The sequence below is a fragment of the Crotalus tigris genome, unplaced genomic scaffold, assembly GCF_016545835.1.
Source record: "Crotalus tigris isolate CLP2741 ecotype Arizona unplaced genomic scaffold, ASM1654583v1 scf7180000018737.1251358, whole genome shotgun sequence".
NCBI classification, from domain to species: Eukaryota; Metazoa; Chordata; class Lepidosauria; order Squamata; family Viperidae; genus Crotalus; species Crotalus tigris.
In genome coordinates, this window is record NW_024097176.1 from 1066407 (window position 1) to 1209770 (window position 143364).

The 143364-nt window shown below is 41.0% G+C and overlaps 5 protein-coding genes and 3 long non-coding RNA genes across 19 annotated transcripts in view; 4 read left to right on the forward strand and 4 right to left on the reverse strand.

Annotated features, from left to right (window-relative positions):
* Positions 1-22935: 22935 nt before the first annotated feature.
* On the reverse strand, positions 22936-34366 carry LOC120313619. Of its 2 annotated transcripts, none has more exons than XR_005558197.1 (3): positions 32568-34366; positions 27305-27490; positions 22936-23611 (listed from the first exon to the last, which is right to left on the reverse strand). It is a non-coding gene; the product is annotated as an uncharacterized LOC120313619 (long non-coding RNA). The 2 variants fall into 2 exon arrangements; XR_005558198.1 differs by lacking the exon at positions 32568-34366 and adding an exon at positions 31664-31779.
* Positions 31752-59595, forward strand: STEAP3 (STEAP3 metalloreductase). Of its 2 annotated transcripts, none has more exons than XM_039355702.1 (5): positions 31752-31946; positions 49752-50246; positions 51050-51577; positions 55187-55348; positions 59267-59595. In XM_039355702.1, exons 2-5 carry the CDS (start codon positions 49761-49763, stop codon positions 59555-59557), a joined length of 1467 nt encoding a protein of 488 aa, XP_039211636.1. In that variant the 5' UTR covers positions 31752-31946; positions 49752-49760; the 3' UTR covers positions 59558-59595. The 2 variants fall into 2 exon arrangements, with proteins under 2 accessions (XP_039211636.1, XP_039211637.1); XM_039355703.1 differs by lacking the exon at positions 31752-31946 and adding an exon at positions 31967-32195.
* LOC120313618 lies at positions 39629-51038 on the reverse strand. Of its 3 annotated transcripts, XR_005558195.1 has the most exons (5): positions 50599-51038; positions 50287-50368; positions 48313-48535; positions 40829-41687; positions 39629-39683 (listed from the first exon to the last, which is right to left on the reverse strand). It is a non-coding gene; the product is annotated as an uncharacterized LOC120313618 (long non-coding RNA). The 3 variants fall into 3 exon arrangements; XR_005558196.1 differs by lacking the exon at positions 50287-50368; XR_005558194.1 differs by having other exon boundaries at positions 50287-51038.
* A 792-nt stretch (positions 59596-60387) lies between the features above and the next one.
* LOC120313621 lies at positions 60388-91595 on the forward strand. The gene is made up of 2 exons (XR_005558199.1): positions 60388-62048; positions 90470-91595. It is a non-coding gene; the product is annotated as an uncharacterized LOC120313621 (long non-coding RNA).
* CUNH2orf76 (chromosome unknown C2orf76 homolog) lies at positions 75005-90775 on the reverse strand. 3 transcript variants are annotated; one of them, XM_039355706.1, is made up of 6 exons: positions 90520-90657; positions 89283-89435; positions 86730-86780; positions 81731-81768; positions 81363-81444; positions 75005-75078 (listed from the first exon to the last, which is right to left on the reverse strand). In XM_039355706.1, exons 2-6 carry the CDS (start codon positions 89413-89415, stop codon positions 75020-75022), a joined length of 363 nt encoding a protein of 120 aa, XP_039211640.1. In that variant the 5' UTR covers positions 89416-89435; positions 90520-90657; the 3' UTR covers positions 75005-75019. The 3 variants fall into 3 exon arrangements, with proteins under 3 accessions (XP_039211640.1, XP_039211639.1, XP_039211638.1); XM_039355705.1 differs by lacking the exon at positions 75005-75078 and adding an exon at positions 75688-76021 and having other exon boundaries at positions 90638-90775; XM_039355704.1 differs by lacking the exon at positions 75005-75078 and adding an exon at positions 75688-76021.
* Positions 91596-97004: 5409 nt separating the features above from the next.
* On the forward strand, positions 97005-104438 carry DBI (diazepam binding inhibitor, acyl-CoA binding protein). Its single transcript, XM_039355714.1, has 4 exons — positions 97005-97158; positions 98135-98252; positions 103216-103278; positions 104187-104438. The coding sequence occupies exons 1-4, from the start codon at positions 97150-97152 to the stop codon at positions 104261-104263; spliced, it is 267 nt and encodes an 88-aa protein (XP_039211648.1). The 5' UTR covers positions 97005-97149; the 3' UTR covers positions 104264-104438.
* A 14404-nt stretch (positions 104439-118842) lies between these two features.
* TMEM37 (transmembrane protein 37) lies at positions 118843-128093 on the forward strand. Of its 3 annotated transcripts, none has more exons than XM_039355708.1 (3): positions 118843-119231; positions 124607-125017; positions 127447-128093. In XM_039355708.1, the coding sequence occupies exons 1-3, from the start codon at positions 119211-119213 to the stop codon at positions 127531-127533; spliced, it is 519 nt and encodes a 172-aa protein (XP_039211642.1). In that variant the 5' UTR covers positions 118843-119210; the 3' UTR covers positions 127534-128093. The 3 variants fall into 3 exon arrangements, with proteins under 3 accessions (XP_039211642.1, XP_039211643.1, XP_039211641.1); XM_039355709.1 differs by having other exon boundaries at positions 118844-119231; positions 127479-128093; XM_039355707.1 differs by having other exon boundaries at positions 118856-119231; positions 124607-128093.
* A 3219-nt stretch (positions 128094-131312) lies between these two features.
* Positions 131313-143364, reverse strand: part of SCTR (secretin receptor) — a 32775-nt gene continuing 20723 nt past the window's right edge. For 3 of the 4 annotated variants that reach the window (XM_039355717.1, XM_039355716.1, XM_039355715.1), the window contains exons 8-13: positions 142955-143015; positions 138377-138443; positions 137761-137852; positions 136661-136799; positions 136083-136124; positions 131313-132308 (exon numbers count right to left, since the gene is read on the reverse strand). In XM_039355717.1, coding sequence (XP_039211651.1) covers positions 132126-132308; positions 136083-136124; positions 136661-136799; positions 137761-137852; positions 138377-138443; positions 142955-143015 — 584 coding nt within the window. In that variant the 3' untranslated portion in view covers positions 131313-132125. Of the gene's footprint in view, positions 132309-136082; positions 136402-136660; positions 136800-137760; positions 137853-138376; positions 138444-142954; positions 143016-143364 lie in introns of all 4 variants that reach the window. The other variant, XR_005558201.1, reaches the window with a different exon arrangement.

A 143364-nucleotide genomic window follows, 5' to 3' on the forward strand; every position in this document is an offset into this window, starting at 1 on the left:
CTCACAGCCACACATTACTACTGGGGAAACCATAGCTTTGACTATATTGGCAAGGTGACGTCTCTGCTGTCTAGGTTTGCCATAGATTTCCTCCCAAGGAGCAAGTGTCTTTTAATTTCATGATTGTAGTTATCATCTACTGTGATCTTGTAGCCCAAGAAAATACAATCTGTCACTGATTCCATTTCTTCCCCTTTTATTTGCTAGGAAGTGACATGATCCTATGATCTTAGTTTTTTTAACGTTGAGTTTTAAGCCAAATAAGGGTTACTAGGGAGATAAAATGAAGATTTCACTACACAACAATATAATACAAACATCTGTAGCCACTTTACTTGTTCCATTCATTTCTCTCAGAATTAGGGTCATTCTATGACTTTGTTTGGCAAGATGTCAACTAGAACAAAGTAATATGAAGCTCATACAATGAGCTATATTTTCCTTTACACCATCTTTATCTTGCAGGATCCAATCTGGGTCAGTCATTGGGGCCAGAAATCTTCCAAGCTTTTGGACTTGTGCTGGAGCTTGTGTTCCTCAGAGAACTTCTCTCCTATCAGGATGTTTGCTTCATGATTTGTGTCCTGGTTAGGTTGTTCTAATCTATGTTGTACTCTTCTTCTAATTTTCTATTATTACTTCATATGCTGTGTGGGAGAGAGGGATGTAAATAGGGACAGTATGTCAAAGGAGACCATGATCTCATCAGGAGCCACATTTAAGCATTGTAGTTGTGTCAAAAACTGTATGGATGATATGACCATGCTGTTCATGGGTGAGATGAGGAAGCTTAAGCATTGTGCAGGCTAGGTTGTAGATAGGGGTATCTTGTAGTACTACTATAGTTCTGAAAGGGATTTCTATTTTGTGTATCTTGGGGAGTCCATAAAATCTCAGTAGGGCAGTATCTGTTCCTCTCATTTTCCACCATTCCTTTTCCTTTATACAGTTTTTTTTTTCTTTGAGCTGGCTGAGATCCCTTTGTTGGTCTCTATGCTGAGGAATCATTGAGCAAGGTGAACGCCTTCATTTCTTAATCTGTGCAGTTCATCACCATCTTTTATTTTATCTTCAAAGACTGCATTAACATGCTTGTGAAGCAGCCTTTGACACCTACACATTCTGTAGGATGTTATGTACAGTATTCAGACTTGGGTTTTTATGCAAGAAAGTATAATTCCTTGTTTGGTCTTACCAAGAGTCGATGTGAAGATACACATGGTCCATCCCTACTGAGAAATTCATTAATGGAGGACAACCTGTTCTTCAGGGGAAGCTGAGTTCAAGGAAATAGCAGGGTCAGTTTCTAAAATACTACAGATCATAAAGAAAACAGTTTGATAGCCCATTACAATGCATTGTATTCTACTCAGTAGGAGTTTCCAATATTCATTTCATGTTACCATTTTCTCCAACTTAGATCTTAAATACAACAGATTGTATTTAAGGAAATCAAAATGATTTCCTTGGAAATATCCACCTAAGGCAATGTCTCCTTGAATCCCTGAGTCTGACAGTCATGAGTTGTTACTTAAAACAACAGCTATAAAATGTCCTGCCTTGATTTTTGAATAGAGAGAAGGATCGACCAGCTATGTATATAAAGAACCTCAAACATATTAGCAGTAAATATTCTATAATTCTACTGATCCATTGAGAATTGACAGTATGTAAAATATCAATATATTTGATACCTATCTGACCCTCTGGAGGAGAATCTACTTATGCAGTGATCTTCAGAAAGTATAAATATATTGTGTGTGCGAAACACACTCCTCTTATCAAAGTTTCTCTCCGTTGTCAGTTTGATGCTTTTCCTAGTTAATTGGCCAAAGAGCATTGTAGACGCACGTCTGTAAAGCACAAGCTTTATGATTTAGAACAGAGTTACAAATTGTCTTTGCTCTCCCCCTATTATGCCTAATGAAGAGTGTGCCAGGCCACTTGCTAGTTAGACAGCGAAGCTACCGTGCTGCTTGAATGAAGCAAAATGCCCTTGGACACAGTGTGGAAGGAGAAAATATTTGCCAAATGGGTGAAATTAATGCAAAGGAAACGGACAAGAACCTCTTGGAATCATCCTTGAAAATACCTGCACTGTACAATGCAGAGCAGAAGGCCAAACAGAGCAAAATCTGCTCTGCCTAATACCGGTAACATAAGCCAGTCACTTTATGCATATGTCTGTGTCTTTTCTGGAAAATGCAGGGAGATAATTTTATTCATTTATTTGTCACGCATGTCTAAAAAGAAACTATTTCCCTACGGAAATTTTCCTGTTCGAGCTATTGTATCCAAGAGATTGGTTTGGTTTGGGAGAAAGTTATGGAATTTGTTTCCTCTTTCTCTCTCCCTTTCCCTCTCCCTCAACAATTACACAATTTTCTTTTCTGTGAGATTTATTCTAAGCCACATCTGAAGCCTCAGGTTCAAGAATGGAAGAATAAACAATGAATCTTGGGTGAGTCACAAATTGGGTCTGCTCTTGGTCACTCAGGGAACCTTTATTATTGATTCCACCTATCCTAAATTCCATGAATTTCAGTAAAAAAAAAAAAAAAAAGATTCATTCTACCATCTTAGACTTTCACACTAAGGCCAGGCAAATGCTATTCCTAAAGCAGATTATTTTCCTTTCTCCCCTTCTATCATTGTGTTCAATAGCATTAATGCTTATAGAAAGTACAAACAGAAGATCAAATAGGGCAATAGGTTTTTAAAAACTTAGAAGCCAGTGTGGTTTGGGTTGTGTGTTGAATCACTTAAAACACACAACTATAATCTTGCTCCTCCCAAATTCCAAAAATCATTTTCTTTCATCCCAGCCTGTTCTTGTTCTTGTGGTTCCACCTTTCAGCATTTTTCCAGTGGTTTTTTTGTTTAAAAAACATTTTGCTGAATTACTGTTTTGTGTTTGAATAGTTTTTAATGCATTGCAAATTGCAAATTGCTTTTAATGAATTGTGTCCCGTCTGAGGATTTTTTAAAAAAAAATGATGCAAATGTGCAGGACAAAAAGATATAAATATATATCTATAAAGAGAATATAGAAGAGCAACAAAGATGATCAGGGGACTGGAGACTAAAACATACAAGGAATGGTTGCTGGAATTGGGTATGTCTAGTTTAATGAAGAGAAGGACAAGGGGGGACATGATAGCAGTGTTCCAATATCTCAGGGGCAGCCACAAAGAAGAGGGAGTCAAGCTATTCTCTATAGGACCTGAAGGCAGGATAAGAAGCAAAGGATGGAAACTAACCAAAGAGAGAAGCAACCTAGAACTAAGGAGAAACTTCCTGACAGAACAATTAATCAGTGGAACAACCTGCCTCCAGAAGCTGTGAATGCTCCAACATTGGAAGTTTTTAAGAAGAGATTGGACAGCCATTTGTCTGAAATGGTATAGGGTTTCCTGCCTGAGCAGGGGGGTTGGTCTAGAAGACCTCCAAGGTTGTTGTTGTTGTTATTGTTATTATTATGGGAATTTTTTTTAAAAGGAGTAGGAGGAGCTCCCCTTAAAAAGTTGCTATTGAGCAGTCATCTTGAATATGCTGTACTGAACTTTTTAAAGGAATGGGAAGATTGTATACGTCAGCAGCAAAGAAATAAATTCAGCAGGGAGGTATAAAATATAACAGAGGAGGAGGGAAGGGGGTACCCAAGAGTTTAGCCACTAGATTCATGATGATATCTTCCATTTCTGCTTGCTTCATAACAGGAAGCATAAATGATACCTTCATAGGACAATTGGTTTGCATTTTACAATGACAGAAAGAACCTTTGCTCAGTCCCTTTCCCGGCCCTGATGCGACTTCCATTTCATATTCTCCCTCTTTGCAAACACAAACCCCACTGCACCTTCTCCTCCACAAATACAGCTTGTGTGGAGCGCTGGTGACATGTTGTGGTTAGGATAGCTAATCACAGGTGTTCTGAGGTTGCCTTTAGACGCTCAGCTCCTGAGCTGCCTGAAATTGCAAGCACTGCACTGGGAGCCAGGCAAGAGGGCTCAGGGAATCAGAAGTAATGACAAATATCCCAAAGGCACAGAAGTCTTTTTGTGCTTATCAGAAGGCAAATTACTTGGAAAAGGCTAAGAGGCCTGGAGCTGAGACAAACAAAATTGGGTTGGTATTTGCAAAGTTCTGTCCTACAGTCACTCAGAAAGGGTAGAAATTGACAAAGTTGCAGAGGGAAGCAAGTTGGGGCATTGTCCACTTTTAAAAGACACTTCTTCCGTTCACCATTCACCACTATATTGGCTTTGGCTTGAAATTCAGATTGGAGTGTACATTTCAATCAGAATAGAGCTGGAAGGGACCTTGAGGTCTTCTAGTCCACCCCCTGCTCAAGCAGGAGACCCTATATCATTTTAGACAGTGGCTCGGGCTCTCTAATCTTTTCTTAAAAACCTCCAGCGATGAAGCACCCACAATGTCTGAAGGCAAGCTGTTCCACTGGTTAATTGTCCTCACCATTAGGAAGTTTCTCCTTAGTTCTAAGTTGCTTCTCTCCTTGATTAGTTCTCATCCATTGTTTCTTGTCTTGCCTTCTGTGCTTTGGGAAATAAATTGACCCCTCTTCTTTGTAGCAGCCCCTCAAATACTGGAATACTGCTATCATGTCACCCCTAGTCCTTCTTTTCTCAGTTCCTGCAACCATTCTTCATATGTTTTTGTCTCCAGGCCTTCAATCATCTTAGTTGCTCTTCTTTGCACTTTTTCCAAAATCTCAACATCTTTTTTGTAATGTGGTGGCCAAAACTGGGTGCATATTCCAGGTGTGGTCTTACTAAGGATTTATAAAGCAGTACTAATACTTCATGTGATTTTGATTCTATACCTCTGTTTATACAAACAAGGATTGTATTATTTTTTTTGGTTGCTGCCGCACACTGCTGCATATTTAAATGATCATCTGCAAGGACTCCAAGGATCCTCTCACAGCCAGGTTTTGCCTAATCTGTACTTGTACCTTTGGTTTTTCCTGCTACATGTAAAATCTTGCTTTTCTCCACATTAAATTTCATGTTGTTGAATAGGGCCAGTGGTGGGGTTCAGCCGGTTCGCATCGGTTCAGTAGAACCAGTAGCTAATTTTTTGTTGACTTGGCAAATAGCCCGATGCCCTAGCCCTTTTACGCAAGGCCCAGAACGGATACCGGAAGTGCATGGACACCACTTCCAGAAGTCCATTCCGAGCTGGGGAGGCTTCCCAGGTGCAGAATTGTCCACTGGAAGTGCGTGACTTCCAGAAGTGGCATCCACGCATTGCTGGTGGGCCATTCTGGACCTGGGAGGCCTTCCAGCTCAGAACAGACTTCCAGAAGTGGCGTCCACACAGAAAACTGGTTGTTCAGGTATCTGACTCCCACTACTGAATTCCCACCATTGTTCAAGTCTGTCAAGATCTTTTTGGATTCTGAGCTTGTCTTCTGGTGTATTGACTATTCCTGCCAGCTTAGTGTCATCTGCAGATTTGAGGAGTTGCCCTTCTATTCCCTCATCTAAGTCATTTATGAAGATATTGAAGAGTACTGGGCCTAAGCGGAACTTTGTGGTACTCCACTACTTACTTCCTGCCATGTAAATGTAGTACTATTAAGGACGACTTGTTGAGTAGGGTTTGTCAGCCAGTTACAAATCCATCAGGTGGTGATGCAGTCTATCCCACATTTTTCTAATTTACCAAGAAGTAGGTTCTGATCTACTTTGTTGAATGCCTTGCTGAAGTCTAAGCATATTAGTAATAGTAGTAAAGTTGGAAGGGACCTTGGAGGTCATCTAGTCCAACCCCCTGCTCAGGCAGGAAACCCTACACCATTTCGGACAAATGGCTGTCCAGTCTCTTCTTAAAAACTTCCAGTGTTGGAGCATTTACTGCTTCTGGAGGCAGGCTGTTCAACTGATTAATTGTTCTCACTGTCAGGAAGTTTCTCCTTAGTTCTAGGTTGCTTCTCTCCTTGATTAGTTTCCACCCTTTGCTTCTTGTCCTGCCTTCAGGTGCTTTGGAAAATAGCTTAATTCCCTCTTCTTTATGGCAGCCCCTGAGATATTGGAACACTGCTATCATGTCCCCCCTTGTCCTTCTCTTCGTTAAACTAGACATACCGAATTCTAGCAACCGTTCCTTATATGTTTTAGCCTCCAGTCCCCTAATCATCTTTGTTGCTCTTCTCTGTACTCTTTCTAGAGTCTCAACATCTTTTTTACATCGTGGTGACCAAAACTGGATGCAGTATTCCAAGTGTGGCCTTACCAAGGCATTGAAGAGTGTTATTAATACTTCACGTGATCTTGATTCTATCCCTCTGTTAATGCAGCCTAGCACTGTGTTGGCCTTTTTGGCAGCTGCAGCACACTGCTGGCTCATATTTAGGTGATTGTCTACTAGGACTCCGAGGTCCCTCTCACAGTTACTACTATTGAGCATGTGCCACCTATGCTGTACTTGTGCATTTGGTTTTTCTTGCCTAAATGTAGAACCTTGCTTTTTTCATCATTGAATTTCATTTTGTTAGTTAGTGCCCAATGTTCAAGTCTGTCCAGATCCTTCTGTATCTTAAGCCTGTCTTCTGGAGTGTTGGCTATTCCTGCCAGCTTGGCGTCGTCTGCAAATTTGATGAGTTCCCCATCTATCCCTTCATCCAAATCGTTGATGAAGATGTTGAAGAGTACTGGGCCCAGAACAAAGCCCTGGGGCACCCCACTACACACTTCCCTCCATATAGATGCAGTTCCATTGAGGACCACTCGCTGAGTACGGCCGGTCAGCCAGCTGCGGATCCATCTGGTGGTGATTCTGTCTAGTAGGTTGTGATCTACTTTATCAAATGCCTTACTGAAGTCCAAATAATATTATGTCCACAACATTTCTCTGGTCTACTAATTTAGTCACTTTGTAAATAAATGAAATAAGATTGGTTTGGCATGATCTGTTTTTAACAAATCCATGCTGGCTACTACTTATATCTTTATTTGTTTCTAGATGTTCACAGATCTGTTTTTTTAATTATTATTTTTTCAGTATTTTCCTAAGTATTAATGTCAGGCTGTCTCTTCTATAGCTTTTTTTTTCCTTTTTCCAATCCTTCTACTCTTTTTTAATCCTCTGATAGTTCCTCAGTGCTTCAGAGTTTTTTAAAGATATGGCACAATGGTTCTAAGATAACATCTTAGATAACATCCTTCCAAATTCTGGGATATAATCCATCAGATCCTGGTGATTTATATTCATCAAGATCAGACAGGTGTTCTCTTACCATTTTCTTGCTATTCTTCCATAAGAATCATAAATTTTCTTCCATAAGGTCACAGTGAGAATCTAGTGGTATAAGCCATCATTCCTTCCTTTAATGTAATCTTAATATACACATCTCCCCTAAAATCTAATGACCAAAATGAAGACAAATGAATAATGAAAACAATACAATGACACTTGGATAAAGGTGAATTTAACAATGTAGGACTAAAATGTTCTTCAGATCTCCCTTAGTCTCTGTCTACACCTCCCCAAAGTAGGGACATTCACAGTTTAGGAAACCCTGATATAAATAGACTTATACCACCATGACTATCTATCGGATCGCTAGACAGTTGCTCATATTTGTCTATTGCAATAACAACAAAAACCTTAGGATATGTTAGAGACAAACTACATTTTTCATGATTATGTGTGCCGTAAAAGCTAGTAGCAATGGTGAACAACTGCTTTTGGGGTCTCAGAATTCACCCCCAGTGACCTTGAAATCAGGAGCGTTTGTAGCATGAAATAAATTCATAAGTAAATGAATACTTGCCATTGTAAATGATTTCTCAAGTCCAACAAGACTCACTGGAATGTACTCTGTGTTTTTCTTCCTCTTAAATATATTAGCAGGTCTTAAAAAATTTCCCCAGATCTTTGAGGCTAGCCCGGGGGTCTTCAAACTTTCCTCTTTTATGATTTGTGGACTTCAATTCCCAGAATTCCTCAGCCAGGCACGCTAGCTGAGGAATTCTGGGAGTTGAAGTCCACAAGTCATAAAAGGGGAAAGTTTGAAGACCCCTGGGCTAGACTAAGGTCGCCTTTTTACATTAGATATGTTTGCAAATAAATAAAACGCCAGGGATATAAACAGGCAAAGAGAACATTTGGGCTGCTGTATATTTTGTCAAGAGATCTAAATGGTAAAAGCAGGTCTGTTTGTTTGTTTATATCCCACCTTTTAATATATATAAATAACTCAAGGCAGTGAACATACCTAATCTTCCTCCTCTTATTTTCCTCACAACAACAACCCTGTGAAGTGGATTGAGCCAAGAGTGAGTAACTGGCCCAAGGTTACTCAGCTGGCTTTCAAACCTAAGGCAGGACTAGAACTCACATCTCCTGAAACCTAGTCTGGTGCCTAAAATAGGTTTTATTAAAATACATGGGTTGAAAGCAAATGGGAAATTGTTCATCTGACTTTCAGCTTATTTTTTTAAAGACAGGTTGGTATACAGTAATTCCGGATATTCTATGACACCAGCTGAAGGATTTCATAGGCATTGGAATTAATGTTGCCCAATTAGTTAAATGCTTTCAATAATTACTACTTGGGTTAGGACATATAACCAAATTGAGATTTTCTTAAATAATTCTGCCTCTGGGCTTAGGGGGTTGTTTTTGTTTGGTGGGTTTGTTTTGTTGTGTTGTGTTTTGTTTTGTTTTTTGTGGGCCAGCAGTAGATTGCCATCGCTGGAAGAGTGAGAGTCTCCTGAACACTTAAGGCATGGCTTGAAGGTGTCTGATGAACTGATTCTGTCAAGAAAGGTTTATATAATCTTCTGGGCTTGTTAGGAAAAAGGAGGAAAATCTAAATGCATTTTGACATTTGTTTTTCAAACGTTATCTGTCAATTCTGCAAGGAATGGAATCATAAATTTCCAAAGCTTCTCTGTGGCTAGCTAAGGTATCAGTAGCAATATGTAACTCATACACATGATTTAGTTTGAAAGTCAAATGTCTAAAAACACAAGGAAATTTCACAACTGCGCACGCATACACAAAAATTAAAGTGTTTTCAACCATGGGAATAGGAGACAAGTGATGCCTGACAAACTTATCTTAGAAATAGATCCAAAGAGGTCATACGTTTGTGGCACTGAAAGTAATGTATGGCACACAGGTGAAGATACATAGACTATTGTACTACAGGTGGTCCTCAACTTACGACCATAACTGAGCCCAAAATTTCTGTTGCTAGGTGAAAATTATGTTAAGTGAGTTTTGCCCCATTTTACAACCTTTCTTGCCACAGTTGTTGAGTGAGTCACTGGAGTTGTTAGGTTAATAACACGGTTGTTAAGTGAATCTGGCTTCCCCATTGACTTCCCCATTTGCTGGTCAGAAGGTCACAAAAGGTGACCACCCGCAATCCTGGGATAGTGCAAAACCGTCATAAATATGCTTGGCAAGCATCCAAATTTGACTGCGTGGCCATGAGAATGCTGCAATGGTCATAAGCATGAAAAATGGTCATAATTCATTTTTTTTCCAGTGGCACTGTAACATTGAACTGTCACTACATGAAATGTTGTAAGTTGAGGACTACTTGTATAGCTGTGTATAGCATAGCAAGAAATATTAACTGTTTTATTTTCCTTGAGGAATTGGGATTTGAGACCATTCCACCTTCCTTCACCCTACTTTACTTTTATTCGTTCTCCAGCCCACTTTAGGGGCTATACCAGGCGTAGGCAACCTTGGCTCTTTTATGACTCATGGACTTCAACTCCCAGAATTCCTGAGCCAGCATGGCTTAGCTTGGAAACCTCTCCCTTTTCCCTCAGCATGGCTGGCTCAGGAATTCTGGGAATTGAAGTCCACGAGTGCCAAGGTTGCCTACCCCTGTACTATACAAAAGGTCTATTGATAAAAACTGCATGTCCTCAAAGACCTCCCCATGAAAAGGACAGCAGCCAGTTTCTTTCTTACTCCAAGTCACCAATGTACCATGCAGCTTGTAACTGTTCCTTCAATTTCCATGTAGACAGTAAGAATGGCTGCTAAGGAGGGCTTTGTGTGTGTGTGTATACATCATATGCATAAACTCACCCAATAAAAGGATAGCCCTGAATTACAGATGTTCTGGCTTTCTTCAAAGACTCATATGGAAAATGTCCATTCTGCTCTGTGGACATTTATTATATATGCTCTGGCATATGCAGGATCTATGGGATGATCACAATAGCAGAATGGATGTCAAGGTTCCGATAAATGAAACCAAACAAATCAGAACTAGGCTAGAGATTTCCTTACTGGTTACATAGTATTGGCACAGTTAAAAGTGAAACCAAGTCAGAAATTCCCTCCAAAGAGTTACAGTATTACAAAGTCAAACTTCCCACCCCAGGAGCTATGCAATCATTCCCCAATAGAACAATTTGGTGGGCTTTCTAACGAAACGCCCAACCACCCGAGCTAACTGATAGAATGACCTTGGTTCCCACGGAAGCCAGAATTGTTTAAACTAGCAAAAATCCTCTGTATCCCCTCCCATCCTATGGCAACCTAGAACGAGCAAGATGACCTCAACCAGTTTCATTGTAGAGTTGACAGTGGAGCTACACAGCACTGTCTTACTTCTGGCATGTCTTCCAGAGATGAAATGCCGACATATTATACTGCAAACATGTATAGGTAGTTCTCAACTTACAACAGTCCATTCAGTGACCATTCAAAGTTACAAGGGCACTGGAAAAAAGGTGATTTATGACCATTTTTCACCCTTACGGCTATTGCAGCATCGCCACAGTCACGTGATCAAAATTAAGATGCTTGGCAACTGGCTCATATTCATGATGGTTGCTGTGTCCTGGGGTCATGTAATCACCTTTTGAAGTCTTCTGATCCACAGAGTCAATGGGGAAAACAAATTCACTTAATCACCATGTTACTAACTTAACAGCTGCAGTGATTCACTGAACAACTGTGGCAAAAAGGTAGTAAAATGGGGCAAAACTCTCTTAACAAATGTGTCAGTTAGCAGCAGAAATTTTGGGGTCAGTTGTGGTCATAAGTTGAGGATTATCTATACATACGTATCCAAGGATAGTTTACTTTGAAGCCTCCTCTAAATAGACTTCTTGCGCTATTTGTGAGCAAATATAGTAATATTATTGAAGGTCAAGGATTTTTTTTCTATAAATAGTGGATTTATCTCACTACAGAAAGAAAAAGAACCTACATTATTGGGTTTACTTAGCTCTCTATTTTCACCCTGGCCCAGACCAGGTTGTTGCTATCAAGCAAATTGCTATCCATTTACATTTAATTTGCTCAGTACAATTTCTGCCATTGCAATCTCGTTCAGTCAAACTCACTCCAAGGTGATCTGACCGAGAAGCTTCCAGCAGTCACATTAGATTCCTATTTCCCATCTGTGCTTGTCATTTTAACTATATGCAACAAGCCCTGTTATTAAATAAAAATATAACTGTATTGTTTGGAACACATTTTGGAAGGTTATATATTTGCACTGCCAATGTTAAAGAAAGCCTGACTTCCCAGGTCTGCTGTGTATTAGATTAGCTGCTTTGATTTGTATATAGAATCTGCATAAACTGATGAGACATTGTACCACAGGATTACAACAAAACTGCTGATGAGATATAATGTAATATAGGGAAATGCCATGTGAATCAAATAGGAATGAGGTGGAGACACTGGCTTTTCTAAATAATTTGAAATCACACATAGGGCATTGAAGGGGTTTAATTTCAGATGATCATAATATTTCCAAAACAGGAGGACCAAAATTCATTTGTAAATCACCTAACCAAACACCAGCCTGCACATCAAATCCATGAAGCTGTGGAAATGGAAGGCCAATTAAAGGAAACAATGAATAGCAGAGCATGGACCTCTGTGAAAAGTTGGAGTGAGATTTATTTCTTAGTAATTGAATTGAATTTAATTTAAGGCCCCTTCCAACTCTGTTATTCTGTTAGTCAATACTGTATATTTCTATTTTAGAAGCACTGGGGAAGTATTTTCTTCCACAATCTCAGAGAAAGTCAAATGTGAAAGACATGCACAGTATTCATACCAGGAAATTACTGACGACGTATCTGTGGAATCAAAGTCGAGCAAAGAGAATATTTGCAGCTCAGGGTTGAACTATGGGGTCCTTGTGCTCTCTGAGCTTGCTTGTTTTTCTTGCAGAAGTTTCACTTTCATAGCATCTTCCAGATGTGCACCAATGATGTTCTCAGTTGAGTAATGAAATGTCTGCAAAAAAAAAAAAAAAAAACCCCAACCAGACTCAGAGAGCACCAAGGACCCCAAAGTCAGTTAGTTGTTGTGGATGGAATGAGCCCGTCTTTCAAGCATTAGTTCTTGCTTCCATGGGAAGGAACCTTTGGCTGATGTGTTTCTACTAGCAGACAAAGTATACCAGTATACCGAAGTATGTGAGCATAAAGATGCATACTGATTTCAGAGTTACATATTGAAGAAGAGTTTGTATGTCAGCTTTCCCCAACCTTCCAACTGTATGGGCTTAACTCCCAGAATTTTGAACAATAGCTGGGGAATTCTGAAAGTTGAAATTTACACATCTGGAAGTTCTCCAGGTTGGAAAAGGACTTGCGTACTGAGAAGGTTCTTTACTCCCAAAATTTACTTTTTCTCTTCTTTACTCATCTTGAAATTAGTGTCTTCTTGTTTTCCTTCTTTTTCCCCAGCACTATTTTTTTTCTTTAAGTTCTGATGTGGTTACGTAATATTCCAAAAGTAAATATCCATTATTGTTGTTGTTGTTGTTGTTGTTGTTTGCTTTTGAATTCCCCATCTTCTAAAAAACTCAGTGCAGTGTACAGTGATGGGAGAGATCAGTCCATGAAGTTTGAGGATAGGGTTGAGCAAATATTCAAATTAGACCTCTCTGTCCAAGTTTGCTCTCAGGTCTACTATTCCATAACTCCTTTTTTATTCAAAACAAATATTTAATATTTTCCACAGAAATTCTGGGATTTTTTTTTCTCTTTCTGGCAGCTGGCATTCTGGTCATGTCAGGAGTTCAATATTCAATAATAGCATCAGCAGAACAATCATTTCTATGCAGTAAATTCCTTTTATTGCAGTGAATTCTTAATGGCTGTTAACTCAAATGTCCATGTTGTATCACTATTATGAATACTGTTGGATTTCAGCTAGAATAGCTTTATACAGAATACAGAATAACAGAGTTGGAAGGGACCTTGGAGGTCTTCTAGTCCAACCCCCTGCTCAAGCAGGAAACCCTATACCATTTCAGACAAATGGTTGTCCACTCTCATCTTAAAAACTTCCAGCTTTGATAATTTAGCTCTGGTACAATCAACAGAAACAGATTCAGATATCAGTTGTTCTGCAAGTTTTGCAAACTACCTGAATGGTTTATAGTTGGAGAAATTCAACTTTAGATGAATGGCTGGAGACCTGCCAACTCTTTATAAAGTTTCTCTTTTGCAAAGTTATATGCACAGCAAACAAATGTTAGCAAACTTTACCAGTCTGTGGTGACCTATCCTGCTGATTTATACCCAGAGTTTTATGAGACATCAGAAAGAAACTACAATGAGAAATGCAAAGAGCTTTGAGAAAGGTGTGGTGGAAAAAGCTAAGAACACAGCAACACCTGGAAAAGATCCAAAAAGGTTTTTATTAAAGTTAGCAAGTTACAATGAGTTGCGCAGTTGTTAAAGTGAAGAGAGTCATCAGCAAAATCAGTACAGGTTTACAGAGATTGAAGATGAATACGCAATCCACTTGATCATTGACAGACAATTGTTTTCAACTGATAAGTTGTACAGTTAATGGTACATAAAAATCTGGGCATCCCAGTGTCCAGAAAAAAAAGTTTCATAATGTAGGGCACTTAGCCTTTGAGAGTATGATTGCCAAACAAGTTGTTCTAACTTTTTGATCTGGCACCCCACTTAAAATGGGGAGAATTGTAAACATACTTTTTATTAGCATCCTTGAGATTGCTTAGTTTATGGAGGCATAGTCTGCAAATCAAAGGACATTCAACAAATGTTGCAACTCCACAAGAACGTACATCATGCAGCATGAAAACAAAGAAGAATATTTATCAGTTAAGCTACTGTGACTAGTAATATTGACTTTTAATGTAAATGGGGAACTGAAAATACAGATATTCAGGAGCCATTGATGACCTAGGCATGAGCATGAAGGAGGTATTTCAAACAATAAGAATTCCCTCCATAAAGAAGCAAAAAGGATTTCCATAGCTGACAATATTTCTTTTCATATTCAAAACAAGAGAGTGAGCCATATGAGAAATCAGAAAGAGAGAGAAGGGAATTTCCTTCAGAAGCAAAAAGCAGCTATTCTGTATGATTATTGATACATAATCTATCAAGCTGGACACCTGATGCTAAGTTTGACAGGGAAGCAGACCATACACCTTCCCCAGGATGGACTGCCAAGCCTGTGGGTGTCATCACTCTCTTTTATGTAGCTGCCACAGAGAGAGAGAGAGGGAGGGAGGGAGGGAGGGAGGGAGGGAGAGACCTGCACTGCGCTGCTGTCTTCCGTTCTTCACCAGACTGGTTCTAGTTCAGTCCGGCTCAATCAACTTGTGTTTAGGGAATAAAAGAATATTTATACCAGATGTAAAGATTTATTATGAGAGAGTGGAGGAAGATTGATTCCATGGGCTGTGCCCTGCATTTTGCCAGTAGTTTTAGTGGAGGGTATAAAAAAGTTGCTCAATTGGTAGGTCAATAAGGAAGGAAGAATTTCATAGAGTATACCTGTAGATGAAACTGTGAGGCAGAAACAGAAACACCCAGGTTCCTGCTACTTGAAAACAAACATGTGAGCAACATTTCTGTAATTTAAAAGTGGGCAAAGTTTATTGCAGCTTTTTACAGTTTAGCAAATCTGAGGACTGTTCCTCTTCCAAATACTTCAAGAGATAAAGAAAGCCTTTATTTATATTTATTTCTCCAGATGGCAAAAAGGGCTGGAGCAGTTTAACAATCGTCAGCATTTTAACTGGCACTAGACATCTATGCATGCTATAGCTCAATGATGGCGAACCTTTTAGAGACCGAGTGCCCAAACTGCAATCCAAAACCCACTTATGTATGGTCGGGTGCCGGGTGGGCGTGGCCCATTGGGTGGGTGTGGCCCATTGGGTAGGTGTGGCCAGTTGGGTGGGTTTGGCCCATTGGGTGGGCATGGCTGCGGTGGTAATGGCAGACTGGGTGGGACTAAAAAGTTCAATCAATCAATTCCAATTCTGAGAGATCTTTTTTTTTCCTGTGAGAAGTTGAAATTGATTGATTGATTGAACCTTTTTTTTTTTTTTGCACATGGCGGCAGAGGCCTAAAGCGAGAAGGTTTTATAAAACCCAGCTGAAAGCCTAGGACTGGGGTGACGGTGCGCATGCCCACAGAGAGGGCTTTGCATGCACCCATGCCATAGGTTCACCACCACAGCTATAGCACCCTACAAACCTGGACTAAACATTTTTTCCAGTTTTTTTTTTCAGAAAACAAATAGAAGCAAATGCAGGAAACTGAAATAGAACTGAGAGCCATCTTAACATCTTTCTGATTATCTTCTCTGTCAGGGTGTTACCATCTATGGCCGTCTTGAGGAAGAGTTATGGCCACCATATTCATCTAATCAGATAAAGCACATACTGTGTGGATGAGTTTCATTCAGTGGCTTTGTCTTCTCAACCTTCCTTATGGCATCAAGAATAACAGAAAGTCCATTTGTATTATTTTGTATTTTTACCTAATACATGAAGCTTTTTTGGACAGCTATTACATCTCAGACTATCTCCTTCTTCCAGCAAATTGTTAAGTTTTTATCGAAGCATTTTCTGCGTGGGTGTTTTGTTTTGTTTTGTTTTTGCTTTTGCTCTTTGGCAATGCACATATATAATAATAAAAAATAAAATATTTTTTGTTTTGTTCTTTTTGTTATTTTAAAATCAATGAAAAGTTTAAGTCTGATGAATGTATGAATCTGTGTGTGTGTGTGTGTGTATTTGTGTGTGTGTGAGAGAGAGAGAGAGAGAAAGAGAGAGAGAGAGAGAGAGGGAGAGAGAGGGAGAGAGAGAGAGAGAGAGAGAGAGAATATGACATCCTGGGGACCTTCTCTGTGTAGATTGGGGGGAGGCAAATTCACAAAGCTCTATGGGCTGTAAATCCATCCCTCAATAATATTGGCTTGGGCATTACTTGGGTTTCACCAACCTTCCTGACCGAGATACTTCTTCCATTCTTCAGCAGACAGGCCATTGTAAGTTCACTGTGTATATGCCGATGAAGATTCTCAGTCATGCAGGCAGAGTCATCTGGAAGCTGACTGTGGCAACTGGACTTAATCTTCTTGCTGGTTTGAGATCTTTCACTGCCCATCCAAACAGCTTTTTCAGTCTGAACAAGTAGGTTAGGGGAATCTGAGTAGGCAGAGAGTCATTGGAATGTGCCAACTCCTAAAATGTATGTCTACTGTATGCAAGCTTCTTGAGTTTGTCCACAGAAAAGACTAGCACAGAGGTGTCAAACTGCCGGCCCATGGGCCAGATGAGTCACGTGGAAGCCGCACCCGCCCCATTGCGTGCAATGGCAAAACAGTCCCAATACGTTGTGCGACGTCATGTGATGTTGCAAGTTTGACACGTCTGGACTAGCAGGAATTAAGAGCATCTGACCTGTTCTCAGTGAAAATATGCCTGCACTTGCCACCTCTACCACTTGAGTAAACGAATTCTATTTCATCCCATACTTGGCTGGCAATCTACTAATCAGAATGATTCTTGAAATCAATCATAAGTAGATATATAAACTGTATCTGCAGAATGAGGCAACTATCCTGCTCCAGGCCTTGCAAGCTTTCCATTTTCAATGAGAAGGCAGAACATATTTAGTTACATTGTTTGGTTCCCTCTCCAAATCTACTGAGGGCATTTTCATACATGTCACTCAAAGCAGTTCTTGATCCCATTAGTTGCTGATGGGTATGTAAAGGCTGTGTTGGCCACAGGCAGTTTGAGCCATAGCTCTGAAAACGCTCATTTGCAGCAGGCCTTGAGATGCACAACCGCGCAGAGCAAAATAGGTGAATGAAAGATTATATTTATTTTCCCAAAGGGAAAAATTGTGCCTGTCAAAGCCTTCGTTTCCTCAGGTAGTCTGTTGGGTGCTGCACAAAGTTCACAGACAGAGACAAAAGTGAGGATGGACATTTGTAAAGGCTCATTGACCTCTTATGCTGAGCCTTAAGGTGTGATTTTGCTTAAAATGTTATAAAAAAACAGCCAGCCATGGCTTATTCAAGAAATGATGGCTAGAGCAAACATGGTTTAGTACAATGCTTGAATTCAGTGTCTCTTTCCAATACTCTCTTTTGATTGGCACGTGAGCACTTTCTGGCTATTGGTATTTTTCTCTTTGGAGGTCAACAGAAGTGATAGTGAGCACAGGTTAGTTTCAAACTGCATCCTCTTTGCCATAGTTCTGAGAGGCAACTGATATATAAACTTATGCCTATTTTCTGAAGTCACATACCGGTGAGAAGAGAAGAACTTTACTTAATTGGCCACACAACTCCATATGTCAACTGTGAGCTTACATTTTGCAAGGAAGCACAAGATGCCACCTCCCACATCTGTAATTTCCTTTCTGCTAGGGTGCAGTGTGACTAATCAACACCCAAGCAACTGTACGATGTTTCTTTTTCAGTACGATGTACGCAAAGGGAGTATAGTCCCTATATTCTGTGATCCCTCCATATGGAACACGAGTATCATAGACACATCATTTTGTTTGTCACAATGCAGAGTTTTGGCAATTTAAGGTTTACTTTTGAACTGTAAATCTCAAAAATGCAAAGCTCATTTGGAACCTCACCTGGAGATGTTGACCAGCGTTCCTCAGTAACTAGCTAATTGCGTCCCTGCATGAAGAAACGCTAGGTAGGAGAAAAGCCTGTAGCTGAGTTTGCAGAAGTGAACCAGTGGTAGCTCAGAGTACAACACAACTGCTGCTTTATTCACTTAGCTCTACAAAAGCATTGCTGAAGTACACTGTGGTCCCAACAAACAGCTGCGAGGTATTTTACAAACCAAGGCAACATACAAGGGAACAGAGTCTAAAAAAGGAAGTTGCAAAATATGTTGACAGCCAAATAAAAGATGGTGTTGCATTGCCTGCCTAAATATCAACCTATTGCCAAATTCTGTCCTCCATTGAAAAGGGTATCTCGCATTCCTACTATAAGTTATTTTGATGGGGTGGGAGGAAATCCCAAGAAAATGTATAGCAAAAATGAAAGTAGTTTGAATAGACGCTGCATATTCATCCTTCAGTATTGACCAGACATTTGGCATTTCAATATAGAAGAAAAGTTTTAGTCACGAAAATTGTAGTCAAATTCCCCAGTGGAATGAATAACAATGTTCAAAGTTCTCAATTCTTTCTTGAGCTAAGCTTCCCCTGCCAATTCAGATCAGTTCTTCATATTCTAGCCTCACTTTTCTTTCACCTTCTCTTTCAATAAGATTGAATTATTGTGATCTTCCTGTGCTTGTCTGAACTGTAAATTCAGATCATGGCCTAATTTTGATTCAACACTTCATTTAAATCTCTTTTTTTTTAACTTTAGTTTACAAATCTTGCTTTCAAGAAGATGCCTTAAACCTATTCGATTTAGAAGGCCAGTGAAGAAATTTGTCTGGAAAAGCCTGTGCTCGGTTCACACTCAAATTTGATTCCAAATCACACACCTCTTCTATCTAATTTCAAGGAATTAGGCTTTTCCAGTGTAGAAATCCACTCTCTTTTTGCCAGATACATTTAATTAGCATGGAAGATGTATGTGCAGTGAAACATGCAAATCCCTTTTGTGAGATCTGCTACATAAAAAAATGCCCAAATATCCTGTGTTAGTCATTTTAACAAGAAGCAGCAAAACTAGCTATGGGCATTTCTCTTTGGGGAAAGAAGGTCTAATACTTAGGCCACCCACATACTGTATATTTCTTTTGTTGCATCTGGGGGGTGGGGTTGGCAAGAGAGATATTCTCAGCAGGTCTGCCTTAATGACCAGACTGGGACAAGTTCAATTCTGGCAACATGAATAAATAGGATTACATGAGGGAGACTGTTTGGGGAAAACAGACACTGAATTCCATTTTTTCAGGTCTCAGTTCATCACATGCATTGGGAGACCTTTTTAGTCCCCTCCTGTTTATCATACAGCTGTGGTGGTAATAATAATAATAATAATAATAATAATAATAATAATAATAATAATAATAATAATAATAATAATAACAACAACAACAACAACAACAACAACAACAATGGTGATTATGATGTGGTGGTCATGATGATGATGATGGAAGGGACCTTGGAGGTCACCTAGTCCAACCCCCTGCTCAAGCAGGAAACCGTATACCATTTCAGACAAATGACTGTCCAGTCTCTTCTTTAAAACTTCCAGTGTTGAAGCATTCACCACTTCTGGAGGCAGGTTGTTCCACTGGTTAATTGTTCTGTCAGGAAGTTTCTCCTTAGTTCTAGGTTGCTTCTCTCCTTGATTAGTTTCCACCCATTGCTTCTTGCCCTGCCTTCAGGCGCTTTGGAAAATAGCTTGACTCCCTCTTCTTTGTGGCAGCCCCTGAGATACTGGAATACTGCTATCATGTCCCCCCTTGTCCTTCTCTTCATTAAACTAGACATACCCAATTCCAGCAGCCTTTCCTTATATGTTTTAGCCTCCAGTCCCTTAATCATCTATGTTGCTCTTCTCTGTACTCTTTCTAGAGTCTCAACATCTTTTTTAACATCGTATTGACCAAAACTGGATGCAGTATTCCAAGTGTGGCCTTACCAAGGCATTGTAAAGTGGTATTAATACTTTACGTGATCTTGATTCTATCCCTCTGTTAATGTGGTACCTTCAACTGTCTAGACTTCCAGAATTCACAGCAATGGCCAGGACAGTTGTGAATTTCTACAAAGTGAAGCTCTCCCTATCTGGATGAGGTCTCCTCCAAAGCTACCAGAGGTTTTGAGAGGTTTGTAATCCACCACTGTATCCTTCCTCCAAAGCCACACTTGGTTGCATCTGCTTCCCTCCTAATCAATGTAGTTTTGGTCTCTGTCATCCACTGTTGTTACTGATGAACTTGGGGTCACTATTTCAATGGCCTCACTCTCTGATTATGGCAGCACAACTCTCCAAGTATTTTCTCTGTTTGTATGAGCTTACGGCAATTTCTAAAGAAGCTGCCTCTTTGCTCAAAATATTTCACCAATCTTCAGTCACCACTTCACTAAATGAGCTAATTAAATGATGTTTTAGGGAGTTTTGTTTTTAAAAGCCATTTCATCTAATCCTTTTCAAAGTGAAGATGGATTTTCCCTAAGGAAGTGTGAACAGCTTCTAGGGGATGTGTTAAGTCTTCTGGCCTGTAAAGAGGTTCTCCATAAGCAAGTTTTGCTATCATTTGCAGAGAATGGCCAGGCTTGGATACAATTTTGTCTTCTTTGACTAAAAGAATAAACTACATTGCTATACCTGCAGGGAAGGTGCATCAAATGTACACTTTAAGGGGAGAGGCTCTATTATTGTAACTCTTCTAATTTAATCTGTTTTATCATAAAGAAATAATACACTGCAGTTTGCTAACCATGCCAAAACTGCCCTGTGTCTAGGACACCATTGGCATCAATCAAAATACTTCCAGAATGGATCTGGGGCACCTTGATTTCTGGGAGAAGGAGCTACTTATAACCCTGATAATGTGTTAAATCACATGATAGTGCTAAAGTTGCCCTAGTCAAAGCACAAAGTCTTTGCATTTCTGATTTAAGAATAGAGTTACAATAGAGTAACTGGGTAAACCTCATTCTTATTTATATGGTGTTCAATGGACTTAATTTCTTTGTAGTTGGAGTTTAGGCTGTAGGCCTAATTATGTTTACTAGACAGAGTAAGTTCTGAAAACAAGAAGCTGTTGATTAAGCATGGATATCTTCCCAGTTCAAATGGCTCAGTCCCTACTTCCAACTTGTGTCTTCTTTTGAAAATGATGTGAGGGTGTTTTCTTTTCCTTTATTCTCTTTGATCTGGCACTAATTAATACACCCAGTGTGCAGAGAGGTTTCTAGATACTAAACAAGTTCTTCCTTTATCTTTCTGATCAGGCTAGAAGGAAACAATATCAAGGTCAGTGATGGCAAACCTTTTAGAGAGCAAGTACCCAACTGGAATCCAAAACCCACTTATGTATTGTTGGGTGCCGGGTGGGCGGATGGGTGTTGCCAATTGGGTGAGTGTGGCCCATTGGGTGGGTGTGGCTGCAGTGGTAAGGCAGACTGGGTGGGACTAAAAAGTTCAATCAGTCAATTCCAACTTTGCGAGATCTTTTTTTTCCCTTGAGAAGTTGAAATTGATTGATTGAACTTTTTTTTTTTGCACACGGTGGCAGAGGCCTAAAGCGAAAAGGTTTTATAAAATCCAGCTGAAGGCCTAGGACTGGGGCGACGGTGTGTGTGCCCACAGAGAGGGCTCTGTGTGCCACCTGTGGCACGCATGCCATAGGTTCACCACCCAGAATGTAGATGCTCATGAAAGACCATCATGGGGAAAGTCACAGATAACTGATAACTTGCTCTATAAATAAGCCCCCATTCTTATAATATTCAGTTGGAGTGAGTGGGGGTTCCAGATCAAGCCTGCAGAACATACAAGCATACAATGACCAGTACAGAACATACAAGCAGTTTTGTGCAGCTTGCCACCGTTTTATTTTTTAAAAAGTCAGTACTGTAAATTCACCACACCCACCTCCAACATGGGCAGCTTTATTGCCTCCAAGCATTACCACCAGTTGGCCACCAAACAGCTGATCAGGCACACCACGTATTCCTTGTTAGCCCATGTTGCTGTTCCAATATTGGCAATCTGGTGCTTTAAGAAAGCCATTAATAAGATATAAGCACTATGATCCTGATATCAGCATTATTGGAAACAATAGCAATCATGTTATGTCTCCTGCACAGCAGGCGTGTAGGAGACTGTGACGGACACAAGGAACCAGAACAAATTCATGACTAGATCAAAGCAGCCTCTTTATTGTTGATCACCTTTATTACAAGAATTTTGCCAGACTGGCTACATTCCCTTGGGAACCAGTAAGGCTTTACTAGTCTGGTCTTTGAGGTTTCCTCCATTGGAACTATGCTGGGACACCTCTTTACCCCTCCTTCTCCTTTAGTCAGTGTTTCCACCAGAGCCTGGCTGATTTGATCCTGCAAGGTTGGCACACTCAGGATTGCTTTGAATAAACAATGTCTTCCTTCAGAACTTGTAAGCATGCTTTCTCTGAAACAGCACCTGTCTTCTGGAAAGAGGTTTCCCTAAGATGGAAATGGTTTCCCACTGCTGTTGTTAAGGACATTCTTTAAGACTGAAGTCCTGGCTTTTCTCCCAAGCCTCTGGCAAGGGAGAGTCCAAGACAGACTCTTGTTTTTATATTTTATGATTTACTGATTTTGTTATAATTTCTTTGCTTGATTGTTGTGAGTCACCCAGAGGCATTGAGAGTTGGGTGGCATATAAATTAATACATTATTACACCAGTAAATAAGAATTTTGTTCTTCAGGAATTTGTCTAATCTCTTTGGAAACTATCTCTGATGATGATGATGATGATAACAATAATAATAATGTTGGAAGGTACCTTGGAGGTCATCTAGTCCAACCCCCTGCTCAAGCAGGAAACCCTATACCATTTCAGACAAGTGGCTGTCCAGTCTCTTCTTAAAAACTTCCAGTGTTGGAGCATTCACAACTTCTGGAGACAGGTTGTTCCACTGATTAATTGTTCTAACTGTCAGGAAGTTTCTCCTTAGTTCTAGATTGCTTCTCTCTTTGGTTGGTTTCCACCCATTGCTTCTTATCCTGCCTTCAGGTGCTTTGGAGAATAGCTTGACTCCCTCTTCATTATGGCAGCCCGAGATATTGGAACACTGCTATCATAGTTATAATTATTGTGTGGTATTGAATTCTTCAGCTACCACCCGAAACTATAGGTGAACAAGTCAGAATCATTACTTATTAATGCATTACCAACGCTTGTTTCTTTTTTGAGAAAAGCAAGGAATGCATTATTGAAATCTTTCTAAAGTTTTTTTTTTAAAAAAAAAAACATTCCATTTTGTCCACTAGATGGTGATCAGAAATATCTTTCCAAATATGTTCAACAGAATACTTTCAGCTTTTTTCTTTGTAGTAAGAATGCTAGATATATTTCTGTCACACAAATTGTTATAATTGTATTGCAGGATAAGGAAATGTCATCTCCAAGAAACATACTTAAAGTGAATTTGAACTGAAACAAGAAGCCAGTTCATGACCTATTTCACCAAATTGTTCAGCACCAATTTAGGAGTTTGCTCCATTTTGCAGTTCCCCAGCAAAATTTATGCAGCAATTGTCAAATCCTACCATTGTGACTTTGCCTTCTGATGTTGCAGATAAAATAGGTTAAGCATTGCCAGTATTTACCTGTCATCATTCCTGTGCACAGATCTCAAGAGAGGCTGCCTGGAGACAAAACAAAAAAGTATAGTCTATTTGGTTCACTTCCATATATTTGCTCACCCAGATCTTTACACAATGGCTACTTTCAATAGGCAATTATCACTGTGTGTAACTCCCAGATTTCCTTTCCCTCTGAATTATTTTTATCTTAATTGCCCACCCAAACAGGGGTGGGTGGATAGCCTTTTTCCTAACTTAGTTTTGTCTTTTTTATATTTCAGGGCTACTTCACAGAAGACATATTTCAGATAAGGAATTCCCCCCCCCCCTAACTCAGTAAATTGCTGAAGATTGTTATTATCCTTTTGTGTATTTTCACTGGGAAGCTGTTTGTGGCTGTGGTTTTTTGCCACATACTTAAACAGCAAGAGAGGTAGAGGAATTTGGTCACATGTTGTATCCTTAGGAACCAAATCCCTTCAGACTTCCTTTGTCAGAGTGATTTTTAATATTTTAAGTAAATTGGAATAATGTCAGCGATAGCCAACATGTTCGCAATGTGCCAATATATTAATTAATATATTCTGCAACAAAAATGAAACCTTGGATTTTAGGGCAATTTCACATGGCCTCTTTAAGCTGCTTACCTGTAGATACCAGCTAGAAATAAGCCATTTGAAGAAATTAATGCCTGGATTTCAAGCTCTGCCAATAATACTGACCAAATGTTCTCTTCAGACATAGTTACCAGTTAGCATACCATTTGTGGATTCTCCTTGGCCTTTGTCCTTCCCTCCCATGCAAGGAAAGCAAACATTTCTAGATGGGTCTTTAAGGATGTATGTTTTCCACTGATAGACCTTTTGTAAGAGCCCAGCTCTGTGGGCTTCCCTTCCCATTTGACACCTTCCTATTGGGTATGTCCACTGATAATGGAGAAAACACCATCACAGTTCACCCAGAAGGAGAAACTGAAAGAAATCTTGCCAAATTAACCTTTTTCTAAGTCCCTAGGAAGGGGGGGGGGAGGGATAGAAATAGAGAGAAAATATAGCCATTTTATCATTCTTCCTCTCATCCCCACTAGACAGGAAACTGGAAGAATCATTGTCAATTTCACCTGAAGGAAGGAAGGAAGGAAGGAAGGAAGGAAGGAAGGAAGGAAGGAAGGAAGGAAGGAAGAAAGAAAGAAAGAAAGAAAGAAAGAAAGAAAGAAAGAAAGAAAGAAAGAAAGAAAGAAAGAGAAAACATAGTTTTATCTAACTTCCTATCACTTGGATCAGAGGGGAAACTTCAACTGGTATTTTTTAAAAAAGGAGAGGGAAAACCAGCCTTTCATTAGTCCAGAATCCCTGGATAAATTGACCATAGAGGGCAACAATTGATGACCAGAGGGAAGGGTCATTCCACCTCAGCACACAGTAGCCAGTCAGAGCAGAGATATTTACCTACTAGGAAATGAAGGGCACCACACAGACCATACAGCAGGCCCTGTGCTGGTGGAGCTTGTCTTTGCAATGAGCTGGGAGCAGGACAAGGATAGCATTGTGGATTTCTCTCTTTGTGGGCCTTCCTTGCACCGGGAAGCAGGCCATGCAGGTGAAAGCATGTTCTGCTTGTTTCAGAACAAGTTGGTACAATCTAGAAAGGCAGATATTCCAAGCCCCTTAACAGAAGACTGCTACCTTTCTTAGATTGTTCTCTCACTTAAACAAATTAAGATCTCTCAAACTACATATTGCTTGAACACTTTGGGTATGATCTTCATAGCAAAGAGTGCTGTTCCATGGAACTCCCATTCCTGATTCCAAGCATTTTTCCTTCATTGGTTTCACTTTTAAGCTTGATTTCTCCCCTACCATCACCTCCCGATTTGCAGATAGCTGACAAAATGAGTGCCCCTTGCGGCCCATCTTCAGGCTACTTAGTGCAGTGCTGGAACTAGGGATAAAAGGGAATTTGTGGTAGGAGTTCACAGCAGCTGTTAGACATAATTTTCCAATTTATTGTGTTCTCATGTTATTTCACATGTATGATGGCACTGAAGATGCAAATGAGAGAGCAAAATATGAAAATGAATGTGAGTAGATTCATTTCTGCTGAAGGCCTGGAGACTAAAACATATGAAGAAGGGTTTCAGGAACTGGGTAGGGCCAGTCTAGAGGAAAAAAAGACTAGGGGGGGGGCATGATAGCAGTATTCCAGTATTTGAGGGGCTGCCACAAAGAAGAGGAGGTCAACTTATTTTCCAAAGTACCAGAAGGCGAGACAAGAAACAATGGGAACTAATCAAGGAGAGAAGCAACCTGGAATTAAGGGCAAACTTTCTAACAGTGAGAACAATTAACCAGTGGAACAGCTTGCCTTCAGAAGTTGAGGATGCTTCATCACTGGAAGTTTTTAAGAAGAGACTGGACAGCCACTTGTCCCAAATTGTATCGGGTCTCCTGCTTGAGCAGGGGGTTGGACTAGAAGACCTCCAAGGTCCCTTCCAGCTGTATTCGGATAGATTGATAGATGAGAAAAGGAGGAAGAATAAGAGAGAAAGAAATTGAGGGCAGGGGGTAGGGAGGAGAAGCTGTTCAGAAGATGGTTGAAGGAATGATTGAATGCTTATTCTGCATGGAGCTGACATTTTCTCAGCAGATTGTACTAGCTGGAAGCTCCCATGTTCCAGGCATCCATAAGGCATCAGGCCATGTTATATATTTAGTTTGTCAGCCAACAGACTGCCCTTCATCCACTGTCCCCAAGCTGCTTGACTAAATGCCAGGATTCCTCCAGGATTAGAAAGTGATTTCGGGGTAGCAGCCAAAAATAAAAACGGCAACGCCATATTCTTCTGTTTACTGGCTTCCATGAAACTGGCCCCTTCCCCATTTCTGTTGCTCAGTGAGACAATTATGTGAGTTTTGCCCCGTTTTATGACCTTTCAATTGTTAAGTCAATCACTGCAATTAAGTTAGTAACACGGTTGTTAAGTGAATCTGGTTTTCCCATTGACTTTGCTTGTTGGAAGATCACAAAAGGTGATCACATCTCCCGGGGACACCGCAACCGTCATAAATGTGAACCAGTTGCCAAGCATCTGAGTTTTGATCACATGACCATGGGAATGCTGCAACGGTCATTAGTGCGAAAAATGATCCTAAGTCACTTTTTCAATGCCACCGTGAAGTGGTATATAATTAGGCTATTGCTATTGTAACTTTGAACAAATGGTTGTAAGTCAAGGACCACCTGTCCTGTGTCTTCCTGCCTTCATCTGGCCATCCTAGTAAGCATTTTGGGTCTAATGGAAAGGATCAAGTTACTTATCTTATTCTCAGGTCAACGACATTCTCCTAGTCTAGCTAGAGTAAACTCTGTTATCAGTCTTTATACATTTTGGCACTTCAGGGGCTGTAAAGGACTGGCTACTGATAACATGCTTGAAAAAAAAAAGAATAATCACACCCTCCCACAGAAACAGGCCACATATATATCTACAGTATAAAATGGGCTGGCTAAGAGAAAATTAAAGTCTATGTCAGGCTCCTGTCCAAGAAGAGAAACTGGTGCTATCTTGGCACAGGATGCTGATGGCAGTATAATCCACCCGTCATTATTTCTTCTCTGTGGGTTTCTGCAAACTGGATTTTGCATATAATGAACTCAGTGGCAGTGAAGCCCTCTCCTTCGCCCATTTCCTGCCTCTCAGATGCTACTGGTTTAAAGCTTGGTTCTCACAGAATGAGGTACTACAGTACACCAAACCTTTCAAAGTGCTCTGTTTCAACCATAGGCTTTCTGAAATGCTTCTTTTGGATGTGGGGATGAAAGCTCGAACATCAGGTGTCCTAGAGGAAATTTCAGTCTGAATTTTCATGTAGTTTTGCTGACTTCCTACTTGCAGGGAAGTTTGTTGTCCGTTTTCTAGAAGGAAGTATTCAAAAATAGGATCTGGAAAAGAAATGATACTATTCAATTCAAACAGCTCATTGGGCAGCACATGTACATCTTGTTCAATTTTCCCCTGGTGGCACCCAGATGTGCTAATATTATAACTCACAGAATTTCCAGGCAAATTCTGGTTGAGAATTCTGGAAAATTTAACTCCAGAACATCTAGAGAAGCATTTGATTCAGGAAGGCTAATAAAGACTCAGAATGCAAAGGATAAAAAACAGATCGCAATGCAGCACTGACACTATAAACTGGAAGGCATTCCTTTGGTGTAATCAACTTTCCATCCTTCTAAAAGTTTTTATTTCTAAACCACCATGAAATGCTAAGTGTTTGACAATGCTTTTTCCCTGCTTTAGTTTTCACTGCAGACAGGAAATGGTAGAATATTATTCTGAACTGTGATACTGTAATTTGCAAATAATCATTTGCAATAGTTTTCTATCTTTTATTTTCTCTTAAAGGCTTTAGAACTCTTTTGCTTCTCCAACAGGCTATGACAGTTCAAGGCTTATTTTTTAAAAAAAAAGTTTCTGCAGGCCTTTGTTAGAAATGTATATAAAGAAGCTCTCTCTCTCTCTCTCTCTCTCTCTCTCTCTCTCTCTCTCTCTCTCTCTCTGTGTGTGTGTGTGTGTGTCTCTCTCTCTCTCTCTCTCTCTCTATATATATATATATATATATATATATATATATATATATATATGTATATATATATATATATATACACATACATATACACCTTATAATTTATTTCTCACAGAAGCAAATCTGAGTAGCACACAAGAGTCAGTAAAACAGCATAAATAAAGTCAATAAAAATACATAAAGCAGTCATTGCAAAAAGATAAAGGCATTATTAAAAAGATTGTCTTCATCATCATCATCATCATCTTAGCCATTGTCTATCTACTGCAGGATGAAGGCCTCATCCGCATGTTTCCAACCAATACGGTCCTGAGCTTTCTTTGCCACTTGGGCCTGCAATACTTGCTGATGTCATCAATCCATCTTGTTTTAGGTCTCTTTCATGGAGGCTTTTTATCACGTGGGAACCATTCTATGACTACTTTGCTCCACCTGCCATTAAGAGATGATGTTGTTCTCTTCTCACCAAGACCCAGAAGAGCTACAAAGACACATACAGTAGCTGCACAAAGCAGAAGAACCATTTGGCTTAAAAATACACTTGAAAAAGAGCCAGGTTATGTTTAATAAATTCATGAAAGAAAGAAAGAAAGAAAGAAAGAAAGAAAGAAAGAAAGAAAGAAAGAAAGAAAGAAAGAAAGAAAGAAAGAAAGAAAGAAAGATGTATGTGTATATGTATGTATGTATGTATGTATATATATATATATATATATATATATATATATATATATATATATATATATATATATATATATATATCTGAGAAGAACTAGACTTAGTAGACCACTACACATACCTTGGCCAACAGACCTCAATGGAAGATGATACAATAAAGGAAATTGAAGAGCGTGTTACATGTGGTTGGCAGGCCTTCAGCAAGCTAAGCGTAATTTTCAAGAACAACCTCCCCCCTATGCCTGAAGAAAAACGTTTTTGATCAGTGTGTGCTGCCTCCTCTAACATATGCCAGTGAAACATGGACACTAACCTCACAATTGACACAAAAGCTTCGAGTGGTACAAAGAGCCATGGAAAGATACATACTCAACAATACAAGAGAGGGTAGAAAGACCTGCCTAAGATCCCAGCCTATATATCAGAGACTTGGATGATCTTTTTAAATCAAGGTAGAAGCAGCAGGCTTTTTGCCTAGGCCCAATTGCCTCTGCAGAAAGGTGAGGCAGCCGATTTGCCATTGAAGAGGAAAGAATTAATCCTGATCTCACCACTTTCTATATGGCAATTAGGCTTAGGCAGAAAAAAAAAGGTGTCAATGGACCTGAGAGTCTGATCCCTTCAGCATCCTCCATGCCACAATTATGCTTGAAGGAAGAAAGTCCTCTTCTATTAAAAGCAATGGGAGCTTTTTAAAAGCCCAGTTGCAGGAAAACACCATACCTGTTCTCCAAAAGAAAAGAGAAAGGAAGGGATAAGAAGGTCAAAGACAAGGAAAGAAACACATTTACTGTTCAAGAATAAAGGATCAGGCAGAAGGCCCTTTCCTAAATATCTTAGTACAGGAGTGGGCAACTATGACAACTTTATGACCTGCAGACTTCAATTCCCAGAATTTCTGAGCCATCTCAGGAATTCTGGGAGTTGAAGTCCACAGATCTAGTTGCCCACCCTGTCCTAGTAGAACAGAATGTATATTTGTACTACAGCACCTTTTTTATGCTCTGGCTTGCTCTACACATCTGTATAGATTAGAGATCTCCAAACTTTTGGGCACCAGGGACCGGGGCCATGGAGAAAGGTTTTTCCATGGACCAGAGAGGGTGTGGTTTTGAATACTGCCTGCATCCCAAGGATGGAGCTTTGCTTGTTTGTGCGGCCCGCTTGCTGGCATGCTGCGGACCGGTGACGGTCCACAGACCAGGGGTTGGGGACCCCTGGTATAGATCATACAAAGGGAGAAAAAAGTTCTTTCTTTTGTATGGATGTGATTTCCATTTGTGTGCTGTAAAGAAAGAAAAGAATCACAAGCTTCAGAGAAAAGGGGACATCCAATGTAATGGCTACTTTTTATCTTCTTGCTCTATCTTTCCTGTCCTTGCTTAGCCTAACCTCCTTGTTTCAGCTTCCCATTCTTGCTTCATAATAAGCTCCTTCCATTCTCTGCATTTCTTCCTCTCATCTTTTGTTCCACTTTCCACTTTTGCTTTTCTTTAAAAAAAAAACATGCAATTATATCAAGCGGCCTTATGTCTAGGAGTATCTGCATGTGGTCAAAAAGATCAAGGTGGCAGCCATGGGGGGGGGGATTGAAACTCTGTGATGCACATAAAAACAGGCAGAGCTTTTTCTGCACTGTTGTAACCATTTTGACTTTTTGGATCCTATCCTGTGGGACATCAGGGTAGCCTGCATCAAATATGATGGCTACACAGATATGCCGGTGTTACTTCCTTGATACTAAGGCAGTGTTTCCCAAATTTGGGAGCTTTAAAATGTACAGACTTCAACTCCCAGAATCCCCCAGCCAGCCATGCTGGATAGGGAATTCTGGGAGTTGAAGTCCACACTTCTTAAAATTCCTAAGGTTGGGAAACATTGCACTTAAGAGATTGTCATTGCTTTCCTGCAGGATGATTTCTTCTCTATCTGTAGATTAACCACCTCTTTTCTGAATCAACCAAGGTCAGCTAGGCACTGCCACCTGCTCTGGTCATTTTTAGCTTACATTACATTTATGATGATTGTCATGTATGAAAGAGATAATTCCAGAAAAAACTTGATGAAATGCTGAAGCTGAACCTAACTAAGAAATGAAAAACTGAGTGACTTTTCCTCAGTTAAATTAAGCTTGCTTTGGGATTAGTTCTGGTCAACTGCATAAAGTTCCAGTTACAGCAAAAGTTATTATTTTTAAATAGACATCCTGGGCTTCCTTTTATCTCATTATTGTTTATGCTTTTGTTTTTAATCCTTTGTTGTACCATCCAGAGTCACAATTGTGGGAGGCTGTATACACTGATGTACTAAATAAAATAAAAAGAAATCTTGAAATCTACAATTGCCAGCTTTATTTAAACCTTGATTATTCACAGTATTGTTCACCCCATGTTGTTTTTACAACATCCCTGTGAGGAAAGCTGAGCTCTGATATAGGAACTAGTAAACCTGAGATGAGGCTAAACCAAAGATGTCTCCCAGCTGGACTAGAAAATCAGAATGAGTTTCTTTAATATACAGTAGCATTCCCCAGCCTCAAGTCCCTGTTGAGCTTCTTATCTCCATGTAGCTTTTCTTTGGAACAAGACTGAAGAGGCTTCCCTATGCTGACTTCTAGTGGTGATGATATTAATTTGTGAGCCCACCCTCCAGTCTTGGATTTCTTGGTGGTCTCCTTCCCAAGGAGAAACCAACTCAAGACGACGCTCACTTAGCTTTTTCAAAATCAACTTAAGAGAGGCTTCCCTGTCTTGGACACAACTTTTACGTAATATTTATTGCATTTCTCTCTTGGAGCTCAAAGGGAAAGTTTACTTTTTAGCATCAAAAGCCCCGGCGGAGGCAGATTCACCTGAGATCTATTGGCCACTCAAGACGTCAGGGGGAGTCACAGCTGTTGCAAACCGAAACTGATTTGGGTCGAAGGAACGACGTAATTAGTTCCTTTTTGAGCGTTTTGACGGGGAGAGATTATTTAGCTAGCTTTGCCTAGGGCGAAGCGTTAAAACCTGTTTGTTCGACATTTGTACGGGTGTTGCTTTTTTTTCTTCCCCGGATAAAGCAAGCGAAAAGGGCGGGACAGCTTTGTACTCTACCCCAGGAGCCGGAGCTCAGGATCCACCGCCCTCCAAGAGGTAAGAGCGCGGCCGGGCTTTGAGCCACCCACCAGCCGCTTCCCCAGGCCCGGATCAGGAACGAGCAAGGCAGGTCGAGATCGCTCCTGGAGTGAGGCGGGGAAAGCCAAAGCTAGCTGGCGGGAGGAGAAGGGGAGGAGTCCGCCGTTTTTATTCCCTCGCCCTGCGAGCGCGGCCAAAAATAAAAAATAAAATAAATCGCCCACTTTCTCCTTTGCTTCGCCGTCTGCCCTGGCCCCCCGTAGAGCGTTGAGTACCACAGCCCGAGCTGGGGAAACCTCGAGAAAGCCTCCCTTGGGCTGGACTCCGAGTTGGTGGCGGCTCCTCGCGTGGCGGGGCTGCGTGGCTGAATGCCATTTGCTGGCCGTGCGTGGAAGACCAGCGGGGTGGGGTGGGGGGGGAGCGAGCGAGCGAGCGCCTCTGGGGAAAGGGGTGGGGGAAAGAGGCTCAAAGGAGCCCCTAAAGCGCAGGAAGGGGCCCGGTCGAAAGGCGACGCTGCCCGCCTCGCTTGTGAAGCCTTTCCCTTCCTTGGGTCCCCTTGTGAGCGACAGGCCGCGCCCCTCAGTGCAAGGTCTCAATGATGGTCTCCCGCATCCAGCGCGCCCCCCCACACACACACACACGCAACTATGGAGCCCCCTTCCCGTCTCGATGACCGTTCCCCTTCTGCTCTCCACGTTAGCTCGCCTCTGCTTTTCAGTTCCGGGCAGTCTCGCCTCTCCTGCTTGTGTTTCTCTCTTTGCTCTGCTTTGCTAAAGCCGAGGGGACCTCCTTATTTTCCTATTTCCAAGAGTCTGGGTAGAAAAGAGCCGGCTTCTTGTTTCATCTTCCGGAAACTAATCGCTTGGCAGCTACCGTTATCAGTCTATGGGAGTAATCTGCACGGCGTTAGATAAAAGAGGGCCGTTGACTGGGGCTCCGCTTTCTGAAGTGTGCTCAGGTCTGATTTGTGGTTGCATGGGTGCCGTTTAAAGCGACAGTATAGCGAACGCCCCATCGGATTGAAGTGCAAACTGAAACCTGTTCGGGATGAATGGCGGTCTTAGTGTTGGTAGCGGTATTCCTTCACCTGCTCCTCGCTTTCCACTTACTGCACCCACCTGGATTACTTTAATGTAGGCTGTGTTGCCTTGACCCACTCTGTTGTGGCAACCTTGCCTCAGCAGTCGACTTTAGGAGGGAAAAAAAGTTTCCAGTAAAAGGTTTTACGTTTCCATACTGCCAATTTATTTATTTGTTAAATTTATTGCTGCCTATGTTGTCTCTGGGCTACAAAAAGGAAGAAAAATGAAAGGAGTGTAAACAGAAGTGAAATAACAGAACAATAAAATAAACAATGGCAAAACAGGAATACAAGGAGAATAATACATCAATAGAGTAGGAGAGGTAATTTAAAAAAAACACACACTTTTTTCCATTAATTGCTTTCCCACCATCCTCTATTAACAAGATTTGTAAAAGGAACTGTTTGAGGCTGAGCTCTGTTCCTGATGACTTCATGGACATAATTCTGTTGGCAAAAATATGGGAGTTATTAGCCCCTGCTCTTTTCCAGGATACTTTTTTTTTTAATTTTCCAGTCTTATGGATTCCTGGTGGTCCCCCATTCAAGCATCAAATCACATCCCTGTTATTATTTTTTAATTCACAAAGGACAGCTAGATGCTGGCATCTGAACAAGGCAGATGCAAAATACTTAACTGCCTGAATGGTGGATTAAACTGTTGTGGAGAAAATTATACCTGTCAACTATGATTTCATACCTGTTGTGAACAGTTAGTGGATTAGAGTAGGGAGGTATGAAATTTTTCAGCCGCTCAGTGAAAGTAATATGAGGGAAAAGTTGAGCTTTTGAATGAAGCACTCCATTGATTCTTGTCTTGCCTCTAAATGTGTTTATTGTGCCATAAACTACTCTTCCTAATTTGGTAAACTCAGGATTTGTTGAGACTACAAATTTTAGGCCATCCTGGCTGGCATAAGCTTTTATGGATGAAAAGCTTCTTTTAAGATTTTTTTTAAAAATCCTCCATATGTTGTTCAACTTACTCAATGTTTCTCTGCCATCAATTCTTAAATGTTTTCTAACTTTTTAAATGTGATCACAAAATAGAGTAAATTATCAGACGTCAAACATTCTCTACTGCACCTCTCTTGATAAGAGTTTGCCTTATGCCTGTCAGTATCTCTTACAAACAAACATCTTTCTTTGCCTAAACCATGTTCCTCAACTTTGCCAGCTTTAAGATGTGTGGACTTCAACTCTTAGTATTCTTCAGTCAGCATGCTGAGTGAGAGTTAAAATCCATACCTCTTCAAGCCGCCATAGTTGAAAGACACTGGTCTAAACTAATTACTGTGAGCTAGTTTAGCGTGGTGATTAAAGCACCAGGATAGAAACTGGAATACAGCAAGTTCTAGTCCAGGTGTAGGCAACCTTGGCTCTTTTATGACTCGTGGACTTCAACTCCCAGAATTCCTGAGCCAGCATAGCTCAGGAATTCTGGGAGTTGAAGTCCAGGAGTCATAAAAGAGCCAAGGTTGCCTACGCCTGTTCTAGTCCTACCTTAAAAACAAAGCAAGCTAGATTACCTGGGGCCAATCGCACACTCTCAGCCATAGGAAGCTGGCAAGGGCAAAATCTGTTCTAAAATCTTGCCAAGAAAACAACAGAAACTTGTCCAAGTAAATGCCAGGAATCAACACTGACTAGAAGGCCAAAACCAAAAAAAAGCTAATGATTAAAAGAGCATATGTTTATATTGGTTGTTACACATGACAAAATGCCGATGGCCAGGTTAACAGTAAGTTTACAGAGTAGAATTTTGTGAGAAAAGTTGTAGTTCTCAAGTGTTTGCCTTTGTTAGGAAACTTGTTTCAAAAACTTCTTTTAAAAAAAGGGACAGTAGCAATAAGGCAGATTTTATATCCTTAGTTTCAAAGGAAAAAGTTGAAAATGGCTCCATTTACTGTTTTTTCTCCTAGTTGGTAGCAGTTGGCAGGAGGATACATGGATTGATTCTAAGTTTCATTGTTCTTAAGAAGTACATTAGCTACTTTGGCACCCACATTCTCCCTGTATATCAGAATGGCTCTGTGGTAATATTTAATTACTTCTGGAATATGATGAAGTTCTCTTGGCCAGTTCATTGCAGTATATAACTCATATCACCTGCAGCATTGCCTGTACATAAGAATTTGTGGTGATTTTGGCCACCAGATCTGGTGGGGGAAAGTGTCGTACTGTCTTCAAGATCTCCAAAGGGTCCCTCAGATTCAGAGAAGGTAAAAACCGAGGAAAGAGTATCAGATATATTTTGGTAACATGTAAGGGCAGAAGAGGTTAAAGATCAGATGCAACAAATTGCTTAGTTGAAGTTAATGAATGTATGTATCAGTTATCTTTCCATTTGCATTATAGTCTTTATGGTACACTTTCTTAATTTTTATTCTAGCCAGAGAAAACATGCATTTATTACAGGAATGTGATCTTTTGCCCTAAGAATATTTAAATAGTTTTCCCTATACACCTTGAAATAATCCATTTCCTAAAGTAAAAAAAACAAAGGCCAAATAGGCTGAAGGAGGCAGCAACATAGAGTGTTAAATTGTCTCAACCTTATCTTTGTTTTAAAAAGAAGTATTAAGCTTTACTGGGCTGATCACAATAAAGTTCAGTATTCGGACAGTGCTATTTTGAAAGTCCTAAATATACATATAGCAAAAAGTAAAGGAGCCAGAAACACTATAAAGAGGGCCAACTCAAACACGGGTTAATACAGAAATTCACCGTATTGAGCAAGCAGGAATTAGACTACACTAGTAATTATATGAGGAAGCAAGCTATATATTACTAAAACTCTCATCACGATCTTTACCTGGACAAAGTAATGCATCATAGGGCAACAATTTTTGAATCAGGGTACCACAAGTGAGCTAACTTACAGAATGTGCCCAAAATCTGGAGAGGCGGCTGCCGCCTGTGTCACTGGGCAGCTGCTGCAGATGTGATCTGCATTTTCAACAATCTATATGACATTTTCCCTGTCAGCCTCATTCCCCCCACCCACCACTTATCACCACTTACCTGCTTAATGGAAAGGGGAGGGCCACCTCTTGCTCACCCCAATGTTGATCCAAGCCCAGAGAACCCAGTAAGATCCAATCAAGTTTACTCTTTTATTTGCTTAACACCTAAGGGCCAGAGTCTTGTCAAACTAAAGCTAGAACCTTCTAACCTACTAGATATATCCTGACAGATTCTAGGGTATGGCTACCCTGAACCTCTTCTTCCCTCCCTCATCCAGCTTGGTACTGTGCAGTCTCTTAATCGGGGCCTGTCTCTGGGAAAAGCTGTGTGTTGCCAAAGCCCCGATCCACTGAATCTCCAAGTGTATATTCCATCCCTTAACCCACAAGGCACCTCCTGCATGCCTCCATGCACCCTTCTCCATCCACATCAGCCCTGACATGCGCAGCACCTCTTATGGGTACTCCATGCACCATTCCCAACTCATGCCAGTCTCCTGTGCACCATCTCTGAGCTCTATGGCACTTCTTGCACTCTCCTAAACGCACCCAGGCAACTTTTCCAATCCACAGTGTCACCACCCACACACCATCCCTGACTTGCACAGCACCTCTCACATACCCCCATTCATTCTTCTTGACCTGTGCCATTCCCTGCCTGTGCATCCTGCTTGACCCATGCAGCACCTCTTACACATCCTCATGACCCCCATGCACCCTTCTCAGCCTCTGCTATCAACTGCCCTCCCATGTGCCCTACCTCAGAGTTCCCCAACCTTTTGGGGCACCAGGGACCGGTTCCGTGGAGAGAGGTTTTTCTGCAGACCAGAGGTTTTTTGTGCTGCCTGCATCTTGTGGATGGGGCTTTGCTTGTTTGTGCAGACCAGTTGCTGGCATGCGCGGCCCTGACCAGTGGTTGGGGACCCCTGTCCCACCTAACACACATTTTGTGGATACCAGACAGCACCCTTCCTGACCTACACTGCCCACCTGTCTACCCTCCCCAATCCCATGGCATCTCTGGCACACACAACATGCCCTTCCCAACCCTGCAACAACTCTCACGCAGCCCCCTAGGTACCCCCTCATCCCTCTTCCACCCAGCAGCAGCCACTGGCCTTGGACCGGTAGGTTCCTCCTGGCTTCCCCACTCACTTTCTTTCTGCAAGCTTCCCACAAACAAAGTAAATTTTTGCAAAATACTTTCAGAAAAAAATCCACAATGAGAATTCTGGAAAACGTTTTAGTTTGTCCTCCCAGTTTAGCAAATATTTATATCAGTTGTCAGATCATCAATCAGTAACTTCAATATTAAGACACAGTATTTGTGTCATTGAAATCATAGCTGATCTGTGAAGGTTGAAACAATACAGAAATTGGGTAACTTAAGAAAAAAAAAGCAACATGAGGCATCAGTCATATATTACCTCTTATTAGGAATTAATAGGGGGATTGATTTTTGTTTTTTACTGTTACTGGGCAAATTTCCAAGAGATTTAACTTTGAAGAACGCCAAAGAGATGGGACTTCAGATCAATTAAGCCTCTCTTATCTGATTACTCATAATGAGCAGGACCAAGCGTCATGGAAAATACGATCAATTCTACCCAGGTCTTTTTGTAAGCAATGGAATAGGTAATTTTACAACAAAAGTAGGAAACAGGAAATCTGAATTTCCACAAATCTCTTTTTGACCCAGTTTTATTATCTAATGCAGCTGAGGCATCCAAGTTTCCAGATCAGTCCACATTTTGAATTCAGTCCAATAGAAGCTTTCATTAGTAAAAAAAAAAAAAAAAATCTCTCTCTCTCTGAAAGCCTTTCTGGCTGAAGAGCAGAGTATAATAAATGCTCTAAATAATATATAAAAGGCAGAAATGTATTGATTGCTAGCTAAGTCCATATTACTTATTTATCATCAGTTTTTCTAACTTTTCCATAGGAAGATGGTGGAATGAAATGTACCTTCACAGCAGCCCTTCAGTGTAGGTCACAAATACAGGTAGCCCTTGACTTATGACAATTGAGCCCACCATTTTGGTTGCTAAGTGAGACATTTGTTAAGTGAGTTTTGCCACAGTTGTTAAGTGAATCACTGCACTTGATAAGTTAAGTGAATCTGGCTTCCCCATTGACTTTGCTTGTCAGAAGCTTGCAAAAAGTGATCACATGACCCTGGGACACAGCAACGGTCATAAATATAAACCAGTTGCCAAGCATCTGGATTTTGATCACATGATCATGGGGAATGCCGCAAAGGTCTTAACTGTGAAAAACCATCATAAGTCTCTTTTTTCAGTGCCATTGTAACTTTGAATGGTCACTAAATGAACTCTTGTAAGTTGAGGATAACCTATATTTTTATTTTACCGCCATACCAAATGAATTCTGAGAGAAAAGAATTCCATGAAGCTATTACTTCATCAGTGACAAAACCTGAGCCCAGGTTTAATCGATCCAGGCCTGCGCCCTTGTAATTCTCTGGTTCAGAAATGAAAGGTCCAAATTTATAGCAAGAAACTAGTTAAGAAAGGCTAAAATGATCTTTTGCTAATGGATAAAGTAGTTGAGTTCTGAAATGGGAGAATGAACTTGTAATACAGAATTTAAGTAGGCAATGTCAGTTTAAATTGCTCTTTGCTACAGTGTTTTTTGGGGCAAATGTGAGATGAAATTGTTATTACATTTACCTGAAAGATAGACCACATTTTCTCTCCAAATAAATTACCTTTAAACTTGATAATTTTTCAGTTTGCTAAAAATATGGTGACAGAAGCAGCTGGGGGCCTTTAAATCCATCCCCTTTTCAGATTATTATCAAAAGCTCAATCAATGCTCCCCAAAAATAATTTAAGAGAATCCTTTAAGATCTAAAGAGAAAAAAGTATTTTGCACACTAACTGAAAGATATCCAAGTTTCCGTATCAATATTAAGGCCAAGATAAACAGTTGAATCAACTATGAAATACTTCTGATTTGCCGTACTGGTAATAGTTTTTTTTTACTATTACTTGCTGCATCTTTTCACATTTTTATCATGTTATTCCTATAGTACTTATTGCTTTATTGAAAAAAAGAACAGAGATCACACAAAACATTACAAAGGTCTTTCACCTGGATAAATGTTGTTTATTGATTGCATAAATTAAGCAGTTCATCAAAAATTTAGATAGCTTATAAATTACAATTAAAAGACTGCTATGTTGTCAAAGGAATATAGTTGTCCCAGTCTTAGTGATTCATCAAGTAAAGATTTGTTTAGAGAAAGTTGTTGTTGTTGTTGTTGTTGTTAATTGCGAAATCGTGTCCGACCCATCGCGACCCCTTGGACAACGTTCCTCCAGTTCTTCCTGTCCTCTACCATCTTCTGGAGTCCATTTAAGTTCACACCTACTGTTTCAGTGACTCCATCCAGCCACCTCATTCTCTGTCGTCCCCTTCTTCTATTGCCCTCAATCTTTCCCAGCATTAGGCCCTTCTCCAGTGAGTCCTTCCTTCTCATTAGGTGGCCAAAGTATTTGAGTTTCAACTTCAGGATCTGGCCTTCTAAAGAGCAATCGGGGTTGATCTCTTCTAGGACTGACCAGTTTGAACGCCTTGCAGTCCAAGGGACTCGCAGGAGTCTTCTCCAGCACCATAGTTCAAAGGCCTCAATTCTTTTCCGCTCAGCCTTTCTTATGGTCCAACTTTCACAGCCATACATTGCAACTGGGAAAACCATGGCAGAATCAATTATCTGGGTAGAAAAACATTTTCCAAAAGCAGTTATTTCCCACCCCTTAATCAAAAATGATATGGATTAAAGAATTGGTCTATGAAAAAGGATTTGGAGGTAATTGCCTTTGTGAATTTCTTGGGAATTAGATAGCAACTCAGGGAAAAGGCGGCACACTAAGTTTTATTTCCTTGACTAGAGAAAAAAGTGGGAAGGGGTCTAACTTTAAATCTTTTAATAAAATGATAGATTGTGCCTCCCTTAAGAATCAGTGGCTTCCTGGCATCTGCTGTTTGGATGAGAAGGGAGACAAAGGGGATTGTGAGAATGGATAGAATTCTAGTTCCCATCCACTTTGGGTTCATGGTTTCATTCGATAAACCCACACGTACAAAACATGCACCACGGCCCTCCACCTATTTCCCTTAAGTACATGGCTTTCTAAAAATATTTTTCCCAAAGTGACAGTTGATTTAATAATATAATAAATAATAATTTATTTATCATGTACTAATAAAATTGATAACTGTTATTTACATAGATGTGATAGATAGACAGTAAACACATTTTAAACCTCCATGTTCAATAGGTGTGTCCAAAATGATATTTATACACATGAGGATATTCAATTTTGAGAATTGTCAATAAAGGTAATAGTGAGCCAATTGATCTTCACACTACAGACTGACAATGCTTCATTAATTTTGTTGCCATGATAATTCTTTTAAATACTGTACTGGGGATCCAGTAGGATCATTCTACAGTATCTTCTCCAGTGTTTTGTAATAAAGACCCTCGCATTGTACAGCTGGTCCTTGACTTGCAACCATTCATTTTGTGTTGGTTCGAAGTTACGACGACATTGGGGAAAAAAGTGACTTATGACCGGTTTTCACACTTACAACCATTTCAGCATCTCCATGGTCACGTGATCAGAATTCAGACGGTTGGCAACTGGCGTGTGTTTATGACAGTTGCACATGTCCTGGGGTCACGCGATCACCATTTGTAGCTTCCAACAAGCAAAGTTAATGGGGGAAGCCAGGTTCGCTTAGCGATTGCCTGATTCACTTAACAACTGCAGTGAGTCACTTAACAACTGTGGCAAAAAACAAAGATGAAATGGGGCACAACTCACCCGACGACTATCTTGTTTTTGGGCTCCGTTGTAGTCAGAACTTGAGGACTATCTGAAATGCCCAAATTCTGTAAATTAAGACAGATGACTTAGTCAGATAACATCTTAACAAATTCAAGTCCTGGAGGAGAGTTAGAGATGGGCTTGCCCTGTCAGTAGAGAAGGTCTGAAGAGAATCCTTACAGAGTCAGGATTCCTTGTTGTAACTGAACTGTAATTACAGTTAGAAATATGGTTTCAGTATTTCTTCACTCCTTTTTTTGTAAAATTCAAGCAATTGGGATGGAGAGTCTCTCACCTTCTTCCATGTGCCTCTAGTTTTCTTCCATGTTTAGGTTTAATTCGCAAAACATACTTGACAGGACTGGATGGTTGGTGGCTCACTGTGGTAGGGATCAGATAGTTGTATTAAGCAATCATTTGTTTGGGCAAATAATGTTTTATGAACAGGATTTCTTAAGTCCTGCCTAGACTAGAAAACAAAACAGACTTCTCATATACGCTAACCTAGCAAGATCCTATAATTGCTAGGGAAACAGCCAAGCAACAATATTTTGCGAACTGGCACAGGGAAATAATTTAAGGGATGAATAAATATGTCTGAAGGCCCAGTAATAATAATGACCCTTGAAACTGTTTCATTTTGCTCTGGCAACCCACAGGGCTATTATCGGATTCATGATGTTGGATGATAGAGTGGCTTTGCTAGAACCAGCTTGGCCAACCTTCTGCATAAATGGGACATCTTACCAGCCTTGTGTAATCTTTCCTCTAATCCCTTTTTGGTGCCCTTTGCATGGCACGGAGTCCTCTCGGGAGAGTTAGTGGTAACAGAGATGATGTCACAATTTTCCAGCTGCTATTTAGAGGCAAAACATGTTAGGTCACAAATTTGAATATCAACCGTGCCTAGAAAAACAGGTCAACCTCAGGTGCCAAAATATCTTTTTAAAAAGGTTCCCTCAGGGAAAGGCGTTGGGCAGTTTTGAGGAAGGCTAAACAAAGCCTTTAGAACAGTGGTTCTCAACCTGTGGGTCGGGACCCCATTTGGGGTCGAACGACCATTTCACGGGGGTCGCCAAACAACGCAGTCCGCCATTTTTTCCCCCTTTTCCTTAGCTGTGCTACTCCCTTTTATTCTATTGGCTTCTGAAAGCCAATAGAATAGACTCTCTTGAATAGAGTCTAATTCTATTGGCTTTCAAATGCCAATAGGAATTGTCCAGGCTGTCTCTGCCCTGCTGAGCCTGCCAAAAGTCCCATTCTGCAAACGGTGCTGCACCAGTTGAGTAGTCTTCGACTTACGACCGGTTGAGTAGTCCTCAATTTACGACCGGTTGGAGGTCGCGGCATTAAAAAGGTTGAGAACCACTGCTTTAGAAAAATAAGAGCACCCCATCTTTGAACAATAAATACAATATGACTGGGATCAGAACTTATGGCTAATTAATATCAACATTAATTATATCAAACCAGTCAGGGTGAACAACCATTTTCTTGTTGAAGGCTGTATTTTCATGGGATTGATAGGACAGGTATATGCCAGGGGTTCCCAATCCTCTGGCTACCACCCACTACTGGGCCTTGGCTCACCTCCCTCACCTCCAAACCACCAAGTCATAAAGGTTGGGGACCGCTGCTATATGCCATTGATGGGAGGCTTTAAAGCCAGTGGATATTTCCTTCGTTCCTTTCATATCCTTTCATGCTTTCTTTCCGCTCTTTTTTCTAGCCCAGCAAACTGCCAGGAAGGGGACAAATAGCTCTTGCCAGCAGTCTGAATTAGTCACTTGGGGGGGGGGCTCTTTTAATTACGCCAAGGACAGCATAAGGTCCCTAAAGCAGTAAACTGATCATCTCTCCAGCTACATGTATCATATTTTCTCTACTAGAAAATCCGGCACTTTGGCTTGCCTTGGAAAATGTGACTTCCTAGAAGCAGTGCAGAATTTGGGGGAAGAATATGTAAACTGCCTACTGCTTTTTAAAAAGGAAGAAGCAAATGCACTGAAAAGTATCCTTAAGTGATCAGTCATTAGCGGTTGTGGGAAGGAAGCAGCCTCTGTGTTCTGAAAGCAGGCTGTTGTGTTGTATCTTGTTGGTGCTCTGTTGTGCCTGTTCACTTGCTAGCAATCTTTGCAGATGGCTGTGAATGTGTCTTGCCTTCAACAAAAGCATTTATGGTTTTAATCTGCAGATTTAGCTAAGCCTGTGGAAAAATGATTCAGTCCAAACAGATTCAGTAGCTCTGTCAGCGCAGAAGAGAGTGCCGAGTGTCACTCCTTTAACTCCTTATCTGCTTCTATAGAAGCAGCTACAGAATATTTATACCCAGTAAGTTACATAATATGCCTCAAACGTGGATGCTGTGCTCCAGTGAACAATACCATCAGAGAGTAAACTATCTAACATTAGAGTTTCAGTTGTTGGAGTAAATAGAATGTGGTGTGTGCACGGGAGGGGGGGAGCACAGTTGTTTAGTCCCAATTGTATTTACTATGCTAGCTGGACTGGTAGAAATTCATCCTATTGTGCCAGGATTTAATTAAGCACCTAAAACTGACCAAAGAGAGAAGCAACCTGGAACTAAAAAGAAATTTCCTGACAGTGAGGACAATCAACCACTGGAACAGCTTAACCCCAGAAATGGTGGGCACTCAGTCACTGGAGATTTTTAACAAGAGACTAGATATCCACCTGTCTGAGATGATATAGGTTCTCCTGCTTGAGCAGGGGGCTGGACTAGATGACCTCCAAGGTCCCTTCCAGCTCTTATTCTATTCTATTCTATTATGTGAGGCCTTTGTAACATTTGAAAATATGGAGGTAGGGAAAGTGTGTCTCTCAATCAAGTTTGATTCCTATCCTGGTGACTCCATGGAGAAGTTGATGTTACATGATGCAGGAGATAGGCCACTTCAGGATTTTCATTCAACTACTCAGTCTAGCCTACAGCTTGTGATATCCTGCTAGTCCTCCATTCAGGGACTAGCCAAGGATGGCCTTGTTTGGTTTTCTTTCAATCTAGGTTAAAAATACTTGGTATTGAGCCATGGCTTGCTAGCGTAAACCTTGCCCTTTCCAAAGCCACCAAAGAAATGTACTGCAACCCTGCCTCAGTGATAGAACATTTTGAAAAGACAAGCAGACCGCACCCCCATAAGAAAGGAACGCATGAACATTCCTAATATGCAAGATTTGGCAGGAGTAATTCAGAACTATGCCATTTTAAACCAGAATTTATCTTGTGTTTTTTATTTGACTTCAGATAAGTAAAAGAAAGTGAACTCTTTTTCGAACTGAAGTCATCCCATGGTAACCCCTGCATGATCCTATGGTCATCCCATGCATCGTAGATGCATCTGTGTAGTTTTCTTAGCAGCATTATAAAAGTGGGCTGTTGTTACCTTTTTCAATAAGTTTTTAAGACTTCCCAGTCTGGTTGACAATTCTTAGATTTTCTGATCATCTTCCATCCACTTATCAGACCTAACTTTGCTTAGCTTAGGTTAGAGTCCCTTTGCACCCATAGGAGACCTAAGTCCATTGAAGCTTATGTTCTTTTTGAAGCTACACAAGGGAATTGTCAGCAATTCTCTGGTCTAAGTTCCATCATACAGGTATACAGGTAGTCCTTGACGTACGCCCATAACGGAGCCTGCCCATAATGGTCATTATGTCGTGACAGTCTTAAAAATGGGTTGCTCACATGACCCAATTTTATAATTTTTTGTCGTTGTTCAGTGAATGCTACGGTCGTTAAGCAAACCACCAGTTTATTATAGGCGTGGTTTTGCTGAAAACTGGAAATAAGTGCCCATTATTTGGCAGGGCTGTGGTAAAACATGGGTCATATAACCGTGGGATGCTGCAAACAGCCATAAATGCTGCTGTGTTGCTGGGCTCCTGTAGTTGGGTCACGTGATGGTGGATCGTCGTAACTTCGGATCTGAGTCATAAGTCCCCTTTCCCCCCCTTTGAATGGACACTAAGTGATCGGTCATAAGTCAAGGACTACCTGTAAATAAAGTGAGGTGATAGAAGTTACAGGTAGTCTTTGATTTGTTTAGTGACCATTTGAGGTTACGACGGCACTGAAAAAAAGTGACTTATGACCCGTTTTCACACTTAACTGCCATTGCGGCATCTCCACGGTCACATGATCAAAATTTGGACGCTTGGCAACTGGTTCATATTTATGATAGCTGCAGTGTCCCGGAGTCATGTGATCATCCTGTGTGACCTTCTGACAAGCAAAGTCAGTGGGGAAGCCAGATTCACTTAACAACCGTGTTATTCATTTAACAACTGAGGCGATTCACTTAACAACTGCGGCAAGAAAGATTGTAAAATGGGGCAAAACTCACTCAACATAAATTTTGAGCTCGATCGTGGATGTTAAGTCAAGAACTACCTGTATGTATCGGTATTTTTCTCTCTCCCACCCTCCCCTGAAGATAAGTGATTAAATTAATTTTCAGTGGTTCTTACCAACCTCCTTTTGGGAAAATTTGCAAATAAATACGCCAGAGTTACTGTCTAAGTTTAAAAGGTCGTGTCCATGTCATGGAAATGCCACTTATCATTCTTCTTGCTGCATAATGATACAGCTCCCATTCTTTTTTATTCAGGGAAGGTTTCTGGTTGATGCTTCCATTCCCTTGTATTTGATTTCTTTTATTTTGTGTCCAAATAACATGCTTGCTAGAGGCTGGATGATATTATTTTTCCCTTTATATTTCCAACAATAAGGAGTTGCAGATTAAAATGTCCTTGAAATATCTGCTGCATTGAACAACAACAATAAAAGCTTAACTCTCCAAAGTTGTTTCCTTTTATAAAGACTGTTTTGGCTACCTCTCTCTTAGCCTGTAATTATTTACCTATTTAAAAGATTTGTAGACTCCCATTTAGAATAAAACCTCCCAAGACAGCTCCCTGTGTATCTTTTTGCAATAAATAATCAACTATGAATTTGTAAAAGCATAAAACATTACAGTATTAAGAAAAATAATTCAGAATGGGCTAATCATTCAAAATCTGGTTTGTTAAAAAAAATAAAATATTGCATTATGTTTACAATAGATAAAGACATATTAAATATATGCTATCATACACTTAGGCTAGAGACCAGGAGTGTGTGAATTCTAGTCCCACTTTAGGCATGAAATCCAGCTGGGTGACCGTAAGCCAGTCACTCTTTCTCAGTCCAACCCACCCTACAGGGTTGTTGTGGGGAAACAATTGGAAGATGAACTATTAGAAATGTTGTTGCTTGAGTTTTTATAAAAACTAACAAAGGCAGGATCAAAATGAATATCGGAAAGCTTTAAAAGCTCAATGTGGGGATGGAGCCCTGCATTTTCCTACTAAAACTGAGTTCCATAAATGCAGAACCATCACTCTTCCATTTTACCCACAGGGTAATGATCATTACTACAGTTTGTAGGTTTGTGAAACAGATTTAATGTTGATCTAAGAATGCAAAAAAAACCCCCAAAACTGATCAGCACAAAAGTGCAGTCCTTCATGTAACTTGAGTACAAGCTATTTATTGCTTTGAAGATACTTCTCTTGCCTGTATACCAGTGGTGGCAAACCTATGGCACAGGTGCCAGAGGCCGCACTCAGAGCCCTCTCTGTGGGCACACACACCATTGCCCCAGCCCCGCTTCCCCCCACGACCCCCTCCTCACCAGCAGCCCCCCGGGAGGAGAGTCATCCTCGAGCATGGCCCATGCGAAGCAGTACAGCCAAGGACATGGCAGCCGGCCAGCAGGTACATAACTCCGCCCTTGTGCCCTGTCGCTCACAGTTGATGCTGCGGGGTGCAGGTGGAAGGCATGGCTGCCATAGCACTGCTGGGCTGCCTGGATGATCTGCAGCAGGCCATAGAGGCGGTAGATGGCCCTGCAGGTGGGGGCGGAGCTGGGGCGGAGCAGGCAGGGGTGGGGGGCAGAGCAGGGGCATACGGGGATGGCGGGGAGGGGCCGGTTTTGGGGCACTCGGTCTCTAAAAGGTTCACCATCACTGATGTATGCCTTTGAGTCAGCTTTTCACTCCTGGGTCTGGACAAGTCCCTGGAATTGTCTTGGAAAGATTTTGGAAATAATATGCCATTGCCTCTTTCCGAGAGAGTGACTGGCCCAAGATCACCAACTAGCTTCACACCTAAGGCATGACTAGAATTCACGGTCTCCCAGTTTCTAGGTGGTGCCTTAACAGCTACACCAAATTGGCTCCTCAAAGTATACACAGTATCAGTATTTGAAATAAGACCCAATAATACTAGCTAAGTGTAAATTAGTATGATACAGACGCCAAGTGCAACTGCCCAACCATAATCCCAAACGCATAACAATTCCCATCAGTATCACACTCCTGGTAATTTTGGGACTGTTCTTAAAAGTGATTTTTTTTTTTTTGAAAGAAATACGTACTGTAAATGCCAGCGTATAAGGCGACTTCCGCGAGCGCTGAAATCGGCGCCAAAGACGGGGGTCGTCTTATACGCCGAGTTGTCTTATACGCCGGAAATACTGGTAGTTTCTGGCGTATAAGACGACGTTCTAGGAATGCGGCCCGGCTATAAAGATGGGGGTCGTCTTATACGCCGGGTTGCCTTGTACGCCGGCATATACGGGGTATTTCAAAAATAGCATTTTGAAAAACTGAGACCTTATTCGTGTATCTGCAGCCTTAGAGAAAAAATAAATTGTGCAAAACGAATACCTTCCCACCTAGCAGTTCAAAAGCATGCAAATAAGAATAACTACGTACCAACTTTGGTGGGAAGGTAACAGCATTCCATGTGCCTTTGGCATGTAGCCCTGCACATGGCCATGTGCCCTCGGAAAGGCTCTCCAAACAACACTGGCTTCCTCGGCTAAGAAGCGGAAATGAGCACCACCGCCTAGAACAGGGGTTCTCAACCTTGGCAACTTTAAGACTTGTAGACTTCAACTCCCAGAATTCCTCAGCCAGCTTTGCTGGCTGAGGAATTCTGGGAGTTGAAGTCCACAAGTCTTAAAGTTGCCAAGGTTGAGAACCCCTGCCCTAGAACCAGACATGACTGGACAGGAGGAAACCTTTATCTATTATACCGTCTTATCTGTGTTTACCCACTGAAGAATTTCTCCCAGGGCCACTGCTAGTTGTCTCTGCTTGCCCAAGACGCCAGATCACTGTTGCTCCTCCCGTGATAGGAAAGAAAGGAGAAGAGATGGCAATTAAAAGTTAAAAAAAAAAAAATCACCTTGCTCTTCCTCCACCAGTATGGTATGAGTTCCAAACGTAATCGGAACAAATGGTACTGTTGTTGCATCAAGGAGGGAGTCATTTTCATTGGATTTATATTAGTAGCCATTTTGGAAAGCAGGAACAAGTCATCTCAATATATCCAAGACCGATTTGCCACAGATAAGCATTGCATATGCATCAGCAAAAATAAAGGCTTAGTGGACCACCAATGGTGTCTGACTCACCTGCTTCAAACAGCCATGTTAGACCACACTCCTTTATGAAGAAGCTTTGAACAAGCTGTCTTAATCGTGTTGACTTCAAACAATGGTCTTAGTTAAATCTACCATTAATGAGAGTCCAGACTTAAGCTAGTCCCCTCCTTTAAAAATATCACTCTTCTGCTTAACATTTCCAAAGGGTGTAATGCTTCAGATTTAGATGTATTGCATCATCCATTGTCTTGGCCTATCAAAACAAGAGAGTACAGTACAGTGTTTAATTTAAAACTTTGCAAATCTGCCCTCGCTCGTTTTGAATGGCAGTTTGCAAAACACCGGTGCCAGACTATAAAAGAGACTAGGACAGCTTCTTATCCGTAGGGAGAAGGCTTGCACGTTGGAGGCATCGCTGGCTCATGAGACAAATCTCTAGGTAAATTCTATTCTGACATTACTGAATATTTATATATCTTAATTTCACTCAGACAGATAAGGTTCTGTTCGTTTGAAGTCTGGATTGGGCAACAGTTGGCCCTCAAGATGTCCTTAGACTATCATTCCCATCTTCCCTAGCTAACTTGTCCAGTACTGAGGAATAATGGGAGTTATAGTCCATGATCATCCAAAGGATTGCATGTCAGTCGTGCCTGCTTTAAGATAATAGCTTTTAAGAGTGCTTGTAAAAGGGACTTTTGAAATGGAGCTCAAAAACTGAACTGTTTTTCAAGCTGATAATTTTGTTCATTGGATTAAATGAGTGTAATGTAGAAATGTTTCTGCTCTAATTACAGGAATGACTTCTCAAGTCAGGATTTCAGATTATGAAATGCTATTCTAATCTATATTTAGAATACATAAATCCTTATTCCAGAATCTTTATTGCCCATACGTTTTTGAGGTTTCCTATAAAGATAATACAAAAGGCACTTAAACAATGTTTTAAATAAACTAATAAGCATAGAAACATCATAAAATTTAATTCTTACAAGCTAGTCCTAGAAATGGGTAATATTTTCTAATTCATACTTATTCAAGTACTAAAAATACTCTGTTAAGCATAGACATTGTATATTTGTAAAATCACATTAAGACTTGCTTTTAAAGTAAAATTTAGCTCTCCATCAGGAAACACTAAAGATTTTGGAAGTAAGTTTAAATAAAGTTTGTAAGTAGGTGAGTTCTTTATTTAATGAGTGGATTCATAAGCATAATTCAAAATTTTAATGACAAACTCTGAAGCTTGTTTTAATTATTTACTTATTAGGCTTATAACAACATTTAGCACTTATACTGTACAGCTACATGATATAGAAATTATTCTGATTTTTTTTTAATTTGAAATGTTCAAAAACTTTCAGTGTGGGACTCGGGCTACGTATTGTCAACAATCAAGCAGATACTTCCACCTTCATGAAAATAACCAGTGTGGGTGATTGATATGACCTTGTGTTTATTTGCTTTAGCTTTACGGGATGCCAGGAGGTGACATGGCTAAACCACTGTTAGATCATCAGAACACGGACAGTAATTTAAGCTTGGCCCCAGCTGCTGGGAGCAGGACAATTGGGATTCTGGGAAGTGGCGACTTTGCACGGTCCTTGTCTATGCGCCTGGTGTGCTCAGGTTTCAAAGTGGTGATCGGAAGTCGGAACCCGAAGCGCAATGCCAGCTTCTTTCCTTCTGCAGTTGAAGTTACATGCCAGGCAGACGCCATAAAGAAGGCCGATATCATCTTTGTGGCAATTTTCAGAGAACACTACACCACCCTCTGTGACCTCAACAATGAGCTTTCTGGCAAAGTCCTGGTGGATGTTAGCAACAATGCTGAAATAAATCATCATAAAGAATCCAATGCGGAGTATCTAGCCTCGCTTTTGCCAGCCTGCCCTGTGGTCAAAGGATTTAATGTCATTTCAGCCTGGACTCTGCAGTCAGGTCCCAGAGATGGGAACAAACAGGTAATGGGTTTTTTCCCCCTTTGGTACGTTGTGGACATACCAGCATCTCTAGGATTCTGAGATTCTCCCCTTCTAGGAAGGTAACCAGTTTCTTCGGAGTGAGCTTCAGGACCCACATGAAGCTTGAGAAAAAGGGAAAGCGTGACTTAGTATCTGCTAGTAATTAGCATGCCCGTAATGAATATCTGAATTATTTTTGCTACCCAGACAGTTGCAATCTTGCACATAGTTCTGCACCTCAAGACACAGGCATCCAATTCTGGCTGACCTTGTACTTGAGGTAGTCAAGTTCATTATTATAGAAAATTTATGATTGATTCATTAAAATTCGTATAACCAAGAACTTTAGTACCTTTTTAAAATCCCTCGCCAGGAGCCTCATGTTGTTCATAATGGAAAAATGCTTGTTTCAGCATTCAAGAATGAGGCTATCATGGGAAGAAAAGGAGCAGAAAAATAAAATCTTGTCACGTGACTCATTTTTCACAGCTGTTCCTGCTGCTGCTGCTGATGTCATTCATTTATTCATTCGTTCACATTTCTATCCCATCTTTCTCCTGAGCGCTCCTACAGCATACAGGTGGATTTCCTGTCACTTGACTCTGTGAGAGAGGTTGGATTGAAAGAGAGTAAATGGTCGCAAATCACCCAATGGTTCCAGGGTTGAGTAGGAATCTAAAATTCTCTGCTCCAAACCTTAACCACTAGGCAAACACTGTGCTGTTAAGATTCTTTTGATTGCACCATTTGCCTTGGATTCCTGGTTACAATTTCCCAGTTGTTCCCCCCTCCTTTTGTTACAGATCTTCATTTGCTCTGACAACCAAGAAGCCAAACAGGCGGTTGCTGAAATTGCTCATGCCCTGGGCTTCATCCCGATGGACATGGGTGCCTTGTTCTCAGCTCGGGAAATAGAGAATATTCCTCTGCGTCTTCTCCCCGCCTGGAAGATTCCCGTCTTCTTGGCCCTGGGCCTCTTCCTTTGCTTCTACACCTACAACTTCATCCGGCAAGTCTTGCATCCCTACATTCGAGAGAAGAAGAACAAATTCTACAAGATCCCTGTGGAGATCGTCAACACCACCTTGCCTTGCGTGGCCTACGTCATGCTCTCCCTGGTCTACCTTCCTGGAGTGCTCGCAGCCATCTTTCAGCTGTACCACTGCACAAAGTACCGGCGTTTCCCTGACTGGCTTGACCAGTGGCTGCAGCACCGGAAGCAGATAGGCCTCCTCAGCTTCTTCTGCGCAGCACTGCATGCTGTCTACAGTCTGTGCCTACCCATGCGCCGGTCCCACCGCTATCTGCTACTCAACGAGGCGGTCAAGCAGGTACGGTACTGCCCAGAGTTTGAAAATCTGACTGCTCCTTTCATTGCGTGACCTTAGGAATCCCTGGCTCCATTGCTTCATTCCAAATTGCCTCAATCCAGCAGGAGACAACCTTGTGATAGCTGGTGGGCTGTATAGGTAGTCCTTGACTTACCACCTTTGTTTAGTGACTGAGGTTACAACAGCACTGAAAAAGTTTATCACATGACCATTGCAGCATCCCCATAGTTACATGATCAAAATTCAGGCGCTTGGCAACTGACTCACATTTATGAGGGTCGCAGTGTCCTGGGTTCATGTGATCCCCTTTTGCAACCTTCTGACAAGCAAAGTCAATGGGGAAGCCAGAGGCACGTAGCAACTGTGTTTACTAACTTAACAACTATGGCAAGAAAGGTCATAAAAGGGGGCAAAATTCACTTAACAACTGTCTTGCTCAGCAACAAAAATTTGGGGCTCAATTGTGGTCATAAGTCAAGGACTACCTGTAGTTATATTTTGGCAGGATTGGGAGCAGCAGTGAATGGAGTAGATACAAAATGGGCAAGATCAGAATGCCATGGCAGCTTTTTCTTAGATTTGGGAGTGAGAGAGTTTGGAGATTGTTACTTTAGGGAGAGAGAAAAACTTCATTGAGCTTCTATCAGGATTAACCTTAACAGTTTTTGAATGTTCTCAGAAAGGCTTCATTGATTAGAGGAGCTTAAGGCCATATTCAGTCCTGGAAGTTTAGATTGCCCACTCATTCCATAATTGTAATCAGTAGAATATTTGTAGCTCAAATATTTGGTGCTCTCTAAGCTTGGTTGTGTTCTTACAGATGTTTCATTAGCACCAATGATGTTACCTTCTTTAGTAATGAAACATCTGCAAGAAAACAAGCTCAGAGAGCACCAAGGACCCCTTCATTGTGATGTTTGTACTGTTAAAAGATACAAAATTGGGGGGGTTTTCTGGCACCTTGTCTTGATTAAGCAAGCTGCCTCATATAGAACTGGCTGAGCTTTGCAACAAAACATGAAAGGGATTTTCATCCCCTTCCTCTCTCGTTTTTGGGATTTTCCATAACAGTTTAGCAAAAATTCCATGGCCATTCTTAGTCTATATTCTATATCCCAGAAAACTGGTTGTTATATTCTAGCTAGCTAAAGTCTTCCAAGCATTTCCCAAAGGCATGAATGATTCAGCCCAGGTTCCCATTTTCCAAGGACGAAGAGGAGATCTTGGATTATAGCATTCACCTGAGCCAGTAAGAAGAAAGCCGGGTCAGAAGGCATTATTCCATTTTGAACTAGATTCCTGATTGTCCTTCACCCTTCTGAGAGCTGGAAAAGTGGTTTCTTTCTACGTGGAAATCAAGACGCTTACGCCTAAGCTCAAAATCTTAGGTGTGAGTAGATTATTTATATTGGACACTGGTTGTTTCATATATCGTCCCAGTCCAGAACATACATTCCCTAGTTTGGTTATGAAATATCTGCAAGAAAACTACCAAGCTCAGAGAGCAGCAAGGACTCCTTCCATAATTCAACCCGGAGCTAGAAGTATTTTTTTTTCCCCTTTCAATATAGATTCTAAACTTGATGAAGTTTCATTGATGCCAATAAGTAAGTGAATATGAGAGGCAGTGTAGAAAAACAAAGATTTTTCATTCCTTTCTAGTTTGCCTGCATGATCTTTTGCCCAGTTGCCTTCCTATATTTGCTGCTAGGAACACAATATCCCCACCCCAGCTTTTAATTCTGCACCCATTTCTTTTTCTTGATTATCGTAAATAAATCTCAGGCAAGCTTTCCTGGCCTGTTTGTTTCTCTTCTTATGCTAGTTATTTCTCTTCTCCCCCCCCCCCTTCCCCAGCTTCATGAATCACATTGATTTAACAGAATAAATGGAAGGAGCTAAGTGTCAGTCTCTGTAATATAGTACAAATCCCATTTCTGAGGTTTTTTTTCTTCCCCATTAGCCTGAAGACCTGTCTCCTAAAAGCATTTAAACCAAAGCCCATTAAGCCCACTAAGCAGTCCAGCATTCGGAGAGTGATGCTTGTGGTGCTTTGCTTGAAACTAGAGCTGCTTTGCCATTTTAATTGTATTCTTCAAATGGCAAAATGAGGTTTGGTCTTCCAGGCACCCATTTCTTGGCATATTCCACCAGAAGTCGGTGAGAGTTATGGATGTTCTGTTTTCTTCCGGCCACATTTCAACAATATTTGGGAAATCAGTTCAGTGGCTCATACACATGTGACTGGGTTTGGAAGAACAGTGTTGTTGCCAATCCAGTTGTCAAGTCTCCTTCAGATAACCGACGTGTGGCTATAAGTGGGAATTCACTCTTTTTATTGGTACCAGATGGTAAGTGAAGGTAAGTGGGAGACAGAACTAAGTTCACGTTTTTGCTTCAAGCCACACGTGTCCAACCAGGAAAAGGAATCCGGTCAAATCTTGCTGGTTGATACAAGTTTTTGCCCAGCCTTAAGCCACATGGCACAGTTGCAAAGTTTAACTGAGCTCGGAAGCTTTTCCTTTGCAGTATTTTTATACTTTGATGTACAGTTGCTGATTGGATTGATATATGTACATCTCTAGGAGAGTCGTTTCTAAACAGATTGTGATCCAGAAAGAGTGCTCCATTCAGCCTATGAGAAACAAAACCCTAAGTAAACCTAGACGCCAGTGTGACTTAAAGGAAATTTTGGAAGGCAACACTAAAAATCCAACACATGCACGCACAGCATACTACATTGAAAACCCAGGTGAATACTCCTTTTATCCAGTATTAAGAGCAATGGGGAGGAAGCTGTAGCTGATGGCCAGTGGCACAACTGAGGCACTTGTACTTCAGTGGTGGGAGGTGACCATGCACCAGCTTAAACTATTTAAACCTATCATTGACAAATGATTATGAAACAGCCCCCCCCCACTATATGAGAAATGGGACAACTCGCTGCAGCCAACTCACCATGGCCAACTCACCATGGGACAACTCAATTTAACAGTTCTATTTAATTACTTAAATAAATTATTTTCATTTTTGCCATTCACATTTCATTCTGTCCCTCCTTTTGCATCCTTTAATGATTCTATTCCACCATTTCTTTGATGTTAGGGTCATTTTTGTCCCCCAACAAGTTGTCCTATGGCGAGTTGGCCATGGCAATTCAGCCACGGCAAATTGTCATAGACCCAACTATGTATGCAAGCTGTATGAAATCACCTAGGTCAGGGGTAGGCAACCTTGGCTCTTTTATGACTCATGGATTTCAACTCCCAGAATTCCTGAGCCAGCCTGGCTGGCTCAGGAATTCTGGGAGTTGAAGTCCACGAGTCATAAAAGAGCCAAGGTTGCCTACCCCTGACCTAGGGCAATGGTAGGAGCAGGCCAATTATTCCCAGCTATGAAAAGTTCCAGTTCATATACCTTCAAGTCAAGTGGAGGTTAGGAATCAGTATCTGGCCAGAAAACAAGTTGGCTGAAGGACAGGTTTCCTTTGTCCAGATATCCTGCAGACATTATATGGAAATTAATCCCACCCTTGGGCACTATTCAGTTCACCACCCTGTTTCCCCTTCTTGGTTTTTTTCAACATGACTTTGCCACTATTCCTTTTAGGTGGAGAAGAGAGCAGATGCCTGGGTGGAGGAGGAAGTCTGGAGGATGGAGATATATATCTCTTTTGGCATCATGGCTCTAGGCTTGCTCTCGTTACTTGCCATAACCTCACTTCCATCCATCTCGAACTCTCTTAATTGGAGGGAATTCAGCTTTGTTCAAGTAAGTGCTACAGTTCACGGGCTGTTCTCCAGAAAGAAAGACTGGTGGTGAAGGAGACCTTGTTCTTAGTCCCATTCGACAGACACATAAGGAATTTCATCACAATCCAGCTGTCTTGCTAACCATGGGTGAATGTAACTTCTGTGGCAGCATCTCTGGACTGGAGAACCAACATGCTGATGACCCCCCCCCCCCATAAATAGGGAGCAGAATGCCTTTGGTTCCAAATCATCATCCTGTGGCTTTTACATGGGATCTTCTAGCTGCACGAAAATTGCATAGCATTGCATTAAACAGCCTTAGATAAGTTAAGCTTCACCTTGGGCTCTGAACAAGATAGAAAGTAGAGTCCAGAAACTCAAATTATTACTTGATGTTGATGATTGACCATTCAGATGTTGTCCCATTCAAGGCAGCATATGTACATAGATAATGTTCTCACCTCTTATTTTCTCTACAACAGTGATGGCGAACCTTTTAGAGACCGAATGCCCAAACTGCAACCCAAAACCCAATTATTTCTCGCAAAGTGCCAGGGCTGCATCAGTATTGTGATGCCCTTAGGGGGGGGCCCACTGGGTGGGCATGACTGAAGTGGTCACAGCAGACTGGGTGAGTGTGGCCGGGCCAGTCCCTTACCATCTCCGGGGCATCCCGGGGGGGGAGCAACGCCACTTGCTCGCTCACTTCCTGCCCTGTTGCTTCCAAATGCCACGTGCTCGCTATTCTGTGAACTCTGCTGAGGCAACGGTGTGTGTGCACACAGAGAGGGCTCTGAGTGCCACCTCTGGCATGTGTGCCATAGATTTGCCACCACTGCTCTACAACAACAAAGACCCTGTGAGGTGGATTGGGCTTTTTTGCCTAAATGGAGATTAAATTAAGATCAAAAGCCCTTGGATCCTTAAGACATTCAGTCACTGGGAAGAAAGGCTTCAGGGCTATAGGAAAGCATGTCCTTTCTCAACAGAGCCCCATAATAATAACAGTTTTACAGACCCTTTTGGCAATGAGGGTGACTATTTCAATGATGGCAAAGTTGCACAAAGTGTACAAGTGTATACCAAGAAGTTCCTATAGTGTACCAAGAAGATTTCCTGTAGGAAATTTGGCAGTTCCATTGGTTTCAAGAGAGACATTGGTTCACTACAACCTTCAACTGACATACAGCGGGCTGCTTCAGGTGAAGAGGTTGCAGGCATTCCACAGGGAAGGAAACAAGAAAACAAGGGAAACTGCTAGGGACACTGGTGATTGAAACCGGTTGGTTCTAAGAAGAGAGGATTTTTTTTGCTAACCAGAGCTGTCTCATTGTCAGAAAAGAGATCCTAGCAAGAAAGTGTTCCACTTTAATGACAGAGATTTAGCTTCCATGAGAGAAAAACCAGAGTGCTGCAAAAAGATATCCCCCGGAATATAAATAGATTTTTCCAGTTCTGAAACAATTCCTAATTTTCTAGCAAAATCAAACAACGTCTCCGCTTGCTCACCAATTACCTCTGTACATCCACTTAGGTTAGTCTTTCTGTTTCCTGCTCTGACATGGCTCTCTGGGCTCTTGTTCTGATTACAGCACTCCTTTAATAAGCCAGAAAGGCAAAATCTTTTCAAGGTCAATGCTAATGACTCTCTCTGACAGGCAAGGAATCTTTCTGCCAAACAGCCTTGTGTGCTTTCAGAGATGGCTGTGGTACCATTGTGTGTAACAAGATAATGTGAAATGCATAAAAGACTAGCAGAAAATACTGTGATCCTTCCAGGAAGGATGCTTCTTCAACTAAAGCCCTGGTTTTGTTCTAATTATGATTTGCTGGATACAGTAAGTCACAGTGACTAGATTCAACCATAATACTATAAGGCATAAGCAAAGGGGAAATCCATACATACATGGATTTGCTTAAATTTATCAATATAAATAATAGAGGGGGACCCATGTCCCTCTCCAGCAAAGATTGATCTTTTTGAATTTTTTTCCCATTGGTTGAGGTTTTGCTAAAAGATTATGGCATCACACACAAGGGCTCCAAAGTTATTGACCCATTCAAGTATTTGATTAAAAGTATATGTTGGGTTAGATCTGAAGGAGGTTTAGATGATATTTGAAGTAAGAGCCCTGTCAACTTAGCTGCATATGTCTATGATGTGCAGATTAATGGCACAGAGGTTGAAGCCACGTGAAAGTTGTCAGCCATGTAAGCCAAACAAGTATTTCATATTACCAGTTGCTGCTCCTTAATGATATTTGCACAGTCTTCATTTCTAGAAGAAATGTTATAATGATTCTTTTTTGTTTTTGTTTTTTTGAAAGAATGAACTTCCTTCCCTTTCTTATTTAGACTAGTGCTCCAGCAGACAGGCTCCTTATATTACAATTCAACACAGAGCAAGACACTTTAACAGAGGGGTGTCAAACTCAATTTCATTGAGGGCCGCATCAGCACTGCGGTTGCCCTCAGGGGGCCGGGTGGGTGTGGCCAGGGTGGGTGCAGCCTACTGGGTGGGTGTGGATGGAGTGGGTGTGGACTACTGGGTGGGCGTGGCCAGCTCTACATCGTTCGTGTCAAGGGTGCCTGTGGGGGCCTGGGCAGGAGTGGGACAGATCTGAGGGTCTCTGGCAGAAGGGGTGTGGGACCAGGGCAAGTGCCAAGGCATGGTCCACTGGAGGAGCCTCACTGTTCCTCTCAGGCCATGTGGGGGGGGGGGGGCTTATGGAGCTAAGACTGAATGCGTTTCAGCATAAATGGCCACCACAAAATTGTACATTGGCTCCCAGCCGGCCTGGGCCAGGGCCAAAGCAGAGGGGGCCGTTCCCTCACTGTTTCCAGGATGGCTTCGCAGGCCGCATCCGGCCCCCAGGCCTTGTGTTTGACATGTCTGCTTTAACATATGTCAGAGCCTTGCATATTTACAAATTACCATTTTAAAAGTCAAAGCAAGCCAGATTTGCAGTCTAATATATCATTTGGGACTCTCACAGTCCCTGACTGTGTCATTGCAAATACAGGCCTCCTTCATCTCTTTGGCTGAAGAGGAGAGAATTCAGGCCAACATCTAGCTTTTATCTCCATCCAGTTTGAAGCTCACCTCACATTCAGCTCAACCAATGTCTACCAGGCTATAAACTGTAACTTAGTCTTTTGAAGGAGCAGACTAAACCTTTTGCATCCATTATGTGTTCAGTTTACAAATGGTAATGGGATTCCTCCCAGAGCCTTCCAATTTCCCGCTTCGCCATTATTTTTCAAAATCTCATTGGACTTGGGGCGTAGGTGTCCAACGCTGATCTGACTGGAAAGGGCTTGACTATATCCTAATAAAATTAACAGTTATTTTTATATATATTAACTTCTACAGAAGTTAATTTCAGGGACATTCTTCATATGCAATTCAATTGTTTGTAGGACTAAATTCTTGAGTCAAGGGATTCAGGGCTAAATAACTGCAGCGAATCAGGATAAATATCCAGGTATTGATGTGTGTTTGAAATAGAGCAGTGATGGCAAACCTTTTAGAGACCGAGTGCCCAAACTACAACCCAAAACCCACTTATGCATCATCGAGTGCCGGATGGATGTGGCCCATTGGGTGGGTGTGGCCCATTGGGTGGGCGTGGCTGCAGTGGTAACAGCAGACTGGGTGGGACTAAAAAGTTCAATCAATCAATTCCAACTTTGCAAGATCTTTTTTTTTTTCGCGAGAAGTTGAAATTGACTGATTGAATTTTTTTTTTTTTTTGCACATGGCGGGGAAGGCCTAAAGCGAAAAGGTTTTATAAAACCCAGCTGAAGGCCTAGGACTGGGGCAACGGCGCACGTGCCCACAGAGAGGGCTCTGAGTTCGCCGCCACTGAAATAGAGTATATAAAAGTTAACCTTACAGAAAATAACAGGTCTTTATTCCTCCCCACTTTTTTTTTAGTCGACCCTTGGCTTCGTTGCTCTAGTGATCAGCACGCTCCACACCTTGACCTATGGCTGGACAAGAGCCTTTGATGAAAACCAGTACAAGTTTTACCTGCCTCCCACTTTCACCCTCACTCTCCTGGTACCATGCACCATAATCCTAGCTAAGCTCTTTTTCAACCTTCCTTGTGTGAGCCAAAAACTGCAGCGCATCAGGAGTGGGTGGGAGCGGAGCAGGAACGTCAAATTCACGTTGCAGAGAGCATCTGGGGAATTTTCCAGTGGAGAAAGCAGCAGCACTGTGTGATGCTGGACCTCTGTTTCCATTACAATTGTGAAGAAGCATTCTGATTCTGTTTTTATTGTGTGCGTGTTTTTTTTTTTTTTTTTTTTAAAGCCTATTTGGGATCATTAAACAGTGGGTAATCTTATTCCAGGAGAAAGTTTTCAAATAGAGTCAGCTTACACATTGAGAATACACTGATAATTTCCTAGGTTATAAAAAGGTTGCCTTAAAACAGGGGTAGTCAACCTTGGCACTTTTATGACTCGTGGACGTCAACTCCCAGAATTCCTGAGCCAACTAAGCTGGTTCAGGAATTCTGGGAATTGAAGTCCACGAGTCATAAAAGAGCCAAGGTTGATTACCCCTGCCTTAAAACATCGGTGCAGAATTTTAGGTTCTACCATTGAAACATACATAAGGAAACACAAGCATTCTGCTCCTTTAACACAGGGATAAAAGGGAACACTAGAAATATTTTGTTTTTCCCTGATGGCAGTCTTCTTTTTTTTTTTTCATGTGGCTGCAATCAAACACTCATGAATAACATTTGGACTTATTTCTGAGCAGGAATTACTTTAGCTCAGTGGTTCTCAACCTTTTTAATGCCGCGACCCCCCCCCCCAACCGGTCGTAAGTCGAGGACTACTCAACTGGTCGTAAGTCGAGGACTACTCAACTGGTGCAGCACCGTTTGCAGAATGGGACTTTTGGCAGGCTCAGCAGGGCAGAGACAGCCTGGACAATTCCTATTGCTTTTGAAAGCCAATAGAATTAGACTCTATTCAAGAGAGTCTATTCTATTGGCTTTCAAAAGCCAATAGAATAAAAGGGAGTAGCACAGCTAAGGACAAGGGGGGGGAAATGGTGGACTGCATTGTTTGGCGACCCCCGTGAAATGGTCGTTCGACCCCAAATGGGGTCCCGACCCACAGGTTGAGAACCACTGCTTTAGCTGCTTCTACAGGACATTTAGTATGCTAATGTTGTTCACTGATAAGATTAGCGAAGGAGATTCTCTAGCAAACGAAAGATGTTTAAATTCTGTGAAACTGACTTTTCAGCTATATCCAACCCTTTATCAATCAAACAATGAGAACTGATTCTCACAAATAACAAACATCTAAAGCTGAAAAAGCTTCTTGAATGAGAAGCGAAATGTCTTCAAAGAAAAGCAAAGTCCAGTTGCCTCTTGAAAAAGCACCTTTGGGACATGACCTGGATGTCTGAGAATATAGACATTTAACAAACATCTAGTTATTAAAGAAAATACTTTAATTTACAGGAGAAGGGGGATCGACTGTACTGCCCAGAAGTTAGTCAGTGGAGGTTGGGGAGGGTTATTTTAAATACCTTGCTGCTACTTATGTAGCAACTGTGCTTTAATTCCTTCCACTTGTTCCAAAACTTTTCAGCATAATGTTATTTCTATATATAACATGGCAGGGGGCAAAGAAGCTTTGGGGCTGCAATATCAGCTGTTATGGAGACAGAATTAAATATTTTATATATCTACACATAACTGCCGCATATTAGACCCATTTCTCTTACATGGACAAATTCACACGTAGGTTATTTGATTCTTCTGAGTGAATGCAAGTGTAAGTATACCACAGATTCAGGCTGATATCCAGCCTATAATCTGAAGACCACGTGTGCTCCCTGGTGTGGTTAGAGAGAGAGAGGGAGGAAAGGAAGGAAGTTACTTCCATCTATTTCAAAATCTTGGGAGATCACCAGGTCTCCTAAAATGTTGGCATCCTTGCGTAGAACCTAATGAGCTTTAAGATATAATCTCATGGTAATCTGAGATTGGATCTGTTCTCGTGCAAAAAAAACACAAAAACAAGTTGTTCACAGATTACTGTACACTCACTGCATTACAATGGCCTTAAAAAGCATTTAATGACAGTGAATTCAGCTAGATAAAACATTTTGGAACTGCTGCTCTAAATCAGCAGCCTCTTAGCACTTCAATCAGTTAGGTAAAATAAACTTGGGATTCCTTTTATACTTGGTATTAGCAAAAGTTGCTCTTCCGTTCTAAAGAACTGGCCCTCAGGCGGGCAGTCATCTGCTGTTAGACTTATTGTAGTTACGCCATTCTGAATATTTTGTCCTGCGTCTTTACCCACTAGCACTATCATTCTCTTGTTTCCTCATTATGTCAGCCCTGAGGTAACATAGAAGGAAGGGCTTGCTTTTCCTGAATAGTTTGAGTGAACTGCTTAGAACAGGGGTCCCCAACCTCCGTGGCTACTTAGGAACCGGGACGCGCTGCTGGAGATGCACTGAAGGCACGTCTTCCACCTCCAACTATGCAAGTCTGCAGGAGTCGGTGCTGGGGAGGGAGAGTGGTGGACCAGAAGCTGTCTTACCCAGTGCAAAGGTCCTCCGGGCAGCTGAGCTTCCTCCTCTGGCTCCCTTCATGCAGCTCTCCAAGTTTGCAAGACAAGCAGGCGTGCAACCGGGGGTTCCCCCAAAGCTTTGTTAAAGGGAGACTCCCTCCCCCAAGGTATGTGTGTGTGTCTTTTTCTCAGGGTGCAAATAGGGGCTGGGAGAAGCTACCTTTTACCTTAAGCAAGAGAAGCCCTCTCTCGTTTGCATCTTGTCTTAAGAGTGCTGGGCTCCATTGCGCTTCAGCTGGAGTTTTTTTTTTTCTTTTGATGCACCAGGATGCCTTGTGTTTTGGCAACATCCTGCCAGCTTTTCGTGGCGCGCGCGCGCGTTTAAAAGGCTTTCACTGCTTGGAAACCAAGCCTTTGCAAGCTGAGGCAGCTGCATACTTTGGGTTTCTTTGCAAAGAGGCTTTGTGCTATGCCGAGTTGGTTTGGTCTCTCGTTTCTTTGTTTTTTAAGGTTTTCTCAGCGCTTCCTCCTGATACCTCTTCCTCCTCCTCTTCTTTCTCACTTTCCTCCTCTCCCCCTCCTGGCACTCCAACCAGGCTCACACTCCTTTCTGCATACAGCTCTCCAAGTTTGCAAACCAAGCAGACTCCCACCCGGCTTGCAGTGGGGGAGGGGGAGGGAGAAGCTACGTTTTCCCTTAAAGTTAAACGCTGCGCCTCCAAGACAATCCCTCTCTCATTTTGCACCTTTTCCAAGACTGCTGGGCTTGCGCAGAGTTGAGCTGGTTTGCTCTCTAATTTTCTCAACACTTCCTCAACAACGTGCTGGGTCTTTGGTTTGTTTTGCTGGAAGGCTGAGTTAGGATTGTCTGTCCCTTCCCTTCTAATCTTGAAGAGAAACACTATACTGAACCATTGAAAAGTGCAGACGGCCATTCACACCTATTTCTGCTTCCCCCCCCCTCCCCCTTGATTGCGGGTTTCTTCTGGAGCAGAAGCAGAGCTACTCTTTCAATGAAGGTTTCTGATTTTCTTCCAGAGCAGAACAATAAAGCCTCTTCCTGTGAAGGTTTTTTTTTCCATGGCTTTATTCTGATTCGCCCCCTCCCACCCAGAAAAAGAAAGCCTCTTCCAGTGAAATTTTCCCTGTGTGTTTATTCTGATTTCCCTCTGGAGCAAAATCATCTGGTGGCAGGCCTTGAGTCAGAATCCCACACTTATTTTAGTCTGTGCGTGGCCTGACCATTATTTCATTTACCACTTCTGTCTGTGCCTCTTTTCTGAAGTGCACACTTGTCTCAGTCACAGTTTTGGTAAGCCCACGCGTTAAACCTAGCCAAAATAAGTAAAAAACAAATTTCACTGGAGAGCTTCTTTGAAAAGGGGGAAAGACCCAGTGATGAGATAGCAGAAGACTCTAAGACTGCCAATAAAAGGAAATCTACATTTAAAAGAAAATACCAATAGTCTTACTTAAATAACAGGTTCCTTGCAACAGGTGATTCACATGCTCCAAGCCTGCTTTGTATAATATGTGGCGGCTGTTGAGCCCGTGGCGGGAAAACAGACACGAGAAGCAGCTGGAGTTCTCAGTTTCTTTTATTCAGCGTTCAGCTTACAGGAAGATGGCTTCAGCCTCGCCCAAACGCCTCGCAGCCTCTTATATAGGCAACTCCCGGGTAAATGGGTTACTTTTCCCGCGCCAGCACCCGCGCATGCGCACGGCGCTGGCGACAGCCTGTCTGGTCCCGGGCAGCTTTGCACCTGCCCGGGACTGCCTGCAAACGCCCGAGCCGTTTGCAAAGGCTCGGGACATAACACCCCTTTCCCCCGGGCTAAAACTACTACCAACATACAACATTTATTTTATATGACATTTTGCTCCCCAGTGCTCCCACTGTTTACTGGCTTTTGCCTTGCCAGCAATGTTATGTAATCTTCTAGATACTTAGGAGATTTCTTTGCTCTCTGTGACCTTCTTAGCTCTGGGTTACTGGCATAAGTCCCCTGACTGGAGGGAGGCGTGAGCCTGTTCTCTCTATTGTGCCCTGGTGTCTTCCAAGGACTGTGCCCCGATGCCTGGCCTGCTTGCTTGCCCACCGGGCTCGTCAGGCCAGGGCTTCTGTTGCTTTGTGACCTGGTTGTCCTACCTAGCTGTAGACCCTCAGGCCCCTTGAAGTGATAGCCACTGCTGGGCGTCTCTGTAGAACCTCCTAGGTCAGTCCAAGACCTGTCAGGAGGCTGTCCATTCCCTGAACCCCATTCTGTGCTCGGGCTCGTGTGGGTTTCTGTACTTTCCCAAAACTCAGGTGTTCCCTGATTTGTGCTAGGGGTGTTGTAGTCGGGACTTGGTTCCTCGACTAGCTCTGTGTATGTTTGACCCCCTGTAGGATTTGGGGTAAGGTCAGGCCAACCTTGGGAATTGTGTGCCAGCTCTCTTGCGGGGAATGATTTGTTGGGATGCCCCCGGGTATCCTCCGTTACTGGAGTGCTGTGTGATGTGTGTGGAAAGTGAGTATGCCCCCGGGGTGACTCCCTGGCTGGAGTAGGCGTGAGTGCCTGTTGTGTGGGTAAGCTCCATGACTTTCTTTTCGGAGCAATTGCAGAACCCTGAGATGGGCCATTTGTGGCTCCCTCAGTGGAGGTGGGCAGTAGCTCTTGCCCTTCCCTTTGCTCCAAAGGGTCCCCCTCCCCCCCTGGAAAAGACCCAGGAGTCTCATCAGAAAAGTCTCGCCTAGAGCGAAGTTGGTCGATGTGCCGCCGCAGGACACGACCGTTGTCCAGGGCAACCTCGTAGGAGAGAGGACCTGTGATCCTGGACACAGAAGCGGGGACCCATGTATGACCAGGCCCGTAATTGCGAGCCCAAACCGGGGCACCCACAAGTAGTTGTCTAGGTGCCCTAGGATGTGAGGTAGATGAAGGCAGTCTGTCCGGATGCAACCGGTCAAGTCTAGTAGTAAGTTGGCGCCCCCAACGAAGTTCAGCTGGACTTCTCCCTGTAGAAGTGGACGGTGTGGTGCGATAAGAAAGGAGAAAGTCAGCCAACCTGTGATGCCAGTCCCCGTAGGTGAGTCTCTTCAAGGCGTCCTTTGCGATGCGCACCATGCGTTCAGCCATACCGTTGGTGGACGGGTGAAAAGGCGCAGACGTGGCATGACGAATCAGGTTTGCCTGTAAGAAAGCTTGGAATTCGGAGGAGGTGAATTGAGGGCCGTTGTCGGACACAATGACATCTGGCAGCCCGTGTGCAGCAAAAATCCCCCTCAGTACCTGAATAGTCTTTGCAGTGGTGGTGGATGAGACAGGCACAACCTCAAGCCATTTTGAATGGCTGTCAACAAGGACCAAGAAGAACTGGCCCTGAAAGGGCCCAGCGTAGTCAATGTGCACCCTAGACCATGGGGACTGTGTTTCCTCCCATCTATGCATCTAGGAGCTTGGGGCATCTCTGGGCGAGATCGTTGGCACAGGTGGCATGCGTGTACCTTAGCCTCAATATCTTTATCTAAAGCAGGCCACCACAAGTGGCTGCGTGCAAGAGCCTTCATACGAACAATGCCAGGATGACCCTCGTGGAGGGATTCTAAGACCCTAGTCCTCATTGAGGTGGGAATGACAACTCTGTTTCCCCAAAGCAGACAACCCTGAGAAAGGGACAGTTCGTTCCTTTTGGACCAGAAACTCTGAAACTCAGGACTAGGGCAGTGCTCAGGCCACCCGGACAGGACCCAGGAGCGGACACGTGAAAGTGTGTGATCTGTACCTGTTTCAGCGGTAACATCCCTGGCACTAAGAGGGAGCTCGGGCAAGGCTTGGATTGATAGAATGTTGACAGCTGGCGCGGGGTCAGCTTCTACTACTGGCAGAGGCAACCTACTGAGGCCATCAGCATGGCCCATTTCTTTCCCAGGCTTGTGGAGTAATGAAAAATCATATGCAGACAAAAAAATAGACCACCTAAGCATTCTAGGGGAAATGATGTGGGGAGTCTGCTTACGTGTGGTAAACAGTCCCAGCAGAGGCTTATGGTCAGTGAAGACCGTGAAATGCCTGCCATATAGAAAATCGTGGAATTTTTTAATTCCAGCAACAACAGCCAGAGCCTCCCTGTCTATCTGAGCGTAGTTGCGCTCGGCAGAAGACAATGTTCTGGAGTAGTATGCAATAGGAACCTGAGTTCCATCAGACCTGAGGTGACTCAGGACAGCTCCAACCCCGTAGGGGGACGCATCACAAGCGATGCACACAGGAAGGGACTCGTTGAAATGTGCAAGAACACTGTTAGAAGTGAGCAAGGCCTTGACTTCTTTAAAGCAAGCCTCATGTGCTTGTGACCACAGCCACACAGCATGTTTGTCTAGTAGCCTGTGAAGAGGCTCAGCTACACTAGCTTTATGTGGAAGAAAAGAATTGTAGAAATTCAGGAGGCCTAAGAAGGCCTGAAGTTCGGCCTTAGACTTTGGCCTGGGTGCTTCTAAAATAGCAGTTAGTTTGGATTCAGCAGGATGAATCCCAGCAGCATCAATTTTGAATCCCAAAATTCAGTAGAAGGCACCCCAATCTTGCATTTGTCTTTTCTGAGCTTGAGGCCTGATTTCCTGAATCTTAACAGGACAGCCCTAAGCCTTTCAGCTAAATGTGTGTGGAGTCTCCTGCAATGAAGACATCGTCAAAATAGGGGCAGACCCCTGGTATACCTCGTAGTGTGTTTTCCATTACGCTTTGGAAAATCCCAGGAGCGACATTCACTCCAAACTGTAGCCTTTTTACCTTAAAGGCTCCCCTGTGGGTCACAATGGTCTGAGCTATGGCAGCATCATCATCAACAGGCAGCTGTTGATATGCTTGAGCTAGGTCAAGCTTTGCAAAAACACGCCCCCCCTTGAGAGAGGCCAGGATGTGACTGACCACAGGAACAGGATAGGCATGTTGCTGCAATGCCTTATTGAGTGTGCATTTGTAATCAGCACAAATGCGAATGTCCCCATTTGCCTTTAGAGGCGTGACAATGGGGGTCTCCCACGGGCTGGAATCAACAGGTTCTAGGATTCCCTGTTGGATTAGTTTGTCTAATTCAGTATCAATCTTACTTTTTAAAGCAAAAGGGACCCTTCTTGCTTTAATCCTAATGGGAGTGACAGTGGGGTCTAGCTTTAAGGACACAGGTGGTCCTTTGAATGTGCCCAGCTGGGGGCTGAAAACATCTGCAAATTCTTTGCAGACTTCCTGTAGGTCGAGTGTTTGTAAGCTGTTGAGTCCTGTGACGTGTATCCCCAGGGCCTCAAACCAATCGAGTCCTATGAGACTCGTTCGTTCACCCCCTACTACTAATAAGTCTAGTGGACCTTCAAAACTCTTGTATTGCACGTTAAGGGTGGCCTCCCCCTTAACACACACTCTTGAGTTCTGAAAATCTGTTAATACAATATCAGAAGGCCTTAACTTGGCCTTAGTCCCACTACTGGAACAAATCTTCCTAAATGTATGCAATGAAATGATGGAAAGGGCAGACCCTGTGTCTAGTTCCATAGATAATGGAACCCCTTGTAGCTTCACGTTGAGTGACAGCTTTTTCTTCATGGGCTTGTGTGTGCCTGTCCTACAGATGCTTCTTCGTGAAGCGCAAAAACCTACCCTATTCTGGCTGGGGAATCTGGTACCCTTCAGGCGTTCTTCTTGGGGTTGTGCCTTTCGTCGGCCCAGACACACAGCTGCAATATGCCCTTGTTTGCCGCATGCCCGGCAGGTAGCGGAGCGGAACTTGCAGTCAGTTCTCCTGTGGCGACCTCCACAGCCGATGCACTTGAGCGGAGCCGAAGAGCTTCCCTTCTGGTTCTCTTCCTTCGCGGGGTGTAGACGGTCGACTTCCTCGTCCGGATCCTCCTCGGAGTTTCGTCGGACGTCTTCCTGGTGCACGGACGCACCCTCTGCACTGCTTCTGATCGGCCGCATGTTCTTGACGGCGCCGCCTGCTGCTTCTTCTGCGGTGACTTCCCTTAAGGCGTCTTGGAAGGATAATTCTTCCTTAGCGAAAAGTCTCTGTTGTAGCTCTCGATGCCTTAACCCGCACACGAATCGGTCCCTCAGTCGTTCCTCGAGGTCCTTGAACTCGCAGGGCTTGGCGGCCTTCCGTAACGCGGCGATGTATTCCTTGGCTGACTCACCGGACCGTTGATCCCTCTGTTCGAAGGTGTGGCGCCATGAGATAACGGACACCTTGGGGTGGAAGTGCTCCTTCAGCAGCTTCTTCAGGTCTGCGTAGCTTACAGACTCTACTGGAACAGGTGCTGCAAGGTTTTCTGCGATTTCGAAGGCGTCTTGGCCGCAAACGCAAAGCAGGGTGGCAGCCTTCAAGCTATCTTCCCTCACTTGGTTTGCCTTGAAGTAGTTCTCCATTCTGGATACGTAGGACTCCCACCGCTCTGGATGTGAGACGTCGAATTCTGAAAGCCTTCCGATTTTCGCCATCTTCGGATCTTCAGGAGACGGGTCTATCAGCCAGCCTACCCCCGAATGCGCACCGGAATGGCGGGCAGCTGCCGAGTCGACGCCGTTCCTCTTCCGCCGCTCAGGACTCCTTGGGTAAGCTTACACTTCTTCCTTTCCAGGTAGTGCAAGGCATCCCACCTTCGTCGCCAGAGTTGAGTCCGTGGCGGGAAAACAGACACGAGAAGCAGCTGGAGTTCTCAGTTTCTTTTATTCAGCGTTCAGCTTACAGGAAGATGGCTTCAGCCTCGCCCAAACGCCTCGCAGCCTCTTATATAGGCAACTCCCGGGTAAATGGGTTACTTTTCCCGCGCCAGCACCCGCGCATGCGCACGGCGCTGGCGACAGCCTGTCTGGTCCCGGGCAGCTTTGCACCTGCCCGGGACTGCCTGCAAACGCCCGAGCCGTTTGCAAAGGCTCGGGACATAACAGCGGCCAACTATCCAATGAAGCCATGAAACCTTCAAAAGTACTTCACTACATGGAGACCAAGCACCCTATATTTAAAAGACAAGCCTTTGGAGTTTTTCAAAAGAAAAAAAAATGTGAACGTGAAGAACAGAAGCAATTATTGAAGACCACCACTTTAGCAAATGTGTCTGCAACTGAGAGCATCATTCTTCATGGCTAATCGCATTGCTGAAGCTAAGAAGCCCTCTATTATTGGTGAAGAATTGATTCTGCCTGCTGTTAAGGATGTATGTCGTGAAATTTTAGCAGAGGTTGCCGTTCGAAAGATGGCATGTGTTCTTCTTTCAGCTAATCCAGGGGTAGGCAACCTTGGCTCTTTTATGACTCATGGACTACAACTCCCAGAATTTCTGAGTCAGTATAGCTTGAAAACCTCCCTTTCCCCTCAGCATGGCTGGCTCAGGAATTCTGGGAGTTGAAGTCCACGAGTCATAAAAGAGCCAAGGTTGCCTACCCATGAGCTAGCACCATAACTAGAGGAATTGATGAAATAGCAGAGGATGTTGAGGCACAATTGTTAGAGAGGATTACTAAGTCACCAAGGTACGCAATCCAGGTTGATGAGCCTACTGATGCTGACAGCAAGGCAACAATGCTTGTTTTTTTGTACAATATATTTTTCAGGAGGATGTGCATGAGGATACATATGTGCCCTTTTGTTGCCAACCAACACCACAGCTGCAGAACTATTTAAGCCTTTGAATGATTTGATTACATATTAGGAAAACTGAATTGATCATTGTGTGTTGGTATATGCACGGATGGAGCAGCTGCCGTGACTGGACGGCTTTCTGGTTTCACTACTTGGGTCAAGGAGGCGGCTTCTGAATGTGAGTCTACACACTGTGTAATCCATAGGGAAATGCTGGCTAGCCGAAAAATGTCATGTGAACTTAACAATGTTTTGCAGAATGTGATCAAAATGATCAACTACATTAAAACAAACACCCTTAACTCATGCCTGTTCATGCACACCCTTCTTCTCTTACACACAGAAGTGAGATGGCTTTCTAGAGGTACATCATCGGCCAGAGTTTTTGAGTTAAGAGAGCCTCTCCAGAGATTTCTTTTAGAAAAACAGTTACCATTGGCAGCATATTTTAGTGACACAGAATAGGTCACAAAACGTACTCATTTGTGTGATATCTTCAACCTGCTCAACGAACTCAATCTGTCACTTCAAGGGGGGGGGGGCGAACAACATCTGTGTCCAAGTCAGCAGATAAAGTGGCTACATTCAAAGCCAAATGAATTATGGATGTCCTCTCCCAAACGTAAGGATTTTAATTCCCAGAATTCTCTAGCTGGCAGGGCCATTGCTGAAAGTGCACTTGGATTGATTAATACAGCCTAAAATCATTACTAAGAAAACAGTGCAAGGATTGATCACTTTGACCCTGATGTCTAGAAATGAGGTGGCAGCATCCAGCCTAGCAGATGTCTGTTTCTATCAAATAGTGCAAGAATCCTTGTTAAACAGCCAGGGTAGGGCAGGGCAGGCCTCTTGCATACAGTGTATATAAGATATACAATCTTGGCAAGTACAATTTAATAGATCATTTGTTTATATGATCCAAAGATGCCCATACAGTTATTACATCAGTAGTTGGCTGCTGCCAAGAACTTCACTTGTAAATGTTGCACAGTATCAGAATTGCTTTTGTTTTTGTGAAACATTCATGTCTGCATGAAGCATCTTAAAAGTGATTTTGATTTTGTTAAAGAAACCAGCCATGTTTTGTCTCTCTCTGGTCACAATAGGAAACACAACCTCTTTGTAAATAGTTTCTGCATTTTTAACCAATCAATATTGGGACAGAAAAGTTTGTGTAATGCTCGCTTGAAGATTATTTTTATATCTGTAGTCTGTATGGATATCTGCCGCAAAACTGAAAAATGGAAACATACTGCCTAGAATATCAATGTTTTTCTGCACTGCCTAATTTGTGCCTTGGGAATTGTAAAGTTGCCATCCTGCTTTACAGTGGACATTTTATTACTCCTGTTATCATACTGTAAAAGAAATATAATCAGGATATATCTGTGAACTGATGCCAAGAACTTGCTCTCTCTTTTTTCTTATTTGCAGTAAAAGACTATTTCTAGACCTCCTTTTCGTTTTATCCTAGATTTTCAAACTTAGGGAAAGAGCACTGACGGTATCTCAGAAGTCGCAAAGTTCTGTAAAATTTGGAATTTGAACTTTTTGCTGGAGTAGGTTGAAAATTCCTGCTTAAGGCAGGAAGGGACTTAAAACAGAACTGAATGGACTGAATGCTTCTGGCAGGGGATTCTCCTTGATCCATATAGTACTTTTGAGGACCAGAGCAGTTTGCATTGCCCCACTTTAATGACCACTTAGGGAAGACTCATTCTTCAATATTTACTCCCCCCCAAAAAATAATATAAATAACTGAACTAGTAGGGGAAAATGGCAGAGGGTCATATTCAAGATTCATCATTTTAATTTTTAACAATTACCTCAAAAGAACCCAAAACATCAAAGACTCCCTCCTGGTTAGAGGGCATTGGATTTTAATAAACTTATTTGGCAGCTGTTTTGTTTTTTTTAATGAGTTTGTTTCAATTCAGGCAGCAAAGCTTAACCTCTGCAGGTAAAGCTTGTAACAGGTAGTCCTTGACTTATGACCGCAATTGAGCCCAAAATTTCTGTTGCTAAGTGGGACCTTTGTTAAATGAGTTTACACTTAACAGTCGTAAGTGTGAAAAAATACTTCTTTCAGTGTCATCGTAACTTTGAACGGTCACTAAATGAACTATTGTTAAGTTGAGGACTACCTGTAACATTCCTAAGGTATCTGGACTGGAATTTCAGCAATTCCGCTTGTTTCCACTAAGCTCAATTTCTTCTTTAAAGCAGTACATCGAGCCACACTATTAATTTGAAATGGGATTGCAGGGATTATATTTTTGGTCCAGCATCAAGACAACTCCCACCAACAATTCTATTGGGCCAATTCAAAGAATTGTAGATGTTCTGAATCCTTTGAACATCGAGTACCCTCATGAGGCATTTTATACATTTATACACACAAGTTAAAAGGTTTACACTGACCGCATTTATTCAAAAGCAGCATTTCAATTAATTTTGCAGTAAAATCAAATCAGTGACGTGGAAGCTAATCTTTTTTTCCCCCCAAAAAAATAATGGTACCAGGGCATGTTCTCCAGAAAATATGCAGATTAAGGCTTAAATATTTTTAAAGATGACATGGTAATATAATAGCAAAGAAACATGACTATTTAAATGTATGAAATCAAGTTCACAACAGATCATCATGTAAAGACAACTGTGCCACATAATATTCACAGGTTTACATTCGTTTTTGTATTAGTAGCAATTCAGGATTACATAAATCTAAAAAAACCCTACAGCATATATTTTTCTCAGCAGCTTTGACTCTCACTATATACATCTTTTCCCCACTCCAACATGAAAGAAAAGCTGTGCTGACACCTTGTGGTTTTTGCTGAAGACAAATCCATTAAAGAATTTAGTTCTAGCATTTGCGTAAACTGCACTGCTACTTCAGGGTAGTATGTTTCTTGTAGAAAAGCCTGTTGTCCCTAAACCAGGTGCTTGGTAATAACCGAATGACTCCAAGGAGATGCAGAATACTTGAGAACATCAGTCCTACAAACTAAAATAACTCGCTTGCGTCGTCTCCCATTTAACTACAAACTTCAAATCTATCTAATTAAATTTAACTAAATTTGACTGTGTTGATCCCATATCATGTAAAATCAAAGATAAGGGAATATCTTCTTTTATGAAGATATTCATTGGTAGCCTCATATTGCAACGAACAAGGACATAACATTCAATTTCACAGCTATTAAGATTGTTGGCCCTGCAGGTACAAAAATAGCCAGGAAAATGATTGAAGCCTAGAAAAGGGCCCCTTGTCAGTCAAAAGGAATGCTGATTTACCACCAGTTTATCAAGTACTTAGGAGCCAAGGACTTGGCAGCACAAGGAAACAACAGTTGATCACAGGCCATCAACACCAATCAATCAGTAGGAAGGTACCACAAATCACATATTCCAGTAGAGAGAAGTTCCCTGAAGATGAGCTCCACCACAAGTCCAAAAGCTCAAAACACTCGATCTCTGTTCCCAGTAACCAACCCAGATTGAAACTTGCAATATCTTCTTTTGTATAAAAAATGAAAAAAAAAAACCCTCAGACATATAACAGAGTGGGTGAATTTTTCCTCCAAGCACTTCCTATAAGGCCAGTACTAAAAATGGTGGGAAGCCTTCCAGTATTTTTTGTCCCATTTCTTAGCATATTTTCAATACTAGCTACAACTTCATACCAAATTAAAAGCTTGAATCACTGAATCCATTATATACTTAGCCCAGCATAGTTAGGCTGCAAAAATCCTTACTAGATGGCAGAAAAGATTTAGAAATGTCTATATAGCTCTACTGGGGTGGGGTGGATTTTTGCTGTCAGATCTGGTAAGCCAAACTATATTTTCAACTATCTTGATTATTTTTCTTCTTACAGCTAATTGGATTCTTTGGGGCATTATTCCTCTGATAGCTAATTAATTTAATTTTGGCACTCATTCTAGAAACCTGTTTTTATCCTGAAGCCAAAGATTAACTAAATATTCTGTTTTCCCTAGAGGGAAAGTTATTTCCCATGTGACAAAGGCACATTTTTCTATATCCAAAAACCACTTAAATCCTATAATATAATAATGCAAAACCAGACATTTTGCTAGTGAGATGTTCACATACAAAAGGCTTCTTTCTCTTCCAAATAATTGCTAGATCCCAAACATTCTTGACTTGTTGCCAGGTTCAGATGTGTGTTTTGCACCAAAGACATCCCTCAGCTGAATGCTTATCTTTGTTTAAAGTTCTTCTTTTAATCAAGCAGCCAAAACTAAGCAATTTTTGCATACAGAATTTTTAAAATCATAAAAGAAGTCATATCTATCTCAAAAGGGGTACAAAGTAGCTTCTGCATCAGCCTAAGCCAGGGGTAGGCAACCTTGCAGCTGGGAGTTGAAGTCCACGAGTCATAAAAGAGCCAAGGTTGCCTTCCCTGGCCTAAGCCATAAAGTGGTTTGTTTCATTTTGACTTAGTAAAATTGCATGAGGCAGGCAATATCAATCCTTGCTACCTCCCCCCATCCAAAAGCTAATCTGACTGCATTTTTCTCCCTCTTCTCTTTATGTACAGGTAGTCCTCCACTTACAACAGTTTGTTTAGTGACTGTTCAAAGTTACAACGGCACTGAAAAAAGGGATCATCTTTCATGCCACTGTGCAAAATGATTCTGTGATCAAAATTTAGAAGCTTGGCAACTGAGTCATATTTATAAGGGTTGCAGGTGTCCCAGTCTCCCTTTTGTGACGTGACAAAAATCAATATGAAAGCCAGATTCGCTTAACAACCATGTTACTAACTCAACAACTGCAGTGATTCACTTAACAAACGTAGCAGGAAAAGATAGTAAAATGGGGCAAAACTCACTTAATGTATGTCTCACTTAGCAACAGAAATTTTAGGCTCAGTTGTCATAGGTTGAGGACTCCCTGTATATCAGGGGTGTCAAACTCGCAATGTCACATGACGTGTTGAGACTTTTTTTGCCATTGCCAGCAATGGGGTGGGCACTGTTTCGCTATGATGCATCCAGCCTGCAGACCGGCAGTTTGACACCCCTACTGTATATGATAGAAGCAAAACTGGACATTACAGGAGGATTACAAGATTGTCTCTTTCAAGTCAAACCCAAAATTGGAGACTTCGTGGTGATAACCAGTGATACAGACCACTGTCTTCTTTCTGGAATGTTCCCCCTTGCTTCCCATCTAGCCTTCAGCCTTTATTCCTTAGAAATCTCTCACCAAGCACCACCCCTTACTAGGCTTCCATGTCAAGTCAGTGTCAGCCAGGTGTTGCCATCTGTTGAGACCAATTAAAAAAGCTATTAAAAATGCAGTAAACGCTACTTGGAGATTCATAATACAGAAACATCATTAACAAGACCATAATTTGCCCCACCGTTCAGCCCAGCAATATTAACACTTTCCTTTTGAGCTGATTCATTTCTAATATTTCACCACAACTAAACCATTAGGCAGAAAGTGAAGTGATGCCACCTACCTTCCAAAGGAAATCAACACACTAGAAGTACTATCTTTTCTCAAAGGAATTTTGTCCAGTCTGAACATAATCCAAACCGCTGTTATATCCTTAAAAGAAGAACAGCAGAAAAGACAGCTGTTCATTCTTGAACATATTGGCACAGAACAATTGCGGCTCAGTTAATACGCAGATGCATTCTGATATCAAATCTCATCAGCATGCTATCACAGCATATACCACAGGGGCCATATCTCATAAATCACCATGGCCAACTCTTATCATGATGAGCTACACTGAAGAAAGTTTTACCGAGTCAGAAATCAAAGGAAATGGGAGAAGTTACTTGATGATTAGAAACTGTTAGATGCCCGCTCTGAAAATGAAAAAATAAACAAAATAGCTATTTTTCTCCCTTCCACAGGTTTAGCACTTATATAAACACCACTTTGGCACCCTGCCTCAAAAACATTTATTAAAAAAAAACAGCATAAACCCTGAAACAAGCCCAGCATAAAACATTTCCCCCTCTATGTATCTGCCAACTGAAACAAGGCATTTTTCACACTTCCTTCATTTTGAAGATGGAGAGACAAGGGAAGAAATGCAAAGGACGCTAAACAGAAGGCTGTAGTGTGGTGAGATTGCCCGGATTTTTTTATGCTTGGTTCTTTTCTGGAGCTGATACGTGTTCACTTTGGAATAAACGATTGTGTCAATCTACATTCCAATTTTTATTTGCAAGCCATACAGAGAAGGTATCCACATATGTTTATTATAAAACATCACACATTTTGGGAAGTGAAATTAATCTTGTTGGAAAGCAATGTCACTGTTGGGAGTCTCCCCTTCTGCAATGGGTCTTGCATTTCTGTAAACAAAAGTCTCAATGCTTGTTAACAGACATTTTTTAGGATTTCAGGATAAACTGTCTTATTAACAGCGAATATTTTTTTTATCTCAATTTTCTTGGTCTTCACCAGGTAGCAACAGGATTGGTTTTATATTTTCTGTAATCATCCATGCAGAAAAATGCAAGCTCTGTTTCATTAGCTGAAATGAGAAAACGCACATATTTCACCCACTTGAGAAAGACTAGAGTTTTCCCATCATAAAAAATATAGTAATAATTAAGCTGTCATTTAAGACTGTTGTTGATTAACATCTTTTTACAACTGATCCCAATAGCAAGAAGACATAGGAGGCTTAGTAGAAGAAACAGGGAAGCATACTTGATTAAGAACAAAATTCAAAACAAAGGCATTGAGATGGCATTCCACAAGCTGAAAGCATCACTTCTTCTCTTTCATTATGTTCTCATTTCAAAATATAAGAAAATAGCTAAATCTGTATTTTAAAGTTCCTTGTTCTATTTAGTGAGAAGGGAGGGAGATCCCCCCCTGAAATTAACCTGTAGCCGTAATAATTTAATACTTAGAGGATCAGTAGAATATTTCACAGGTCACTTTACATTCTCCCTCATGACCCATCAAATGCGAGACTGAAGCAGCTAATTTTTTTCTTCCCCCCCCCCCCCTGCCAATGATTAATTCATGAGGCTTCAACAATATGCAAAGTGAAAGATACAAATTGGCTTCTCCAGCAATACCTTCAAATGCCTCTAATTATTCACAGGGGATCTGGCAGAGCTCAAGGAACCACAGAGGTTCAGAGCAGGCACAGATCTTCCCACCAGCAGGTCAAGGACTTCTTCTAAAACAGTAAGTCAGCAACATTACTAATTCAGAGCAGACACATCGCTGATGGAAAGTCATCACAATCAGAAGACGTGGGAGCCTTTTGAAGTGCGAGAACGAACCAAGTTCGGCACTCGCTTTTTAAAATTAAGCCATAAGTTAATGAAGTCTGCCTGTGTGTTGTGAAGAAAGGAGCAAGGGCGGGAGAGCTGTGACTGAATATTGACTAGGAAATCTGCAGAAAGAGAAAAGAAAGTCCTGGAGGAATCAAAACTGAAAGCAGACACTTGGTAATAGAACTTTTGGGTGAACTGCACCTGTTTAAGCCTTGCTTATTACTGCTAATTATTGCTCCTAAAACAGACATGTCAAACACAAGGCCCAGGGGCCGGATGCGGCCTGCAAAGTGGTTTCATGTGGCCCGTGAAGCCATCCTGGAAACAGTGAGGGAATGGCCCCCCACTGCCTTGGCCTTGGCCCAGGCCGGCCAAGAGCCAATGTACAATTTTGTGGTGGCCATTTATGCTGAAATGCATTCAGTCTTAAGTCCACAAGGCCGTCCGGAAACAGCGAGGAACCAGCCCCTGCCACATTGGCCCTGCCCTCTGGGTGCCTGCTGGGGAGGTGTCACCCTTTGTGAGAAATGAAGAAATGGACCATGCCTTGGCGCTTGCCCCGGTCCAACCCTCTTCTTCCAGAGACCCTCAGATCTGTCCCACTCCTGCCCAGGTCCCCACAGGCACCCTTGATGCGAACAATTTAGAGCTGGTAGGCCACACCCAGTAGGCCACACCTACTCCATCCACGCCCACCCAGTAGGCTGCACCCACCCTGGCCACCCCCACCCGGCCCCCCAAGGGCAACCACAATGCTGATGCAGCCCTCAATGAAATTAAGTTTGACACCCCTGTCCTAAAAGGTTATTCTGTTCTCACAATTTTTTTTTCTCCAATGAGAGAGTCTGTTCAGAAAGTCACATCTGGGTGTATAGACCCTTGACATCATCAGCAGCAAGCTTCAGATTTGCATCCTTGTTCTAAAACTTCCACAAATGAACAGAAATATTCCATACTTATTTAAATGCTAGATCTCTCCATACAATTTTCTGTGAAAAAGGGAGATAAAACATCAGTGCTTAGATGCTGCCCCCTTCTTTAGAGCAGTGTTCCTCCCTTAGGTTGGGTCCCATTCCATTAGGTTGGTTTTTCAGAAAGGGATAAAAACCTGGATTTTCTGGAGAGCTGTGAAACATTTTTGTTTTTTATTATTGAATTTCCATACTACCCATCTCATCTAAGTGACTCTGCGCTTAATAGACTGGTGATGAGGGCAACCTTCCTGCTGTGGGTTAGGCTGCTGTGGCAAGCACTGTTGCTTCCTTTTTCTAATGGTTATTATGATTTATTACTTTAATACATTATCATTCTTCTTAGGGTTACAGTCCTGGTTATTGTTATTCAAGTGAGATGAATTGAGCATTGTTGGGCATATAAACTCCAGATAATGGATAAAAATGAACATGTCTGATGCTCATTCACTAAATATAAGAAAGTTGTGTTTCCTTTTTCTTACCTGCGAGCTCACTCTACCTTATAAAGAGAGATGTTCAAGTCATTTCAAAATTATCTTATTTGAACAATGCATTCTTTTCTGTTGTCAGTTTATTTGTTCAGATAATTTTTAGTACTTTTGGAAGGTTTCATTACCACCATTCCTTGGAGGCTTAAATGTTGAAAGAAAAGTTCCCATCGAACAAATGGCAGACAGGGCAGCCTATCCAATGACCAGATAACACCCCCACTTTTCCTGTCTTCTTTTCACCATCACAAGCTGTATTTTCCTGAGTTCCTCCTGGATCACATCTACTGTTATGGACCAAGAACTTCCATTAAATTAGGGATAGGTAACTGACCGTCACTGAGCCCAATGAGTCTGTCCAGAACCCTGTCTGTGGCCTCTAGGCTGCAGCTGGACCAAGAACTTTTAGGCATCTTGTTTGGGGGAGGAATGGCATGCTTGGGGATTATGGGGGGGGGGGATGGGAGGGGTCTGCAGGCATGTGTCTTAGGCCTTGCAATAATCCTCATTATTGTCTTAGGCACTGCAGTAATCCTCATCACTTTCCAGAAATAAATCACAGCAAAGAAAAACTTTCTAATCATTTAATGCTTGATGTGATGCAAGTTTAAAGTTCCAGCCATCCAGAATGTGGATGATTTAGACAGCTCTTTTCCTACAATTGGAACATACAACAAGGTTTCTCTAGAAATATGGATTACAGTGAAAAACACTAAAGCAAGGGGTCTCCAAACTTGGCGACTTTAAGACTTGTGGACTTCAACTCCCAGAATTCCCCAGCACTCCCAGAATCCCCAGCCAAACAATTGTATACCAATCTATAATCAACCTCTCCTATTTTCAGCCATTTCAATGAGACATTTCATTCAAAGCCCCCATTTTCTCTGATGTGGACAACTAATCATTTCCTATTCGGTGCTATTATTGTTATTTTAAGTGTTTACATTTTGCAAACCACCTAAACTCTGATTGAAATTAAGGTGGCCTACTAGTGTGATTAAATAAAAAACAATGAATATACTGTTTTAAGCAGAGTGCTATGTGTCCAGAGAACTTGTTGATCTTAGAGATGCAGATAGTCCTCATTTAGCAACATCAATTGGTAACTCAGTTATTAAGTGAAACATCGTGGTTTTACAATTTTATTTCAGCTTTCCTTTGCTTTACAGACTTATAATGGTCATAAATGGGAGCACTAGTCACAAAGTTACATTTTCATCAGTATCATAACTGCAAGCGGTCACTAAAAATGTTCTCCCTCCCATATATTCTTCTCCTCCTCCCCATCTTTAGTTATAACTTGTATTTTATTGTAATTTTAATGTGATGTTATTTGTTTGTTTGTAAAATTTATTAGCTGCACATTTTACTACAAGACAACTCTGAATGGCTCTTTTATTCATATATTTATGGTTTCATTTTCATGCTGTAAGCTGTCCAGAGTTGCCTTGTGGTGAGATGGAGAAAGGAAGGAAGGAAGGAAGGAAGGAAGGAAGGAAGGAAGGAAGGAAGGAAGGAAGGAAGGAAGGAAGGAAGGAAGGAAGGAAGGAAGGAAGGGGAGGAGGGAGGGAGGGAGAGGGAAAGAAAGAAAGAAAGAAAGAAAGAAAGAAAGAAAGAAAGAGAGAGAGAGAGAGAGAGAGAGGGAGGGAGGAGGGAGGGAGGGAGAGGGAAAGAAAGAAAGAAAGAAAGAAAGAAAGAAAGAAAGAGGGAGAAAGAAAGAAAGAAAGAAAGAAAGAAAGAAAGAAAGAAAGAAAGGGAGAAAGAAAGAAAGAAAGAAAGAAAGAAAGGGGGGAGGGGGAGGGAGAGGGAAAGAAAGAAAGAAAGAAAGAAAGAGGGAGGGAGAAAGAAAGAAAGGGAGAAAGGAAAGAAAGAAAGAAAGAAAGAAAGAAAGAAAGAAAGAAAGAAAGAAAGAAAGAGGGAGAAAGGAAAGAAAGAAAGAAAGAAAGAAAGAAAGAAAGAAAGAAAGAGAGAGAGAGAGAGAGAGAGAGGGAGGGAGGGAGGAGGGAGGGAGGGAGAGGGAAAGAAAGAAAGAAAGAAAGAAAGAAAGAAAGAAAGAAAGAAAGAAAGAAAGAAAGAAAGAAAGAAAAAAAAAGAAAGAAAGAGGGGGAAAGAAAGAAAGAAAGAAAGAAAGAAAGAAAGAAAGAAAGAAAGAAAAGAAAGAGGGGGAAGAAAGAAAGGGGGAGGAGGGAGGGAGAGGGAAAGAAAGAAAGAAAGAAAGAAAGAAAGAAAGAAAGAAAGAAAGAAAGAGGGAGGGAGAAAGAAAGAAAGAAAGAAAGAAAGAAAGAAAGAAAGAAAGAAAGAAAGAAAGAAAGAGGGGGAGGAGGGAGGGAGAGGGAAAGAAAGAAAGAAAGAAAGAAAGAAAGAAAGAAAGAAAGAAAGAAAGAAAAAAAGAGGGAGGGAGAAAGAAAGAAAGAAAGGGAGAAAGGAAAGAAAGAAAGAAAAGAAAGAAAAAAGAAAGAGGGGGAAAGAAAGAAAGAAAGAAAGAAAGAAAGAAAGAAAGAAAGAAAGAAAGAAAGAAAGAAAGAAAGAAAGAAAGAAAGAAATGAGTCACTGAACAAGGATTACCTGCAATGCCAAATCAATATTTAACTGGCACCCTGCAGCCACCTGGTTTGGCCAACACAATCCTCTTTCTTTACATTTCTTACGGCATAACATACCCCAGGGCACTCTGCTTCAAATATCTGGGTGATTTCAGCACTGTGCTTTATTAAACAGATGCCGCTCTCATGTCTCCTTGCTAGTTCCCCTTCTTAAATTTCCAACCAAACCATCCATTTAAATGTTACTGAAAAGATTAAGCAGATGTGGTTCTAATAACCAAACTGTCAATCATTTAAAATGACTCTCCATAGAGTTCTAGGCATACCTTCCTTAAAAAAGAAAAGAAAAAAGCCTTCATTAGCATTCTGTAGGGAGAGACGTGCTCTCAAGCCCAATGATTTGAATGTACATTAAGCTGGCCTCCTCTCCCATCCCAGAATAATTACCAGTTTCTGCACTGAGCACCAGGAACAGCGTTTGCTTTTCAGCTGGCTATCCAAATACGGTCAGATGTTCTCGGAATAAAGGCGAGCACAATGAACCACTTCTTCTGTCAATTCAAATGAGCAACTTACCTACTCCAGTCGCTTTCAAGGTGCTGTCTTCCTCCAAAATGAGTCTGTCGTCATCCTCTAAACTCACAACAAGTTCATTGGTCTAGAAATGTGGGGAAAGGAAGGGTGGAATGAGAGAGTCGACATTGTCCAACATCAAGAAAAAAATAAGAACTATCTAGAAGGAAAGAAAGGAAACCAGGCCGCCAAAGACAAGCTTCAAAGCTGGACACTATCAAAGCTGACACCAACCCGAGTAGAAAAACCCAAAGACGCAGTGCAAAATCGGAAGATATGGAGAGACCTGGCCCATAAAATCAAGAGTCGCACACAACTGAATGGACAACATCATCGTCAGAGGGAAATAAGGAAGCAAGGATAAAACGTACCTTAGAGCCATGCGCTTGATGTATAATCTTCATTGTGTCTGAAAGAGATAATTTGAGACAGATTTGACCTTAAAACACTCATGGACACTTCCCAGATTTTGTGCATGCTTCCTTCACTCTGCAGTAGTATTACCTTTATTCATTGAACTAGAATTAGACACATGTCACAATTTGAAAAACAAAACCAATTCCTCCCAAAGTGATACTACTTGGGATAAATTTAGACCCATAAAACAAGAAAGAAATCTCAATGAATCAATGGACCCCAAGTAAACATACAGAAGAAGATTGCAGCCAGTTATTTATTTCATTATAATTAATTTGAACACCGGCTTTAGTACTTATTCAAAGGTTTTTAGGTTTAAATTATAAAATTATAAGCTGCTTACAATTGTCTTTTTCACTGAAGCAGCATAAAAGCACTATAAACAAATTAATCCAATCAGTGTAAATACATCCTGGCATAGGTTTTAACAATTAATTTGTTGCCAGCCTTAAAAATGTTATTAACTGCAACCTCTCTCCTAAAATGTTCTCAGATTATATACATCAAGAACTTATACCTGGCTCAGTTGTGGTCATAAGGACTAGCCGTACCAGGCTTCAGATAAAAATCAAAACCGATACTTTTTTCGAGCTAACAGCTTTCATCATATTTATCTTTGGGCAATAAGCAAATGTTTCATAAGCAAACTTCTGTTTCTCTGACCTTGCTTTCTACTCCAGTCCCCGTTCTGCTCCCCAACTATCCAGAGTAGATCTAACAGAATACATTCCCTTGATATCAGCTCAGTGGTGGGATTCAAATATGTAAACAACCAGTTTTCTGTGTGGATGCCACTTCCGGAAGTCCATTCTGGGCCTGGGCAACAAAAAATTAGCTACCGGTTCTGCCGAAGTGGTGCGAATCGGCAGAATCCCACCACTGCATCAGCCTCTCTGGGGAGTCCTTAACTCAGCATTATTTTCTGTTACGTTTGAAAATGGAAGATAGGTTCAATGTTTGCAAAAGAGGAAAGTACACACCATTTTCACAACAAAGAAAAGGCTAATCAAATCCTTGAGGGCTTTCCTCTAGCTTCCATCCCTTCTGCATCATTTTAAAATAAAAGTATTCAGTGGAATGAGAAAACAACGGGACTGAATTATATCAACTATATTAATCAATATCTTGTGATTTCAAGTCATTATCAGATTGTAGTAGAAACTAGCATCTATTAAAAGACCACTTTGATTTTTTTAACACTAATACGCAATCTATTCATTTAATAAAAACAAATTGAGAAATAATAACAAATTAAAACAAATAAAGAGATCATTCAATTTGAAACATACTAATTCCTATTCAAACTTTATTCTCAGTGTACTGTGCAAGGGCTTTACTATAGAACTCTGCCATCTACTGTCTTTTAATCTCAATAGGCTGGTCATACAATATTGTCAATTCTTATTATTTTTGACAAAAATTCTAAGTCAGTTTAGTATATATATATTTTTTAAAAAAAAACCTGCAAACAAGTGATGTAATTCTCCTGGGAAATTATTTTAGACATTTTAACACTATATTCTCAGAATTAGTTCAATATTGTGTAAGAGAGATTCCTAATCCATCTAGGTATAGTATATAATTTTTACTTGTCCAAAGGGATGTGCATTATTTGATTTATTTTTAAACATTTGCCAGCTAGCTCAGGGGTAAGCAACCTTGGCAATTTTATGACTCGTGGACTTCAACTCCCAGAATTCCTGAGCCAGCATGGCTCAGCTTGGAAACTTCTCCCTTTTCCCTCAGCATGGCTGGCTCAGGAATTCTGGGAGTTGAAGTCCACGAGTCATAAAAGAGCCAAGGTTGCCTACCCCTGAGCTAGTGCATTCTTTTTACATCAGCATGTTCCATTACATTATAGCATGCAAATTTATTTACTGAAAAAGCTGGCATGGTCATTAATTGACTGTTAACAGGTATATAGCCAAACCTGTAATTGTTTCAAACCATCCCATATCTGCAAAATTGGCATAATAATTGGACTCTTACAAGTCATTAATTTATCTTTTAATTTACTGATTCATTTTGATTTAAATATTACTTCGTCTAGCAAATTCATCTTTGAATCTTATTTCTTTATCTCTGCTCCGATTCGCTCCTTACTTACTATGTAAATTCTTTCAGCACTTAATTCTTATTCCTTGCTTCCCGCTCCTACTTAATGCCCCCTTCTTGACCTCACAACTAGTTGCTGGGCAATTGAAATGCAGAAGCTTGGAAGAAGCTGAGTTCAAAGGACTGTGGGTCATGAGTGGCATTTCAGCATGTAAGTCAAGCCCAAAAAGCATTTGGGGATCATATTACCAAAATCATACCCCAAGGACAACTCTGATAATTAATACCACAATGAATGAATAACAAACAGGCTAATGTGGAAGTTGAATTCCAAGATGACAACTCCAGAAGGAAAAGTTCTAGGTACAATGGAATTGTACTGCCTGATATTTTTCAATCCAACAATCGGAATAGAACTGAAAGGTTCCTTGTAGGTCTTCTAGTCCAATCCCCTGCTCAAGCAGGAGACCCTATACCAGTGGTGGCGAACCTATGGCACACGTGCCAGAGGTGGCACTGAGAGCCCTCTCTGTGGGCACACGCGCCATGCTCCGGAGATGGCAACCGTCTCTCTTCAACCAGCTGCCCGCTAACTCGCCGAGGTCCACATGGCTGGATGCATCCCAGTACCCATGCGCTCACTGGCCTCTGTGTGCAGGGGCCGATGGTGTCAGGTAGCAGCCGCCCCAACCCCTGCCTCACCTTGCCCTGCGACAATGGTTCCCCTGCCCTTCCTTGCCTTGCCTTGCCTCACCCTGCAGGATAAGCCTCCTGCCCACTGCCCCACCTGCCAGAAATTGGATTTCCTCCAACCCTGCCCGGTCCCCACAGGTGTCCCTCCCCACGAGCAACATCGAGGTTATCATGCCCACCTTGGCCACACCTACTCAGTCTGCCATGAGCACCACAGCCACGCCCACCTGGCACCTGGCGATAAATAAGTGGGTTTTGGGTTGTAGTTTGGGCACTCGGTCTCTAAAAGTTTCGCCATCACTGCCCTATACAATTTGAGAGAAGTGGTTGTCCAGTCTCTTAAAAACCTCCAGTGATGGAGCGCCTACAACTTCTGACGGCAAGCTGTTCCACTGCTTAATTGTTCTCACCAATAGATGACACATTTTGTAATAACGTGGGTACCCAGACACTTGATCTTCTGCCATGCAACATTATTTCTAATATCCCTCTACTTTCTGTCCCCTCTACAGGTATCATACTAGAGAACATGTAGCGCAGGGGTCTTCAACCTTGGCCCTTTATGACTTGTGGACTTCAATTCCCAGAATTGCTGGCTGAGGAATTCTGGGAGTTGAAGTCCACAAGTCATAAAAGGGCCAAGGTTGAAAACCCCTGATGTAGCGTGTTCTTGTGATCTTAATTGTCACAAGCATCAACACAAATAGAGATGAAACCCAAGGCTGGTTTATAAATACAATGATGCAATCTGCAAAGTTTGTTAAGAAAATTGTTTGAAGCATGCATGGGGCAGGAAAATTAAAACACAAAATGTGATTGACAGAAATGATTAATGCTGCCATCATATAGGGGAAGACCAAAAATGTAGACCACATCATTAATAACTCACCAAACTTTGTCCAGTGATGGTGTAGGCTTCGCTGGTTCCTATCAGGAAATCTTTAAAGCCACTTTACTAATGCAACTACCACCCAGCTCCAGGGAAGAGCCAATTCAATTATGATGTTCACTCAAAAGCAGTGAGTGAGTTCTCAACCTTCCTAATGCCGCAACCCCTGCGGGCGGGGGCAGGAGGGGCGGGGTTTGCTCACTCTCATTCTCTCTCTCTCTCTCTCTCTCTCACTCACTTTTTCTTTTTCTCTCTCTGGCGCGTGCGGTCCACCTCCTCTCCTGCAACTGGAGTGCGCGCCAGGCAGGTCAAGGGCGCACGTGGGCCGTCGCCCAGCAACTGCCTCGGCCCGGGAGCGCCATGCATGCATGGTGCTGCCCCCTGCACCGGCCGAGGCAGAGCTGGCGAGGTGCTGCTGTCTGCAATTTCATCATGCGGCGGGCCGCGCCTCCCCCTTGGCCTGCCCACCTGCCCGCCCTCGGCCGCGCCGCTCCATGCCATGGCACTTCTGCATCGTGATCAGCTGCCTCAGCAACAGCAGCAGCAGCCGCAGTGCCCGCCTCTTTGCCACCCTCCTGCCCCGCGCCTCGCTCCATGCGGCCCACCCCTCCTCCTCCACCAGCGTCCGGCCTCGCCGCCCGACCCCGCCGAACCCCGGCCTCAGCGCCAGCATGGATGGACCCACTGCCCAGAGATAGAGGAGCGGTGTCTCAGTTCGTAAGACCATCGGAAATATGTTTTTTCCGATGGTTTTAGGTAACCCCTGTGAAAGGGTCGTTCGACCCCCAAAGGGGTCACAACCCACAGGTTGAGAACCGCTGCTCAAAAGGAAGCAAATGGAAATTCTTCCTTTAATAGCTTAATTCATAGGAACACATGTTTTAAAGACTGCTAACGTTGACCAGAATGAGCATTACTAAGTCAATATGAGTGCGAGCCTTTATTCATTGATATAGTATTTTAAAACCAGAGGCAAATTAAAAGGAATAAAAGGAAAAAAGGAAATGAAGTTGTCTTCAGAAATAATTGATTTCAATCACCTGCCTCCCCAGCACAAGGTCTCTCACAGCATATACATTTCTACAGTCTGGATCAATGTTTGAGACCTACAATTAAATGTATACCACGTCTGAGTTCACTGATCCCCACCTGACTTTTATGAGTTAAATTTTGAAAGAAAGCTTGGGTGAATTAGAAAACCAAGCCAAACTGACATCCATGCTTTCTCACATCTTGTGTATTGTTCATTACTTTTTTCCAAGAAGAACTCGTGTTAATATTTAAATGTTGTTTAAAAAATAAGGAAAGGAAATTACCATAGGTATATTTTCTGAAAGGCGGCAAAAGTTCTGTCCTTGATGTGATATCTAGAGGGGGAGCAAAAATGAAAATCAACATTGTTTTCCCTGACATTTATTTAATGTACATAAGCCCCTGGACCATTATCTTAGACCAGGGGTAGGCTCTTTTTATGACTCGTGGACTTCAACTCCCAGAATTCCTGAGGCAGCATGGCTCAGCTTGGAAACTCTCCCTTTCCCCTCAGCATGGCTGGCTCAGGAATTCTGGGAGTTGAAGTCCATGAGTCATAAAGCGGCCTAGGGCAGGGATAGGCAACCTTGGCTCTTTTTATGACTCGTGGACTTCAACTCCCAGAATTCCTGAACCAGCTAGCTCAGCTTGGAAATTCTCCCTTTCACCTCAGCATGGCTGGCTTAGGAATTCTGGGAGTTGAAGTCCATGAGTCATAAAGCGGCCTAGGGCAGGGATAGGCAACCTTGGCTCTTTTTATGACTCATGGACTTCAACTCCCAGAATTCCTGAACCAGCTAGCTCAGCTTGGAAATTCTCCCTTTCACCTCAGCATGGCTGGCTCAGGAATTCTGGGAGTTGAAGTCCACGAGTCATAAAAGAGCCAAGGTTGCCTACCCCTGTCTTAGACCAAGAGAAAATAAAGCTGTTTTTCAATACCAATCAAAATGCACCAAATCCAATAAAACTCACTTACAAAGAAGCATAAATAGGTAGCTATGAGATCTTCTCCGAAAGAGACCAATAGGTGCAGCACCTAATCAGCTTTCACTGGTCTTAAAAGGTTAAACGGGGTCAGACCTGGCTAATATTCAGAGGGGAGCCCACCATAATTATTGGCTACACTGAGAAAGCATTCCCCCCCCCCCAAGAAGGCAGTGACAAAACACTCCCGTGTCAAGAAAACTGGATAGCTGCATCTATGTAGAGATCAGGGATTGAGTCAGGCCGATGAGGATCGTCATATTGTAATAAAGACATGTTCGAGGCAGGCTTGATGTCTGCTGACTACATTCCACAGAGTCTTCAGCCTGGAAAGGGTTTTTTTTTTGCCATTTTTTAGATTTGGCAGGAGTTTTTTTTTTCACTTTTACATCCAATACAGGTGGTTCTCCATTAACAACCACTCATTCAATGACTGTTTGAATTTACAACAGTGCTGGATGAGTGGTAGCTATGACCAGCTCTCATACCGATGATGTCACCGTGTCTTGGAATCAAGCAGTTGCAATTTAGAAGAACTTTCCTGCCGGTTTCCAACAAGCAAAGTCAATAGGGAAGGAGCTTGCAGGAGGCTGCCAGTCAGAATCACAGGAGGTTTTCATTGAATGGCCCACAGAACCCTTTCTTTACAACAGCAACCAGGACTGTCATTGCTGTTGCTATTGTTATTTTTCAACTTATGCCCCTGTCATTTAACAGTGGAGGTTTTGGTTCCAATTAGCACTGTGGGGTCCTTGGTGCTCTCTGAGCTTGGTGGTTTTCTTGCAGACCTTTTATTACTCAATTAGAAAGCATCATCAATCCAAGAAAGGAGTGGGATTTGCTCTCATTCTATATACTAGTACAGGGGTAGGTAATCTCGGCTCTTTTATGACTCATGGACTTCAACTCCCAGAATTCTGGGAGTTGAAGTCCATGAGTCATAAAAGAGCCGAGGTTGCCTACCCCTGTGTAACTAGTGGCTTGCCCTTTCACTGTGGGTGAGGGCGGTCCTGGTGTCTCCTTGATCAGACTCTTGTTTACTGTTAGCTTGTTTGTCTGAGTTGATAGTTCCTTGACTGGGATATTGTTTGCTTTTTGACTGTTCGCATTGTTAAACAAGAACTATCTGTAAACACAGTGAACCCACAAAGTGGATGTAACAATTATGTTAGATTATAGACTGAAATTTTATAATTCAAAATCTGCCACAACTTGTTTTTTTGTTTGTTTGTTTTGAGCTTTTGAGTCAATGTTGACTCCTGGCAACTGCCTAGACTGCCTGCCTGCATTTTTCTTGGCAAAGTTTTCCAGAAGTGGTTTGCCATTGCCTTTTACGAGGGCTGAGAAAGAGCGAGTGGCCCAAAGTCAGTTGACTTCGTGTCTAAGAGAGGACTAGAACTCACCATCTCCCTGTTTCTAGCCTGGTGTCTTAATTAAACTCGCTCTCCTAATATCTTAACATGTGATACTGTAAAAAACTTGCCTTGTAGTTTGATTATCCCTGAGAAAGCATATATTCTGAGAGAAATCAAACTTTACTGAGTTTGACTTTTCCAAATCATGGTCCAACAGAAACACTGTAGGAACAAGGGAGATAATATATCATCAAATCAGACAACTGGCCCAACCAACACATGACTGATGTCCTGGCTGACTGACTGCAGCACTGTGTTTCTGGTGATTTTTTTCTCCAGCTTGCCTAAAAATGCATTTTGCATGCAAAAAAGTACATGCTCCAATTCTTCTGCCAGAGAAATATCAGCAAACTGCCTTTTCCCTTTTCCCCCACCTCTGTTCTGCCAATTAATCTTTCAGCACACTGACCAACAAAGTCAACCCTCACAGCTTCTTACCCTTCTTCACAAATGCAATAAATTCTTTTACAGTCTGGTCCAGGTTAACATTATGGTACACAACTGGTCTGAAATTACGATGCTCAAAAGAGCGAATAAGACGAACGGTAACTATCACACTTTCAGATGACATGTGAATTAACCGCAATTTACCTGGAAGGCAAAAAACATAATAAAACATTGAATTATTGCCTTTAAAAGAACTGGTCTTCTTGGAAAATAAGAATATAAGAGATCAACTAAGAAGCATAAAGAGATTTTTAGAAGTTCATAATTATTTCATTCATTTCAGTAATCCTTATTTCAGAAATTTAGAAACATTTGAATAGTATTTTGAAAAGAAGCATTAAAAGAGGCATAAAGAAAAGGAGCCCTAAAACAGTGGTGTTAAAAGAAAACTGCTTAGTGGATACTGGCCTATCTTACCTTCACATTTTCTCTTTCTGGCCACTACTTTCCCTTATCCTTTCCTCCTCTGCCCCTTTAATTTAAAAAAAAACTAACGATCTTCTCAGTAGATGCCAAACTTTATATCATATTTCATATGATGCAGGAAGTTCAGATACAAGAAACAGATTTCATCCACCTTGAGACAGGATCCTAGGGTTACCTGATCTGTCCTGCAAAAGTCCAAACGACCAGTAGAGGGCAACAGAGAGGCCCTTCCATTTTGAGCCACTGTTTTGCTGCGATCTAGCGATCTTCCAGATTCCTTCAGACCACATCTGGTACCTCTAGTGCAGGGGTAAGCAACCTTGGCTCTTTTATGACTCATGGACTTCAACTCCCAGAATTCCTGGCTGGCTCAGGAATTCTGGGAGTTGAATTCCACCAGTCATAAAAGAACCAAGGTTGCCTACCCCTGCTCTAGTGAGTGCAATAGTAATCCAACCATTACAAAAAAAGACTATACAAGACTGGATAGGTCGGTCATGATAAATCAAGCGTCATGTGAGTCATGTGAGTCAGTACAGAACGGGGAGAGAAATTTGATCAAAATATTTACACGTGCATTTCGGTGTACGCGTGTTATGTGTGTGTGTGTGTGTATATATATCTGTGCATCATAGAAGCCTCATGCGAGCTCATGACTACAGTAAGAACATTAAAACTATACGGAGCAGCGTTTAATTGACTTATTTTACCAGAAGAAGGTAATATTATTTTTTTTATTTATTTATTTTTAGGCCCCCAAACTCTAAATGGACTCTACTTAAAAATGTAGAGTTGCACGCACCGGAGAAGTGACTTCGCCTTGGCAAAGTGCTTTCCCATCTATGAACGCCTCCCAACTCCAAGCACCCACATCTCCTTCAGCTTCATAGCAACGCATGACATTGTGCCTCCGAAATCACCTGCCCCTCTCCGTGACAGCTTCGCTAAGAATCCTGGTTTCCTCCCAGCCGAGTCGAGAGCCTCACTTCCTCGCCTCGCTTGCAGGTTCGCATACGCGAAGTCCCTCAAATGAATCCCATCCTTGTCTTAGAATCACGTGACTGGAAGGCTTCCTCCCCATCGCCTGTCATTTCCTGATAGAGAAAAAGGCTCGTCTTCTACTATTCTCCGCCCCTTCGCACCAGCGATTAACTGCTCCTCCCACTTTTGCGTTCCACCCAATGACAAAGCCTAGAATTCCCTTTTCCTTTTTGCTACTATTCTCCGGCCCACTCATCAAGCGATTGGCTGCTCTTCTTAATTTTTGCGTTCCACCCAATGACAAAGCTTAGAACTCCCTTTTCATTGCCTCGCCTTGCGATGAAAGGTGTCGCTGTCCTTTCTTTCCCTTACTTCGATGACATTTTTTTTTTCAATGATCTTTCAGGGAGAATGTTACGCACTTGGTATCTATGCCGATGTTATTGTAATCCACTTCGAGACGTCTGTTAACAATAAAAACAGCGTTAGGCGCCTATTTAAATTAAAGTACTTCCAAATAATTCCACTTTCTCACCACTTTCCACTTGCTCACGTGATTGGGGTAGGTTTCTTCCCTGCCCGAAACCCTTAGTCTCCCGACTGAGTTGCAAAGCTTGGCTGGGTGATTTTGAGGCAGTCACTACTCTCTCTCAGCCCAACCCACTTCACAGGATTGTTGTGAGGGAAAATGAGGAAGAAATATGAGGTACGTTTGCCACCTTGAGCTACTTACAAAGTAATAAAAGCGGCACAAAAAACCAAAAATTAATAAAAAAAACGAGGATGCAGCAAAAAGAGCAATTTACAACAATCATGCCAATCACTGCAGTAATATATTCAAAGTTGAAAGTAAAGTTTAAAATTCTCAAATAAAAATAAAATATTGTCCTTACACCATTGCACCGTTTACCCATTTTTGCAGTTTCTCCATCCTCAGTGCTCTAAGTTTTGTGATCCCTTATTTAATTACAAATAAGACCTGGACCAGAAGATAAAGATTGCTGTCTGGTTGAGGATGACCATGGTTTAAAAAAAATACTAGAATTTTTTCCGCTTGTCTATCGGCATTATTATACATCCTGGAGAGATGGCAAATCACATAACGTACATGAAGTCAAAACATTTATCTTGGTTACATTTGGCGTGATTTCTAAGGCCATAGGCATCCATGTCATAATTTCCACAGCATTTTCTGATTTGGCCACATGGGGTTCAATATTCCTCCCCCAGAGTGACATATCAAAGAGTTAAACTCAATTATTTTGCAATTAGACCTCAGGTTCCTAGTTGCAACATGTAGTCTGCTTGCTAGAGGCTCAAGAACAGGAGGAACACACAAGAATTCCTGAAAACAGAGCAATGAAATGGCAACATTTGCATCTTCATGAGAACCTCGCTAGGCAGCCTTCATTGGAAGTGTGGACAAGCCATGATCCAAAATGCATTTAAAAATGCATAATCCTAGGAATCAAAGTAGAACCTACGGTCAAAAAGGAGCTAAGAGGATTCGGGGACACCAAGTGGGTCTTTTGATTCAAAGACTCTGCTAATCTCTTTGGATTAAGCATATCATTAGAAATCTGTATTAATTTGGCAGTCTACTGTTCTTACATCCACTATATTTATTGACGCTAATATTTTGATTGTGCTCTGATAGCTTTTTTTATCACAGCAAATTTAATTTTCAGTCAGTTTTATATCACTTGAAATCTCTGGGCAACAGAAGTTTCTGTTAGCAAATCAATGCTGTCACCTATTTTATCCCGAATCTTCTAGTTCTAAACTCCCCCTATGTACACTTTCTTGATACAAAATAATCTAGAGACACTTAGAGCCCTACATTGAAAAAGAGATATCAGATGTTCAAACTGACTTTAGAAAAAGCTGATGAATACAAGACATGCCAGTGCATGTTGGATAATTGAGAAAGGCAAAAAAAACAGTCATTATGTGCTTCACTAATTATAGAAAGGCCTTTGTGTCAATCACATCAAGTTGTAGAATGTGTTAAAAGGTGGAGGAGCAGAATCTCAGAACATCTCACTGTCTTCGTGAGAAATTTATATATAGGTCAGGAAGCTTCAGTACTGACAGAACATGATGAAACAGACTAGCTCCAGATTGGCAAAGGAGTGCAACAAGGCACTTTCCCCTTATTTATTCAATCTATCTGCAGAGTTAGGGGAGCTGGATTACAGAAAGATTAGCATGATTTTAAAACATGAGAAAGAAACATGTTATGCTATGTTATGCTAAGGGCACTACTCCTGTAAAGATGCTAAGAAAAAGACTCAGGCATTTCTTGAGCAGAGGTTTGAAGCTGCAGGACACAGCTTGACAAACTCTGAGTTTATTGCTTCTTATATACTTTTTACATACATAGGCTTTTACATTAAATGCAGTAAAGGTTACTTCACTGGAAAAATGTCTTCATGTAAGCACCTATTTTCTAGTAACACATTACATGGTCAGAGATCAGGTAAAGAGCAAACAGGAGAAGGAACTAACAAAGACAGAAAGAGATAAGAGAAAGAACTAAGCATATTACTTGTTTAGGTAGGTAAGATATTAAGTCAAAAGGGTATGAACTTCTGGCTGCTTCATTAGGACAAAGGGTATCAAAAGGTTATGAGGTTTGTGTGGGGGAAAGCATGGCAGCTTGCTGCGTGTGCTTTTTTCCCCACATACTCCGATAGCCAAAAATGCAAAGGATCTGCAAGCCCTAGTAATAAAATTCAAGGAGCACAATGAAAAGGGGGACTAAAATTATAAAATATAAAAAAGATTAAACTAGTTAGAACCACAAGCCTTAGAAATGACAGTGAAGATATCAAAGTGGTGGATAACTTCTGCCTATTAGGATTAACCATCAATAGTAAAGACAAAAGCAGTCAAGAAATACACAGCAGATTCGCACTTGGTAGAGCAGCCATGAAGGCCTTGGAGAAGTTACTGCATTCAAATGCCATCATGTATCTTTACTTACAAAGATAAGAATTGTACAACCTGTGGAAGCAAAACTTGAACCTTAAAGAAGCAGGCTAGGCAGAGTACTAATGCCTTTGAATTGTAGTTTTGAAAATATTCCTGAGAAGACCCGGGACAGCCAAAAAATAAAGAAAGATAGAAAAAAACCAGTGGCTCATCAAACAAATTAACTGAGAGCTTTAACTCAAGGAACCAATAACCAGGCTCAAATTAGTCTATGGTACTTCAGAGGCTTTATGTAAAAACCTGCCTCTGTGGAGAAAGCTTTAATGTGGGAAAGATAGAAGGAAAAGGGAAGAAGAAACTTTTGATTTTTTTTTTTTAAAGGCCCCAAGATCTACTTTATGCTGCCAGGTCTAGTTTCCAGAGAATCAGAGATCTGTCTCAATGGCTTGTATTGCTGAGGGGGCCGTTTTTACATGTCTGAGCTAAGCTCAAAGAAGATGCGGGGAAATGCAGTTGAGTTCAGTTCTTTATTTGCTTACATCTAATAGGCAGAATCTCACCAGATTAAAGGTACAATCTTCTAGTCTATAAGATATATCCTGGGAAATTCTAGGGTGTGGCCACCCTAAACTTTTTCTTCCTTATCCCCATGGAGTTCAGGACTGCGCAATCTCATATATCGTGCCTCTCCCAGGAACGTGCTGCCTCAAGTGAAGCCACAATGTGATTGCCAAGATTCCCCTCCCACTCTTTCTCCAGCTTCACATTCTATCACACTATGCCCATTGTTACTATTTTCGTTTTTATGTTATTTATTACTGTAAGGTTTTTTTAGACTTTTATTTATGTTTCTATTAGCTCTTTCATTTATTGCTGTGTGCCACCCAATGCCACCTTTGGTGAGTGGGAATATGAATTTGATTAATAAAAAAACAGGACAAAAATTACAAGGGAGACTCAGTTACAGTGGAGATGAGTGCATTCTTAGAGGAACTAAAGGATCAGGGTAGGGACAGAATGTCGTGGAAATATGTATGTGGTCACTAAGACAACAACTTGATGGCATGCCGTCAATTAGTCAATCTCCCTTGAAAGGGAGACATTCAGGTTGTGGATTTCCAACCTGCCTAACATGTTGGAGATATGGGGAAGGTGCCCGCCCAGTAAAGACATCTCTCTGGAAGATAGATGATGGCAACAGCATCTACCAAGGACAGCACCACAAAATGGGCCAGAGTATCTAAAACCCAGAGAAAGTTGGGGATAGGAGGGTTGAGATTACTTACTTTTCACTCTACAGCAGGAGTGTCCAATCTTGGCAGCTTTAAGACCTATGGCCTTCAATTCCCAGAATTCCCCAGCCAGTCATGCTGAGTGAGGAATGCTGGGGGTTGAAGTCCATAGATTTTAGAGTTGCCAAGATTGGACGTTCCTGCTCTACAGGATCATCCTTGTTTTACACATGCTTCCTAACTGTCTCTACATCTGTTTATGTTAGGGAAATATTTTAAAAGATCAACTATTGGATTCTTGGTGTTTGCCAAGCTGGATTATTCTCACAGACAATTTATTATTTTAATGAGAGAACGATCAAGAAGGCACCACACCCCAAGTACGATTGGCAGAGCAAGCTCTATGTAATCAGCCAGCAAAGTCCACTTCTCCGGCACTGATAATGTTACCTAACCTGGCAAAGAAGCATCTGGAAGAAAACAACCCAGATCAGCAAACGCCAAGAACCCCAACATTTCAACACTGAACTACATATATTCTCTACTATTGGGGGGGGGAGACCTTTTCCAATCCCGAAGCCCCTCTGTAACCATGTTAACAATTAATTAACCTTATAAAGTAATGATCTGGGCTTTCACAATACTCTCAACCAGAACAGCTCAACAATAAGTACCTTTACAACTTGATGAGTCATAAACTGAGCAACCATATTTTAAGCCTGCATGTCATTGCAAACCCAACTTTGCCATACTTTCTTGCTTTAATGATGAAACAGGACTCTTATACTTTCATCATACCATTTCACATTTTGCATTGACTTAAGTTCTAGCACCATTAAATATAAAAAAAGAAAAGAAAATGGGTCTTGCTTTGGGAGGCCTAATGTTAAATGTACTTGAAAGTCATGCCTGATTTTGTTGTAGAAAAAAAAATCATGTTGGAAAATGAGGAAATAAAAAGATAAGGATCTGTACAAGAATAACATGTGTTCAATAAGTTGCAGTAGCAAAACTGAACATAACTATACTTGTTCTACCACTTGCTTCTACCGAACAAGCATTTGTTGTTGTTTTTTTACAATATTTTATTAAGTTTTATAAGATTAGGGGAGGGATAGGGTCAATATAGGATTCAGGGATGGGGTTGGGATAGGGGTAGGTACAACAACGGGGTTGCCCCCAATAACATTTCCAAGCTTTAGCAAGCAGACTATTGTCCAGATACAAATATTCAATAACAGTAATTAATATAATAGTAAATAGCTATAGTCAATAAGAATAACAGTAATCATAAAGAGTATTAATTAATCAGTAGATATCATTCATCTTATTAAATATCACAATCATTTCTCGCTAGTTCGTTTTGCTAACCATTGGTAAAAGTTTTCCCATGTTTTAAAATAAACTGAGTCTTCTTTCTCTTTAATCTCTAAGGTTAGCCTGTCTATTTCTGCACATTCTAAAATTTTCCTAATTTATAATCTCATCAGATGGTATATTTTCATTTTTCCAATATTGGGCAAATGCTATTCTTGCAGCTGTCAATATATGTAATATTAAATACTCATTCTCTTTCCCATAATTGGGTCCTAATATTCCTAACAAAAACAGTTCTGGCTTAAATTCTATCTAGCATTTGTCATCCCCTCTGCAATTGCGGGGTCTTGAAATCTAGCTCCAGCTGTGCAGTTGGCACACAGTATGGACTTTGTAATACTTGAAATATGGTGTTTGTAGTACCGTTGCACTGGCTAACCAGCATAGGTTTCCTTGATTTGGCTATCACCAGTTCTGCAGATGCTAAGACAGAGTCCTCCAGATATCTTAAAAACTTCAGGCAAAGGGGAAAGTTTCTGAAGAAGAGAATGTAAGACTGTATTTGCTATAACGAACCTCCCCAGGAATAGAGGATCCTTTTTACTTTGATATTTTATTGTGTTGATGAAAATTAGGTTTTATTCTCTTCTTTCTACCCTTGACCTAATCGGGCCGGCGTCTCCAAGCTTCCCTCAGCAACCGGACGTGATGCTCACTCGTTCAGTGAGCGAAAACTTTTGTCTCCCGTTCAGTCAACGCCGTCCATCAGCTCCTTTGGAGAGACGCGATTGAATGAAGAGGCGGATTCTCCGCCCTGCCCCTGTGATTGGTCGGCATCCCACTGGGCTGATGAGTGAAATAGTGGCGCTGGCAAAGCAAAGAAGCTGGAAAAGGAAAGTGGGTATTTAGTAGTTTGAGCGGTCTTCGGTCTTTCATTCCTGTCTAGGACCTCTGAATACCTTGCCATTATGACGCAGGTGAGTTCTAATACCCTCCTGGGACTAAAGAGCCCAAAGCATCTTGCTTCCTCTCTTTTGAATTAGTCTTTTGTCTTGTATTCGGGGGCGGGGGAGGAAAGACGGATGTGCGCGCCATGCCTTCTGACTGCCCCCCCTCCCCGCGCGCGCGCCCCCGCCCCCATTTTCTTTCTTTTATTTCGTCGCTAAAGAAACCTTGCTAAACTAAACCTCATAGGCCAAATCCCAATAATTCTTCGGTTTCGCATTGCTGGCGACTTGCCCTAGCAAAGCCGTGGGCAGTTGTCCCTGCAGGTTTCTCGGAAGTGGTTTTCCATTTGCAAGAGTAATATTGTTTGAAATTGGTTCGGCGTCTTAGAAAACCTATTCAGGAAAATAAAGTACCTTAAGGTTTTTGTTGTTTTTTTTGCCGGCAGCTAAAATGCGTTCAAAACCCCTACAAGAAAGCAGCTTCTCATCCTTGCGGGGTGGGGGAAGGGCAGCAAATAAGTTCTTTGTTTCCAATGCATCAGTGAAACAATTGGCAATTGTGGCCACAGCTGAACGCTGAAGTGGGTGGTGTTTGCTAGTGTAACTTCTTTTGATACTGTACGTGACAATGTTCAATGGAAGGGACTTGTAGAAACTAGTAGGACTCGCAGGGGATAGACTCAATTACAATTCTGAAACCTTAGCTGCCCAGCAGTTGGAACCTTATTTCGCAACGTTTCACAACCCATATCACACTTTTGATCTCTGTAGGCTTTGTTCAAGCAAGCAGTCATATCTGTGTAGGTTGAAAATAAAACGCTCTGTGCAAGCATCCCATAATTCAAGTTGAAATCAGTGATGGGTTCATTGCATTTAGTGTGCTGTAGTTAGGTAAAACTGAAGAGCATTTTAAAAATGACAATTCTTGGGTTGAATACAATTAAGAATGGCCAACTTTCAGCCGTGGGAGCACTAACCTTTTTTCTTATTGCATCTACTGAAATAGGCAGAGTTTGATAAAGCAGCTGAAGAAGTTAAGAAACTGAAGTCCCCACCATCAGATCAGGAATTGCTGGATCTCTACAGCCACTTTAAGCAAGTTACAGTTGGAGATGTAAATACAGGTAAGAACTAGTAACTGTATGTGGACAAGGTTGCAGTATCTCAAATAAATAAAACCTAGAAGTCCAACCTCCTCAATTGAGCAAAACCTTTTCAGAATTGATATGAACAGAACTATTTCCATAAAACCTATGTACTAAAAATACAAATGAATATCTGTCAAGATCTGTCTCATTTAGCTATACCAGGGATAGGCAACCTTGGCTCTTTTATGACTCGTAAACTTTAATACCCAGAATTCCTGCAGCAGCCATGCTGACTCAGGAATTCTGGGAGTAGAAGTCCACAAGTCATAAACGAGCCAAGGTTGCCTATCCCTGAGCTATATGCTCTTAACTATTAAAGTGAAAGTAAAATAGTTATAATCATGACAGTCTTGCTGATAGTTCAACTTGACTTTCCAAGTTGAGAATTTCTTATTTGGTCAAAGATAAGCTACAACAGAGATGAAAACCATTTTAACATGCCTAAAAGATCATTATTCTGACAGTACTAAAAGCATAATTGATAATATGTGGTATTAAACATCAATGACTTATAACTCCCTGTAACATTAAAATTAATTCCTTGGTGAAATATATCCCCAAATATATATTTAAATTGTGCTTGATTTATTCCCATTTTGTGTCTAAAACCTTGAGGTATCTTTGATCAAGCAGAGATTTGAACCTGCTCCCTAATCCAAGGTGCCAGCCATACATCATGTATGGCATAGTCACAACTATAACATGGCTATTACAATATGTTCATTCATATACTTCCCTATTATTAGATTTATATTGTGCCTTTATTTTATGCAACTCAGAGTAGGAACGTAATGTTCCAGGACCTAATTTTCCATGCAACAGCAACTCTGTGAAGGAGACTGGATTAAGAGAGTGGGTGGCCCAAAGTCACCCAGCTGGCTTTCATGGCAAAGGGAAACGAGAACTCACAATCTCTCCTGGTTTCTAGTCCAGCACTTTAATCATGACACCAAACTTTCTATAACATTACTGGTCACAATGCTTGCAGTGGTCCTTTAATACCATGGTACTGTTCAGGGTAGCCCTCTTTCTTTTGATGTCCTTGGACATCTTCTAGAATTTCCTAGACAATATGTTTCTGTGTTGCTTCTGAAAATCTGTATGAGATTGCAAACAATGTGATACTACAGTGCATCTTGGGATTCTTGATCTACTCATTTTAGCTAATCCTCATAAAGCAATAGAGGCCAAGTATGGTGGAACTTGCGGTTAGTGCCTTAAGCAATATTCTACAAGCAGACTTAGCATTTTTTGATCCTTAGGAAGATTCCATGTTCCAAGCAAGACAGACAATTAGAGATAGGAATTAAAGCATTGCATAACTAAGAAATTTGCCTTATTGGCAAACTTTTTAGCCAACATACTATTTAAGTGACTTGTGCAAGGACCATTATACTTGAGGCTTCTTCTGCTTGATGGGGATTAATTAAAATGACTACACAAAGAACCTTGGCACATATCATGGAACTGTTCCAGAGTAGGAGTTGTGGGAATTGCAGTTTCAACTTCTAAAATGATGGTGGTTATGCAGCTTTCTTTTCTACTGAACTTTCATTTATAGAATGGGTAGTTAAATTGAAAAATTGTAACCTAGTTTTCTTGACCTATTTTTGCATGAATTGTGATATAAGAAATGATTATAGAAGCCAGGCCATGTTAGTGCATGAAGTTTGATTTTGCAATTGCCAGGAAACAAGTCAAAATACCAGAAGTTTTGATTTTAGTTGCAACAGAACATAATGTTATAACAAATGGCAGAAAATATAATTTGTTTTGCATGACTGCGCCTAGCTTTATATTTTATGAAGAGGACAATCTGGTGCCTTGATAGAAGATGGGAAAATATTTACTAGTAATAACATTCAATTAACACCTTATAATTAACTAAGGCTATAGATCTGTATAACTACAGACCTGAATGATTGTTACAGGAAGGCTATCTAAAAAACAACATAAAACCTTTAAACTGGAATAAGCCTAGTGAACTCCGGATTTCTTGGCCTTTGTAAGCCATCTTCCTTGATCAGCATAGCCAATGCTTGTGTTAGTTGTGGTCTAATTGATGTAAATGATACCAGATTCTCTGTATCTGCTTCAAGATCTTCTATGTAAGAAAGGTAAGTTGATGTAAGAGAATTTAAAAAAAAAACTTAAGTCTAACAGTCCTGTTTAAAAAATCATGAGAATGCACTTATGTTAATCATGAGAATTGAGCCTGGAGGCAATTCTTTATCATAAACCCTAAACCATTTCACTCACCATCTGCTATTATGTACTCGCCTACTTAAAGATTTGGCCTATTGTGTAACTGATCCAAACTTTAGAGAAATTTAAAATATTGCCCCTCTTTTATACTTAGATGCTATTTATGGTTTTGAATAATTTTGCTTAGTCATATAAGAAAGGTAGTATAAAGTCAGCTTGGAGATCAAAACAATGAGACATGGAAGCCTCTTCCCTAATATAGTTGCAGCTATACTAAGACTGTTGGACATTTGAGGGCGATGTAAAACTCTTGTTGAGCATTGCTGGCATCTCTGCTGGATAAGCGAAGGACAGTAGCTCAATTTTTCTCTGGGTTAATGCTGCCAATTAGAGCTCAAGGTCATCCATTCTGCCTGGCAAGGAGTGGATTTTTTTCAGTCAGTCTCACTGCCAACTTTGAGAATTAAAGTTTTAAAGTGACAGATTATTTGTTGCTTAGGCAAATAGTTTAGGCATAGAACAGATCTCCAAAATATGTTTCATGTGAGATAAGTACACAATCCTGTTTCTTTTGTTCTGGTGACTTGTTGGAATAAAAATGCCAAAAATGGACAGATTGTCAAGGACGGGAGACTATTCTGCTCAGATAGTTATCTCACCAGGCCAAAGCAGATACCATTTATTGAGAAACAATTACAGTCCATGTTCACAGAAAGTGTTAAAAGGAAAAGTTTTGTATGAATGTACACAGCAATATTTTCATCCACATGCTTTGGTTTTACAAAGGTTTCAGACTCAGTGTATCATTCCGGGTGGGTGTGATGTTATATCTCTTTCACTTGGATTATTATGCATAGTTGTATTGATGAATACTTGGTTGGGGTTAACCAGGAATCTAAAAGACTATTCGTGTTGAGTGCATAAAGCACACCGAGTCTAGAGCAGAGATGTCAAACTAGCCGTGTCACATGACGTGTTGTGACATATTGCGATTTTTTTCCTCTTGCCCGAGCTGGGGTGGGCACAGCTTCCACGTGACACACATACGGCCTGCGGGCCAACAGTTTGACACCCTTGGTCTAGTCTTGAGTAAAGCAAGCCCAGCAAAGCGTTAAAATGGCACTCCATTTAAAACTCAGCATAAACATGCAAACATGGCTAGAAAGTTCCATGGAGGTTGTCTAGAAAAAGGGTGCCAACTTTTATTCTCACAATAGCTTTAAGGATCCAAGAACCAAATGTCAGATTAATTTGAATTATTGAAATACAATTGAAAATGCAATTAGTTGTATACTAGTTACAAGTATAATATAGAGCACAATCTCTTCTCTAGAAGAAGATGAAGTTTTAATATGAATAATTTTAGAATAGAATCTATTTCTGCCTTTCATTAATAGAGGAGCTACTTGCTAGAACCAAATATTTCTCAAAATTGAGGATATGTTCGTTACTTGTTTTATATCTTGCTATTCCATTCACGGGGATGATAAAGGAGGCAAGCAGACATAAAATAAAGCAAATTGTTTTTGGAAATTTCCAAAGTTGCTCTGGAAAGTGCAGGAATAAATTTATAAGTACAATACTTGAGTATGAAAGGCAGGTTATTTCATATGGAGGTAAATGTTTGTTTTTAATGGTGGATTTATACTCTATCATTTCACACAAAGTGTACCTTTTAATGCAGTATGTAAGTAGTTGACTTGCAACTGCTTGAAGTTACAATGGACCCCCCAAAAGTTACTTGCAACCAGATTTTAAAGTTCCAATGTTGCATGCACACAGTGTCATGTGTGACTATACTTCGGGCACTGGGCAACTGGCCCACATTTGCAGTGCTCTGTGGTCACATGACCATGATTTACAATGTTTTGAGACAAATGTTTACAAAAAGTACTTCATAGCGAACAATGGATTCACTTAACAACTGCTGCAAAGATCCTAAAACTGGAACCAGTCTCATGTTGAATGCTTTACAAATGTCATGATTTACAACCATAATTGCCAGGCTCAAAACAATATAGTAATTATGTCAAGAACTACCTGTAAAGCCTGTTTTCAAATCTTTGTGACCTAATCTGCAGCAGAGAAATCTGACTTCTGCGTGAGTGTAACTGTAGATAGGCATGTTAAACTGAATGATGCAAGCAAAGCATGTTCATATGTATGCCAAGATCTCCATTGTACATATTCATGGTAGCTGGTTTTCAGGCTATATAGAAAACTTATTTGATCTATCAACAACTACACTACGTTCACTAGGTGGAAAAAGATTACAATTATCAGCACCATTTCTTCTGTGGTTTTCTAGTAAATGTCATGGATCATTAAATAGTAATTATCCCACTCTGGCAGGATGCTAAGTTAGAAAAGCTACATATTTTTTTTTAGCTAACTACAAGAACTTATCAATCCTATTGCAATCAAACACTTCTAGTGTTATGGCTGGTCATTAATGTCTGTTAAAAATGTACTTTTATTCTCTCAGTAAGCAAGATTAAATAGTTTGGCATATAAAATAGAACCAGGAGAGCCTTACATTTTTTTTATTTCAAAACTGTCTGATTACAGGACTGTTGTTTGTTTGTTTGTTTGTTTGTTTGTTTGTTTTTTAAAAAAATCTCTTACATAGCCTGTAAAATTAATGCAAGTTGTTTTTGCTCATGTGAAGTCTCCTCAAAGCTGTGATTTGTACTACAAGCACATCTAAGAGCCATGTGAAAATGTTTTGTTTCAGAACGCCCTGGAATGTTTGATTTAAAAGGCAAAGCCAAGTGGGATGCCTGGAGTAAATTAAAAGGTAGGTTTTGGCAAATGAAAATGACAAATGTGACTTGAGACTTAAGAGTACCAATTCTAACCAAATCTTCAGCCTGCAAATGAAAACTATGTCATCTCTTACAAGTGATTTGTTTGGTGGTATGAAAGGCTATTAACCTTTGCACGTACTTCATTTGCACAAGGAGGTTATTAAAATTCAGTGCCAATCTAAAAATTATTGAAGAAATAAAAGAATAGAAATACCTTACATTAGCCAATATTGTTCTCTAGGCAAAGTCTTATCTGAATATTGATGGTTTTACATTAGAAAGTCGTCTATAGTAGAACTTGACAATATAAGGATCTGAAAGTTTGGTCATGATTCCCAGATAAATTGAATTGATGAAAGGCATTGCTTGTTCTTTACCAAAATTTAGGGCTTAAATCAAAATTCAACAGTATTAACCACAAGGCTATAAGCTAGTCCTTTAAAATGCACAGTGCTCAGCATAAGTTAATATTAATATATTTACTATTCTTTTAATTGATTACTGTTTTTTTCCCCCTGGAAGTTTACAGGGGGGAAAATGGAGGTTTTGCAGAGAGCTTTTAATTGACACACTTCTGGAGTCCTCAAACAATCTTTTGATCTTGATGATTTCCCACAAAGGAAACTTGCATGCACAGTTTTGTGTTAATCTTCTGTATAATTTCAGATTACAGAAGCAATGGCTATCACTGTTTCTTCATAGGCATAACAAATAAAGTCAGTTATCTTTATGCAATAAAGTGGCACACTGGAATCATTGCTTACACAAGAACTCCCCAATTAGGTTGTCTTAACTTTGTTGCAAAAGGGAGAAATTGGAGTGGAAAATAAACAGGAATTGCCAATATTTTCATACCATGTTTCTATTCACCCAGCAAAATCTTTTTTTTCCCCTTCAGGTATGTCCAAAGAAGATGCAATCAAAGTATATATAGTCAAAGTTAATGAGCTGAAGGACAAATATGGAATGCAATGAACTCCTGTCTGAAGGAAATATGCTTTACTAACAATGTGGATACTTAAATTGTATAGTACACAATACTGCCAACAGTGCCAAACATTTGCCACTTCTGAATAGCAGTGTAAATTTTCTTCTAACGGTTTATAGAATAAAAAATACCCAGTCAGTGTTCAACTGATTGTTAACAACAGCTTCTTCTACTTGTTACTCATTAAAGCGCTAAGTATGAATTTCCCATTACCAAAAATGGCTGTATTCATAATAACATGTAGAGATAATCAGGGTTTACTGGAAAATCTAAGAAGAGTTGGTTCACATCATATGCTTATTCACAAGTACCGATAGACGAACCAGATTTTAGTTTTGTGTGTTGCATGAGGCAGCCCCTGATTTGCCTGTTCCTCCTTTGGAAACCTGGTATGGGGGCTTTTTCAGCAACTCGGCAACAATTAAAATGTAGCCAGCCTGCTGTCCACTTATGCAGACTGCTTGCCTAGGGTTTGGGGAAAACGGATAACTGCACCCCTCCAATTTTAAGATGCTCTCCTAGATCTAAGACTATCCCATACCAATTGCCATGTTAGCATGTAATCCTAAACCATATGAAAACTGAACCAGTGACAGATTTACTATACATCTGCTGGTTTCTTTGCAAACAGGATTATTAACTATGGATTTTTTTTTTAAATGCACGGTTTGATTAGGATGGCCTGCAAACCAAGTCCAAGCCAGAGGAAGAAGCTCATCCTTAGGTTGTGCAACATACTATACAGGTTTACTAGAAATATCTGTTAGTTTGCACAGTCAATGCTAAGAGGAGCGACCATATAATTTATCCTACAAACAGGGTCTCTTGTCCTGAAATGTGAAGAACTAGCAGAAATGAATGGCTCAGGTGTTCAAGGTGAGCAAGCAAGCTGTAGGAGGAAGAAGGCAGAGACTTCACAAGAGAGTTAGAGAAGAAAAAGGTTGCTCAGGGCTCATCTTGTCCACACATACACTGATTAAAAAAGAAGAAATGCAGGACTTGTGCCAATAGATTTGCTCCACTAGCGAACTTTTTTTTTTCTTGTATTCAATCATGTCTGATTCTCAGAGACTGCCTGAACAAGTCCCTACAGTTTTCTTAGCAAGGCTTTTCAGAATAGTTTGCTATTGCCTCCTTCCTAGGGCTGAGAGAAAGTGACTGGCGGAAAGTCACCAGGTTAGCTTTACATCCAAGAGAGTTAGAGCTCAGTGTCTCAGTTGCTAGCCTGGTGCTTTAACCACCACACCAAACTGGCTTTCCAAACTTACTATTAATAATACTTAATTTAAAAAATGAATCCAGATCAAACACTGAACTGGGCACTACACCAACACAGTTGAAGTTAACCAGGACTTACTTAGGCAAACTAAGCCATCATTATTGCTTAGCATGATTCACAAGTCTAGTACTGTGAATTTCAAATTGCTTCTATTCCTTGCCACTTAATGGCAAGTGGTATTCCGTTGAAACCTTGTGTCAATGTCAGGCTTGAGTAATAGAAAAAGTAAAGTTGTAACCTTAACATTTATCAGATTAAATCTTTTATTGTTGATTTGTCTCTTCCCAAAGGCAATCTTCATATTTAATTGTTATAGGTTCGCTGACTGCAGTGGCAGATGAAATTATCTGCTGCCTTTGCACTAAATGTCAAAGCTGCAAGCTGATACTGGCTGTGTTAGTCCAAAAAGGACTATAGAAATAACCTTTTGCAATATTGAGTTGGAGACAGTCCATCAGGTGCATTATTAGTCTTAATAAGTCTTCAGTTCTACCCGTGCACTGTGTAGGTTCCTTATTGAATATATCAGAATTGGTAGGATTTGTCCACATACCGGTATAAGCCACAAGGCATTACGAAAATGTGTTGCATGAGACTAGACTTAGGCTGAAACAGGCAACATATTGAGCCATAAATTGCTCAACTGCATTTCAGCCTACTATGTTGCATTAATACGGCTTGCCAGGTTAACTGATTTGTAAGTATGTTAAGCAAAACTATTAGATTGTGTTAATTGACCATGACACATGAACATAGTCATATGTTCCTGAACAGACTTTAGGCTAGAAAATAACACAGGAATTTCCCTGAATTAAAACAGGGAAATGTAGAAAAACACATTTGGCTAGACTGTATAAAATATTTTCATCCTGCAAATTTGTTATCAGCCTTGTACAATTGTATATATAATAGGTACAACAATGACCTACAAAAATGGAATCCAAAGATTAACAGTTTAGAAACAATCATGTCAGCAGAGGGAGCCAGTTCTCTTTGAATACAGAACCAACATAAATTGAGCTGTATCTTTTGCATCTTGGTTGAAGTACCTAAGAGGACAGTAATTGAAATAATCCTCCTTGGAAAGAATTGGCAATATATTTTGTTTTTTAACTCTAGCTCAGAAACCAACAGTTGATTGTTTAATATAAAAGATTAGCTTTGCCTTCTAGAGCAGGGGTTCCCATCTTGGCAATTTTAAGACATGTGAACTTCAACTCCCAGAATCCTCCAGCTGGCGTGACTTTGGACCATTATCTCTCTCAGCCCAACCCATCTCATGTGATGCTTGTTGTATGGAAATAAGAGGAGTATTAGGCACTGTATGTTTGCCTCCTTGTATTTCTTATAAAGGAAGAAAGGCGAGATTAAAATCTAATAAATAACCAACCAGAATAGGAAACTTTGCTTTTAATGCAGTTGGGAAGCTAAGCAGAGTTAATATCAGGCAAGGTTAATATTTAGATGGGGGAACCATCAGGCAATACTAAGGTGGTAGGAGTTTTAAAAAGAGATGAAACCTTCCAGCTACTAAGTTGAGGGGAAAAAAGAGTACATCCTCAAAGAAATCAATGACAACATCACTTCTGTATTGCTGCCATGAAAAATGCATGGATGTGAAACCATCAGTAGTTAAGCACAATTCAAAGGAAGTTTTATTGCCTTGGAAACAAATTGCATGAAGTCTACTTCTATGGCAGGAGAATAAAGCATGAGCCCTGAACCTTACCTTTATTCTGTTTATTTGTGTTATGATGAGCTGCATTCAAAATCGATGTCTTTCAATGTCTAAATACCACTTCAGTGCCAGAGTGGAATGAAAATTCCACCAACACCGTCATCTCCACCCACTTTCTCAGCTTTCCAATGCAATCATATTGGCTGTCTTTACAGAGCTTTTTGAAGAGAATCAACCCAATAGATAACACCATGAATCATCTTTATCTTCCAAGAATGTTTAAGGGTCATGTGGACTCCATGGTCATTTGGTTAATTAAGAAAGGAGCTCTGCTTCCTAGATGCTAGCCTCCCATTTTTTTTTTTTAAAAAGTAAAATTTAGTCAAGATGGAATATGGAATTTAGTTTGCTTTTACTGGCATTTTTGATGTCCACCAATGCTTGGTTGTCTACCCTTGCTCAAGGGAATTGATAGTAGAGAATATTTGTAGCTCAGGATTAAACTGGGGGGTCCTTGGTGCTCTCTGAATTTGGTGATTTTCTTGCAGACATTTTATTAGCAAACTAGCAAAAAAAACCCTATCAAACTCAGAGATGTCAAGGACCCCTCAAGGGAGTTGTCAAACATCCTGATCAAGCTCTAATTACACATCTAGATTGCCATATTTGCAGGAGCCAATCTGGACTTTGACAACAATACTGCTGCACAGCTGATAAAATAGAGTGTTTTTCTTTTTGATTCTCATGTTGCAACTTTTTCTGAAACAGGACCCTTTTGATGAAGCGTGGCAAAAGTGTGCAAAAGTTGACGGTTTAATCTCAGTGATAAGGTTTTACTGCTTCTTTCAGTAACTAGAACACTATCTTGTGCAGTGTATGTAGAATCAAATGTTAATGTGTGAGACCTTTAGCCAATTCTCTGAACCATACAAGGCTATCAGTCTGTCCTCTAAATCAGAATTCCCCAACCTTTCGGGACTGGTAACCCGAAGTGGGGGGAGGGGGAAAGGAAGGGATGGTTTTGGCAGGGGTAAATGAATATGCACACATATGCACTTAAATGAACACCCATTGCTCATGTGAGTGGGGCATATGCGCACACCAGTCAGACCAGTGGCCAATAGCCTGCGGCCTGGTAGTAGGCCACAACCCATAGGTTGGGGACCCCTGCTCTAAATGTTCATCTCTGCTGTGTTTTCTGTTAATTTCTGCTCAGTTTGATCTTTAAAGGTACATTTGAAGGAAGGCTTCATTTTTTGATTTGTAATGTAATTAAAAGAGAGAGTCTAATCATCCAGAAAAAAGATAGTCAGGAACACAGGGATATCATGAGATAACTTAAACAGTATACAGAACACATTGAAGAAAAAGGCGGGGAAAAAGGGAAACTCCCCCTTTACACTTAAGGCAACCAATCATAGCGTAAATTTGCTTCATACACGAGTCATCACTCTCTAATCAACTACAACTGTGGACACCACTAGCTGGCAAGAAAACATCTATCAGTCACTCTCCTTCATGTGGGAATCTTGACAGAGGTAGATGGATTATCAGACTCAATTTTATTCTAGAGAAGTACTCAATCCATGTTCCAGAACTGCTGACTGGTAAGACTGCAGCCCGAAATATGACTCCTTGTCTCTCGCTTCTACTTTGCTGGGCAGCTCCACTCTAACTGCTCATCTGCTCTTCAGGCTGATCCAGTCTGCAAACTGAGGAGAAGAGCCCAATTTGAAAGAATACAACTTTCCCCACTGCCCAAAACAAAATGGCCCCGAGTACCCAGGGATTGGGGGAGAATAGTGGTCAATAGATGCTAGACTGATTCCACCCTACATGACACACCAAGTTGTGTCACTGACAGAATGCCTGGGAGAGTGCATCAGAACCTGTGATAAGGATGACTTCAGGGTCTCTCTTGTATGGGCTGGGCATCAATTGAAGGCAACATCACAGCAGACATAAAAATTGGGATGGGCATGTTGGTGTTGACATTCGCTGCAATTGAGGAAAGGCTCTCGTATACATTCTACTGTGATATAATTCAAAGGTCATTGAATGTGAATCTCATGCATTTTTCATCATATCAGCATTTCATTTCTGAAGTCAGATAGAGGGGGAAGGGTTGTTTCCTTTCTTCTGCATGAATCATGTGGCTCATCTGGCACTTAAGCTGGAAAGGAGAGCAGGCTGGGCAGGCTGGCATCAGGACTCTTGCACTGATCTTATCCCTTCTTCAATTCTCTCTGAGACCCTAATGTTCTTGGGAAAAAGGAGTATCTTAATCTAACCATTCTTTGATTGTCCCCAAATGCTCCTGGCTTAGAATCAATCTGGGAAGCATTGTGGAAAATTTAAAAAATGGCTAAATGTATTCTTCAACTTGAAGCATTGTCACCACAACCAGATAAACCCATTCAAGTCCACTGTGAGAGAAGGAAACCACCCACAAGAGGACACTACCAGGAGCTAGACATGAAGATTAACTAGTTACTATCATTTTTAGAGATCATCTTCCAAGGAAGGGAGGGAGGGAAGAAATTCCTAACAGATAATCCTCAATTTACGACCACAATTGAGTCCAAAATGTATGTTGCTAAGTGAGAAATTTAGTGAGTCTTGCCCCATTGTATGACTTTTTGTGCCACTTTTGTTAAGTGAACCACTGCAGTTAAGTTAGTCACACAATCGTTAAGCAAATCTGTCTTTCCCATTGACTTTGCTGGTCAGAAGGTCACAAAAGAGGACCATGTGACTCTGGGACACAGCAACCGTCATAAGCGTGTGTCAATTGTCTAACATCCAAATGTAAATTACGTGACCACGGGGATGCTTCAACGGTCATAAGTGTGAAAAACAGCCCCAAGTCCCTTTTTTAATGCCGTTGTAACTTCAAACAGTCACTAAGCGAACTGTTGTAAATCGAGAACTACTTGTACTCTATTATTTCACTTCCCTTTTCAATGATTGGTTTAAAAACTTGTCTCCCAAGATGATCTGAGAACACAACCCCCAGCCCAAAGGAACCCTTTTATAAATCTCTAACTAAGCCACAAGGTGGGGAAATTACGTACTCAGAGTCCTCATTGCTCCATCATCCTGCTCCAACCATCAACTTATTGCGCAGGCAAAAGGAGTGCCCAAGTCAAATTAGTCTTGATCCTATTTGATTCAAGCAAAGTCTCCTCGTTAAGCAGGGGATTAGATTAGATGGCCTCCAAGGTCCCTTCCAACCCTATTAATCTATGTTTTGTTTCTTTCATTTTGTTCTTCTTGAATAATTAATTCACATATCTATTTCATTTTTTATTGTTACACAGAATGTGGGGAGTAGGATATGTAGAGCACTTCATTTTATCCTCTTAAGAAGAACCTTCTAAGCCAGGCTGGGATGAAAAATAATGAGGATTTGAATGTGGATCTCCTTTATTACTACCTGATACCTGAAGAATTATGTTCCATGCACATTCCCTACTAGTTCCAACTTGTGAGCATAAAGGGAAATGCAGAGGAGGAGTAGAAGATTGCTCCTGGATCATCTTAGCATAGTGATGCCAGTTTCAAGGAGATTAAAAGTGATCAATAAAAGACAAAATGCTGACATGGGTTCCAGTTTTTCCAGACTCACTAGAATTGCCCAAGTGCCATATTTCTCCTGTGTCTTCTAATGTTATGTATTGTGTAATTCTTGCTGGGCTATCCCCTTGTTGAAGAGATGCTTTATAAGAAAGGATGGAGATTTGTAATGTCGTAAAGACATAGCAAAGTTAAGCTCTGCAGACTCATTCAGCTGTGAGACGTACAAAATGCTTTCCTAGGTTGAAAGGTTTTATACAAATAGGTTTTGAGATATCAGAAAATCTTCTTTGGCATTTGTTTCATTGTTGCAGGCAAGGTATTAAGTTAATAGGCCAATAAAACAAAATAATGGGCTTAGATGCAATTAGATGAGGTGCAAGAAGCTACAATTGGTTAATTCCTCTAACTCAGCTGTCCTTCTACATATCAAAACATCTGCCAATAATGATACTGCAGTACAAGTAGTCCTTACTCACAACCATTCATTTAATGAGCATCTGAAGTTACAACAACATTGAAAAAAGTGACTTATGACTGATTTTCAGTTATGACCATTGCAGTATCCCCATGGTCACATGATCAAAATTCAGGTGCTTGGCAACTGGCATGTTTTAATAATTGCAGTGTCCCAGGGTCATGTGATCACCTTTTGTGACCTTCCCAGCTGGCTTCCAACAAGCAAAGTTGATGGGGGAAGCCAGATTTGTTTAACAATTGCAGCGATTCAGTTAACTGCTTCAAAAAAAAAAAAAAGATGTAAAATGGGACACAACTCAGTTAACAACTGTCTTGCTTAGCAACAGAAATTTTGGGCTTAATTGTGTTTGTAAGTCAAGGACTACCTCTATTTACTTGGTGGATCTGATTGGATTACTCTACCATATCTACACTCAATTCGTATGACTCCTCTTACATCCCATTTTCTTTTCATCCAGGTTGAGCAGTTTTTGTTTTGTTGTAAAAAAAAAAAAATAGATTAGAGTCCTGAAGGAAGCTGAGTCACAAGCAGTACTTGACTTAGAATTATTCTGCTCTTCTTTATCTTTCTTTGTCTGCAGACTTTGATCCAGGAGGCTGAACATGATTGCTTGCAGATATTTCATCACAAGACTAGGGTAACATCATTATCCTCAAGGACTCCACTCCAATCCTGAACTACATATATTTTCTTCTACTGAAATTTTTACATAACTGGCAGTTGTTATAACTATTTTAACAGCAGTACAGCTATGGATTAAGTAATTAAGCTGCATTACTCGAGGAATACAAGCTATTATTAGGAAATCCTCCACCCAAAAACAAAAATTAGCTAAGGCATAAGGGCCATGGTTAAATGAATGTAGAAAAAGGTTTTTTTAAACCCAAGCTGCCATCCTGAAATGTTTTTTGAAAAAATATTCAAAAGAAAACTGAAGTATGGAGTACCTGAACTGAAAATGTTAGCCTGGACTGAGTCACACATTAGACCAATGATTTGGCAAACCAAGCCAACAGATAATTTTAAGTAACAATGGTATAGTTAAATATTTAGCACTTCTCCTATCTATTCAGGGAGTTTCTGGGAGCACATCTGCTATTCTTTTCTACCTTTCTAACTTTGCATCAATTCCATAAAATAAATCAGACTGAACAGATGCTAAATGGTCAGACAAGCAGCTCTGAGGCTGAGATAAAATTTGCACCCAAGTTTTTTTCTTCCTAATGTGACAATCTATCAACTAAATGTTGCTGTTCCTTCTTTGTTTTGTTCTTGTAGGATTTACATTTCATCCAACAAAATTAAAGCATTACATAATGTTGCTTTCACTTCCCTTCAAACCTTAATTTCCACCTCCTGGGCATAATGTTTGATGCATATATTTTAACATTGCTCATCTCACTATTACTGGGAGTCTAATCAATCAAACACTGTCAGCTGCATGGCTGATTCAAAAAATACCTTTAAGCATATCCCTCCCTCCATTACCACCAGCTTGCAGATAATAAGTGAATAGAGAAAAATGCTGAAATCAAGAGATTCCCAGAACCTTGATTTATTTTTGTTTTCCTGCATGGATATTGTTTCAATTTTGCTGCACTTCAGAATGGGCTGTGAATTCATGATACACCTTGTTCATGCAAAAGATTGTCCTCCTGTCCCGAGAATGGGAAAACAGCCTTTAAGAACAGAAGAACAAGGAAAATGGAATTATCTTCTCGATGTAATAAACAATTGAGTGGGTAGGATACCTTTCCTAGCCCTACGACCGCTCAGATGTACAGATAATCCTCAACTTACAACCATTTGTTTAGTGACCATTGAAAGTTATAACAGCACAGAAAAAAGTGACTTACGACCAGTCCTCACATTTATGACCATCACACCATTCCCACAGTCATGTGATCAAATGTGACTTGGCAGATTTGGGTGCTTGGCATCTGACATACATACATACATACATACATACATACACATATATAAATTTTATTGGTTTTTAAAACATAAATCACATAATAATCGGTTAACAGTGTGTTTGCTTACATTTGTAAGGAAAGATCGTTAACAATTGATTTCTATAATTCGTAATCCACATATTCCAAAAAATACCTCTTTTTCTCTTAAATATTCTCTCTGGTGGGTCCCATCATTTATATTCTAAATTTTCATTTAATATTTTCAATATGAATCAGAGAGTTTTTCCGTCTATTTTTCCCCAACCAATTGTACAATTTATTCCAGATTTCATAATAATCTGTTTCACTCTTATCCTTAAGTTCTAATGTCAACCTATCCATTTCTGCATAGGATAAAATCTTATTTATTACTTCTTCTTCTGAGGGTGTCTCATTATCCTTCCATCTCTGTGCAAAGGCTAATCTTGCTGCTGTTAGCATGTGTAATAATAGGTATAGGGATCCTTTATTGCATCTTGTTATTGTTAATTGTGAAGTTGTGTCCGACCCATCGCGACCCCATGGAAAATATTCCTCCAGGTCTTCCTGTCCTCTACCATCTTCTGGAGTCCATTTAAGTTCACACCTACTGCTTCAGTGATTCCATCCAGCCATCTCATTCTCTGTCGTCCCCTTCTTCTATTGCCCTCAATCTTTCCCAGCATTAGGCCTTCTCCAGTGAGTCCTTCCTTCTCATTAGGTGGCCAAAGTATTTGAGTTTCAACTTCAGGATCTGGCCTTCTAAAGAGCAGTCGGGGTTGATCTCTTCTAGGACTGACCGGTTTGAACGCCTTGCAGTCCAAGGGACTCGCAGGAGTCTTCTCCAGCACCATAGTTCAAAGGCCTCAATTCTTTGGCGCTCAGCCTTTCTTATGGTCCAACTTTCACAGCCATACATTGCAACTGGGAAAACCATGGCCTGGACTATATGCACTTTTGTTGGCAGGGTGATGTCTCTGTTTTTTAGTATGCTGTCTAGATTTGCCATAGCTTTCCTCCCCAGGAGCAAGCGTCTTTTAATTTCTTTTATTGTATCTATCCTTAGTGATACCCAGCATCTGACATATATTTATGAGAGTTACAGCATCCTGGAATCATGTGGTCACCATTTGCAACCTTCCCAGCTGATTTCCAACACCAAAGTCAATGGGGAAAGCTGGACTAGCTTAACCATGTGCTTCCCTTAACTGCAGTGATTCACTTAACAACCATGGCAAAACAAGGTTGTACAATTGTAGCTAACTCACTTAACAATTGTGTTGCCTAGCAATGGACATTCTAGTCCTAATTGTGGACGTAAGACGAAAACTACCTGCATTGCATTATACTCATCCAACCATTACAGAGTTGATTAAATAAAAAGAGAGGTAGTCTTACATAGCTGAACAATGTTGGATTTGGAAAAGCTGGCTTAGAACTAGAGATGGCAAAAAAAACAATGGTCCCGTTACCACTTTAGTCAAGATTTGTCCTCCAGACCTTTCCATTTCTCTCTCTCTCTCTCTCCTTAATTTCTGGGGATTTTTTTCTCCCCAATTTTTTTTCAATCTAGAGAGACTTCTAAAGTAGATCTTTAGAGCTGTAGTTCTAGGCTGCAAATAATAGCCATTAGATGACAACAAAGAGAAAAAAAAACCCTAAAACTTTGTTGCCTTTTACCTGTTTACTGGATTTTTATATAGTAATTATATCTAATAGAAGTATGATGCAATTTACATGATTTCTCCCAAACCACCAAAATTATCATTATTTTTCCCTTTTGAAAATGAGAGTACTTATTTTTATCTGTTTACTCATAAATAAACACTGAGCTCATGGGATTTTTCTCCCAAATTAAGGCGTATACCGTGTTTCCCTGAAAATAAGATCTACCCTGAAAATAAGCCCTAGTTTTGGGGTGAGGCGCATGCCTAAAATCAAGCTAAGGAGGGAGTGAGGGGTGGAGCTGCCCCACGCGCCCCACACCCAGTCACCTTACCGGTAGGACACTGCATGATGCTTCATGCTGGTGCCGCCACTTGTAGCAGGACACTGCATGGCACTTCAGGACAGTGCCACATGGCGCTTTGTGCCAGTGCCACTGTTTGCGCACACCATAGCACACATCACACAACCTCCTAACGCAAGTGGGGGCACCACACCAAAGCACCATGAAGCCGCCTGCCGTGAGCAGCGGCACCAGCCTGAAGAGCTGTGTGGCCTCCTGCTGCAAGCGGCAGCACCAGCCCATAGCACCACATGGCATCCTGTCAAGTGGTGGCACCAGTCCGAAATGCAATGCAGCATCCTGCTGTAGGCGGCACCGACCCAAGCACTAGGCCATCTCCTGCCATAAGCGGCAGTACCGGCACCGGCAATATGTGCCAACTGGTATCTGGCCTCAAGAGCGGCAAGTAGCTGCTGAAGAAGTCAAGCAGTGGCACGACAGGTGTTGGGGCGTGGGAGGCCTGGCAGCGGCGGTCCTCCTCCCAAAATAAGACCTGGTGTCTCTTTTGGAAGCAAAAAATATTATTATAATAATAATAAAGTTGGAAGGGACCTTGGAGGTCATCAAGTCCAACCCCCTGCTCAGGCAAGTAACCCTATACCATTTCGGACAAATGGCTGTCCAGTCTCTTCTTAAAAGCTTTCAGCGTTGGAGCATTCACCGCTTCTGGAGGCAGGTTGTTCCACTGGTTAATTGTTCTAACTGTCAGGAAGTTTCTCCTTAGTTCTAGGTTGCTTCTTTGCTTGATTAGTTTCCATTTGTTGCTTCTTGTCCTGCCTTCAGGCGCTTTGGAAAATATATATAAGACCAGATCTTATTTTGGGGGAAACACAATTGGATTGTGGGCAGTTCGCTTACAAAATTTATCCAGAACACTTTGCCTTAATTATCCTCTAGCAATATACTCCCATTACCTCTGAGTTTCATAAGACTGTTGTTCAGAAAAAACTAGGTTGGGAAGGCTATTCTTGTTCAATATACAGTTGTTCTGGATCAATTTCAGGATCAAAAGCGAGAAAAAAATGGCTAAAGGAATTGGCATTAGCAATGTTTTTATGACACTTTTACCTATGGTTTAACTTAATTCCATTAATTATGAAAAACAATTCCAGGATTTCATAGAGAAAACTGTGTTCATGCAATGTCCTGGGTTAAAATGTATTGATTAGGTTTTTTTAAGTATATTTATTTTGTTTTATCATAAAAGGTAAAATACAAAACAGAAAAACAAAATCATACGTCCATCACTAACAACAAAAAAGAAAAAATAGTGTACAAAAAAAGAGGAAAAAGGTAATATAAATACTAAATAAATTTAACATTTAACATATAGAATCCACCCCAGCTGGACGCTGAAAAAAAGAAAAAACAATAAATTTTCTTCCCCTTTTACAAGTATATATTAGTTTTGACTCAGATGTGGTGCGAATCCAATTACTGTAGGCAATTTATGATTCAGTGTACCACCCAAATCACACGAACAGTGAAATTTGAGGCCAGATATTAAACTGGCTAGATTTACACATAATGCTAAGCTATGGTTTATTTTGCCACATATTACTCAATAAATTGTAATTAATTAGGTTTATATAACATGCTTAGGCATAACCTGCAGTTTACAAATCAAAGTTTGAGCTCAAACAACACAGGCTGAAGATGTATTATATATTTATTAGGTGAACTCCTCCTTCCTGTTAGTAAATCTTTACATATGTTGCAAGAAGTGTTCAGGATGGTACTGCAGTTGATAAAAATGGAAAATAGAAATTTCTCTTATCATTATTGAACACTAGGTTTGTGGCATTTTCTTTGCTTCTTCGGGCCATGAGTCAATGACACGCATCCTACTAAAATATCAAATGAACTTCAGCACATTCCAATGTGTACTGCAGTGACTGAGAGATGGGTCTTTATCCTATCTAATTTTGCGGGGTGGGTATACTAATTTACATGAAAGCTGGGACATGACCATTGAAGTAAAGACAAGGATAGAGAAAGCTCAAACAGCATTCTTCAAAATGAAAAAGGTCTTCTGCAGTCACAACATAAGCCTAAGATTGAAAATCAGGCTTCTCAGTTGTTATATTTTTTCTATCCTGCTCTATGGAGTAGAGAGTTGGTCTCTGACAGAAGGCCACCTATAGAGACTAGAAGCATTGGAAATGTGGATTTACAGGCAGCTGTTACGTATAACCTGGGTTGACAAGATCAGAAATGAGGATGTGATAAGCTGCCTGGGAAAGCCAAGGGAAATCATCAAAACAATTAAAAAACAAAAATTAGAATATTTCAGACATGTGATGCAACACCCAGAAAAATATGGCATACTCCATTTAATCCTCCAGGGAAAGATTGAAGGCAAACGATGTCCAGGCAGAAGAAGAAGATCATGGCTTCAAAATCTAAGGGACTGGTTTGGATAAAACTCAGCAGTACTTTTTCATGCGGCTGCTGATAAAAGTAGGATCGCCAACATGATCGCCAACATCCGATAACAGATATAGCACAAGAAGAAATATAGTATTTTGGATCAGCAGGATAGGGCAGAGCAGGTGATATCCTTATCATATTTTAATTAATCCAATTTCCTGTCTTGTGCAACCCACTAACCCAGAAATTAACCAGAAAGGCTGGGTTTATACAAAACAGCTTATTAAACAAAAACCTAACCGGGTTGTGCTTCAGAAACTCACACAACCCAGTCACTGATTACAGTTAAAAAGCAAAAACTTTCCCACATGTTCCAATTAATCTACAGTTGGGATGGGGCTACCAAAACTGGTCTGGAAAACTGAAAATCACTGGATGGCAAGATGGACAGTAAACTCTTATCTCTTTAAATTAGTGACTTCCTTGTTTTGGAAGTGTTTGGCTTTGTCACCAGAAAGTCAACATACAGTGATTATATGATTACAAGCAGCTGAGTCTGACTATAAGATGAAAACTGGGGGGGGGGGGTGTTTGTGGACTTATTCTAGCCTCGATTCTTTTGGCCTTTAACCCTCTTCTTCATCTGCTTTTAAAGAAGGATAAGTAAGCAGTAGGCGCCTGTCACTGCCCTGCAATTCTTTAGTGGGATCCAGGAAATAAGATGCTACTCAGGCGTTGCAACATCCTGCCTGTATCTGCATAAACCATCGGGGATTAATCTTGATGAGTTTTAACTTTGCCCAAGTGTTTTTGTTTGTTTTCTTTGCGGCAGCCTATTGTGCATAACCCACTCATCGTGTGATTAGCTCGCCGGCTCTTGTGCAAGCTCAGGCGATCAGGTTAATTCTGGTTCCCGAGTTCCACTCCTGCCTGTAATCAAGGATTCCAACTACTGACAACGCAGCACAAACTCGACGTCTGAGTGACCCACTGACCCGCTAACCCCAAAGCAGCCACCCTTATATTAACTCAAACTGGGGCAACCGTGCAGCGGGTCAACACGCTCCCTTTATAGCCCAGCGTGGTGCGAACCTAGCAAATCTCGGATTCAGGAAGGAACTGGTCCGGTCCCGCTGGGGGGGGGGGGGAGAGAGAGAAAGAGCACCGCCTTCTTGGAAAAAGCGCGCGCGGGGAAAAGGGGGGGGGTCTGTCTTGCTTAAGTATCGACCTCCCCTCAATTTCGCGAGGTCGGCGCAGCGGCCCTTCCCGGCGCGCCTTGTTTGCCCGGAGCACTCGCAACCCCCCCTCCCGCCGCTGCTTTGCCTTCTGCCCGCTTCCGCCTCCTCCTCCTCCTCCTCCTCCTGGAGCCGCTGGGCTGCTGACTCAGCCGGAGGGAAAACTTAAAGGGCGCTCCGCCGCCCGGCCTGCCCGCCTCCCCGGGGATGTTGCCCGGGGGGCCGCTCTGCTCACATCTCTTGCCCGGAGCCCTCTGGCTCTGAAGGGGGCGCGCGGAAGGGCGGCGGAAGACTTTTCCCGCCAGCGCCGGGAACAAAGCGGAGCGAAGTTCCCCTCCGGTTTCCTCCTCCTCCGCCAGGAGCCCGAGTCACCATGACAGCCATAGCAGCGCAGGTAACCTGGGGGCAGCAGGGGAGAAGGCCGCGTCCTGGGGGCGGAAGGGGCGCTTGTTGGGACCAGGGAGCGAGATTGGGGAGGGCAGGGGGAGGAGGGGGGGTTCCCATCCCTGGAAGCTTTGTGCCGGCCGGTCCTTTGTTCTCCTTGGTACGTGTTCGCTCTTCGTCCTACAGGTTCCTCTGGGCGATCGGCGGACTTCTCTCTCACCTGTTGCTCTTTGTAAATTTTCTCTCGAAACGCGGGGTGCGGGCGGGGGGAGGGAAGAAAGAAAGCCCTTGCACCCCAAAATCATACATTCTGACTGTTGCATTTTCTCTTTTAGACAGAGAATTTCTCTAACCCAGCGCTCAAATAGTGGAAAATTGGAAGTCTTTTATCATGCAATCTGTCCTCTTCCCACTCCCCAGAAGTTGACTTTTAAATCTGCCTTCGGAGATATACTATCGGCAAATGGGTTGCACAGCTTTGAGAAGGGTTTTAGGGCTGGGGGGAAAAAAAACGCGTTTGAAGAGGGGGCTTCGGTAAAGAGTGCCAGTACTCTTTCTCTCTCTTTCTCTGTCTCTCTCCGGTTCCACAGATAGTTTTAGTTATTATATGAAGATTTTTACGTTCAGACCGTCTGGCCATCCATATCCATTGGTCGGGTGATTCTCGCAAAAGTGAACCGAATGAGATAAAAATGGGTGGGTGTGATGGAAGAAGCTGGCAAAAGAAATACATTTCAAAAAAGGAAAGCACATCTGCTTGGATGAAAACCTTCCTGAAAAAAGATCCCCTATAGTCCCTATAGGAGAGGCAGCTGAGAATGCTGTTGTTTAAAGTCCATTCTTAACCTCCTCTCCTAGTCACGTGACCCAGGGCAGAGCAATTAAGGCAAACAAAACTAGGCATCCTCTCTTTCAAGATGGAAGGTTGTGTGGTTTAGAAAGAAGCATTTACAGCCTGCCCTATGCTTCCTAGGACTTACATACTCTAAAACAAGACAGATGCAGCATGGAGGGGGGGGAGACACACACATCAACCTATATGCATCCGCCTGATAATCTGAGGGGAATTCAAATAAACACATGCAAATCCAACTGATGGGGTGAGGAGAAGCATAAGCGAAGTGAAATGTTTCCAACACAACAGATGGTTGGAAAGAAATTCTGTAGAGATTCAGGACCTTGTCTATCTGCTTATCAAGAGGATATCTGTCCAAACATTGAACAGAGTTAGACTAAATGTAAGAGGGGAAGCCAACAAAAGAAGGTGGAGTTTGAAAATGGGCCAGAATTGGCCAAAGACTGCAAAGAAAAATAGTCCAGGAAAAAACAAACTGCCTGTGCATCCTTATGGATAATCATTTGAGTATTTTCACAGATTACAACTATTGCATTCTAAGCCCTTTTTCCTTTTCTCTCTCACAGTCATGTGAGCAGAGTGTGCACACACACACACACTCATGCAGACATTACACAAACACAGATAAGAACTAAGAAAGGAATCACACTAACCCAGAGAGATGGAATGTGTTACTTCATTACACAGAAGCAAGCACAGGTGCCTCCTATAACAATTGTTGATAAGTAGCTTGGAACAAATTAAATAAGTTATGCTCCATATTCTTTCTCTATTTTTTTTAAAAAGGTGGGGGCATCCAAGAAGCAAAGTAACTCAACTTGCTCAGTTTCCTTCTTTTTTTCTTAGAATGCAATGAGTTGTTTACAAAGATCAGCAAATCTGTTTTTTACTGGCTTGTTATTACTGATGTTTCAGCAAAACTAGCTCATACACAGCAAGGCTTGTACAAGAGGGATTTTCAAAACAAATTGCGCCACAGGAATGACAATTCAGAGAAAAGGAAATCGGGGAATATTTCTTGGTCAATACTTTTAGAGCTAAATTTCTCAGAAATGGTGCTGATTCACTTGAGATATATTTCTCTAATCTTTAGCATTTATGATGTATATTAGAGTTTTCAATACCTTTAAATGCAAGGATGATAAATCATTAGTCCTCCATATATTGCTGACCTTCAGTTCCCAGCATTCTTCATAATTGACCATGATGATTGGGAATTGGGGAAGTTTTAATTGAGCAATATCTGGAGAGCTACTAAGTACCCATTTTGCTATAGTGGGTATTGTTTCTTTATGTTCTATTTTGTCCTAAGTGAAATGCACTCTTTTATCTCTTTTTCTTATTTTTTGACGTGTGCGTGCGTGTGTGTGTACGCGCGTGCACACACACACATATACACACACACACATACACATACATACGTGTGTGTGTGTGTATTCTGTGCAAGTTTGGTCATTGCTTGCCAATTACTGCTGCTTGTTTCTCTTGATCTTCAGTTGTTTTCTTTTCATTCACCTATGTCTATCAGCCATTTAGCTCGTGAAGATTTAGAATCTGGTATCTTTCCTTCAGCCCGTGTTCACATAGCATGTTTAATTGGGTCAAATAAGGTATTAGGGGGTCATATGAACATCATAACACGGGGAAATAAACCTCAGTCAATGTTAATGCCAAAAAGAGAATTAATTTTAGCTGGAAATAAGTCCCAAGTTATTCAAAGCTAAACCCCTGATGAAAGTAAGAAAAAAGCAGAAGAGGATAGGATAAGTAAATCCCCACAGTTGTTTTAAGTGATCATTTGCTTTTTAAAAAAATATGATAACTGGATGACTTCAAAAATGTCCACCAAGAGAGCATCCATGATCAAGTGAGTGAATTGCCTACTGAGCAGCTGACTCAGAAGTGTCATCCATATAGATCTTGCAAGGGTTCCTTAGCCTTGTAAAGCCTTCTATTGCTTCATCTTTCCAGGCTGATATTCCAGCACCTAGCGCCATTACTCTCTACAACTCCATTGATCCTGGACATTTTGAAATGAATTCTCCCTTGATGTCCCTGATGCCAGAAACTATTTAAAACAAAACAAAACCCAGTTTCTCAAACTCACCTGTTCTGAAAGCTTTGAGATTTTTCTCCCCGCCTCAAGACTGCTATGTTATGAGCAAAACTGCATGAGGTGGGGGGGGGATGCTTATTCTTTCTTGCTATTCTAACTCTGTTTTCTTCTTTTGGGGGGGGGTTGTTCCCTGTCCTGTCTTAGACTACAGCCCTTCGGAATTAAGGTGTTTCTTGCCTGTTGCTTGTCAAATATAAAAAATACAGGTAGTCCCCAACTTAGAACCATTTGTTTAGTGATCGTTCAAAGTTACAATAGCACTGAAAAAAGTGACCATTTTTCACACTTATAACCCATTGCAGCCGCCCCATGGTCACGTGATCAAAATTTGGATGCTTGGCAACCGGCATACATGATGGTTGCGGTGTCATGCTGAAGTCATGTGACCCCCTTTTGCGACCTGACAAGCAAAGTCAATGGGGAAGCCAAATTGTTACTAACTGAATCAATACATGCAGTGACTCACTTAACAACTATGGCAAGAAAGAACATAAAATGGGGCAAAGTATCCGTCTTGTTTAGCAATGGAAATTTGGGGCTCAGTTGTGCTTGAAAGTTGAGGACAAACCTGTATTATAAAATGAGTACAATACAGTATTATGCAGATGAGGGAAAGCAATTGAAAAATAGTGAATGAAGGATTGCTTCTTTGGCTCTGCCAGCATGCATTATAACAAGGGCTATGGTTTCGTGCTTTATATTTGTCCCTTTATGGTTAACTACTTTTTAATGCCAAAGAAACATCAAGACCCAGCATAGTATAGTGGTCAAACTGTTGGACTAGAACCAGAGAGATCCAGGCTCTGGTATTTTTAGCCAAAGAAATCTATTGGGCGATTCTGCATCTGCCACTGAGCTCAACTTACCTCACAAGGTAGCTCTTATGGATTAAAAATGAAGAAAGTCCTACTGTAAGTGAAATAAATATGCATAGTTGGAGGACACCAGGGTGGAAAGGCTGTGACCCTTGTGGCGCATACATGAGGTAGTCAAAACTGCTGGGACTCAGAATGTACTGAGGTTATTTTCACGAGAGGTGAAAGTCGAACCTTGATATTGTTGTGATGAGGAAAGGCAAAACATGTTTAATCCTGCAGCGTTATTTCCTGTTGTTCCCTTTCAGTGGGGAAAAGTAGCAGACGGACAAAAGTGAGTTGGATGGTGCCAACTCTCTTCTTTCCAGTTTTGCCTGTGCTGTTATTCTTCCTCCAGGTTGTAGAGGGAAAGCAGTGGTCCTGTATGAGGCTCTGCAGACCAAACTGGGCAGGCAGATTAAGTCTCTGAGAGTCGAGCTAGAAAATTTCCTTGGGATATTTGTAGCAGAGTCTTAAGCCAAACAGCTAGTGCAACCGTGTGAATCAGAAATGCCTGCCTGAAAATAAGACAACTAATTTAGGTAAATAGATTTGATCTGTGCTACCCACACAGAGTTTAAAAGCCTATTTTGTAGTAGGGTGGGGGGGGATTTCCTCTGAGTGTCAAGAATCAGTCTCAGCTCTGTTTGCAAAATGCGTGCTGCTAGCTATATCCTCTGGTATTGAAAGTTGTATCTTGAGACTTTGAATAGTTGGCCTGTCAGGATGTGCGTACAAAAAATTCAAAGAAGGAAGTCACGTTAAAATGACTGTTTTGGTTTAATTTCCTTGGCAATGACAAATTACAGATAATGTTCTTTATTTCCAAATATTACATTTCCATAGAAAAATTAATGGAACATTTACTAGGGTTTTTATTCTATAGAATTCATGGAATACATTAATATCGTTTAAACAGCATGCATTCTTCCCAAGGCACTCTCAGATCAACTGTGTATAAATGGTCTTTAAAGCATATTTATTCACTGATAATATTAATTGGTACGCCAAAAGTCACAGTTTGTTGTTTTCAGAAACTTAGCAAGTGGGAAATTTAGATCTTTGCTAAGAGCATGGTGCCCTGCCACCCCAAGGGACAGAGAGAAAGAAAGAATAGAAAGATAAAGAATCAGAGAAAAGAGGGCATTAGAAAGTGAATATACATATAGGATCCTCGATGTTCTCTGAACTTGGTTGTCTTCTTGCAGATGTTTCATTACCCAAAGTAAGTATCATAACCGTGCACTGTGATGTTACCTGGTTTGGGTAATGAAATATCTACAGGAAAACAACCAAGAGAGCACCAAGGACCCCCTCATTCCAACTCTGAGCTACAAATATTCTCCTTTATTGGTAGAATATACATGGCCTGACTCCCTTTGAATTTTGGCTGCACAGCTACTCTCTGTCTTGGTTCCAGCCATCACAGGCACTGTGGCTTTCAAAAGATAATCCCAAGGCAGTGTAGCTCTTAACAAAAAAACCGCTCTGTTTCACCTGAACTAAAGGTTTGTTTCTTTTTCTTTTTCCTGTTCCTTCTTTGGGAAATTCTCCTGAAGACCCAGTGGTTACTTACTCGTAGAAGACCAAAGAAATCATTCTTTGAGACCTTTATCAGGAGCTTAATTATCCTCTGTGTTGCAATTGCCATTGTTCTGTTGTCCATCGCAGTATGTGATGGCCATTGGCTTTTTACAAAAGGAAAACTCTTTGGGCTCTGGCATTTCTGTACCCTCGGAAGCAACAGCACCTTGAAATGTACCACTGATCTCGCTTTGACCAATATCAGAGGGATGAGCACAGGAATGATCTTCATAAGAAGCATGTTGTCTTTTGCCGTTGTTGTTGCAATCTTTGGCCTGGAACTTCTCATGGTCTCTCAAGTCTGCGAAGATATCAACTCAAGGAGAAAATGGTCCATGGGCTCCATCCTCATTCTTGCCTCATTTCTACTGTCATCAGCTGGAATGGTGAGCTTCTTAATCCTTCTGAGGGACTACATCACTATCCTAAGTTTTACGTTAACCTATTGGTGTGAATTTATTGCAACGTTCCTTTTCTTCCTTAATGGAATCAGTGGACTTCACCTTAACAACCTAACATTGCCATGGAGCAGAGTGAGAAAAATTAAACATGATGAACAGCAGCTCAACCAAATATCCCGAGAATATATTGCAGCTCATTAACGTTCAAGAAAGGGGAATTGTTTATTATATATATATATATATATATATATATATATATATATATATATATGGCATAAAAGATTTCCAACAGCTTGCCAGTTTCTAGAGGATGTCTCCAAATTAAGTTGATAATGGATGCTGAGTACTGGAAATGGGAAATTATAACCTGTTGGGATTTTAAATAATGCATCTAGCTATAGTAATGGAATAGCAAAGATATCTTGCTTAATTTAAAACTCAGTTCCTAAGCCTCAACATCCTTAGTCCAATTACAGTCATTATCTTTTAAGTGTCTCACTGAAATGAGTAAGACAACCAATCACATTATTTTTATTTGGGTTGGGGGTGGGGGCCAAATTCTATAGCCAAGTAGAATAAGACATGCTCTGTGAATGGGCTTTGTTCATACCCTGCATTTTCATGATTGTGTTCTTCATACGAGTAATTTGGATCACCAGAAATATTTGTACTATGGAGGACAAAGGGCAGTACCAACTAGAACCTCACTTTCTAATAAACACAAATTCAGTAACTTGCCTTTTCACATTATCATATATAAGCCACGATTAAAAGTAGTGCTTTTATCATATATTCTCTGGCAAATATATGATATTTATAAGCCATGCCAGCAGTATATGCATTTTCTACCAAAGTAAGATCCTTTATTGCTGAGAAGCAACATCTGTTAAAAAGAGGCCTGGGCTATTACAATTTAATGAATGACAGTGGAGACTTGGCCCCTCCTTGTGAGCTAGAAATAATTTTTCATGGAGTTTGTAACACAAGAGTTTGTAACACAAAATGCCCTGTTCAATTTACTTCCTGCTTTTCAAAATTACAGAAAAGTAAGTTTTTAATCCTTGTTAAAAGTACATTCTTAGCTAAGAATATAGGATCAGACCATTACTTGCACATATATACTGGTAAAAGTGGAAGGAGGCTCCTATACACCTTTTTTGACATATAGCTTGTATGATTTCAAGACTTCCCTATGGTATGAATGAAAGACTTCCCTATGATATGAATGAAATAAATTGTAAATCAGATTTGGTGTACATTTAGAGCAGGGGTTCTCAACCTTGGCAACTTTAAGACTTGTGGACTTCAACTGGCTGAGGAATTCTGGGAGTTGAAGTCCACAAGTCTTAAAGTTGTCAAGGTTGAGAACCCCTGGTTTAGAGCCTTAGTTCTCTATTGTTCAGTAACAACTTGTGTCCTCTGTATATGTAGTTTCACAATATTTTACTATAACAATAATACATTAAGTTCCATAAACTCGTGTCAGTTATTTTTAAAATTATAAATGTTTGACTCCATCCCTATGAACTTTCTACTTCTAAATATCCCATATTATCAGTCCAAATTGTTGATTATTGTCAACAGCAACAAAAATCAGCCTAAGAAATGCACAGATATCAAATTGTCTGTGAAAACACTGCACTGAACCATCATTTTTGAGAGAACCAGTGTTATTTCAATAAAGCTGCATGCTTGATTGAATTCTAGGTTCTCTAATTCTTATTTATATTTGTGTTTTTACAGCTGGCTGTAAGATTATTTAGGAATGCTCTAATTATTCTACGTTTTTCTCTAAAACCTTTGAAGATTTTTCCAAGCCATTTACTTGGAAATAAAAAGCCAGTATGTTGGCAGTCTAGACAAGCTTCTGCAAATCTGGTGGGGTCATATTAAATGCCTAACCCCAGCTAGTCTTGCATAGACTGCTTTGGGCAATGGGAGTTGTAGTGCAATATATTAAAAAGGACCCCAAATAGAAAGAGTGTACTTAATAATTAACTTGACAGGTTATGATAGGAACAGTAGATTCACAAGCCAAGTTAATAGTATATACTTTTATATGTTTACCATGACCAAAAAAAGATTGTCCTTTAGGAAGATCTTGGCATGTCATTCAACTTGCATTTTTATTATTACCTCTTATGAACAGTTAGACTTTGCACAGTTGAAGAACATGATACATTACTACTATGAAGCATCTCCAGATCTTTCCCAGGGTGAGGGGTGACCTGCAATTAGCAAATCATATCTACCTGTATTGTTTTGTAGTCTGTATAAATTAAATTGTATGAACCTGAAGAAAGATACATTTGCTTGATTGGATTTTCGATGTTTTCACGTTGAGAATATTTTGTAAAATCAATAGTTTGTTTTTCCCAGTTTAGAGCACTAATTCTCTATTGTTGCTTGTCTAGAGGTCTATTACCTTGCTGATTTCATTCAACAGTTTTCCCAATTCTCTGGTGAAGAAATTTGAAGTTGTCTTGAAAAAAAAAAAGTAATGTGCTAAAGAACTGAACATAAATCTCTCTGGACCTTTCAAAATGGTTGGCCTTCACTACAACAGATGTGGAATTCTTCCAGATTTCTTGCATGATATACTGCCAGTGTCTGTCTTTGGTGTTGTATTGTTTAATTTTTCTTGCACTGGTTATTCCATCCTTTGCCTGGAATTTCAATTCATATTCAGAAGGTGGAACACTCTCTTCTCATGGGCTAAATGAATGACTATCATCTTTGCCTTTCAACAATGATGGTTCTGATTAAATTAGGCCTTTAAAACTATCTAGCTGCAGTACATTAGAGATCAACTTTGAGCTAAAAGAATTGTAAATACTATTTACTGTTGACTCTTTTTTTTTTTTTGTCCTATTAAAGGCCATTTGCCACTAAATGCCAGAGAATGTTTGTTTAGGTGCTCTTTATCTTTAATAATTGTTTTACTAAGTAAGTTATAACTTGTGGACTTTTCTAAACTCTTTTCTACAAACTATAAAAGAAAATCGGAAGATATCCAGGATCAGATTGTCAAATGTTCAATAAACTACTTTTTTAAAATGGATAATTCTGCTCATTTGTGTCACAGATGGAAGACATATAGCAAATGCATGTGAATGTATATGCATACACATACACCCCAGTATTTGCACTAAATGATACAGAAAAGGAACTGGAAAAGATTCTCATAGAAATCAGAATTTGATCTTTAAAAATGTTTGTAAAATAGGTTTTAACTGGTAACGTCTTTGCTGCACAAACCTTCCAAAATTGAAAAAGGGAAGTAACTTAAGAATTTTGAGCAGACATTCATTACATTGATAGTGTGCAGAAATGAGATGCAATGTGCTTGATCATTAGACCAGGGTCCCCAACCTCTGGTCCGTGGACCAGCACTGGGCTACGGCATGCCAACAACTGGGCCGCACGAACAAGCAAAGCCCCATCCGCAAGATGCAGGCAGCACACAAAATCATACACTCTCCGGTGCGTGAAAAATCCTCTCTCCACGGAACCAGTCCCTGATGCCCAAAAGGCTGGGGACCTCTGCATTAGACTATTAAAGTTAAAATGCTTCCTAATGAGGTATTTATCCAAAGTGTATCCTGACTTTTTTCTAAACCTAGAATGACTAGATGATTTTTTTAAAAATAAAGCTAAGATTATAGAAACAACTGCCATATTTTGCTGCTTTCAGCTTTGCATGGTACGTAATTGTTGAATGGGATGATCCCACAAGCAAGGACTGACATTCAAAAAAAATAATAGCGATCCAGGTATACCACATGGTGGAGATATTTACCTTTCAGGGATAAATCATTGCTGGAGGGTGCTGCCTTTATTCGTGCCTAATAGAAATTCAGTATCTTGAATGGCATGAAGTTAAGGGTTTGAGGGCAAGATATGTTATGCGTTGATCAAATCCAGCCAAGACATGCTTTTCAGATAGTAATTATTTAGCTTGAGCTTGTAAATCATAATAATTCACTCAGTATAGATAGCACTCAACTTACAACCACAATAGGGATTGGAATATTTGTCATTAAGTGATGCAGTTATTAAGTGAGGTATCACGTGATTGCACCTGATTTTGAACAAGACATTACATGATTGCAATTTGGGATCTTCCTTGCCAGTTTCCCCCTTCACTTCGTTGGAATTCATCTGGGAAGGTTGCAGATGGCAATCATGCATCTCTCTCACACACACACACCACCAAAATGCTGCAACTGTTGTTAATGTGAGCCATTTGTAAAATGCTTGGACTGCGATCATGTGATCATGGGGACAGTGACGGTTGTAAGTGTGATGACTGGTTGTGAGTCACTTTTTTCAGTACTGTCGTAACTTCAAACAGTCACTAAACAAATGGCCATAAGGATAGCTTCAAAATAAATCAGAGTCATGTCAAAAATGACGTATGGAATATTGATATTAATAGCTATTTAGCACTCTCAGACTTTTTGTCTCCAAGTGTGCATATTAAGGTATGCACTTTTATATGCACACACTCACAAAAGGGGGTGGGTGGGTGGAGAGAAGGTGAGCACACAAGATGGAAGCATAGCCGGAACTAAACTGACATAGATAATGCTTCTTACCATTAGTTCAAAGTTTGATACAAGGCAAAGCTTAAGAATGACCAGGTTGAATTAAGAAAAACCCTAATTTTAATTAGTCCAGGAGCTCCATATTATTATCAGGACAGAGAACCATTTAAGCATGCTGGGAAAATATGTAACAGCCCTTCCCCTTTCCTATCCTGGGGTCTGTTTACTGATCTCTCACCTGGAGCTAACAAACAAGTTGTTTTACTTTGAATTTCTGTTCAGGTAGCCAAGTATGCTAACCTAACATTCTAACAACAAAACAATGGTACATGACATTCCAGTTAGGATCCAAAAAGATTAACAGAGCCTAAAGCCACTAATAATCTTGCAGCCAAGCCAGCAAAGATAGGGGCATCATAAAGATCCTGTGACACAAGAACAGATAGCCAGAGCTATTCTGGGAGATAAATTTATTTCCCGCCTTTATTATTTTTATAAATATCTTAAGATGACCAACCCACACAACACTACTACTTCCTCCTATTTTCCCTACAACAGCCCTGTGAAGAGCATTAGGCTGAAAGAGAGAGTGGCTAGCTCAAAGTCACCAAGCTAGTTTTCATGCTTTAAGAATGGATGAATGGATGGATGGATGGATGGATGGATGGATGGATGAATCAGCTGCCTCAAAGGACTGGTTCTCAAACTTGGCAGCATCTTAAAATGACAAATTAATTTGTGTGATTTCCCCCTCTTCCCCCCCGCCCATTGATTTCATTGGTGTTGCACAAGAAATAAATACCGGTATATCACTTTTAGGAGTCACTAAAAGTGATATGCCGGTATATCATATAGTATATTTATAATTGAGAGTTATAAGGCTACACAACACAGTTATGTTTGCTATATATAGCAATTCTCCATTCAGAGCTCGTGCAGGTACTTTGAGGAGAAAAGCCCAGAGTAAGTTTTGACAGTGTTCCCATTTTGCTTGTACATTTTTTAAAAAAATGTGTCCTTTCTGTTTTAAGTTACTTGAGATCCTTAGTAGAGGGTCTTGGGTCATAGTTGTCAGAACTGTTGACATTATATTTGGGCATTAAACTACGGGAGAATGGGGGTTGATTTATTTGTATGTATTTACTGAGTGAATACATACAAAGGGAATAGAAGGGGAACTCATCAAATTTGCAGATGACACTAAACTGGCAGGAATAGCCAACACCCCAGAAGACAAGCTCAGGATTCAAAAATATCTTGACAAACTGGAACAATGGGCCCTATCCAACAAAATAAGTTTCAATGTGGAGAAAAGCAAAGTTTTACATTTAGGCAGGAAAAATCAAGTATATAAATACAGATTAGGTGAGACCTGGCTCAAAAACAGTAACAGTAAGAGGGACCTTGGAGTCCTAGTGGACGATCACTTGACTATGAGCCAGCGTTGTGCAGCAGCAGCCCAAAAAACTAATACAATCCTGGGTTGCATAAACAGAGGCATAGAATCAAGATCATGTGAAGTATTAGTACCGCTTTATAAAACCCTAGTAAGACCACACCTGGAATATTGCAACCAGTTTTGGTCACCATACTACAAAAAAGTTGTTGAGACCTTGGAAAAAGTTCAGAGAAGAGCAACTAAGATGATCCAAGGCCTGGAGACTAAAACATATGAAGAACAGCTGCAGTACTTGAGTTTGGCTAGTCTAAAGAAAAGAATAGGGAAGACATGATAGCAGTATTCCAGTATTTGAGGGGCTGCCACAAAAAAGAGGGGGTCACATTATTCACCAAAGCACCAGAGAGCAGGACAAGAAACAATGGTTGGAAACTGATCAAAGAGAGAAGCAACCTTTTCTTATTATTGAGATATGTTATCTTCCTAATCCAGCTTCTGTCTTAGATGAATTGAAGATACATAGCAGTCTCTCCTCAAGTGGATTGTTTATACCTGGCTTCCAGGTGGCAGCCCCAAGTCAGACAGAGTCACAATCAGCTCTCAGAGAGAAAGTACTAAAGGTCTTTGTGGCAACTGAATTCCAAGACTCCTAAACAGCAAATTCGTATATAGCGCCTAATAAAATCCTTTGAACAATTGTGGGAAAGGGCTTCATACCAAAGAGATATCATTTCTCTTTGCCAGAAAACATACACTCTATCATATTCACACAATGCAACATTTTCCAAAGATATATAACCAGTTTATAAGTCAGAGTCATATGTCCAAATGACAATATTGTTCAGAATCCATACTTCAATAAGGAACCAAACAGATAAGAGAGGGTATACTCTTTTGAAATGATAAGATTCCAAAGAACAAAATCAGCAAGTTAGGAGGGATGAGCTTTTCATTTGGAAATTACTTTTCACATATCTTCTTTGCAAAATAATCCATATGATAGCAAGGTTTGGGCCATAGCCTAAGTCAGACTCCAGGTATTGTTAACAACTAGCTTTTAAGTCCTGAACCACAATGCCCAATTAGGTAATGCAAGTTTCTAGATTCCTCTGAGTAATAAGCATGTTCTTGTCTGCCCTGGAAACCTTTACAATTTACTCAGAATTGGGTGAGAAGGTCGTCTTTCCTCCTGAGGACCAGGCTTTGTCAGTTGCAAGACTTGAGTGAGCACACTTACTTCATTTGGAAACGAAGAGCTGTGATGCTTATGAGTACCAAGATGCTTCTTTAAGTGCCATTGCCACCATTTTCTGTGAAGCTCCTGCCGGACCTGAACAAAAAGTTTGAGTTTAGTAAGAAGGTTCATGATTTTCTTGAGAGAAAGAGGATGCCCTCTCCCTGTTCACCATGTGGGTTCAACCTTTGCAGTCAGTAACAAAGATAAATCACTCCCAAGCAATATTCTGCCCTGATGATATGTGGTCAGCCACTACTTGCCTGCAGAGGAAGGAAACAAAGCCAAAATGTGGGCAGAGACAATTAATTTTAGTCTCATGGGTATGCAAGTAGAAAAGGAGAAAACAAGGGGAAAGGAAGATTGGAAAGGCCAATAAATGGACAAATGTGAAGAAACAAGAAGAAGAATGGACTGAGATAACAAGACAAATGGCACTGTATTGTAAAGATTTTAAAGACTTGACAACTCGTGATCCATTAGATCATCCTTTCAAAGATACTTCCTTATTTAAGCAAAGATAGAATGACCATGGGTGGCAAAACAACAACAACAATGGGGATGGGAGCAACTTCCAACTTCCTGCTGGCTTCCACATTGATGTTGCTTGTGGGAAGCTGGAAGGGGTATCTCAAATCATTCCTCCTCTTCTTCCTTAGCTGACCCTTGGAACTGACTGCCACATTTGTGTGTGTGTGGGGGGGAAGGAATAAAGAGAATTGTCAATTGCTAGAAAAACTGCACCCTTGCTTCCCATCCTGTTCCAAGGGGCCTCCTTGCCCTTGGGAAGAGGGCTCACCCATCAACTGCTGGAGACCCCCAGACAGTCCTACTTGCTGAGGCATCCGAATTGCTCCCTCACCCATCCCATATTGTCCACCATTGTTAAGAGATTTCAGATTTCAGCCTCGGTTCCAAAGCAACCAATTGCTGCTGCTTATTTATTGGGACTTACTGTCAGCCAATTGGCTGTGGGAACCAGAGGGGGTGGCAAAGAGGATCAGGAACATGGCCCTCCCATCTTCCCTTGCAGCACATAACCTGCAGGTTTCTGGGAATTCTAGTCAGAAGGCATGGTGGTGCTAAAATGGCACAACTTTCCCAAAGGTCATTTGTACAGGAGTCCTGGGTCCTGCATTTTGTCAGTTAGTCCATTTCAGTTAGCTTGGTGCAATAATTGTTGCCCAATATCTTCCAGTTCCACTCAAGGGAGGGTTACAAACAGGAGAGTTTTAGTAATATTTACAGTAGATATATTCAGAAAAAGATTGCTAGGTAGACCATGTCAGGGAACAGACACCACTAGAATTGCTGGAACTGTCCTTCACTTTTTTAGGGTATAAAAGAATCTTAAAAACCTAAAAGAGTTTCTCTCTCCTTTCCTCTTATACCCAAGGGTGTCAATGCAGGGCAATCTTGAGTTTCTTTCCCAACCTCTTTTGATTTTCTGGGCTGATCTTTTTACCATGGTTGTGGCATACCTTTCAAGGCCATCTCTATATTTTTTTACTTTCATCTCCTGAAGCCTGACTAGTCTGCTTCTTCCTGTTCTACACAATATTCTTTCTCCACCCAGACGTACCCAGAAAAAAACAAAGTTCAAGACTAACCTGGATGGAGAAAGACAAAGCAAATTATGTACTTAAAGTCTTCTAGGAAAATCTCTTCAGAATTTTCCCCTAATTCCAATCTTCCTCTTTTCTTCCCTGCTTCCCTTAGGTTCCCTGGTAAGACACATGGCCTAGTACAGGGGTAGGCAACCTTGGCTCTTTTATGACTCGTGGACTTCAACTCCCAGAATTCCTGAGCCAGCTATGCTGGCTCAGGAATTCTGGGAGTTGAAGTCCACGAGTCATAAAAGAGCCAAGGTTGCCTACCCCTAGGCTAGTAAGACAGTCTGACAATTCAGCCAGATCGCTCCAAGTTCTGGTTTTAAGAGGGGGTATGAAGCAAGAACCCCAGCAAATGAGAAAACAAAGTGTTCCCAAGCACACACACCCCCAGGAGTTTCAGGGATGATTTGATCATTTCTCTTGTGCTGTCGATGGCTGGAATTAAATCAGCAAAGCCACCTAGCACAAAGGCTGCTCTGAGAACGTAGCCTGGAGCTGCTTGCAAGGGCAGGCCGAAGGCTCTGTGGAAGCCCCCACAGTGACTCCCTCGATTCTCGGCTTCCTAATTTGAAAGATTTCTATAGAAATAGTCCCCCCCACACACACCCCAATTTCTTCCTCGAGAGACAGCAGTCAGCAGGGGAGATGCCTGTACAGCAAAAACTGGTGCCTAAATCCATATCCCAATCACAGTTACTATACCTAAATATTCTTCAGGTTTGAGAAAAAGTTTCTTTCCCTTCCACCTGAATGACAATCACTTATAAAGCACTTTAAGGAGGGGCAACACAAGAAAGGAGAAAAAAGAAAAGAGAGAGAGCCCAGCTTGTATAAAAGCCCTTCCATCCGATTTGCATCTGGAAGAAAGGGCAGATCCGTACACAGGTGGTCCTCGACTTACGACTACAGTTGAGCCCCAGATTTCTGTTGTTGAGTGAGACATTTGTTAAGGGAGTTTTGCCCCATTTTACAACCTTCTTTGCCACAATTATTAAGTGAATCACTGTAGTTGATAAGTTGATAACGCGGTTGTTAAGTGAATCTGGCTTCTTCATTGGCTTTGCTTGTCAGAAGATGGCAAAAGGGGATCACATGATCCTGGGACACAGCAACTGTCATAAGTATGAAGCATATGAATTTTGATCACATGATCGTGGGGATGCCATAAGGGTCGTGACTGTGAAAAATGTTCATAAGTCACTTTTTTCAGTGCTGCCCTGACTTTGAATGGTCACTAAATGAACTGTTGTAAGTCGAGGACTACCTGTAAAGAATGTGAGTAGCCTGCAGTGGAGTCCGCTAAGAAAGATGGCCTTTGAAAAAGCATTAGTTATGTATTCCTATTGTCCTAAAGAGCAGCGGTATCACTTTTTTTTTTCAACTAGAAGGGAAACTCAACAAGTTTTCAGAAGACAGAAAACACATTAAAAAAAACACACACACATAAAACCCCCACAAAAGTCCTGAACTCTGCTGGGCTATCTGGAATTTTGAAAGCATCTTAGGGCATTTTCACAAAATGACTTTGGTGGCGGGAACAATAGTAACTCTATGACCAAGAAGAAACCGAATGCTCCATGAACTGCCATCTCTGCCTCCTTAAGATCACCATTATTTCCATGTGTTTCTTTTTCTTGGGCAAGTGGACTCTCTCTATCTCTGACTGATTTTATTTTCTAAAGTTGTTTTGGGATACGTGTGAAAGTTGAAAATAAAATAAAGCTGATGTTTGAGATGGACGCTTTAGTTTGCAATATACAGAACTAGTCTCCCATTTATTCTGTTTATTAAAAGGACCAAAATCAATAAAATAAAAACTAGGTAAAACATAGAGTCCAAGAGGCACACCGATGTCCATGGACACTAGGTTGGTAACCCACGATTTAGTGCCATGAGTGAAAAAGGACTTAAACTAGATTCATAAGGATTCTTTCCTCTTACTGCCCTATATACAGATTAGTAGCTTTGCTGCATGTTCTCCTTTTGTGAGGATGATGAACAGATAAGAATAAAATGTTCAAAACTACATAGAGTGAAGCTATCACTGACTATTACTGTAGCTGGAAAGGCTACATATTACATGTATCTCAGTAGCAGAAATAGCATGCTCCTGAGTGCTAGTTGATGATGAAAAGTGCTATTGTTCTCCAGTCCTGCATTTGGTGGGCTGCCATGGGAAACAGGATGCTGGGTTAGACAAACGTTTGATCTTATCCAGCAGGGTTCATGACTAAATCTCAGTCCATGGGAAGCTCACCTCTCCATTAAGAAAACAGTAAAGCACAGCCACAGCCAAACCCTGAAACAAAACAAGCAAATTATTCATTATGAAATACACAATAGCATATGGCAGACTGCCATTCCAGAAGGAAGGTGGAATGTCATTTAAGAAAAAAAAAAATCACACTGAACTGTGATGCACATGGTTAATGGAGATTTCTTTGCAGCTTAGATGCTTCCAAAGATCAAGGCTGATGAGGAGATGTTTAGGTTGAACCTGCTGAAGGTTTGCAGTATCCCCCGTGTTCTGCTTACAAAAATGCCTTTGCCAGTTATGCTGATAATCATTTAAGGAGCTTTGAAACAAAAACAGCATAAAATAACGTACAGAAGATAGGAGTTATATCAGTACTAACTTGAGCGTGAATTTGTAAAGACGGTAGGCCAGCCTCCCCCAAACATACACCGTTCTAGAAGTTGTAATCATAACATATCTAAGAGTTACCAACTTGGGGAAGGTGGTTTCACTATCTTTGTGCTTAACGTGCATTTTCTGAGATCCTAATTTAAATATCTAAGGAATTTTTCACCAGAGGATCTATATACCCCTCTTACCTGGAAAGATCCTAGGGCTTTTTCAAGCAGAGCTTGAACCTCCATGGTGCCATTTGTGGTATCAAAAGGGAAAAAAGCAAAAATAATGTAATGGACTCCAAAGAGAGGGATGAGCACCAGTGTTGATTTAGCAAGCCTCCTAGCAGCAAGGAAAGAGAGAATGACAACAACAACAACAACAACAACAAAAAGAGGGCTAGTTTAATGTTGGCTTTGGGATACAGATAAGTCTATGCAGGGCTTTTTTTCCTCATAGAACGCCCAGAACGGAGTTCCGGCACCTTTTTTGGATGGAACCTTGTAGGGTAGGCAAGGCGGGTTGTATGACGTGTGTGAGTTCTGGAACCTTTTTTTTTTTTTTTTTTAGAAAAAAAGCACTGGGTCTATGCTAGCAGAGGACCATCCCAATGTGTACGGTTGCCACTTAAATGACATGGCCAGTGCCCATGCTGATGGGAATGGTAGCCCAATACAGTACATCAGGATAATGCATGGCTGAGAAACCTGTCCTGTGGGTGACTGCAGAAGGATTGCCCAAATGTGCAATGTATGTATGTATGTATGTATGTATGTATGTATGTATGTAAATTTATTGACCACTCATCTTACCACAGGATAACTCTGGGCAGCCACAAGATAACTCTAGATATAATAGGGATTTGCCTCTCAAAATTTGCTCTCCTGTTTTACATGTTTCTGATGATCAAATTATCAGTTATGGAAACCCTGTCTTTCCTGAATAACCTCTTTTCCTGTTTCCCCCAAAGATGTCGTTAAGATGGGTTCATCCCTCCTACAGTATTATGATGCACACTTGACTTTTAACCTCCTATAGCAAGAGTTGAGGTTTTCTCTGACATAGCTGGAACTCCGTATCCTCTTTTTCTCTCTGCTCCTAATAACATAAGTGAGCATAAAAACAGGTGCCTTAAATAGAAACATAGATAGGTTTAGTACCTTTCCCTGTAATGGGGTAATTATCCTTGAGGCAGCTTCCCTAGACCGATCCATGACATGCAAACAAAGAAAACCTTGGCCCTCTGGTCATTTTTTGTTATTGTTGCGTTTATTTGTGAGGCTGGTTAAAGAGGCTTCCTTACTTGTATTGGCTGGAGTCTTTGCCTCTTCCATCTGGCCATCGAAGTTTGTTCATCAGAATCCGCACAATATTAACAAATAGAATGAAATTGACCTACAAAACAAGGAAGCACAAGTGAGATGGAGGTAGTTCTTTACTACACTCACCCCATTCCTCCACCAGGTTTTTATTACATCTTCTAGGACAGGGGTCTCCAACCTTGGCAACTTTTAAGACTTGTGGACTTCAACTCCCAAAGCTGGCTGAGGATTCTGGGAGTTGAAGTCCACAAGTCTTAAAGTTGCCAAGGTTGGGGACCCCTGTTCTAGAATCACCCAGCCATCTCTCAGCATGCAAGCTTTATCCTAGATAGCACTAATAATAAGGTTGACTCAGCCTTCCATCCTTCCGGGGTAGGTAAAATGAGGACCCAGATTGTTGGGGGCAATGTAAATATATATATATATACATTGCTTACTGGTGTACACCGCTCAGAGAGTGCTTGCACTTAAAGCGGTATATAAGTCTCATAAATAAATAAATAAATAATCTCAGGACCACAACAGATATTGCTATAACTTAGTAGTGGGGAAATAGATGAGAGTTTATCTGGGAAATTAGCTGTAAAATAGACTTACTGCAATAGAAACCACCACAGGACCTTGAATGAGCCACAGGGCATATGTAAGATGCATATCCCAGCATCTGTAAAAACAACAAACAAACAAACCTACAATTGTCGAATGAATAAAAAACTCTCATTTAGAAAACCTATGGATGGATGTACTAGAAAATTTTGTCCTGAAAGAAATATTTAATGGAAGTATACTGTATATCCATCAGGTGCTTCTTACCATCTATCACATTATAGAAATTACAACAGGCAGATGTAATTATTAGAACAAGGCTTTTCAACCAGTGGTACGGGTACCATCTGTGGTACATTGGCACCTGGCAGGTGGTACGCGACCATCCAAGAAAAGTGGTAGGAGGGGAGGGGAATGAGCTGAAGTGGTGGCAGCACCACACAAACCTGACCGAGAGATGGCAGGAGCTGCAGGGCTGTCAGGGCTCAATGGAAGTGCCAGGATCAGCTCCAGGCTCCAGCTGGAGCTCGGCGCTGATCCTGGTGCTTCTGCTGAGCCCAGAAGAAGCACCAATCAGCTGGAATGTTGCAGCATCTCCAGGGTCTTGTGATTTACATTCAGATGCTTCACAACTGATTCATATTTATGACGGTCACAGTATCCCAGGATCACGTGAAGTGACCGAAACCTGCTGCAACCACCCAGCAGACGGGGGGAATAAAAACCAAACACCCCCCACCCCCGCTGCCAATCCTCAACAGAAATGCTCACAACAATGAAAACCTCGGACAAGAGATTGCTCGGCTGTGGCTTGGGGGGCATTTTTTTCAGTGCCATTGTAACTTCGAACAGTCACTAAATGAACTGTTGTAAGTCGAGGACTACCTGTACTTCATCACTTTTTTCCTTTTTTTTGTCATCAAGTTTTTGACACCTTGCTAGGTGACTGGTGGTACTCGGATATTACCATATCCTAAAAGTGGTACAATAGGTGAAAAGGTTGAAAAGCCCTGTATTAGAACACTCAAGAGGGTACATTGGGAGGGTGAGACAGGATTAGAAAGCTTGGATTAGAGAGCTCGGTTCTCAGGAAGAGCTGGAAAGTTCAGATGAACTCAAGAAGCTGCAATGACGCAGCAAAGCAAGAAGTCATTACACAAGCTTTTCCCTTTTCTGGTTTTTTTTGGCAGATCTAAAGGCGGATTCACACAGTGTGAATTAGTGTGAATTCACATTAGTGTGAATTCAAATAGTGCAATGTTCAATTTTAGTGCAAATTGTCAATTGATACCAGGTTGTGTTTAATGAAAGTCAAAATTCAGTTAATGTGAGCCTGGTGTGCACACCATCGCCATTGGGGGTTTTGATGCTAGTTGTTGTGTACAACTAATTACACAACAAGAAAAGGAGAGGTTCTGTTTGGAGAAAGGTCAAAAAAAAGGGGGGGCTCATTTTGGAGAACCAGAGCAGAATATAGGAGATAGCAGGTACACTTTAGATATGAGCTTATGCTCTAGCTTGACTTTTGTCCATGGATAGGAATGATATGTAGTAATTTTGTTTATGTTTGTTACCCTATTTTGGTAAGGTTAAGCTGGAACCAATTAACTTATTTTCCATAGAAATATCACTTTGGATAGTGTGAATTCGAATAATGCAACAATTTTGTATTATTCATGATCAGCATTAATTGAGACCAAACTGTAGTTGAGACCAACCCCATGATAGTTGTGACACCAGAATATGTTTTCTGTGTGGCCAGAGTAATGAAACACCAGTGGCAGAATTTTATCATCAAGCAAAGTACAGTACTTATCAATGAAACCAATTCATAAATCTCTCTCACCCAGTTTTTTTTTTTTTTTTGTAATTGGATTTCTGCTGAAAAGATTTGATTCATATCTTTTTTCCACATGATGCCACTCTCCTTTATTGTACCTTATGGGACTGTTGTGAGAACAGAGGAAAATTCTTTATGAATAGCTCTTCTGTCCAACAACCTATACCACATTCTCCCAAGAGATTGTTTTACAAACTTTTTCAAGCCCTAAAAAAGGTAAATTACCTGTCCTGATTTGATTGTAAAAAACTTACGCTAGAAAGGCTCTTGGGGAAAAAAAACTTTGAAGGGCTTGCTCAAATGCAATTTCTTTTATTTCATTTGCTACATTCAATTCAATTCCTAATTTCTGAATCTAATACTGGACTGCAGTCCCCTTTGAATCTGAGCATTGCAAACCTCGCCCTGTTGGATGGAAAATTCTCAAAGTCCAAAAGCTTAATGGCATGCATTGCAGTACTGTGATCATGTTTTAAGAGGCAGTTTAGTGTAGCAGTTAAGGCATCTAATGGATAACAATGACTTCTTGTCTCACATTTTTTAGGCACAAAGCCAGCTGGGCCAACGTGGGCCAGTCCCTCTTTCACAACCCTAGGAAAGAGGCAAAAGGCAAATCATTTTTGAAAAACCTTGCCAAGAAAATTGTAGGGACTTGTCCAAGCAATTGCCTGGAGTCTGCACTGACTCGAAAGCACAAAATAAATGTATAACTCATGTTTTAAGGGAACTGGCATTTTTGCTAAAAGAGAATAAAATAGCTGGTTTTGCATTTTGTCATCCTAAGAAATGCAAATAATAACTGCTATACCTGTAATTATAATGCAAAAAACTCCTGAAAATGTTATGTTCCCACAGAATAGTTTTCTGTATAGTGAACTCTGTATAGTCTGTTGATTCAGCTGAGGTCTCCTGCTAGCCCAGGTAGCTAAATTACCCATTGAATGTGTTGCCAAATTATGCTGTGTATTGTCAAGCCAAAATATGGGCCATGCTATAATTTAGTGTATCGCTTTCTCTAAAACCCAGGTTAAAAATCTGGGTTGATTTGTTTGATAGCAAGAAGATAGGATCTCAGCTTCTCACGAAATGCTAAATAATGTTGAATTTGTTTACCCCAGCAGAAGGATCCCAAATAGAGCCAAACAGCCTATGTTTCACTGCACACTGTTTGTTCCTGGGAAGCCAGATTCATCCAAACAGAAGATAGGATCACTAGCACTAAATAACCTTGTTATTTTACTTCATTAATAAAAGTGAGTTACAGGACAAGTAGCTTGCATCAGAAAAGATATCTCCCTGTGATATCTATTCAACAGATACGAAAATACTTTGAAACCAGATTAACTGGAACATTATCCATCATAAAGAGCAACAGGAACACTCTTTTTGTAGAAGGTGAATTCTTAAATGAGAGTTCTAGGCATTTAGGCAAATGTAGACTATTTGTAAGCTGTGCAGAGTTGCCTTGAACTGTGAGGTGGACAGCATATACATTTCATAATCTATATAAATAAAAATGTAAATGTTCATTTGTTCAAAATCTTAAATCTCCGAAAGTTCTTCACCGATTGCTTTGAAATTTTGACACAATGTTGCATTCGAATACGCGTGTGTTTTTATATACCTATATTATATAGATGTCACACGTGACAGGTTAAAACATGCTTTTTGTGAAAAACAGTGCCATCTGTTGGACGTAAAAGCAACACACGCTACGATTTCAGACAATCTCTATATCTGCACAGACAATGGAACAACAAAAAAATATTGTATACCCACAAGCATTGTGAAATTAAACATATTACAAACGTGCACTTTCTCTTTTCTTTCTTTTCCATTTAACCAGACTGAACCACAGCAATGCGTGGCCGGAAACAGCTAGTAAATAAATAAAATCAATGTTCAACCATGAAACATTTAGGAGCCCTCTTCTTTCTTTCTTTCTTTCTTTCTTTCTTTCTTTCTTTCTTTCTTTCTTTCTTTCTTTCTTTCTTTCTTTCTTTCTTTCTTTCTTATCAGTCTGTATATTCCCACTGCATTTCTACAAAATTCCCACTCCTTTCTACAAAAGTATGTTTAAAAGGACAGTTCAGCATAACTGTGCAAAGCCCATGCTTGGTAGCGCTACTTGTCCTCTATCTTATAAAGCACTCCTGTTTGTTTCCACAATAATTATCAAACTGCCTTGCTCAGAGCCCATCAGAGAGAAGCAGATTTGATACTCAGGAAATGGAATATAAGAGCTGGCTTTTTATTAAGGGCTCATCTCTCTAACCTAATTGAAGAATTTCTTTTCTCAGAGTCTCTGAGCACTTCACACACACACACACACAAAACAGATTTTAAACCACTTAATACTCATTCTGTGGAGTGATGAGACAACATTCATACATAATTTGTTGTGTTCGCACTAAGCCGTAATATGTGATTTGTTTAGTTTTGGCCAACCAATATGAACCCTGCCATTTTATAACTTTAAAAAGAGTTCTGCTGAAAAACGTTCAAACCCTGAAGCCAATTTTAGGTACCACAAAATATATGGTTTCAAATATTCCAGGAGTGATCCAGAAGCTTTTCTGGAAAAATTCAAAGCAGGCTTATTTTGAGGATATATCACTTCCAGAATATTCAAGAGCAGTTTCTTTCAGGATCAGAACATTTTGTAATGGCACATTTTGCAAACTTGTGATACTTCAGTATTCTGCTTTGTTCAGTTAAATCACAGTTGGACCCAACCCTGCCTTAGCATGAATTGAAAACAAACTGTTGAGTTTGGAAAATGTGCTTACCCAGCATTTTCATGTAATAGTCTGGCTATGACCCATGCAATTACGAATAACTTAGGAGCACCTGCAGCAGAGGAAACAATTTTGCGGTTAGTGCCTACTCATAATATAGAAGAAAAGCTGGATTAGGTTAGCTGAACATTTTGAATAATAATAACAAACCCTAATAACTTTATGAAAAGGAAAAAATGAATCTGCCTAAAAATAAAAGGATGGACCCAACACACCTAATAGAAGGCTGAAGCGCACAGAAATGTGCAAACTTTCAAAATGTCTTTACCCATTAAGGCAATCCCCCTGCTTTCACAGCTGAGTATTGCACAAAGACTAACGGGGCTGAGTGGAGGGGAGGGGAATTTGAATCCAACATTCCTGCAGAGCGCCATATTTGGAGGGAATGGTCCACCTGTTTG

What these genes read in the sequence shown, in the direction of transcription:
- DBI (XM_039355714.1), top strand. An exon ending in AGTTGGAGATGTAAATACAG is followed by an intron (nt 98,253 to 103,215) that starts GTAAGAACTAGT and finishes GTTTTGTTTCAG; the next exon opens with AACGCCCTGGAATGTTTGAT. An exon ending in TGCCTGGAGTAAATTAAAAG is followed by an intron (nt 103,279 to 104,186) that starts GTAGGTTTTGGC and finishes TTTCCCCTTCAG; the next exon opens with GTATGTCCAAAGAAGATGCA.
- STEAP3 (XM_039355702.1), top strand. Translation starts at nt 49,761, where the DNA reads ATGCCAGGAGGTGACATGGCTAAACCACTGTTAGATCATCAGAACACG. An exon ending in TCAACGAGGCGGTCAAGCAG is followed by an intron (nt 51,578 to 55,186) that starts GTACGGTACTGC and finishes TATTCCTTTTAG; the next exon opens with GTGGAGAAGAGAGCAGATGC. An exon ending in GGGAATTCAGCTTTGTTCAA is followed by an intron (nt 55,349 to 59,266) that starts GTAAGTGCTACA and finishes CTTTTTTTTTAG; the next exon opens with TCGACCCTTGGCTTCGTTGC.
- TMEM37 (XM_039355707.1), top strand. Translation starts at nt 119,211, where the DNA reads ATGACAGCCATAGCAGCGCAG. An exon ending in TGACAGCCATAGCAGCGCAG is followed by an intron (nt 119,232 to 124,606) that starts GTAACCTGGGGG and finishes ATTCTCCTGAAG; the next exon opens with ACCCAGTGGTTACTTACTCG.
- CUNH2orf76 (XM_039355705.1), bottom strand. Translation starts at nt 89,415, where the DNA reads ATGTCATCTGAAAGTGTGATAGTTACCGTTCGTCTTATTCGCTCTTTT. An exon ending in TTTCAGAAAATATACCTATG is followed by an intron (nt 81,769 to 86,729) that starts GTAATTTCCTTT and finishes TATCTCTTTCAG; the next exon opens with ACACAATGAAGATTATACAT. An exon ending in ATCAAGCGCATGGCTCTAAG is followed by an intron (nt 81,445 to 81,730) that starts GTACGTTTTATC and finishes CCACATTTCTAG; the next exon opens with ACCAATGAACTTGTTGTGAG.